The 144,179-nt window shown below is 36.6% G+C and overlaps 1 protein-coding gene and 1 pseudogene across 1 annotated transcript; one reads left to right on the forward strand and one right to left on the reverse strand.

Annotated features, from left to right (window-relative positions):
• Nucleotides 1-9,521: 9,521 nt before the first annotated feature.
• Nucleotides 9,522-11,082, reverse strand: LOC100980150 (putative protein FAM10A5; annotated as a pseudogene).
• Nucleotides 11,083-19,926: 8,844 nt separating this feature from the next.
• Nucleotides 19,927-93,826, forward strand: SYT10 (synaptotagmin 10). The gene is made up of 7 exons (XM_003813722.5): nt 19,927-25,355; nt 38,171-38,528; nt 57,318-57,885; nt 79,445-79,565; nt 82,215-82,386; nt 84,771-84,900; nt 87,837-93,826. The coding sequence occupies exons 1-7, from the start codon at nt 25,205-25,207 to the stop codon at nt 87,906-87,908; spliced, it is 1,572 nt and encodes a 523-aa protein (XP_003813770.1). The 5' UTR covers nt 19,927-25,204; the 3' UTR covers nt 87,909-93,826.
• Nucleotides 93,827-144,179: the final 50,353 nt, after the last annotated feature.

Here is a 144,179-nt window from a genome sequence, read left to right on the forward strand (position 1 = left end):
TCTGTAAAGGATTTTATTTTTCCTTCATTTATGGAGCTTAGTTTGGCTGAATATGAAATTCTGGGTTGAAAATTCTTCTTTAAGAATGTTGAATTTTGTTCCCCACTCTCTTCTGGCTTGTAAGGTTTCTGCTGAGAGATCCACTGTTAATCTGGTGGGCTTTCCTTTGTGAGTAACCTGACTTTTCTCTCTGGCTGCACTTAGCATTTTTTCCTTCATTTCAACCTTGGTGAATCTGACGATTATGTGTCTTTGGGTTGTTCTTCTTGAGGAGTATCTTTGTGGTGTTCTCTGTATTTCCTGAATTTGAATGTTGGCCTGCCTTGCTAGGTTGAGGAAGTTCTCCTGGATAATATCCTGCAGAGTGTTTTCCAACTTGGTTCCATTCTCCCTGTCACTTTCAGGTACAGCAATCAAATGTAGATTTGGTCTTTTCACATAATCCCATATTTCTTGGAGGCTTTGTTTGATTCTTTTCACTTTTTCTTCTCTAATCTTGTCTTCTCACTTTATTTCATTGAGTTGGTCTTCAATTTCTGATATCCTTTCTTCTGCTTGATCGATTTGGCTATTGATACTTGTGTATGCTTCATGAAGTTCTCATACTGTATTTTTCAGCCCCATCAGGTCATTTATGTTCTTCTCTAAACTGGTTATTCTAGTTAGCAATTCGTCTAACCTTTTTTCAAGGTTCTTAGCTTTCTTGCATTGGGTTAGAACATGCTCCTTTATCTTGGAGAAATTTGTTATTACCCACCCTCTGAGGCCTACTTCTGTCAATTTGTCAAACTCAGTCTCTGTCCAGTTTTGGTCCCTTGCTGGCAAGGAATTGTGATCCTTTGGAGGAGAAGAAGCATTCTGGTTTTTGGAATTTTCAGCCTTTTTGTTCTGGTTTCTCCACATCTTCCTGGATTTATCTACCTTTGGTCTTTGAAGTCAGTGGCCTTTGGATGGGGTCTCTGAGTGGACCTCCTTTTTGTTAATGTTGATACTATTCCTTTCTGTTGTTAGTTTTCCTTCTAAAAGGCCCCTCTGCTGCAGGTCTGCTGGAGTTTGCTAGAAGCTCACTCCAGACCCTGTTTTCCTGGGTATCACCAGCAGAGGCTGCAGAACAGCAAAGATTGTTGCCTGTTCCTTCCTCTGGAAGATTTCTTGCAAAGGAGCACCTGCCAGATGCCAGCCAGAGCTCTCCTGTATGAGGTGTCTGTTGGCCCCTACTGGGAGGTGTCTACCAGTCAGTATACATGGGGGTCAGGGACTCACTTAAGGAGGCAGTCTGTCCCTTATCAGAGCTCAAACACTGTGCGGGGAGATCTGCTGCTCTCTTCATAACTGCCAGGCAGGGACGTTTAAGTCTGCTGAAGCTGTCCTCACAAGTGCCCCAGGTGCTCTATCCCAGGGAGGTGGGGGTTTCATCTATAAGTTCCTGACTGGGGCTGCTGCCTTTTTTTCAGAGCTGCCCTGCCCAGAGAGGAGGGAATCTAGAGATTCAGTCTGGCCGCAGCAGCCTTGCTGAGCTGAGGTGGGCTGGGACCAGTTCAAACTTCCAGTGGTTTTATTTACACTGTGAGGGTAAAACCACCTACCCAAGCCTCAGCAATGGTGGATGCCCCTCCCCCCACCAAGCTTGAATATCCCCAGTGGAGCTCAGACTGCAGTGCTGGCAGCGAGAATTTCAAACCAGTAGATCTTAGCTTGCTGGGCTTCGTGGGAGTGGGACCCAGCAAGCCAGTCCACTTGGCTCCCTGGCTTCAGCCCCCTTTCCAGGGAAAGGCTCTGTCTCACTGGGCGCCACTGGGGTATGAAAAAAGAACTGCAGCTAGCTCGGTGTCTGCCCAAAGGGCTGCCCAATTTTGTGCTGGAAATCCAGGGCCCTGGTGGTGTAGGCACTGGAGGGAATCTCCTGGTCTGTGGGTTGCAAAGACAATGGGAAAAACGCAGTATCTGGGCCAGAGTGCACAGCACCGTCCCTAATGGCTTCCCTTGGCTAGGAGAGGGAGTTCCCCAATCCCTTGCGCTTCCCTGGTGAGGTGACACCCCACCCTGCTTTGGCTCAACCAGTCCCAATGAGATGAACTGGGTACCCCAGTTGGAAATGTAGAAATCACCCACCTCCTGCGTCGATGTCACTGGGAGTTGCAGACCAGAGCTCTTCCTATTCAGCCATCTTGCCAGCAATCCCACATTCCTCTTTCTAGGCAACTTAACATAGCAAAAGAATAAAGTGACTACAACTAAATCAGCTGAAACCACTAGATTTACTGGACAAAGTGCTCTGAGTTCACTGACAGTTTTCAATTATCTGTGTGTATCACAGAAAGTGTAAGTACACAATATTAAGGTGTTCATTTAAAAGTAACATTTACCCTATGTACTCTGGATACTTGAAAACAGTTCAGAAGCATGTTCTTGCTTTAAAGTCATAGGAAAATTATATTACTCCCTCATTTACTATTAAGTTTACTAAGTGCTATTTATGCATGTGAATACAAGGAAGCACAGACTCTTTAATTTAATTATCAGACATTGATATGTTACTGTATTTTGAACACCAGACTGGCAATTGTTTCAATTTGAAACAATCAGCCAGCTGAAAAAAATCTAAAATCACTTAAACCTTAAAAATTTGTTTCGTTAAATAATTTGAATGATAATGAAATACAAGCTCACATGGAGAAACAATTTTCATTTAATATTTTTATAATGTTCCTTGCATCTAATTTAAATGAGATTACATTTTTCTATATTTATTTTGATTTAGTATAATGAAGTTCAAAGCAAAGCATTTAAGAAAGATATGCACAAATGTTCTTAGGATCAAAATAGAGAAATATGAACTCTATGAAAGTTTAAAGGGAGGTTACCACCATTTATTGAATTTCTGCAAAATATTAAGCATTGGGATCTGAGATTCACATATATTACATCATTAATCCATATACCATAAAGTGTCATGATTCTAAATTAATAGAAGATACTGAACTTTTGGCATAGTTATTGCTTAAAATGTTGGAAGACGTGACAGGGTTGGGGTTTGAACCTATACTAACTCCAGACCCAAGCTCATAATTATTAAACTATAATACTTTTGCTATTGTCTGAATGTGTGTGTCCCTCCAAAATTCATATTTTGAAATCCTAACCTCAAAGATGATAGTATTAGGATGTGGGAGGTAATTTGGTCTGATAAAAGAAGGCTAAGGGAGCATATCTGGCCTTTCTCCTATGTGAAGATACAAGATGAAATCTGCTCTCTGTGAACTAAGAAGTGGGTACTCACCACTGATCTCCTGGCACTTTTATCTCGAGCTTCTCAGCCTCCAGAACTGTGAGAAATAATTTATGTTGTTTATAAGTTAATCCATTTTATGGTATAAATAGCCCTAACGGACTAAGACTACCTGTTCCAAAAATTATTGCAATCTTTTAAAAAATCCCTTTCTAAACTTTAGATTTATTTGAAATTATTATTATCTAAGTAGTTCTTTCATATTATAATAGTAACACATGGTTGTCATATAAAATTTGGGTGATATAGGTATATAAGCTAAAGGATAAAAATTAAAATAATCCAATCATATCAGTGTTCAATTGCAGAGAACAAATTGCAAATGTTTTCTCCCATTCTGTGTGTTGCCTTTTTACTCTGTTCTTTTAACACATAAAATTGTTTAAATTTTAATAATGTTCAACTTCTCTCTTTTTCTTTTATTGTCTGTGACATTGATGTCATATCCAATAAATTTTTGCCAAGTTTAATGTTATGAAACTTTTGCATTATATTGCCTTCTAAGGGTTTTATAGTTTTAGGTCTTACATTTATTTAGGTCTTCGGTTCATTTCGAGTTAATTTTTGAATGACGGTGCTAGGTAAGAGTCTAACTTCATTTCTTTGCACGTCGATATCTGATTTTTCTAGCACCAAAACTATTTTTCCCCCATTTAATGGTGTGGGCACCACATCAAAATCATTTGACCATATGTGGGAAGATTTTTTTTTCTGGTTTTTTTGTTTGTTTGTTTGTTTGTTTTGACACAATCTCACCCTGTCATCCAGGCTGGAGTGCAGTGGCATGATCCCAGCTCACTGCAACCTTTGCCTCCCAGGTTCAAGTGATTCTCCTGCCTCAGCCTCCTGAGTAGCTGGGATTACAGGTGCCTACCACCACACCCGGATAATTTTTGTATTTTTAGTAGAGACGGGGTTTCACCATGTTGGCCAGGTTGGTCTCGAACTCCTGACCTCAGGTGATCCGCCTGCCTCAGCTTCCCAAAGTGCTGAGTTTACAGGCATGAGCCACCATGCCCACCTATTTTTCTGGGTTCTTTATTCTATTTCATTGGTCTACATATCTGTCCTTATGAGAAGTGTAAGTGCTTCAGCTTTGTTCCCTTTTATTCAAGATATTTTGGGCTATTCAGGGTCCCTGGAGATTCCATGTGAATTTTTAAATGGGCTTTATCTTTCTACAAAAAGAAATCATTGAGATTTTGATAGGAATTGCATTGAATATGTAGCTTGCTTTGGGTAGTGTTGACATATTAACAGTATTAAGTCTTCCAATCTCAGAATGTGGGACATTTTTCCACGTATTTATGTATTCTTTAATTTCAGCAATGTTTTATCATTTTCATTGTGCAAATTTTTCAGCTGCCCAGTTAATACCTAAGTACTTTCTTTTCTTTGAAGTCATTGTAATGGAATTATTTTTGTAATTTTCTTTTCAGATTGTTTACTGTTAGTGTATAAAAATTCAACTGATTTTTATGTGTCAACTTTGCATACTGCTATTTTGCTGAATTCATTTATTGATTCTAACAGGTTTTTTTTGTGGAATCTAGGGTTTTCTACACATAAAAGCATATCATCTGTGAACAGAGATAATTTTACTCCTTTCTTTCTAACTTAGGTGACTTTTATTTCTTTTTCTGGCATAATTGCCCTAAATAGGACTTCCAGTCCTATATTGAATAGAAGTGGTGAAAGCAGTCTTCCTTGCCTTGTTTCGGATCTTAGAGGAAAAGCTTTCAATCTTTCACAGTAGAGTGTAATGTTCACTGTAGGCTTTTTATATATGGCTTGTATTATATTGAGGTACTTTCCTTCTATTCTTAGTTTGTTGAATGTTTCAATTATAAAAGAATGTTAAATTTTGTGGGATAATTTTTCTGCATCAGTTGAGATAATTATGTAGGTTTTTCTCTCATTCTGTTAATGTGATATATTACATTGAGCAATTTTTATATATTAAACATCATTGCATTCAGAAATAAGTTGCATTTGATCATAGTGTATAATCATTTTGATATACTGCTGAGTTCCATTTGCTAATATTTTTCTGAAGATTTCTGCATCATTATTTACAGGGACATTGTCCTGTAATTTTCTTTTTCTGTAGTGTCTTTGTCTGGCTTTGGTATCAGGTTCATGCTGACCTTATAGAATAAGACAGGAAATGTTCCCTCCAATTCCTCCTCTTCATTTTTTTTAAAAAAGGTTTGAACAGATTAGTGCTCATTTTTCTTTAAATGTTTGGCAGAATTCACCAGTGAATCCATCAGGTCTAAGGTTTTTCTTTGTTGGAAGATTTTTCGATTACTGATTCAATCTCATTATTAGTAATAGATCTATTCATGTTTTCTATTTCTTCATGATTTAGTGTTGTTTCATGTTTCTAGGAATTTGCCCACTTCACTGACTGAAATTATCCAATTGTTGGCATATAATTTGTCATTGCACTCTCATAATCCTTTTTACTTCTGTAGAATCAGTAGTTATATGCCCACTTTCCATTCTGATTTTAGTAGTTTGAGTCTTCTCTCTTTATTTCTTAGTCTCAATAGGTGTCTAAATGTTTGTAATTGTTGTATCTTCCTACCTGTATTAAACCTTTTATGAATAGAAAGTTTCCTTCTTGTCTTTAAGAAGATTAAAGTTTATTTTGACTTAAAGTCTATTTTGTCTGCTATAACTACCCCTGATTTCTTTTGATTCGTATTTGCATGAAATATCTTTTTCCTTTTGTCCACTTTCAATCTATTTGTATCTTTGATCTAAAATGAGTCTCTTGTGGACAGCATATACTTCGACCATGTTTTTTCAATCCACTCCTTCAATGGCTGTCATTTGATTGGCAAGTTTAATCCATTTACATTTAAGGTAATTACTTATAAGGATGGACTTGTCATTTTACTATTTGTTTTCTATATGGCTTATAACTTTTTGGTATTTCATTTCCTGTATTACTGTTTTCTAGGTTTAGTTTAATTTTTGTAGTGGAATGTTAAAATTCATTTCTCATTTCCTTTTGTATATATTCTATAGATATTTTCTTTGTGGTTATGAGGATTATATTTAATACCCTAAAGTTATAATACTTTAATTGGCATTTATACCAGGTTAACTTAAGTAACATATAAAAACTCTACTCTTTTAACAGTTCTGCCTCCACCCTTTTTCATGTCATTCACAGAATGACATTTGTATACATTATATGTTCCAAAACATATACTAATAATTATTAGTCTCTTAAATCACATAGCAAACAAAATTTGGAGTTATAAAGGAAAGCTTCAATAATACTAACCTTTAGACCACTTTTTTAAAGTTTCAAATTCTGTAGAAAACTAAAAGTACAGTTACAAACCATTGTTATATTACTACTAGTTTTTATAATTGCTCACATTCTTATTTTTATTGAGATTTTTATTTCTTCATACAGCTTTGAGTTACTGACCAGTGTCCTTTCATTTTATCTTGCAGGACTCCCTTGAGTATTTTTTGCAGGGAAAGCCTATTGATAAAGAATTCCCTTGGCTTTTGTTTTATGAGACCATTTTAATTTCTCCCTCACTTTTGAAAGAAAGTTTTAGATATAGAATCCTTGGTTGACAGTATTGTTTTTCTTTTAGCACTTTGACTGTATTGACTTTTGGCCTCCAAATTTTCTGAGAAATAAGCTGATAGTCTTGTTGAGGATTTGTTATATGTGACATGTTCCTTCCCTCTTGCTGCTTTCAGGAGTCTCTTAGTTTTTGTCTCTAAAAATTTTACTATAATGTGCCTCAGTGTGAGTCTTTTTTAGTTCATTTTACTTGGAATTCATTGAGCTTCTTAAATAATTATTTTAATGTCTTTCATCACATTTGGGAATATTTCAGCTATTATTCTTTCAAAAATTAACTCTTTCTCTTTCTGTCTCTTCTCCTTCTGGGACTCTCTCAATGAATATGTTGGTTGATGCTGTCCCACATGTCCTATAGGCTCTTTTCACTTTCCTTCAATCTTTTTTCTTTCTGGTCCTCAGACTCAATAGTTTCCATTGTCCTATCTTCAACTTTATTGATTCTTTCTTCTTTCTGTTCAAATCTCTCTGAATCCCTGTAGTGATTTTTTTTCATTTCAATTATTATAATTTCAGGTCCAGAAATTCTCTTTGGTTTCCTTTTACATTTTCCATCTCTTTATTGGTATTTCCATTTTTTTCCCACACATCATTTTCTTGACTTTCTCCACATCTTCCTTTAGTTCCTTCAGCATCTCTAAAGCAGTTGTTTTAGGATCTTTGTTTAGTAGATCTACCATCAGGTCTATTTCTGTTGATTTATTTTTTTTCTTTTGAATGGGTCATACTTACCAATTTCTTCGTATGTCTTTTGATATTTTTGTTGAAAACTAGACATTTGAATCTAATAATATGGTTAACTCTGGAAATCAAATCCTCTCCCTTTCCCGGGGCTTGCAGTTTTATTATAGCTTTTGTTGCTGTTGTTGTAGGCTGTCTCTGTGCCAAATATCAGCCTGTGGTGTAAACTTCAGGTCTTCTCAAGTCTTTTCTGAGCCCACACCTTTCCTTAAACATGCATGGTAACTTTCTAATTTTCCCCATGTATGCAATTGCTTTTTAAGGTCCTAGTCTTTAATGTCTGGCTTCCAAGAGGGGAAAAGGAGAAAAATAGGTGTGGCAGGAATCACTGGCCCTTTAAATCACCTGGAAGTCGTTTCAGTCGTAGAGGGAGGGCTTGCAACAACTGGGGGAGAGGCAACAACAATGCCTCCATATCCCGCCCCCCCCCCCCAGTTTCTACCTGCACCTCTGTGATCAGAAATAGCAATTGGTAATGAGAACACAGAACCTGATATTTGGAAGACAGGATACTTTTTGCCCACCGTGGCTCCTGCAAACTGTGGGCAGGTTGTTCTGGGAACACATGCAAGCTGCCTGCCATGGGGTTGGGGGTGGGAGACAGATTCTACGGTGGTAAGAGCTAAAATCGACCTAAATTAACTGCAATATACCATCCAAACTATCCCTGGAAGTTACAAGCCTTCAATAGACTCCAGAGTTCCAAAATATTTACATCAGACCCATTTTGCTAATGCAATTGTTGTCTAGGTGGGGAGACAGACTCCTGGTGTTTCCTATTTCCATCATCTCAGATTCCTCTCACCAATAGCTCTTTATTGAATAACTGAATGGTGTTCAATTTTGCCAATATGCCACACATGATCTAATAAATCCCCCATTTTGGAAATGTAAACTGTTCTAACGTTTTTAGTATTATAAACAATGTTCTGATAAATATTTTTCTTGCTAAATCAGTTAATCCACTCATGATATTTCCTTTAGGATAAACTCTTAGAAGTATACTTCTAAGTAAAGCATGCAAAAATGTAATATTATTAAGTAATTTAGAGAAATATAACATCTACTTATTTTCTTACCAACAGTGTACACAACTAGCCAGTTATCTTGCCTACACTGGCTCTTATAATTGTTTTTTAAAGCTGATTATATTGTTAAATTCTGCAGTTACTTGACTATTAATGAGGTTATTTTATGTATTAATTTGTCATGGCTAAATTTTTCAAAAATTCCTGTTGCCTACTTCATTATTAAAATTTGACTTTGGTTTTAATTACTTTATGAAATCTTTTATTATTGAGATATTATTGTTACCTTTTTGGCATATATGCCACACACATTTTTCTAAGTTCTTTTTGTTTGTTTGTTTTAAATATTTTTAAAGTTTAAAAAATGTTTAAAGTTTGTAATTCCTAGTAGGAAAACATTATCTCAATGGCAAACCACTGTAAAATGCTTCAGCTGCATTTGGGGTTGAGGGGTAGTGATTATCTTCAAAGCGACCCAGTTCTCTTGATTAAAAGGTCAGAAGTACACTGGTTCGTATTATTGTGACACCCATCCCAAGAATCCTAGGTGATCTAGGTTGCTTTTCCTTCAGCAAGGGCTTTATTTATCAGGAGGGCATTATTATACTTGACCTCCAAATTTGGCTGATAATTTACTGATAAGATTCATAACCTTTGGGTTGCTCTGGTATTTTGACATGCTTGCTGGGTTCTGGACTACATGCTGGAAGGCCACTATAACTTTTGGATCCTGCTTGGCTGCAAGAACCTCTGGATCACTAAGAATTTCATTAAGTCCAGGCATTCCTGCCACTCCAGGTATGGCCCCTCCCATTCCCAGCATTCCTCCATGAAAATTATCAGGCATTCCCCCAGGAAAGCCACCAGGAAAAGAGCCATACTGAACTCCTGACTGTCCTCTGGGTTCTTCCTCTATTTGGGCTCTCTCATGCTCTTCTGGAGCCTTCTTAACTCTTTCCGTTCTTTCTTTGATCTCTCGCTCTTCATGCTTTCTCTCACACTTTTTCTGATGTTCTGCAATTTTCTGCATCCTAGGTTGAACTTCTTTCAGCATTGCTCTAGCATCTTCATTATAATCCAATTTAAAGGCAAGGCCAAGCAAGATCATGGGTTGCTTCATTCCAATGGCCTAAGAAGCCTGTGTGGTTTCCCTCATGACTTGTAAGGCTGAACTGAATCAGGATTTATTTCAATGGCTCTGTCAGAGTCTCAAATGGCAGGATTTGGCTTCTGTAATTTGACAAAGACACTGGCCCTCTTGGTATACAGAACGGCCAAGGGAGGATTCAGCTTGATGGAATCTGTGAATGGGTCGATGGCTTTCTGCAGTTCGTCATCAGTTAGGGCTTCAGTGGCATCCACTTTCTTATCATTTACCTGCTCCATCATCTCCTCTGCTATCTCTGCATTTTCATTTCCCATTTCTTGAGGGGCATCAGTGTCTGGTTCAATCACACCTTCTTTATCAGTTCCTAGATCACTTTCCTCACTTGATGGTTTGTCTGTCTTTAAATCTCCTCAGCCTTCTTACTATCTGTTTTTTCTTCCTTGATATTTTCTTCTGATTGAGCTTTCTGAGTAGCAGATGGCACTTTACCCTGCATGCTTTCCACCCACTCCCTAAGGAAGCACATTTTCTCATGCGCAGAACGCTCGGATCCTGCTTACATATTTTCACGAAGGCCGGAAGCTCGTTCACTTTGCAGGGGTCCATGGTCGGTAGGTGGTGGGTGAAGCTGAGGGGCTGCCGCTGGGTTCCCAGGCCAGGCCCTGGCTCAGCATGACCTCAGTTTCCACATGAATGACCTCAGTTCATTTTTTATGATGTTTTTCACTATATTCTTATCCTGTGTTGTGGTTTCAATTTTTACATTAAAAATGGTCTAAACATTTTTATTTTAGAATTAATTTTTAGAATTAATTTTAAATATATAAGGCATTCAAAATTAAATGCCGTGTAGTGATAAATAAGCATTTGTTGCTTTTTTAAAGATAATAGCTTATTGAGATATTCACATTTAATTTCAATCTTTGAAAGTGTATAATTCAGTGGTTTTTAGTGTATCCACAGAGTTGTGTAAACATCACTACTAACTTTGAAACATTTCATCACCAAAAAAAAAAAAAACCTTTCCCTTAGTAGCCACTGCCCCATTCCCCAGTTCTTCCTGCCCCCTTCCCCAGATCCTGAAAGCCACTAATCTACTTTTCATCTCTAAGAATTTAGGTACCCTGGAGACTTTGTATAAATGGTGCCTCACAGTATGTAGTCTTTTGTAACTGGCTTCTTTCACTTAACACAATATTTTCTGGATTCATCTATGTTGTAGCTTGTATCGGTAATTTATTATTTTTTATTGCCAAATAATATTCTATAGTACAGAATATATCATATTTTGTTTATCCATTAATCAGCTGATGGATGTTACCACTTTTTGCAAAATAGGAATAATACTGCTATGAATATTAATGTACAATTTTTTGTGTGTGAAAATATGTTTCCAATTCTCCTGGCTAAATACTAAGAAGTGAATTAGTAGATAACTCATAGGAAGTTCTACCTGGTTTTCCTATGTCATTGTACCATTTTTATTTCTACCAGAGATGCGTTAAGTGTTCTACACTGTATCACTGACATGTGTTATATCTGTCTTTTAATAATAGCTATCTTAGTTGATAAGAAGTAATATGTTACGATGGTTTTAATTTGCATTTCTCTAATGGCTAATGATGGTGACTATCTTAATGTGCTTAGTGACCATTTGTATATCTTCTTTGGGGAAATATCTATTCAAGTGTTCACCCATTTTTTTAAAATTGAGTTATCTGTCTTTTTGTTGTTGACTTGTAAGCATTCTTTATATTTTCTAGATAAAAGTCCCTCGTTATATAAGTGTTTTGCAATATTGTCTCCAAGCCTGTTGGTTAGCTTTTTGCACTCTTGATGCATTTTTGAAGTAAAAAAGGTTTAATTTTCATTAAATTCAAATTACCTATTTTTTAAAATTTTGTCTATTGTGCTTTTGGTGTCGTACCTAAGAAATTATTGTCTAACTGAAAGTCATGAAAATTTGTTCCTGTTTTTCTCAAAAAGGTTTATAATTTCAGTTCTTACATTTAGGTCTGTGATCTCTTTTGAATTAATTTTTATATATGGTGTGAGGAAGAGGTACACTTTCATCCTTTTGCATGTGTATACCAGTTGTCTCAGCACCATTTGTTGAAGAAACGATTTTTCCTCCACTGAATTGTGTTTGTAACCTTATTGAAAAGTCAATTGCCCATAAATATAAGGGTTTTTTTTTCAGGACTATCATTTCATTGATCTGTATATCTGTCCTTATCCTAACACCTCACTGTCTGCATTACTTTAGAGCTTTATAGTAAATTTGATTGGAAGTATGAGTCCTTCAAATTTCTTCTTTTTTTAATAGATTGTTTGAGTTATTCTGTGTGCTTTACAGTTCCATCTAAATTTTAAGATCATTTCATTAATTTTTGCAAAAAAAGCAGCTAGGATTTTCATATAGATGGCATTAAATCTGTATATCAACTTTGGGATTTTGCCTTCTTAACAATAGTAAGTCTTTGATTCATGAACATATCTTTCATTTATCTTTTAAAATTTATTTCAGCAATATTTGTAGTTTTCAAGGCTCAAATCTTACATTTCTTTTGTTAGCTTTATTCTTAAGTATTTTTATTTTAATGCTCTCATAAATGAAATTGCTTCATTAATTTCATTTTGGATTGCTTACTACTATTGTACAGCAACAATATTTTTATATTGATCTCAAATCCTGCAACTTTGTTAAATTCATTTATTAGTTGTTGTAGTTTTAATATGGATTCCTTAGGATTTTTTGTATATAAGATGATGTTCTCTGCAAATAGAGATAGTTTTACTTCTTCCTTTCCAATCTGGCTGCTTTTTGTTTGTTTTTGTTTGTGTTTTGTAGCATGTGAATTGGCTTTGAAGTTAATACCAAAAGAATCACTCCAAAAAAAATTTGCCTAAATGCAGCATTTTTAAATTGTTGGTGAGTCCATAAAAGTAACTATGCAGAAAACCAATATATTTTACTTTATAGTCATATTCCATATTCTAGCACTTACTCTTTAATGTTTACAATAAAAAATATTACAAATTCTTCTGCAGAAAACTTACTCAACAAATTAAATTGAAATTTTCTAGGCCAGCTTTCTGCCAAGAGAGAAGCTGAGAATAAAAATTTCCTGAGAACTTACATACTATTTATATCATCATGTATTAACTATATAACTTTGTTTAATGAATGAATTGTAATCCTAGTGATTTACAAATCATTTTAATCAATATATCCTCTTTACTGAACTTCTCAAAATAACCAGTAATGTTTATGTGATTTTGGTGTTTAGAAATTGACACAGTACATTCTAAGCTCTTAATTCAAACGTGTCAGTCCCAGATAAATCCTACTTAAGAGCTATTATAGGGCTTCACATGATCACTAAGAAACTAAACTGCCATTTCATTCCTGCTCTGTGCCCATAATTATTCTCAGTTCTGGGATGCAGTGGCGAAAAAGTCAGATCTGGCTGTCAGGGAGTTTGTAATCTCATATGGAAAAGATAAATGGTAAACACATAAATAAACCAGCAAGATAATTTCAGAGAGAGACCACTGCTGTAGAGATAATAGAATATTCTAACATGATTTAGAATGATTGGAACTTCCTCTGTGAGTGAGAATTGAGGAAGAATGTGGTGTAAATAGGAATTTTAGGGAGGTTAATGATGTGCTATGTGAGGTAATTCATCACTTGTTGCCTCTTGAGAAAGGCATTTTGCTACTTCTTAAAACTTTTAGGGGGCCCAATTATTTTACTTAACGAATGAGATACCAATTTGAGAAAAATATTTGACACAGAGTAAAAAGGCTGAGCTATAACTGCTTTATAGATCAAATAATCCTAATCCACAGAGTGATTATTATAATTTATATTTGCATAATGTTTTTGAGTACTTTCCCATTCACTGCCTCTTTTGAGCATCAGGGCAATCCTTTGATGAAAGTAAAACATGATATTATTCTAACAGTAAAAAAAGAAAAGCTAAGTTCAAAGAGTTTGAGTAAGTTATCCATTACACAGCTGGCAAATTATGAAACTTAAAACATAACTATGTGGTTTTTTTTTTTACCTAATTTCAATTAATGCCCTCAATCTTTTGTTATTTTAGATTGCTTATTTTGAATTGACCAGATATTACACCAGAAGCAAGTAAGTATACTACGTAAATTCTTAAGGATACGTTTTGGTCTAAAGAGCCCATATAGAAGGGTGGTTCTCAAAGTGTGGTCCCGGGACCAGCATTATCTGTATCACACGGGAAATTTTTAGAAATGCAAATTATCCGTCCCCACCTCAAATCAAATGAATTAGAAACTCCAGGAGTGGGGCCTAGCAAGTTATGTTTTAACAACCGTTCCAAATGATTCTTACACATGCTAAGGTTTGAGATCATAAGTTTAGAAAAGAAGCAATGATTAATCTCACATTCCTTTTTTAAATTACAAATAAATATATTTTACATTTTAATTTTAATTTCTCTGATAGGCATATACATTATATAAATAAAAATTTGCATAAGTGTTTACATATAAACACAGGGCAGTCTTTGAAAATAATACACTCAAAATAATGGCAGGAATTTAAAAGTACTAACGTCTATTTTTGTAAGCAGGGTGTGCAAAAAAGGATAATCATATGTTTCTGGTAGAAACGTGAATTTAAATGTAATTTCATATAGCAGAATTCTCTTCCTTGGAAATATAGATAAAGTAAATAAAATTATCAGTATTTAAGTAAATATTACAAGTAAATTCACTGCAACATGGCCCATTGTGATAAATAGCTAAAGTTAAAAAATCTGCATCAGTAGGGAAATAGTTGAATAAATTATGGTATATCATCATCTTGAAATGTTTCTAGTCATTAAAAATAATTACTCATCATGCTGTACATACTGGAGATTTAATGTACAGCATAGTGGCTATCATTAACAATACCGTATTGTTTACTTGAAATATGCTGAGAAGACAGGCATAGCTCGTTTTATCGTGCTTCATTTTATTGCACTTCACAGATATTGTGCTGCTTACAAGTTGAAAGTTTGTGGCAACCCTGCCTTGAGCAAGTGTATTGGCACCATTTTTCCAACTGCATGTGCTTACTTCATGTCTGTCACATTTTCATAATTTTTGCAATATTCAAACATTTTCATTATTATTAAAATTAGTATTGTATCTCAGGGAATAAAGAGGCCCGATGAGAGGGAGAGAGATAGGAGAACAGCCGGTTGGTGGAGCAGTCAGAACACACAAAATATTTGAAAATTATGAAACTTAAAACATAACTATGTGTTTTATGATGATATGTGATCAGTGATTGATACAGTTTGGATATTTGTCCTGACCAAATTTCATGCTGAAATGTAATCCCCAGTGTTGGAGTTGGGGCCTGATGAAAGGGGTTTGGATCATGAGGACAGATGCCCCATAAATGGCTTGGGCCATCCTCTTAGTGATAAGTGAGCTCTCTCTCTAAGTTCATATGAGATCTGGTTGTTTAAGGGTGTGGCACCTCTATCCCCAATACCCTCTCTCTTGCTCCTGTTTTCACCATGTGACGTGCAAGTTCCCACTTCAGCTTCCAGCATAAAATTTCCCTAAGCCATCCCCAGAAGCACATGCTGGCATTATACTTCCTCTACAGCCTGCAGAACTGTGAGCCAATTAAATCTCTATTCTTATAAATTATCTAGTCTTAGGTATTTCTTTATAGCTATGCAACAATGAATGGCCTAACACAGTGATCTTTGATATTACTATATTAATTGTTTTGAAGTAAAATAAACCACACCCATAAAAGACAGCAACATAACTGATAAATATTTTGTGTGTTCTGACTGCTCCACCAACCGGCCGTTCTCCTATCTCTCTCCCTCTCATTGGGCCTCTTTATTCCCTGAGATACAATACTAAAATTAGGCCAACTACTAACTCGAAAATGGCCTTCAAGTGTTTAAGTGAAAGGAAGAGCCACACATCTCTCACTTTATTTTATTTTTTATTATTATTATTTTTAAAATATATTTATTTTTTGAGACAGGGTCTCACTCTATCACCCAGGCTGGAGTGCAGTGGCACAATCTCAGTTCACTGCAGTTTCCGCCTCCTGGGTTCAAGAGATTCTCCTGCCTCAGCCACCCAAGTAGCTGGAATTACAGGAGTGCATCACCATTCCCGGCTAATGTTTGTATTTTTGGTGGAGATGGGGTTTCACCATGTTGTCCAGACTTCTCATGAACTCCTGAGCTCAAGGGATCTGCCCACCTCGGCCTCCCAAAGTGCTGAGATTACAGGCTTGAGCCACCGCACCTGGCCGCATCTCTCACTTTAAATAAAATGCTAGAAATGATTATGCTTAGTGAAGAAGGCATGTCTACAGCCAAGAGAGTCTGAAAGCTAGGCCTCTTGCATCAGTTAACCAAGTTATGAATACAAATAAAAAGTTATTGAAAGAAATTAAAAGCACTACTCCAGTGAACATACAAATGATAAGAAAGTGAAAACAGCCTGTCGCTGATATGAAGAAAGTTTTACTGGTCTGGATAGAAGGTCAAACCTCTAATCCAGGGCAATGCCCTAACTCACTCCAGGTCCATGAAGGCTGAGAGAGGTGAGGGAGCTGCAGAAGAAACGTTGTAAGCTGGCAGAGACTGGTTCATTAGGTTTAAGGGAAAAGCCATCTCCACAACATAAAAGTGCAAGGTGAAGCAAGAAGCTGCAGCAAGTTATCTAGAAGATCTAGCTAAGATCAGGGATGAAGGTGGCTACACTAAACAACAGATTTTCAATATAGATGAAACAGCCTTCTATTAGAAGAAGATGCCATCTAGGACTTTCATAGGAGACAGGAGAAGTCAGTGCCTGGCTTCAGAGGACAGGCTGACTCTCTTATTAGGGGCTAGTGCAGCTGGTGGCTTTAAGTGAAAGCCAACGCTCATTTACCATTTCAAAACTCTTAGGACCCTTAAGAATGATACTAGATCTGCTCTGCCTGGGCTCCCTAAATGGAACAAGAAAGGCTGGATGACAGCACATCTGTTTATAGCATGATTTCCTGAATATTTTAAGCCCACTGTTGAGACTTAATGCACAGAAAAAAGATTCCTTTCAAAATATTACTGTTCATTGACAATGCACCTAGAAATCCAAGGGCTCTGATGGAGATATACAAAGCGATTAATGTTGTTTTCATGACTGCCGTCCATGTACCAAGGAGTAATTTTGATTTTCAAGTCTTTTATTTCAGAAATACTTTTCGTTGTTGTTGTTGTGGGGGTTTTTATAAATGTTGATTCATTAAGCTTTTGTTCTTATTCCATTTTGATACATTTCCTGTACATGGCTCTCACGGTTCTTTTTTTTTTTTTAACTTTTATTTTAGATGCAGGGGGTACATATGCAGGTTTGTAACCTGGGTATATTGCATGATGCTAAGGTTTGGGGTCCAAATGATCCCATCACCCAGGTACTCAGCATAGTACCCAACAGTTCATTTTTCAACCCTTTCTGTCCTCCTTCCCCCACCCCCAGTAGTCTCCAGTGCCTATTGTTGCCATCTTTATGTCCATGAGTACCCAATGTTTAGTTCCCACTTACAAGCAAGAACATGCAGTATTTGGTCTTCTGTCCCTGCATGAACTCACTTAGGATAATGGCCTCTGGCTGCATATTTGTTGCTGCAAAGGACATGAGTATTTAAGAAACACTCTTGATAAGGGCATAGCTGCCGTAGATAGTGATTCCTCTGATGGTTCTGGGCAAAGTAAATGTAAAGCCTTTTGGAAAAGATTGACCCTTCCAGATGCCATTAAGAAGATTCATGATTCATGCAGGCAGCCAAAACATAAACATGAACAGGAGTTTGGAAGAAATTGATTCCAACCCTCATGGATGACTTTGAGGGGTTCAAGACTTCTGTGGAGGAAGTAACTGCAGCTGTGGTGCAAATAACAAGAGAACTAAAATTAGAGGTGAGCCTGAAGATGTGAATTACTGCAATCTCATGATAAAACCTGAACGCAGGAAGAGTTGCTTCTTATAAATGAGCAAAGAAAGTGGTTTCTTGAGATGGAATCTATTCCTGATGAACATGCAGGAAACACTGTTAAAATGACAACAAAGTATTTGGAATATTCCATAAATTTAGTTGACAAAGCAGCAACAGGATTTAAGAGGATTGGTTCCAATTTTGGACAAAATTCTTCTGTGGGTAAAATGATATCAAAAAGCACAGAAAAATCTTTTGTGAAAGGAAGAGTTGACTGGTGAAGCAAACTTTATTGCAGTCTTATTGTAAGAAATTGCCACAGCCACCCCAACCTTCAGCAACCACCCTTGATCAGTCAGCAGCCATCAACATCGACGCAAGACCCTCCACCAGCAAAAAAGACTACAACTCGCTGAAGGCTCAGATGATCATTAGCATTTTTTAGCAATAAAGTATTTTTTAATTAAGGCATATATATTGCTTTTTAGACATTGTACTATTGCACACTTAATAGACTACAGTATGTGTAAAGATAAATTGTATAAGCACTGGGAAACCAAAAATATGCTGTGACTTTTTGATGATATTTTGTCGCTTTATTATGATATTTACTTTATTGAGGTGATCTGGAACCAAACCCACAATATCTCCCAGGTATTCCTGGAGATCTGTAGTGTCTTCACTAACTTACCCTACACACACAAAATGGTAACTATGAGTAATGATGGATATATTATTTAAATTGATTGTGGTAATCATCTACCACGTATAGCTATATCAAATCATCACATTACACACCTTGAATGTGTACTTTTTTTATTTGTCCATTATACCTCAAAAAAGCAAGAAAAAATATTTCATTAAAACTACATCAGTCAAACTGAAGGGATTTTCATTAGTTACAGTTGGGTAAGAACTGCACCATTTTGGAAAATAGACAACAACGGTGTAACATCTATACATGTGTCTATCCATATGCTTATTTACTTATATGGGAGAGGAAACGAATATGACAAGGTTCACGCTAGGTTCTTAAATGGTATAACTAGTAGGGTCATGGATTGGTTGCTAATGTGAATGGAGAAATAGATAAAGGCCATACTTTTATCATTTCACGCTTTTATCAATTCACCTTCCTGGCTGAATGATCCTTTAATACCTTTCTGCCTGCTCTGTAGACACCTTATGAGGATAGATGAGAAGCAGCAGCATACAACAATAGCTAAGAACCTAAATTCTGCAACTTAAGGTCTTAGTTGGAAACCAGACTCTATTATCAATGGCTATATACCCTAAGAGAGGCTACTTAAACTCTCTGAAGTGGTTTTTTTAACTGTACAATATGAATAAAAATATCTATTACACAAGTTTATTGTGAAAATTAAATAGCAAATGTATGTAAAAAGCTTAGAACTGTGTCTGCCACTATTCTAAATGAGCTCATATATAAGATATTAATACTATAACAATTAGCTTGAAAACTAGTTTTATATAGCTTATATATCAAATAATAATGATTATGATTATGATTATTAAGCATAGATGTACAACATATAACACAGACATGACACAAAACAGGTATCAAGGGTGGGTGACTGTTCCTGAGATATAAATGGCCATCTTTTTCCTTCTGAAAGGATATATTGCACTACTGCCACTTGCTCTTCCTTGTGGTCCTTCTTCCTTCCTGGGAATAGAATGGTTTACTAGTTTCTATTACATACCCTGGTGATATGGTTTGGCTCTGTTCTCACCCAAATCTCACCTTGAGTTGTAATAATCCCCATGTGTCAAGGGTAGGGCCAGGTGAAGATAATTGAATCATGGGGGTGGTTTCCCCCATACTGTTCTCATGGTAGCGAGTAAGTCTCATGAGATCTGATAGTTTTATAAATGGCAGTTCCCCTGCACAACCTCTCTTGCCTGCCACCACTTAAGATATGACTTTGCTCTTCATTCGCCTTCCGCCATGACTGGGAGGCCTCCCCAACCATGTGGAACTGTGAGTCAATTAAACCTCTTTCCTTTGTAAATTACCCAGTCTCAGGTATGCCTTTATTAGCAGTGTGAGAGCAGACTAATATACTATATATTTCTGAAATAAGTAACTAATGGCTCTTATTACTGATGATAACTACAGAGAAAGAGATAGGGTTAAGAAGTAACAATCTACTCATCAACAAAGGTTTATTGAATAGCTATTACTGCTGGCACAGTGTGAAGCACTAGAAAAAAAGCAGTGATAAAGCAATAAATGTTTCCTTCCTTCCAGAGCTTACAACAAATTATTTGACTTTAATTATGATTTGTGCTGCAAAGGAGAAATTGAGGATGAAAAGAAAGTACACAGTCAACTCAGAAAACAATAAAGAAGATAGACAGAAGTCAGGTCAGGTAAGGCTTTACAGACCACACTGAAGGTATTCAATAAATCTAAAGCACAGTTGGAAGCCACTGGAAAGTTTTAAATAGTGTCACAATGAGAATTGCCTTTTTAAACAGCTAAATATGATAAATTAAGAATTTGTGTGCTTGTGTTCCTGCTCCTGAAATGACACTGCAATAAGAGTAAAGCTATAAAAGGCTATAAACCCAAAAGAACAAAAAGACTAAAAAGACAAAAAAGACAAAAGATGTTAATAGGTTTAGAAGATGGAAGCTGGTGAAGAAGCAGTCACTGACTTGCTAAGCAGAGAGAGCTTAAACCTCTAGAGGCAGACAGCAATGAGAAGCTAGTGATTCACCCCAGAGAGACCCAGAAAAAAAAACAGAGATGGAAACACCTCATATTCATTCTGCAGAAGGTGGGGGTAAGACAAGAGGCTAAAAAGGCAGGGGTTGGGGGTCAATGTAATTCTTAAGATGTCTTGAAGCTCAAGTCTCCACCCACACATCCTCAATTATTACCTTTCCCCAAATTGCAAATAAAAGAGGTTTGTTTTATGCTTTGTTTTGCCCAGAAATATTAACCTTGAAAGGCTCTAGATGCTGGACACCAGACCCAAAAGAGGACAGAGTCGGGCGACAGACTGAAGGAGGATTAAGTAAAAGCAGGCAGATTTTAATTACTACCTTACAACCCTGGTGAGAGACTAGATAGTCCCTCTCTGAAAAGAACTGAATCACTCCAGAGAATAAAGCTGTTGATAACGGATATTTGGGGTGTTCCAATTAAAAGTACAGCTCAGTTCTGAATTGCCCTTCAGTGATGCTCATTGTTTCTATGTCTTACTGATGCACTTGGTCCTGCAAATCCATATTACAGTGTTTTTAAATGGAGATCCAGGGATCAGCAGACACCTGAGAAAAAAATCCTCCAACATAAAGAACAGAACAACAACAACAAAAAAAGAGTTATTCAGAGAAAAAGATGACAAGACTAAAACGAGGGTGAAAGGGTGTTAAATATACATAATTAATATGGTCAGACAAATAAGAAAAGATTTTCATTCATGAAATAAGAAAAAAGAATCACTAAGCCAAAAAGTATACAGATCTTAGAACTATAAAAGATGAAATCATAGTAGTTTAATAGAAAGCTCAGAGAACAAGGTCAAAGGAAATCTCCCCAAAATTAGAGCACAAGGAGTAAGGTGACAAAATTAGAAAATAGAAGAGAAGTGAAAATTGGCGATTCAGTCCTAGCAGTCAAAAATCCAACAAAAAAGGAGTTCTAGTAAGGGACTGCACAGAAAAAAAATGGAAGTTAGAACATTACTGAAGGAATAAATCAATAGAATTCTTGGAATTGAAGAACTCAACATTGAGTCTCAGATTGAAATGCTCACTGGGTATCCATCAGGAAAAATGAACAAATTGAACATAATGGAAAAAGAGAAGACACCAAATCTTCCAGAGTGATGAATTGGGTTGTATTAAAAGGATCTGGAGGGTCGGGGACAGTGGCTCATGCCTGTAATCCTAGCACTTTGGGAGGCCGAGGTGGCCTGATCACCTGAGGTCAGGAGTTTAGGACCAGCCTGGCCAACATGGTGAAACCCCACCTCTACTGAAAATACAAAAAAATTAGATGGGCATGGTGGCGGGCGCCTGTAATCCCAACTACTCTGGAGGCTGAGGCAGAAGAATGGCTTGAACCGGGGAAGCAGAGGTTGCAGGGAGCCGAGATCGCACCGTTGTACTCCAGCCTAGGCAACAAGAGCGAAACTCCGTCTCAAAAAAAAAAAAAAAAAAGAAAAGAAAAAAGAAAAGAAAAGAAAAGGATCTGGAGTCAGAACTGGACTTCTCATTTCTTCTGTGCAAGCCAGAAGTTTGGTCATCATGATCACCAGTTGGGAGTGAGTGGCAATTCCATTTTCTGAATTGAGGAATACAGGACCAGCCCCAAGTGTATACAGAAAGTTACAACTGGTCTGTTGTGAATCTGAGCTGCCAATAGGATACAGAAAGGGAAAGTAGTAACACTTGAAGTAAGTTCAAAATTAATAATTTTCTGTGATCTTCATTCAGCTGCTCTGAGATTTCTTCATTTACCTACTCTCTTAGTTCCTGTCTTGGAGGTCAAATAATATTTAAAATTATAGTGTTAGAGTGATTCCCAAGTTCCCCTTACCGTAGAGAGATCTCTGCCTAACAAGTTAACTCTCCCTCCCCCACGATATGAACGAGAAAGGGCAAGAAGGAATTGAAAGAGGATTGAGCAAGTAGGGAAATCAGAGTTTTGAATGTTTAAAATTTTCACTTAACAGGTATGCTTAGTTCACACGGGTTTTTCCTGGGCTCCTTATTTCCAAACCAATCCCTCCTCTACATAACGTAGAGGTCATCCAGAAAGAAGCTGTGACAGAGATCATTACAGCCAGTATTTTTTTGACTAACAATGGCTACTATAGTACTTAGCACAGCCAACAATGCTCAGTAAATATCAGTCTAACCTGCACTCCTCTCCTTTTACTATTTCACCAATTCCTTCAGAGTGTGAGTGGGGAAGTAAATGCAAATCTGTATTGCTTGATTTACTTTTTAGGTTCTTGGTAGCTGAAATAGTTGGAAAAAAATTTAAAGACTGAAAATTGAAATTCTTGTCATCTTATCCTTCAGCATTGAAAAAGATGACCTTCAATGCAGTTTTTACTTTGCCCAAAATTCTTACCTGAGCTTTTAGTTAGTGACAAACAAAACTGTTTTGATTCACCTGCTAATGAGCTGTGAGATGGTCCAAAGAACAAAGAAAAAAATCAAAACCTGTGATATTCATTTTAGATGAAAGAAAATTTTTTTCAGAGAAATGAATTCAGAAAAACGAATATCCAAGTGAAATTAACTCTGCTTGTTGTGAAAACACAGCAGTAAGAGTAGCAACAGGCCAGGAACAGCATAAACAAATACCAGGAAAGTTATTTTCAGAATCTGTTTACTTAATGTTTAACACTGAAATCAAACACAAGAGGGTCATTAGGGAGACCTTCTGCATTACTCCACTTAAGCAATTAGAATCTGTAAGTAGTATAAAGATAATTACTCATTTGGTCCTCCTACACAGCAATTAGTTCATATGGTAAATATGAAAGTACAGCATTGCATTGCAGGTTGTTTTCTACCGGTCTGTCTGTGTAGACTGTAGCAGAATGGGGGGCAAAAGGCAATTGGAAAGGGCCTTATTAAAGTGTGTTATTTAGTTTTGTGCATACAGTAGATGTTTAATATTTTTTGATTGACAGTGAAATTATTTCTTTAGACAATTTGACTTAAAAACCACCCAAGTCAGTGTGCATAAAGACAAAAACCAAATGAAGCCTGCAGATTTTAGTTTGTCTTAATTCGTGGTAAAAATAGTCCTAGTTAAACCAATCGTCCTATGGATCAGGTCAAAATGATTCAACTAATGAATGCTTCCCTACTGGAGTGCTATGCCTAATATTTATAGTAGGTTTACCATAGTCCTGTGCAAAGCAAATAATTTACCATGAACTGATTAGCTGTTTTTAAAAAAGACTACTTATTCTACTAGCATAGACACGCTAACAAGTTCAATGTATCCCACTTCAAAAATAAAGAATCCCTCATCACAAGAGGGTTAAATCAATCCTCAGGTTATGATATGGGATCAAACTCTGCCCGAAAACAGTTTAAAAACCATATAAACATATTATATCCTGAAGCCCATGTTTATTAATTTTATTTTGTCGCTTTAGTTCTAGTGATTTGCACCCATTTGCATTAAAGAATTATAAAAACAGGTGAGCTTAAGACATCCGAGTCTAAATCTCCCATTTTACAGACTCAGGCAAAGACCCGAAAGCAGGCCGGCCGTGGTGGCTAGTGCCAGCATTTTGGGAAGCTAAGGCGGTAGGATTGATTGAGCACAGGAGTTCAAGACCAGCCAGGGCACCATAGTGAGATCCTTGTCTTTACAATAAGTTTAAAAAAAAAAATAGCGCCTGGAGTCCCTGGAGTCCTAGCTACTAGGGAGGCTGAAGTCGGAGGATCGCCAAGACCTGAAAACAACTTCAAGGTTAGGCTGAGATGTGTGACAGATTTGAACTTAATCCTGTTCCCTTTAACACCCATGTCTTGTTTTAAGTCGCTAAGAAAGGAGATGGAGGGAGTCAAGTTGTGCATTCTCAATCACCAATTACGGATTAATCGACAGAATCTTATCTGATTATTAGTACAAATAACATTTTATTTTGTGATCTACCTAAGAGGGTTTGCTTATTCACGCATTCTTTTTTCTAATTAACTTTTTCCGTTTTTCTTCGATTGGGATGACTTTTCCAGAAGGGCAGAAGCAGATAGCACAGAAAGTAGAATACATCCGTGGAAAAGTTGGAGAGACAAAGGCGGCGGGGATGGCTGCACTGATGCAGGGAAAAGTATTGGGAAAACGGAGAGGGCTCCTCGGGCCAACTCTGGGCAACGATGAGCATCCCCGGCCTCGGCAGGGGCGCCGGGCCGCCCGCCCTCCCTCCCTCGCGAGTCCCTTCTTCAGAGGACGCGGGGAGCCGGGTCTGCGCGCTCCGCCGCCTGTCACCTAGCGCCCGCGCCGGGCTGCGATTGGACGCGTCGCCGCCAGGCACCCGCCAGAAACACCAGTGCGCTGGGGAGAGGAGGGGGGCGTGCTTGCGAGTCGAGGGCTTGCTTTGGCTTTTTTACGGCTCCCCCCTCCCCTCAGCACTCCATGCCGGGTCTCTAGTTCCAGGCGCCTCGGCTCGCTCGCGCGGCGGGAGAGTTGGCGCAAACCTCGCCGCAGCCGCAGCCTCCTCGCGCGCCTCTCCTTCCCCTGCGCCCTCCGCTCCCGCCATGGGGCCAACGTGGGGCTCCTAAGAGTTGCCGGCTCTCAGCGGCGCAATCTCCAGCCAAAGTCACCGCGGGCGGACTATGGCTTAGGGCGCCAGAGGGGTTAGAGGTACGGGAAGAGGAAAAGACGGCTAACTGGGAAAAAAAGAGAAAACGAAAGAAAAGCCAAACGATGAGTTTCCACAAGGAGGACGGAGTGAACAGTCTGTGCCAGAAGGCTCTGCACATCGTCACCGAGCTGTGCTTCGCCGGCCAGGTGGAGTGGGAGAAGTGCTCGGGCATCTTCTCTCGGGACAGGGGCAGCCAGGGCGGAAGCAGCACAGGTAACCGGGAGGGCTCCGCTCGCGTCCTCGCGCTCCGCTGGGACCCCGCGCGCTAGGCTGCAAGCTCCGGGGTTCTGCGCCTCCCGCGCCGCTCCCAGGGCATATTTGGGGCGCCGCGCTTTCCTACCTCGCTCCTTCCTTCGCTCAGCTCCTGACGACGTCGAGGGTGGGGCGTTTGGGTTTTGTTTCCTCCTGTCCACCTGCCGGGCTTCTCCCTTTCTCTGGTCCGCTTCCCGCCTCCCGGCGCCGTCTCCCGCTCCCAGCCTCGCCGCGCCTCTCCGCGTTCTCCCGCGCCTCCCATCTCCCTCCCGGAGTGGAGAGGTGAGTGCGGGCGGTGACGGCGCCGGGACGGCTCGCGGCTTCGCTGCTTGTGGGGGCGGCTCACCTGTGGGACTAGGGCTGCTCTCGCTCGTTTCACCGGCCGCTGGTCCCGGCCTTGTTGATGGGGGCCAGGCTGGACGGACAAGCCATGCTTGGACGCAGAACTCCCTTGCAGAGGTGGCTGCCTTGGCCTCCGAGGTAACTCGCGGCTGCAACCTGTCGGGCACCTGACAATTTCTAAAGCCCTTTTAATATATATGATTTTCTAGGGTTTCATGACAAAGTTGGTAAAACAGGGATTATTGATCCCATTTGTGAGGCGACACCTAAAGCTCAGAGCACATATCGAAGAAGTGGAAGAGAGGGGAAACGTTTAAAATCCCTAGCACACGCACGCTCTCAGACATCCAACTCAGACGTCCTCCCTACCCTTCAGGAAACTAGGAAATGGGCTGGATGCAGGAGGATATCGACCGTCGGAAATCTGGAGATGGAAAAAAGTCTCAAGTGGATTTTCCTCAAGGCTTGGGGGTGGAAAGGATCGAATCCAAGCCACTGTTTGGGTCACGGTTGGGGAAAAGGTTGGTGTGTCCAGCCTGCTGTGCTGCTCGGGCGCACGCGAGGTGGATCCCCGAGTTGCGGGCTGTGTGGTTTCAAGAGCCGCTTGAGAGGGTCACTTGTTGCACTAGGAGTCAAAAAACACTGCTTTGGGGATTTTCGACTGGAAGGTTGCCATTCCTTCTCTAGGTTCTTTCCCTTTGCTTTTCCTGTCATTTTGATCTCCTGGCGGGATTTTAAGAGTTGAAGGTAGTCAGGGCAACAAGAGCTGGACAGCCAAGCTCAGGACAACATGGAGCCCTGCGTGCTGGGAGGGAGCAAAGCGGGGCACACTTAGTGAATCCTCTCCACCACCACCCCTGCGTCAAAGCCAAGCGGGGAGTGGGAATGGGTTTAGTTTAGCTTTTACATTCCATCGTTCACATGGGTAGCTGCAGGGTTTGGTATTCTCTGATCCACGGCAACGTGAGCCAAGGGGGCTCTGTCTGCACTTGGCAGAGCTTGAAGAGATGCCGCTGCTTGGACCCTGGATAGGAAAACTTTAAAATTTTCTCAGTGTATAAACACAACTGAGAATCATTTCCATTCGTTCAGTAGGTGTTAAATTCCTAGGAGTGTATGAAACTCAGTGGAAGGCACTGTGTGAGCATGTTGTATTCTGTGTCGTGCGTATCGTTGCTAAGTATGAGGTAAAGACCAGAATAGTGTGACCTCAGAGTCCTCTGTGGTGATATTAGATAAGCTTTTCAGAAACGTCTTTAGTGACCCACTTGCTAAAGGTAACACTCAGAGAAGGGGCTACACTGGACGAAATGAGAGTATTTAAGTTTGAAGATTGTGCTTTGGTAATTGAACAGTTGATGCTGTAAATAAAACTACTGATTTTCCTCTTTCCTGCCCTTTTGTGATCACACACCAAATAGTGGTTTCCCGGGTCTCAGACTGGCTGGTAATGAGGAAAATATGTGGAAGTTAGAAACCAAATCCCAGCTCTGAAATCTGTCCAAAATGCACAACTGTATCAGCTTCAGATAAACTATAGTATATGAATTATAGAAATAGTTCTCAGTTTTTCCTAATCACTGCAAGAAGTAGTTGTAGTCTGAATTCCTTTTGAACTTTTCCCCTTGGGAATAAAAAGTGAGAAAAATTAGTCTAAAACAATTGCAAGAATATTTTCCTCCCCTTAAGAGGAAAAATAGACTACATAATATATACAAGTGGGGTATTCGATTTATAATATAGGAACACACATATTTATTGGCTATTACTAGGAAAGATATTCTACTAAGTTGTGTATGACGTATAAAGACAAGATTGCTATACGTTTTTCATTTGCGAATCCAAGCAACAGTTAGAAGTAAAATACTTTAATCTGCAAATAGACACTCAAAGTTAATAGATATCTATGAAGTGGATTTAAAGATTGTTTGCCAAATATTTAATTATATTTCTTAGCCACCCAGCGTCACACTGTTCTTTAAAGTAGATTTTCTTATAACTTGTGCTCTCATGCTTGTTATTATAGGTACCTAAATAAAGCACTTCCAGTGATCCTTCTACTCATCGTTTAATGAGAAGGCCATTTTTTGTAGGAAGACATCAACAATGTTGAATGGCACAGTGCTTATTTACTTTGAAAGTTAATCAGCACTGCCCAGATGGTATTGGTTGTTCTAACATTACAGTGATAATTACAAGCTCCAAAATTGTGTATATTTTTAATTCCTTCACATAGAGATAGTGGGAGAGAAATTCAGGTAATTCCAGTTAAAATCATTCTACATGAAGGGAGCTACAAATCATGTATATATGTAAGATATTATCTTACGGGTTTTGCAAATGCCGGTGAAGTGCAAGTATCACCATTATTTTTACCATATCAGCAGTAGCAGAAGCAGCAGCAGTATTGTTGCCATTGAGGATCTCACAATCACAATATGATCACAACATGACCAATCTCATACTTTAATAAAATTGGTGAAGACTTACACTAAAGTTGCCAACACAAGTTCATTTACTCTTTTGGCGTAGTTTATCAGAGTCATTATATGTGCCAGCATTACTAATATTCTAGAAAGTTCACCATGTGCACTTTTTAGAATATCAGATATTTTGAGTCTTTTTACCATGGATTCTCTCCCTCTCCCGAAATAGATATGTCACCCACTAAATTAATCTCAATGCACAATATGATTTAATATTAGAATGCTTAGGGAAAATACAAAGCAACATATTGGGCCCAAAAGTTATTTTTCAGGCATACTGTGACTGAATACATATAATCATTTTTAAACTGGATTTAGCTTAATTTCTGATTACTCCTTAATTGCTGCTCAAATCCTCATCAATTTCAAGGAACCTATGTTGCTTAAAAGGCAGACGTCATAAATCACAGCTAATCAATCCCACTTAAGCTCACAGTCACTGGAGCTCACATCACAATTGTATAGATCTAACCTTAATTTAAAGATTTTCATAAGTATTTAATTCATCAATGTTCTAATTTTGCATGTTTACACAATTTTAATTTGGGACTAAAAATTCTAAAATAAACATTTAGACAAATTCTTCTAAATTCATACATATGTTCTTCAGTTTCTTAGAGGTAGGGATAAAAGTAGGTATATGGGAAATAATTTGATTAAAGTACTTAACTGACAAGAAAAGGGATAGTTAAGTAAAATTATAAGAATTACAACATAATTTTCCTCTAAGATCAGGCATAGTGGGTCTATGATAAAGTTTTAAAATTAGTAGAGGGACTTCATAGTAGAGGGACAAAGCAAATGACTACCCAATTAATTGAGTTATCATTTTTTAATCACCATAACGGGGTTTTACACATCCTAGTGATTGTATAAAGAATTCCAATTTACAAACATATTATCAGTAGAATTTTTTCCTTGAGACTTGTAGGTCTATAAAAGAATAATGGAGCCACAGTGAATTCAGAATGATTGGCCTGTTTGAAGAAGAATATATAAGAGGATATTTTTCCTTCCTCCACATTGTCACTCCACTGAAGAGTGGCCAGCTTCTACTATGTCTAGTCTCATTGTCACATGATCATCAATACACCTTGTGCTTGGTCTGATTTACTTCAAATGCAAATGGAGACCTATCTTCAAAGCCAAGAAGATCTCAGCAAACATTTATTCTTAAATCCCAGTATGTTAGCAGTATTGGCAGGAATTTCTTTTTGCTTTAACCTTTTCTTTTTCCTTTGTGACAAATTAAAAGCTGTATTTCCTTTTTCTATGAACTGTGAGTCTCTGACATCTAATTCTTATGAGTGATTTTGTATACCAAGTTCAAATCACATTTTTAAAAAAACAGTCATTACTGTAATACTGGCTTTTTGAAAAAATTGGTAATTGTTTGAGATGCATCTGCATTCATTTACAAGCTTTTTTAAATACAAAATTCCGGCAGAAGACAATCATTACCATAAATGTTTAATGTAATTTCCAATGCCAATGAAAATCATTTCTATTTTGAACATATGATTATATTCTTCCCAATCTACATTTTATTCCACTAACGTTGTACACATTAAGTCAATAGCATGTCAGCTCTTTGAGGGCAGGGGCTTGTTTATTGTTTTATCTTCAGTGCCTTGAAAAATCTGTGGTTCATACTAGCTACTTTATTTATTTATTATTTTTATTTTATTTTTTTGAGATGGAGGTTCACTGTTGTTGCCCAGGCTAGAGTGCAATGGCGGGATCTCAGCTCATCACAACCTCCGCCTCCCAAGTAGCTGGGATTACAGGCATGTGCCACCACGCCCAGCTAATTTTGTATTTTTAGTAGAGACGGGGGTTTTCTCCATGTTGGCCAGGGTGGTCTCCAACTCCCGACCTCAGGTGATCCGCCCACTTCTGCATCCCAAAGTGCTGAGATTACAGGCGTGAGCTACCGCACCTGGCCCAATTAATATTTTTTAAATGAATGAATGAATCAAGGGATTTATTATCAAGAAGCTTCAACTTTATTATTTGTAAGATAATGAGTCTTAATAACCTCCAAATCTCTTCTGCAACTAAATTGTATACATCTGTATTTTTGTGTCACCAGTATCTAATACAATATCCTGTATAGACATACAAAATATCTAGTTTATGATAATAGCAGAAATTAGAGCACTTACAACATTAAAAAGCTAGAATTCAGTCAGCAATATACTCATGAAAAAGCAACTGAACTTGATACAGGTATCCATTGACTTTCTTCAGAGTGTGTTCAGCTGGATCTGTAATTCCATGACTAAATTTGTAAGTGTTGCATAAAGCACTGAGTCCACAAGTTCTAGAATCTCTGTTCAATATATTCACGTATGGCAGTAAAAGGAAAGCATGTTAGTGTGCTAAGTAGAAAGTGGCAGGGGAAAAGTAACTATCTCATGATTCAAATTGCTGTTAATCATTCCAGTTGAAAGTAGGAATCATCACTTTGCAGATGTGAAAACTAAGGCAAAGAAATTTAACCTCCCTTCAAATCACCACTAGTTAGTGATGGAGATAGGCTAAGAAACCAGGGCTTCCTAGATTTTAGCCTAGGTTTAACAAAGAGTAGGAATAGGAAGAGGAGATTCTGGGGGCATCCTTGGCGCTGAAGGGCATTGGAAAAAATGTCTGTGAAGATAAGCTGTTAATATTATTACATTATTGGCTATAATTACTGGCCAATAAAATTTATTAGTGTGCAATTATGACCCATATCTCAAACCTTTCTATTAGATTTTCTATCATTCAAATATAACAAGCAGTGTTTTTCATTTTTCTTACTTGACTATGCACACATGTGTACTTCAGTGTACACGAGTAGGTGTTTACATCTTCTTGGCCAAATATAATTGATTTGTGTCAACTGTAAAATCACATAAAAGATTTTTAGTGTGTTTGAAATGCACGACTTTGAACGCATATAATCCTAAATATAGTTCCTTTCATATGTTTATAAATAAGTCTGTAGTGAAAACAGATATTATATTACCAGTTACATTGTTTTTGTTAATTTGTAATTAGAAAAAATAATTCATTAAAATCTTGTATGCTGTATTTTCCTACCATATTTTGGTCAAGTTAAGTAATTAACAGTGTATACTATTAAAATTCAGTACTATGAGGCATTGGAGACAAAATGTAACTGAAAAAGAGCTGAGAGCCACCCACTCAAAAATCTCAGGGCATCATTAGTATGAATCTATCAAACTGAACCTTCAGATAAGGAGTGTTATTATTATAGGTCTTTTGTCTAACTGGCACAATGCCAATTTCCTCTGTTGGTGGAATATCTAACACTGACCAAGTTTACAAACAGAATTCCTGACTAAAGAGATGGCTTCTTTTATTATTTTATAGGGTAATTTTGTTTTTCTTCATAATGTTAAATACATCCTAAGTAGTCACTGAAGCTATAAGAGCTGGCATCAACATGCCTCACATAGACTATTGGGGAAAAAAAGTAGAAGCTCTTATGGGTTTATTACCAGAAATTAATAAAACTCTTTACACCTTTGTTTCTTTATGGAATTGTGCTGTAATGGCCTTGGAGCCAGAAGGGGGGAATCATCCTAAGGGGAATAGAAAGGAACCGATATTAATGATTTTTTTTTCCTTAGATGGACCTTGATGTATGTTATGATCTACTGTCTAATTTATTATTCCATTGTTGACTAGATAACATGACAGTCAATTTTTAAAACCTTGTAAATGTCAACTTGTCCATACCACAATATTGTCTTAATTAAACAAGGACTGTTGTTTTCTCTTCAGTATTTATTAATATTATTCCCTTAGTGATGTTTTAGTAGTCATGGATTTATAGGACTAATGGACAAAACAATATTCAGAAGCCTATAATTTCTAATCTGTTACAATATAAGCTGTTAATGTACCTGAGAAGTGGTTTTAGCATTATGCTTTTATTCAAGCAATATTTATTGAGCGCTTACTCTGTGAAAGCCACTGTGCCAAGCATTAAATGTACTAGAGCCATTAATTAAATGTATGTGATGCTATGTGTGTTGTTCAAGTTAATGTAAATATATGAGTAATATACAGTCACCAATTATAAATAATTTACTCAATTATGAGCATATGTAAAGCTTTTTAATAAATTTAGATATTCGAATACCATACTTGGTACCACGTTTTATCAAATCGAAGATGCCTTTGATTATAAGATGCACCGTTATTTTATGTGGCACCAAGAAAGGAAAGAGAATGTTGCCAAATAAACTATGGCACAATGCTTTTTAATCACGTGGAATTTTTATTTTATATGTATAGAAATACTTCTTTTAAAACTTAGACTTTTAAAGAAATCTTATATCACTCTGACACAAATATAGGAAGGAAAACATAAAAGAAATAGGTTAAAGTAATTTTAAAACTAAAATTCTGAATCTGATTCTTCTGAATGGCTTTTTGATTCAGAATTAATGATGTCCTTGTTTTTCCACACATTATCATATTCTATGTCATAAAAAGTGTTAATGATGCATTTTTTTCTTAACATAATTCATAAAAGATATACAGGCCAAGGGTACTGTGCTCTAAAGCTAACTGTGCAAATATGTGGGATGTTGGCAGTGTTTCTAAATACATCTGACTCACCACCTTCACCACCCATTTCCAAAAATTTGACTTATAAGGTTGAAGGATGTGCTTCACTATTTTCTCCAATATTCTCTTATAAGCCACTTGGACTTATTCTATGAATTTTGATGCTGATGCTTTTGCTTTAGCGCATACACAAATAATGAAAATTATGACACAGTTACTGCTTGGCTATTAGCTATTGTAACAAGCCATCAATACTAAGATAACATTCTGATTTCAAAAATGTAAAATGTTTTAAAGTATGTATTTTATAATGGATTAAATATAGTATTAATGTAATTGTTATCATTTATTGAAATTCAAGAGAAAGGCAAAGGTCAATAAATTTAAAATGGACATTATAAGAGGCAATGTGAAAGGATTGTTGTTGATTGATGATATTATGTATTAGATTTATAGATGAGAAAGTGACTACTAGTTGCTTCCCAGTATTCATCTCCCGCTTCTACTTCACAGCAATAGGATCTCTTATTTTTCTTAAGAATATGGCAGCATAAAAAATTTTAAAAGAGCATTTTTCAGTCCCTTTCCAGTTTGGTATAGCCACATGACTAAGTCCTGACCCTTGGGAAATTAGCAATGATGTGCACAACTTCAAATTTGTACTTTTAAAATGAAATGACATACCCTCACCTTCCCTTTTTCCATCTTCTTCTTCCATCCAGCTGCCTGAAATATGGACGTAGTAGCTTGCCATCTTGGACTTCAAAGAGAAGCAAAGACCTTTGAATAGTAGAGCAAAAATGTAAAACAAACCAGAATTCCAGGCACCTTAGAGTTGATAAATCTGCCATGGCCTGTTTATGCTGGGACAGTCTCACTTCACATGAGAGAGAAATAAACTATCTTGTTTCAGTCACTATTAATTTGGTCCCTTGTTATAGAAATCAGAAGCATGCCCTAATTATTATAATGGTAATATCAGATGAATAGTATAAATAAATTAACTTCAAAGATAATCCCAAAATTTCATCTTTGACTAAGAGTTGCTGATGTGAGTTTTATTCCCCCTCTTTCTCTATGAAATGGTGCCATAAGCAAATATGGACTGTGGTTAGGCAACAACAGGAAGCAGGAAAGAAACAAAGGGCTTGAAATATCGATGAACTAAATTATATATAATTTCTGATTAATTATTGGAAATCACATTTTTGTAGATTTTGTACATTTTGAAAAATTAAAAATGAACTAGAATTTTAAAATTTTTAAAAAGATACAGATAGACACAGAGGAGAATATCAATTCAAGCAGTAGTAATTGCATGATCATGCAGAAATTGGAATTGAGAACAGGACACTTGGCCTGTGCTTTTCTGCATGATCATGTTAGCTGCATGGGTAGTAGGTAATTGGACCTAGCAGTATTTATAAGTTTCAGTGGACAAGATCATGCAAATGTTGTGGCCTGGTTATACAGACTTTAGCAAAGTTCTGCTATGCTAAAAGTTTCTGAGGAATTCGCATTTTAGAAGTTCCCTGTATTTTCTGATGACAGTGATCTTTTTCTCAGTTTTTCTGAACTGTGTCACTTTATTTTGGGATATTAAAACATGATAAAAGAGTAAAATGTTTCTGACTAAAATTAGTTAGAGATATATAGTCAGACAGACCGACAGACATATAGACAGTGGCAGAATAATGTTTATGCATGTGTATGTAATCAAACCAGAGTTCGAGCAATTTTAAACCTAATTATCTCAGAGCCTAATCTAATTTCTGTTTATTTCATTAGCTCTTAATCTTTCCAGATATGATAGGATGAATGCTATGTAATGGATTCTTTTTAATTATCCGGAGACAGTGAAAATTAGAGCTAGAGAGCCTAGTCATCAAGTTTGCCCGTTGGAATGGGTAACTTGAAAGCCTGTGTAGAAAAGCCAGGACATTCAGATTCATCTCCTTGGCCTCCCAGTGATTGGCCACCTTCCTCCAGTGATCTTCTCTAGTTCAACTTACCTCTTTTCTTTTATGATCATACTCAAACCCTTGTCATTATGGTGAACAATACTACCATAGCATTGTAAATCCAAATATTTCAATCCCCAACCAAAATCTCCTATGAGTTCATCTTTCTCATTTAGAAACTCCAGTCTATTAACTTTTCTATTTATCTCTGAAATTTCTTTCAGTAAGTATGATGTCATACTTATGATGCATCATTTTATCTGCCCAATACACTCCTCCTTTGGGGTCTATCACATTCTTCTGGAAAAATAAACAAACCAAAAACCTTATGCATGGATGCATTTATTTGTCTCTTTGCCCCTACACCAAAGCTGCTGAATATTTTAAAACCAGGCAGACTAGTATCACTTTATTGGTCTCCAATTTTGAAAGAAATGTATATTCTGACCAGGCATCTAATGTTTTCCTATTCAAGTTTCTCCTATTCTCTATAGTTCCTATTTCAAACTTTTCTCATGCTCTTCAAATATCCCAAACTATTCCCAAATATTCCAACATAATTGACAGTTAACCCTAACTCCTCCTTTGGAGAGAAAAATATAGTTATAAACAAGAATTCACTTGACTTCCTGCCTCGAGACCTATAACCTTACTGGCATCCAGAACTATTCTCTTTTTCTTACAAAGAAAGAAGCAATCCAATTCTTTGATCTTTGCTTCAGATCTCATCCATTGTCACCTTTTATGGGACTTCACTGTTAATTATTCTGCTTAATTGCCTATCCATTCTTGTCCACTGATTCCTTCTCACCATTCTGAAGCATGCTGAAGTATTGCAAATCCTAATGAAAACACCTTCATCAACTCCACGTGCTGCTGTAGTTATTGCTCCCTCTCTCTCCTCCTTCCCTAGGTATAATTTCTTGAAGGAATTATCTACTCTCACAGAGTCCATTTCCACACTGCCAGTCTTTTTTTTTTTTTTTTTTTTTGAGACAGAGTCTCACTCTGTCACCCAGGCTGGAGTGCAGTGGTGCAACCTCGGCTCACTGCAAGCTCCACCTCCCAGGCTCACGCCATTCTCCTGCCTCAGCCTCCCGAGTAGCTGGGACTACAGGCACCCGCCACCACACCTGGCTAATTTTTTGTACTTTTAGTAGAGACGGAGTTTCATCGCTTTAGCCAGGATGGTTTCGATCTTCTGACCTCATGATCCGCCCGTCTCAGCCTCCCAAAGTGCTGGGATTACAGGCGTGAGCCACCGCGCCTGGCCGCCAGTCATTTCTTAATCCACAGTAATCTGGTTAACACAACATCTGCTTCACTGGCCTCATAGAATTCACTAAAGACATACTTGTTAAAGTTAATGGTCACTTCTCAACTCTTGTTTTAATTGAACTTATTTTAATGATTTACACTATCATTTCTTAAAATATTCTCCTAGCTTCTGTGAATACCCACTGACCTGATTTTTTTGCATGTCTTTCTTTCTCCTTTTCTCCATTCTTCTGTGCAGGTTTCTTATGCCTTGAAACTCTCTTTAAATATTGGTGTACTCAGGATTCTGTTGAGGAACATTTATCTTCTATGGATTCAGATCCCACTACTTAAGGAAGTTAAATTAGTTGCAATTTATTTAAGTTGCATTTATGCATGACCAATAGCCTACTCAAAATTTCAACTTGCATGACCATAAGTACTTCAAACTCAGTACGAGCAAAACTGAGTCACATTCTTGTCCTTTTTAATCTTCACACTCCTTCACTAGAGCTTTGATATTCTCTGGAATCTTTTCTTTCCCATTTCAGCAACCCTGATTCAGAACCACTAGTCTCTCACATGGATAGCTCTTGTAATCTATTAACTAGTGTTTCCTCTTCCAGTCTTGCCTTCACTTCTATCTTCTCCTTAGTCAAAATGTTAGTTCTGAAATGCATATTTTCATTTCAACACCTTGATTTAAAATGTTTCTGGGATTACTCATTTTTCTTTGAATTAAATCCAAACTCATAGTGTACTTCATGTCATAGTTAAATGAATCACAAACATGAAAAAGTCATTTAAAATTTTTTGATGACTTTATAAATTCTCCTAGATCCTCACTTAATCTCTTGATAGGTTATTTTTCTTTTGTTAAACAAGGCTTGTTATTGGGAGAAAAATATGTCATGAAGAGCTACGCATTAAGCGCTTGATTTCATTTTTAATACTATTAATGATTAGTCATAATTGCTATGGCAAGCAATGCAAAACATAAATAAAATACAATAAGCTTGTTTGCATAATTTTCGTTTTATTTTTCAGGATAAAATTCTACTTAATCTAACTTCTTGCACTGTTTTCTATTAAGCAGAATTCACTTTCTCCCATGCCTTATGTCTCTGGGTGCAAGGAGCTACAACATTGTAATTATGATGGAATCTTGACCCACCCCCATCCTTGAGAAATGATATATCAATTTCTCCCTTCTTTGAGGAAAAAGCTTGACATCTTCAGGAAACAAAAATTTTCTGCTTCTCTATATTGTAAAATGTACAGGGTCAAGTCCCCATGGAGAATGCCTGTGCTAGTCCCATGGGCCCATTTCCTGCTTCATAGATGACACCTTCTTGCTATGCCCTCACATGGTAGAAGGGCAAAAGAGCACCCTTGGCCTACTTTATAAGAACACTAATCCTACTCATGAAGACTTCCCTCATGACCTAATGCCCTCCCTAGAAGTCCCACCTCCTAATACCATGGCCTTGGGGATTAGGATGTCAGCATATGAATTTTGGGGGTGATACAAAAATTCAGGCCATAGCACAATTCATTAATTAATTTAGGACTCAAGAAATTAAGAGAAATTAGAAACAAAAATAATACAAAATTATCAGAAAGAATCTATGGAGGTTGAAAAATGTAACTAATAATGTCTCATTCTCTATTAGTAATGTGTTATTCTCATTTATACTGTTGAAAACAGTTTACAGAAATATTTAATGATTCTCTGCCTAGAGAATGAGAAGCTTGCATCTTTAGATCAAAGATGAAGCAAACAAGAGTTTCCTATTGTGTGCAGTTTTAGAATTTCTTGCCTCATGGCTTCATGGCAGGTTGCAGTTTTTCAATCTTTGTTTGCAAAATCTTGAACCCATCATAGTGTACTTGGAAATGATGTGCATACATCATAATTTTCCTGTATATAATTAGAATTTTTACCGGGGTAGAACTTTTCAAGTACCTCCTTTGAGAATTTCCAGGAATGATTATTAACCTTTTCTTCCTACAAAGATAACTTAAAATTGAGTTTTTGAAATTCTGAATCAGGAAAGAATAACAATTATGATGTAAAATTTTCTTTCCATTTCTGCTTTTTTATGTACAATATTAATTAATCATTTTTACATTGTAATTTTTCCAGATATTTCGGTCAGCCTGTTAGCAGTCGTTGTCAGCTTTTGTGGACTGGCCTTGTTGGTTGTCTCACTTTTTGTCTTCTGGAAGCTGTGTTGGCCATGCTGGAAAAGCAAACCTGTGACTTCCAACATCACTAGCCTTCCACAGAGCATTTCAAGTGCTCCTACTGAAGTTTTTGAGACTGAAGAGAAAAAAGAAATTAAGGAAAATGAAAAGCCAGCCGTAAAAGCTATTGAGCCTGCAATAAAAATCAGCCACACTTCCCCTGACATCCCAGCAGAAGTCCAAACTGCTTTAAAAGAACATTTAATTAAACATGCACGTGTGCAAAGACAAATTACTGAGCCTACGTCATCATCCCGGTAAGGAAAGATTAAATATATAAAACTGGTGTGTGTGCGTGTGTGTGTGTGTGTGTGTGTGTGTGTGTGAAATTTCATAAGAGAGAAAAACTTTAGTTGGGAGAAAAGAGAAACAGGAGAAATGGGAAAGACATAGGAAATAGATAATTAAATAAAGAGAGAAAGGGTAGGACAGAGTACATAGGGGCAGAGAGAGAGAAACTTAAGAACAAAGAAGCCAAATAAGGAGCAGGACCATGAAAGGGGCTTAGCAGAATATGAGGTCTCAGTAAAATCGTGTAACTACAGATTATTATTAAACTCTTTCCACTGAAATATCATTAGTTGATAGCTGCTACTTGTAGTCTTCCAACTTAATTTTATTCGACCAATAAATATTAAGAAAGCCATTTGAAATGCATATCGTGGAGGCTCTACACAATCAGAAATCATCTAGAATTTCACAATCACAGCTAACAGATTCATTAGTCTGCAACTGTTTAACACATATACCAAAAACATGAAACTTCATTGTGTGTTTGAGCTCATGTAGACCAGATTCTTACACTGGGCAAAGTATAAGTTCCACAAGAGGCCAAATATCATGGGCATATGGAGGAGTGTAAATTAAAAGGAGGAAGAAGAGGACTTCCTTAAGGAAATACATTTTAACTCAGCCTGGGAAAATCAACAAAACTTTGTTGAAAATAATTAACCACAGTATATTCTAATTGTATTAACTATAAAGGAAAAAATGATTCCTGTAAAGAGGCATTTTTTTCTGCTAAGTAGAGACATCAGTTCTTAAAACAAATTGCATGTTAGCAGTTTTTCTCGGGTTGCCAAAAGTAGCAACTAGTTTTATTCTAGGGCAGGGTAAAATCAATGGTCTCTTATTGAGAGGTAACTGTATTTCCTGCAAACTGATTGACTTCCTAATCTTACCTTTTTATCTCTCTAAACCGAAGATGCATCCATGTTTTCCAATATGGTAATACTTTTAAGGGTTTAGAAATCTATCAAATTGAAAAACTGGGTCATATTGGCTACTAGAATTGAAAGGCTATTCAATATGTATTTTGTGTAAATGGGAGAATTATATCTACAAATAAATCCACTTCTTACTTAAATGTATTCCAGAGGGATAAGTAAGAATAATTATTACCTTTGAGATAAGGGACTTTGAGATAAGGAGGTTGGATGGAAGTGTCTTTTTCATGTTACACTTTTCTAGGCTACTTAAATTTTATAACTAAGGAATGCCTCATATTTTGTTTTTATTTTGGCAAGTTTTCCTGAGCAATGACATTTAGGCTCATTTTAAATTTTCTTATTTATGATCTTTATGTAATGTAACTCAATAAATATTCATGTTAATTTTTATATTTATTGAACTATATATATTTATTGAATTATATATATTTATTGAACTATTAAATAATTGTCCAATAAACCACTTTTTTAAACATGTTTTACAAATAGGGGAAAAAATGTCTTTGGGAGGAACTTCCTTTTTTCCAAGACATTGGTCTCGCTATACTTATAGGGGAAAACTGCTTTAAAATTACCTCATGTATTTACTTGATTATCACTACCATCCCGGAAAACTTTGGCCACATATGATATCTTATAGCCACGAAGACTTAAGACACTCAGAAATTTCAAGGTAAAAATCTTCAATTAATCTGCAAAACATTTTAAAAATACTAACCACTGTGAATGTATATTAGCTTAGCATTCAGAATCATTCAACTCTTTAGTTGATATGTACAGATTATATGTGGATACTCAATGAAGACAAATTCAGGTAATCAATGTTTTTTTGGAACCTCAGAAAAACAAAATACTATCTCCAAAATATTACCTGTTGAGTATAAAGAGACCACTTATTTGATTATCCCTAGCTAGAGGAGAATGAAAACACGTGAGCGAAGACTTCATTTTGCTAGCTATGAATTTCTCAGTAATTATGTGAAATTGAACAAATCAGAAAAACATAAAAATTTCAACCTTAAAATCATAAAAATTAGATTGTATATATCTGATATTTTGTAAGAGGAAAAACTGCAACACACATTTAGAGTTTTGCTAGAACTTTGATATCAATCATTTCACCTGCCTCTGACTTTCATTGTTTATATGAGTGGTTGGGGAAAGAAGAAGAAGAAAAGAATTTTGAGCACTTGCAATTTTGTCACTATGCCAAGACACCCTTCCTGATAATCCTTCACCAACCTGCATGAAGTAAGTATTATTAATTATCCCCATGACATGTGAGTTAACTGAAACCCAGAGAGATTTAAAAATTTGCCTGAAGTCATGCAGCTGGGAAGAGTAAGAATTCAAATTTATCCAGATGGATGAACACATATTAAGCATAAACGCCAAAGGGATGTAGTTTTCCTGCAATTAAATATGTTGGTTACAAAGTATGCTTAGGACAGGTAGTTTGAAGGCTGGAGAATAACAGCATCTTCCTGTTCATCATACTCAATTAAAAATCTGGAATTGTATATGAATATCATGAATGACTAGAGTCATTATTTGAACTTGTTTAGCCTTGGGATGAATTCCTTGCAGAAAACATGATTATTTCTAGTTCTCAAAACCCTTATCTACATTAATTACTTCATCATACTAGAAATTACCTTTATAGAGAGAGGAAGAGGAAATTGCTGAGTTCATTATGTAGTCCACATGAACACAGAGATCAAGGGTACATTATTATAAATCAAATTATTCTGCTCAAATGCCAACTTTTCACTGAGATGTAGCAAAATCAAACCTACATGCACAGGCACGCACACACACACACACATAACACACACAGATGCACACACACACACACACTGAATTTAACTTTAATACTTTGTTTCCTCACCTTATTAGTATGCCCCAGCTCCAGTCTGTTGGGACTCCTTTAAAATTTGGCTCAGACATCATAGTCTTTCAAGTTTTACTTGTCTCTGTATTTAAATAGCATCCTGATGGGCCTAGAAGTTAGCAGCATTGCTGGAAACTCCCACATTTTTCAAGTTATCATCTCCTTTTTCAAGTACGTGGACATTTTGCCCTATCAGCCTGCCAGGCAACCAAACAACCCAGCTGGCATCTGTGTATTTCTTCATTACTAATATTCTTCAAGTGTCATCTTGATTGGTTGTTTATTCATCCAATAACCTTATTCAACATATATTTAATCCTGGGTATAGTCAACGTATCCTTCACTCTTTCCACTCCAAAAACTCTAAGGATCTGTGACAATTTCTGTAAATTTATAATATAATGTGGAGACAATACATGTAATACCAATATAAGGAATTACAAGTGCCAGCTATGTGATGGAGAATGTGGAATTCAGAACATTGAGACATTATTTCCAGCTAAGGCATGGAGAAGAGCCATTAAGCTGAGTTGAAGGAAACTGGAAATTCAGATAAGTGGCAATTGGGAGAGGATGTGCATTCTAGATGGACATATTTTATTTGAAAAATCATGGAGTAGGAAATTTTGCTAAGAAAACAGCAGATAAGGTATTGTGATCAAAAAATAGAGTAAAGTGAAGGAATAATGGAAGATAAAATCAGCTGAAATTGAAGTATAGTGAAACCTTGAAATCATGGCCAACATGTTCAGAGTCTCTCTTGTCAAAAACAAAATACTTGTAGCAGAGGAGTTCTGTGGGTAAGTGTTATGTTTTAGGATAATTCACTTGGCAACACTTTACAAGACAGACTGTAGGAGAAGACATCTACTTTGTAATTTTTATTATGTTCAAGTGTAATAAAAATCAGGAAATAGAAAACAACAACAAAAAGAAACATATGAAAATGTGTAAAGGAAAATCTAAGATCCCTTGTAAAAAAACATTAAGTGGCACTTCAATAATTCCATGTCTAGTCCAAATCTTTTAAAAGTCATTAAAGCTGTTATACTATGATTATACCAAGCTACCATTAGCATTTTGGTTCCATATACCCCCACATATAGAGTTCTATGCTGCTTTCTTAGGCAGAAAATCAGCCGTATTCACTTCTATATTGCTTTTTTTTAACTTTTTTTTTAATACTTTAAGTTTTGATGCCTTAACAAAGCACTGTAGGAACTCAAAGTGAACTTACTGAATTGAAAGAATCAATAAATGAATTCAATGACCTCATCTTGTTTATCTTACTGATCTTCCATGGTTGCTCACTAGAAGGGCACTTGGTCTTTTTACCATCCTCCTAAAGATCTGACTCTCTTTGCCTCTGTGCTTTTGTTCATGCTGCTTTCCTTGTGTGGAATAACAACCTCGTTTTTATGTACTACAAGATCTTTAAGGAAAATGCATCTGAGAGTCCACTTTCTCTGCCCAATTATTAACTATTATCCTTTATTATTTAAAGCTGTAATTACAATCTAGCAATTATTTTCTATCTTAATATTGAGCTCCAGCTGTTTCCAAACTAGATGCTAAATTTTCAGCATCTAAGCGTGTGTAACCCACTTTTATGCCCTCCTATTCCACCACTGTGTAGGCACGTAAGTGTCAATTGAATGCTTTTGATTGATTGATCATCCTCCACTTCATTTTGCCTTTTTAAATACATCATCTTTAAAAGCCACACGAGATGATGAGTGGTGAGATAACACTGTGTTCCTATTAGAAAGAGGTTAATGATAGTATTCTCACAGATGAGTATGAGAACCAATTTTCTTTGAATTTATTAATGGCGTAAAGACGAGGTGAATAGTAACTGGCAAAATAATTTGTTGAGGATGAGGAATTATATAGATTTATCACCTTTAGGACTCTAAGTACCTATTGAAAATAATTAGGAACTGTAATAGCAGAACAAATTGAACATGAAACAAAAACAGGAAAATGTACATGGGAAGAAATCACTGACTTATATGTGCTGATGAATTTACAATATTTACAATTAGCTATGGTTGATTAGAAGCGTAATGCTTAAAATCATCATGCATAGTATCCAAAAGAACGCTTAATGTGCATTATTATAAGAAAAATTAAGAATTATGTAAAAATACATAAAATGAGACTCCATAGTTAACTTTACTGTAGGAATGTTTTTAAAAAATTAAATTTCTCTGAAAAGATAGCAAAAATTGAAATTATCTATGCTAAAACACTGTAAGAAATGAAAAATGGGATATTATAAAAAGGGGGAGTTTAAAAGATATATGGCTAGCTAGGGTATCAAGGAGCAACACTTGCCCAGATCAATGGAAAGACCTGAGATCTGTCTCCCTGAAATAGAAGTTCATAAAACATGCTTTGCAGGAAATTGAGGTGGTTAAATAATTCCCTTCATGAAAGAAATGTATTAGGTGTACACACTTGCTTCTTTTCTGAAAAGAGATGACTCTTTGAACTAAGGCCAGAGTCACATCCTTACAAAATGATTGAAATTTGAAGTTTGTTTTCTGGTAGTTATAAATATTGTCTTATATGCAAACACTGATTTGGTTCTTTTTTGCTGTTGTTGTTGTTGTTGTTTTGATACAGAGTCTCACTCTGTTGCCCAGGCAGGAGTGCAGTGGCATGATCATACCTCTCTGCAGCCTTGAGCTCCTAGGTTCAAGCAATCCTCCTGCCTCAGCCTCCCAAGTTGCCAGGACTACAGGCACGCACCACCATGCCCAGCTAATTATTTTTTATTTTTTTTTCTAGAGATGAGGTCTCAAAATGTTGCCTAAGCTGGTCTTGAATTCCTGGCCTCAAGCAATCCTCTCACCTCAGCCTCCTAGTCTTCTACGTAATGTGAATAAATGCTTGGGAAGTTTGATTTTATTAGTCACAGGAATCTTAGGGTAAATTATTTTCATACAAACTCCAACAGACATTTTCTTAGTTCCTAGTAAATGTTTATGATGAAATACATTAAAAGATGAATAATACTCTCTGCCATAATAAAGACCACAATTTAGAAGAAAGTCTTGGAGAGTGAAAGACAAATCTGAAAACAGGTAATTTCAATACACTATTTGCAGTAAGGTCGAGGAGATGTGGAGACACAGATGAAGTGTCATCAAGAGTGGTACATGAACCTGGTTGTAGAGCTATCACTATTTTTCTCCAAAACCTAGCTGAGCTCACCAGGAGGTAAGCTCATGAGAGTCAGAAACATATTACAAAGTAAGGGGAAGGTATAAAATTGCACACTGAGCATAGAGATCCAGAGCTAGAATTATGGTCACATGACCTTCTAGGAATCAAGTAATACTAAAAAATAAGTTCTTGGATTTATTATTTTGACCAGTTATTATTGAGAATTTTTTAATGTTTAAGGCTTCAGTCTATATTTACTTCTTTTCTTGTAATATAATATGTTCTCAGAACGTTATCTGTAGATCAAAAGCTATGAAGAAGTATTTTCCAAGCTAATTACTTCATATACATTCATTTAAATATATGCTAGATGAAAAGCAATTGCTTATCATCTCTTTTTATGGTGTTTATGTCATATTTTTTTTAAACATGGAGAGAAGTCAAGGTAAGTATTTTGAGAATAACTGAATTGCCTCCTTAGCACAGTAGGCAGTATGTTATTCTCATAATCTGAAGGTTTTAAGTTCAGAATAACTGAACATTTATTTTATTAAATTTATTAAAGAACCAATTGCCTGTAAATTCTTTGAACAGAATAAAGGTAAATTACTGAAGGGATTTTAGCCATCTCTTTAAATAATTGAGAAGAAAACCAGTTGTTTCTCTAGCTTTTATTATTATTATTCAATTGCTATTTAGTCACATGGCTAAATTTTTCAGAGAAAATATTTTCTTTATTCAACAATATTTATTGAACACTTATGTCATAGACATTTTTCTTGAAATTTGATACACATTTGGCACAAAACTGTCAAAAGTCCCCCCCCACACACACATTCTTATAAGTTATATGATGTATTACAAGGTAATAAGTCCTACAGAAAATAATAGCACAAAATAAAGGGATTGGATAGGTTGAATGGGAGGCAGTGTTGCAATTTTAAACATTGTAGCCAGGACAGATCTTGCTGAGAAGGTAAATTGTGCAAAGACTCAAAAGTGGTAGAGAGGTGGGCCTTGAGGAGTCTGGGAGGGCTTTTCATGTAGAGGAGGCAGGCGCTGCAAAGGCCCTGAAGCTAGAACCCGTGCTACATGTTCCCACCAAGAGAAATCCAGGAGAAAAAGCAGAGGTAGAGGGGGCTACATTATTTTTGACTTTTACTCTGAGTAATATGGGAAGCCACTAGAGGGTTTTAAGTCAAAAGAGTAGCATGACCTGTTTTTAAAAGATGATTCTGCCTGCTGTATTGAAAATAGACATTGAGGAAGGCACATGGATAGAAGCAGAAAGTCCACTAAGGAAGCTCTAATCCAGGCCAGAGGTGATGGTGTTTCAGACCAGGGAAGTGGTAGTTAATAATGTTCATGAGAACTGACTGGATATATTTTGAGGGTGTAAGAAACAGACCATCCTGATAGATGAGCTGAGGCATGTGAGTGAAATAAGAAGAGTCAAAAATGACTTGAAGATTTTGGACTGAGCGTCTGGGAAAATCAAGTTGAGACAGATGAGACTGTGAATGGAGTGAGTTAGAGAGGCAAGAAGAGGAGATCTGGACCTGTGGTATTTAAGGATTCTGTTAGAAATCTAAGTGGACAAGTTCAGTGGGCAACCAGGGAATGACTCTGGAACTCTGAAGTGAATCTGTGATACATATATAAATTTGGGATCCTCAGCATGTAGATTATGTCCTAAGCCAGGAGATGATATCATCAAATAGTTGAGAGTAGATGGGAAAAAGAAGAAAAAGGATAAATTTCTGAGCGTTGAGAGGTTAGGAACAGCCAAGTGGACTGAGAACTAGAGGCTAGTAAAGTAGGAGGGAAGCTGGGAGGGCGGAACCTGGAAGCCAAGTGAGGAGAGTAAGTAAGCTCCCAGGAGGGAGTAGCTGTCAGAGGAGTGTGCTAAGGCCGGGTGGGATGAGGATTGTGAATGGACCTGTTTGAATTTAGCAATGTTGGGGAGACATTGTTCACATTTTCAAGAGCGATTGTGGTACAGTATATGAAAAGCTGATTAGAGTAAGTTTAAATAGAATTTGAACAGTGAATATACTGTCCTCAACTCTTTCAAAGAGTTTTGCTGCAAATATGTTAGAGAAACAGAGCAGCAAAGAGAAAGTAGGGTGAATAGAAAGTTCTTTTAACTTTACATCCCAACTCAGACAACCCTTCCAACTCACCAAAACCTCCAATCCATTGATTCTGTCACTATGTCATAATTCCTATATCTTTGATATTATTTTTTTTCCTTCTTAGTTTCAATTCCATGGTCAATCAGAGCCACTCTCTTGTGTACACCCTCAATTCTCTTGTTGCTTTCTATTTTTGTATTTGCAGGGCAAAACCACAGCCCTAGCTGAATTCATTGCTCTGCCATCTCTACACTTGCACATGCGCAAATGAGTATGACTGGAAAAAATATAAACAACTCTCATGGATCCACTTGAAATTCATGACCACATTCCTCATTTAGCTAGCTAATGCTGCACAGCAATCTGTTTTCCCTCTCAATCTTTTGAGAGTCACAAGACTATTGTGTTGATACATTTTCTGTTGCTCATAGCAGAATACCAGAAGCTGGATCATTTATAAAGAAAATGAATTTATTTCTTACAGTTAGAAAAGCTTTGAAGTCCCTGGTTGAGGGGCCACATCTGGCAAGGGTCTTCTTGCCGGTGAGGACTCTGCAGAGTCCCAAGGTGGTGCAGACCATCTCAAGGCAAAGGGGCAGAGTATGCTAATATGCTAGCTCAGCTCTCTCTTCCTCTTCTTATAAAGCCAGCAGCTCCACTCCCGTGATCATCCACAAATCTATTAACTCATTAATCCATTGATTCATGAATGGATTTAATCCATTCATGAGGCAGAGCCCTTATGCCCTAGTCATGTCTTACAGTACAGGCTCTGCCTCTCAATACTGCCACATCAGGGATTAAGTTTCAATGTGAGTTTTGGAGGGGACATTCAAACCACACCGTTTTATACCTTCTCACTTTTTTTTCAAACTTCTATCACCTTCTTCCTCTTCTCAGTTTTAATTAATTACCTTACTTCCCATTTTACTAAGAAAATTGAAGCAAATGGCAGAAACCTTCCACAGGCTCCCACCACATCATCAACCCTCTTACCAGGATCTATCCCATATACTTGCCTTCCTGATGGATAGTACATTAACTATCAATGCTCCTATCTATAACGAATCCCTCCACTTTCATGTTAGATCCCATTTTACCTCCTGTCACTTCTAAGAATCCTCCTCTCTGATGCTTGCATTATTATTTCTCCCTCTCTATTTTATTAGTATCCTCAGCACAAGAGCATGCCATTATTTCTTCTATCTTAAAGGAACCTGAAAAGGTAGGAAGTGTTGATCAGAGGGAAGCATGCCTGAAATTGTGGTTGTGAAGAGCTTGCTGTTGATGATGACAAAATCTGGCTATTTACATGATAGTGACTGAGGTTAAGTAGAGAACATCATTGGAAGAGAGGAGTTCATTGAACCTAGAGGCCAAAGGGTTGGAAGAAACACTTAGATTGTCGGAATTCGAGCAGAAACGTTGTAAAAGAGAATGTTCATGAACCAGAAGACTAAGATAATGAAGACTTTATAGAAAGGGTTTTCAATATCAATAGATCACTAACAGTAAGTGGTCATGGAAGTGTGATTTCTTGACTTGAGCTTCAGAGATGGGTGTGGTAGCTTAAAAGAGAATGGTGTGGGCGGGGCGTGGTGGCTCACACTTGTAATCCCAGCACTTTGGGAGGCTGAGGCAGGTGGATTGCCTAAGGTCAGGATTTGGAGGCCAGTTTGGCCAACATAATGAAACCCCATCTCTACTAAAAATACAAAAAAAATCAGCGGGGCGTGGTGGCACACTCCTGTTATCCCAGCTACTCGGGAAGCTGAGGCAAGGGAATTGCTTGAACCAGGGAGGAGGAGGTTGCTGTAAGCTGAGATCACACCACTGCACTCCAGCCTGGGTGACAGAGTGAGACTCTGTCTCAACAACAACAAATAAAAGAGAATGGTGTGAAGTGGTAATGGGGGTCAAAAGGAAACTGTTACTTCACTGGCAAGCTGGTGGAATAAGGGCCATGGGGAAATAACAGCCACCATGTGAGAGGAACACATATGAAATGATGTCCTTGGGGAAGAGCCAGATTTCTACCAGGTAATAAGGTGAGAAACATTCCAAAAAGGGATTAAGGATATAGAGGTCAATGGATTATTTTTAAAAATCCACTGTGGCATTTTATACAGTTTACTCTCCCTATAGTTTTTTGCATGGTATATGCTCAGATATTTGTGTAATGAATCACTCTTTTCTTTGTTTCAAATTGAACGGGAGAAAATAGGAAACAGAATAAAAACTTTGTTTACCAGAAACTTGATTTCGTCTTGCTATTCAAGCCTCTTTATGAAATGGTGATCTAACTGAATATATGATGAGAGTTTCTGATGCAGATTTTAATATTAAAATAGAGATAAATTTCTTTTAAACATTTAATTATTAAATAAATAGAAAGCTGCTAAAGATATTTTTACTTTTCTTCTGTGATTTCTTAAGCAATATCTAAGGTTAATTTAATAGATAGTAAAGACATTGCAAATTAAAGCAAGAGGATATAGGTTTCCCATTAGATGCTGAGATGTGAAGTCAGGGGGTCTTTTTAGACCAGGGAGGTGGTCCACGACATGCTCACATAGAAATGACTTTGAGCTGTCTCTGCATCCCCAGGAAGCCTAGATTTGAGCTTGTCAAAACCATTATGGCATATGTACTTTGGCTTCTTGTATCCTGAATTATAAAAGTAATAACTAATGTTAATATGAAAAGTGATAGTTGGGAAAGTCATATATAATATATCGTTTAATCTTCTCAAAAACTGTAAAAGAACCATTTTATAAATGAGAAAAATAAAGTTCAAACAAGTTAAGTGATGTGCCTAAATTTGCCCTCACTACATAGGGAAGCTAGAACCAAACTGTAGCAGACTCTAGTCCAACACTTTTTCCATGTCATCTCTTTGTAAAAGTCTTTAAACACTTTCTTCTGATAGGTGGGAAGAATTTGCTCGTATTCCAGTGAGTTTCCAGGACTCTAACCACATGTCAACCAGAGCAGCTCCGTCTTTACATAGTCAACTTCTGGCCTCAGATTTTATTGGAAGGAAAGGATCTATTTGTAGTAAATATTTGAAAGTGACCATATTAATACATTATATTCCAGTGCCATCAACTAATGTTGACTATATCTAGCTACCCTCAGTGTTCCAGGTTAGATGGGGCAAGTTTTTCTTTCTCTGGTAGAGTGCTTGGACAGTGCTAGATTTGAAGAATAAGATGGTGATGTTAGGGTGTCAATTTTAGATCTTCCCTGCTTTCTCTTGTGGGCATTTAATGCTATAAATTTCCTTCTACACACTGATTTCAATGTGTCCCAGAGATTCTGGTATGTTGTGGCTTTGTTCTCACTGGTTTCAAAGAACCTCTTTATTTCTGCCTTCGTTTCATTATGCACCCAGTAGTCATTCAGGAGCAGGTTGTTCAGATTCCATGTAGTTGAGTGGTTTTGAGTGAGTTTCTTAATCCCGAGTTCTAGTTTGATTGCACTGTGGTCTGAGAGACAGTTTGTGATAATTTCTGTTCTTTTACATTTGCTGAGGAGTGCTTTACTTCCAATTATGTGGTCATTTCTGGAATAAGTGCAATGTGGTGCTGAGAAGAATGTATATTCTGTTGATTTGGGGTGGAGAGTTCTGTAGATGTCTATTAGGTCCGCTTGGTGCAGAGCTGAGTTCAATTCCTGGATATCCTTGTTAACTTTCTGTCTCTTTGATCTGTCTGATGTTGACAGTGGGGTGTGAAAGTCTCCAATTATTATTGTGGGGGAGTCTAAGTCTCTTTGTATGTTTCTAAGGACTTACTTTATGAATCTGGGTGCTCCTGTATTGGGTGCATATATATTTAGGATAGTTAGCTCTTCTTGTTGAATTGATCCCTTTACCATTATGTAATGGCCTTCTTTGTCTCTTTTGATCTTTGTTGGTTTAAAGTCTGTTTTATCAGAGACTAGGATTGCAACCCCTGCCTTTTTTTGTTTTCCATTTGCTTGGTAGATCTTCCTCCATCCCTTTACTTTGAGCCTATGTGTGTCTCTGCATGTGAGATGGGTTTCCTGAATACAGCACACTGATGGGTCTTGACTCTTTATCCAATTAGCCAGTCTGTGTCTTTTAATTGGAGCATTTAGCCCATTTACATTTAAGATTAATATTGTTATGTGTGAATTTGATCCTGTCATTATGATGTTAGCTGGTTATTTTGCTCGTTAGTTGATGCAGTTTCTTCCTAGCCTTGAAGGTCTTCACAATTTGGCATGTTTTTGCAGTGGCTGGTACCGGTTGTTCCTTTCCATGTTTAGTGTTTCCTTCAGGAGCTCTTGTAGGGCAGGCCTGGTGGTGACAAAATCTCTCAGCATTTACTTGTCTGTAAAGGATTTTATTTCTCCTTCACTTATGAAGCTTAGTTTGGCTGGATATGAAATTCTGAGTTGAAAATTCTTTTCTTTAAGAATGTTGAATATTGGCCCCCACTCTCTTCTGGCTTGTAGAGTTTCTGCCGAGAGATCCGCTGTTAGTCTGATGGGCTTCCCTTTGTGGGTAACCCAACCTTTCTCTCTGGCTGCCCTTAGCATTTTTTCCTTCATTTCAACTTTGGTGAATCTGACAATTATGTGTCTTGGAGTTGCTCTTCTCAAGGAGTATCTTTGTGGCATTCTCAGTATTTCCTGAATTTGAATGTTGGCCTGCCTTGCTAGATTGGGGAAGTTCTCCTGGATAATATCCAGCAGAGTGTTTTCCAACTTGGTTCCATTCTCCCCGTCACTTTCAGGTACACCAATCAGACGTAGATTTGGTCTTTTCACATAGTCCCATATTTCTTGGAGGCTTTGTTAATTTCTTTTTACTCTTTTTTCTCTAAACTTCTCTTCTCGCTTCATTTCATTAATTTGATCTTCAGTCACTGATACCCTTTCTTCCACTTGATCAAATCGGCTACTGAAGCTTGTGCATTCGTCATGTAGTTCTCGTGCCGTGGTTTTCAGCTCCATCAGGTCATTTAAGGACTTCTCTACACTGGTTATTCTAGTTAGCCATTCGTCTAATCTTTTTTCAAGGTTTTTAGTTTTTTTGGATGGGTTCGAACTTCCTCCTTTAGCCAGGAGAAGTTTGATCATCTGAAGCCTTCTTCTCTCAATTCATCCAAATCTTTCTCCATCCAGCTTTGTTCCGTTGCTGGCGAGGAGCTGCATTCCTTTGGAGCGGGAGAGGTGCTCTGATTTTTAGAATTTTCAGCTTTTCTGCTCTGTTTTTTCCCCATCTTTGTGGTTTTATCTACCTTTGGTCTTTGATGATGGGACGTACAGATCAGGTTTTGGTGTGGATGTCCTTTCTGTTTGTTGGTTTTCCTTCTAACAGTCAGGACCCTCAGCTGCAGGTTGGTGCAAAAGTAATTGCGGTTTTTACCATTACTTTCAACAGCAAAAAATACAATTACTTTTGCACCAACCTAATACTAGGTTTGAAGGATAAGAATGGCGTTAGTAACAGTCAAATGACTTGCACTGTGATTGGTTGGATATTTGTGTGAGACTATATAGCCACTAATCGCTGTCATTCTAAAAGAGAAAAAAAAAAGCCAGAAGAAAAAGAAGATCTGTGTTGTCATGGCAATAGTTTAAACATTGTAATAATTAAAGCTTGTCTTAACTGACTAGCTAAACTGTGACTTAGAATATGTGCTATTTACCCTATTATTAGGACACTGACTTACTAGAACAAAAATGTTACTACTTTTTTATTCTTATAAGGGACTTTACAGCTGCAAAAATATAATCAGAGTCATAAAGAAGAAATTACTAATTTTGGCACACAGGATAGAAAATTGAAGTTTTATAATATTGAAAAGCACAAGGGAGTGTGAAATGATGGAATAAATCTATAAAAAAATAAAGAATTAACTTCTTAGGGGTTTTGCTCCCAAAAATCAAAAGCTTGTTGCATAACTGAAAGTGATTTTAGCAAGAATGTTAGATTTTCTATTCAATAAAATATCCTAAATATCTTAAGAATATTGACTATGCAAACTAGATTATACTAGACCCTTTTAATATTTCACAGTAATATATACTACTTATATTCCTTTTTATATTCTTTTTATTTTCATAAATTCCCTCTGACCTTTGCTAACCCTAATTTAAGCTCCTGATCTTTCATATCTGGGGTAGATTCGAGGTCAAAATACATTTCATGTCATGCCTAATGCATTAGAGTGGCATATATCTGAAGAAACAAATCACTTAAAGATTTAAGTTAGCAAAGACTTTTTTACGTGTATACTCACTTAGATACAGAAACTAAAATATCGAGTCATAAAGCCAGTGTAGTTTCAATTAGGAGCTAATTTTCTCACCTGAGATAAAGTAGTTCTAGTATGTTTCTCTATATAGTAACGGTTTTTCAATTATAGTCAAATTTTAAAAGTCATTTTTAATATATGATATACCACAAATCGCCTTACAAATTTTACTTTGTTGTTATTTTCAAAATATGTCATTTCCAATAAAATATATCATAACTATAAACTCGATAAGAATTTTGTACACAATGGTCTGATCATAATTTCATTTACAAATTAAACATTTGTGCTCCCTTCCAATTTTTGGTAACAAGTCAAATAAGTTAAAAGCACCTCTAGAAACATATCAAGCTACCTTAAACAAATAAACTTGAGATCTTAGTGGATTACATAATTATGTTATATATAATATTTAAGTGGAAAACATATAAAAGCATATAAAATGATACTTTAATATTTTATATGGTTATTTAGTAGAATAATTGATTTTTGAAGTAATTTAATCAAATAGGATAACCATTAATATGACAGTATATATAGCATGGTGGTTAAGGGTGTGGCCACTAGACCCAGACTGCCTCAGTGAAATTTTAATTTTAGCACCTGCTTACCAGCAAGACTTTGAATGCATTACTCACTTCTCTGTGCCTCAGTGTCCTCATTGGGGAACATAATAGTAAGTACCTGATTGGGTTACATGAGGCTCAGTTGAATTGATAAAGAATTTATACCCTACCTGCCACATCATAAGTACTCCTATGTTAGCTTTTACTGGCAACATCTGAAGAGCAAAGGCATCCTAACTTTTTATTGTGAAAATGTTTTAGTGTATATTTCTGTATTTTTTCCCATCTTTTATTATTATTTTTTATTTTCTTCCAAATTGTATTTGACATTATTTTTTTCATATTCTAATTCTTGGCATACTTTAGCACTAATCTGATATTGGAATATCATTTTTCCATAGACTTTCTCCTTTTATCCATATAATTCTCTGTGACAGCACACTAAAGCTTCTCATTCTTCGGGTGAAGCTGAGCAGAATGTGGAGGACGAGATCTTTCAAAAACACTGTAGTTTAGTTTCACCTGTGACACCCTTCCACCACTTTACTAGTTTGAATCTTTAATTTGCAATATATGTATTGAACCATAGGTCCTTTAAACAAATGTCTGAGAAGTCTGTGAATAGTACAGTAGAAACAAGCAGAGCTACTGATACTCTCACAGCTCATTTCAGTTTGTCTTCCTTATCTGTATGAAAGGGGACCATAGAGAGAGGTTGAATTAGTTTCAATACAGCCCTAAGCACTTCTTATGGTGTTTTTTGAATTACTGCTCAACAGTTCAGTCCAGTTAAAGTAAATAAGCAAATTAAACGTAAGAGAATGAACTTGGCAACACCTTAGATTATAATTCTGATTTTAACAAATTCCATTCTATTAATGCACATAATATTGATACTGCGTTGTAAACATTTAGGCCCGTAAAATTACTGAAGGACTATAGAATGAAAGAGAATCACAGAATAAACTTAAGGTTGGAAAACACTTAATGTTTCCTGCCTCAAGTGAGATGCTAGACTTGCCAAAATCTTACGTGAGGCAGAAATATTTTTCTTCAGCATCTAATCTTTGTTCTACATTTCCAGCTTGAGGAAGTTCACTACTTCACTGTGTTGGATAGCTCTAGATTATTTTAAACATTCCTTTATATTAAGCTAAAATTTATCTTCCTGCACCTTCCATAAATTCCTAAATGCTGTCATGACAGTCCTTCGGGCATTAGAAGACAGCTAGTCTTAATCCATCTTTACCCTATTCTTCAACTGCTTCTCCTTTCTAGGTTCAACATCCTCAGCTCATGTCACTACTTCTCAAATGGTATTGTGGCCAGGCATCTCACTTCTGGATGGTCACTAATTTGTAAACTCTTCTTTGAGATCAGGAGATCGAGACCATCCTGGCTAACATGGTGAAACCCCAGTCTCTACTAAAAATACCAAAAAATTAGCCGGGCGTGGTAGGGGGCGCCTGTAGTCCCAGCTACTCGGAAGGCTGAGGGAGGAGAATGGCATGAACCTGGGAGGCGGAGCTTGCAGTGAGCCGAGATCACGCCACTGCACTCCAGCCTGGGCGGCAGAGTGAGACTCCGTCTCAAAAAAAAAAAAAAAGAAAAATCAATGTTCTCACGCCTGTAATCCCAGCACTTTGGGAGGTGGAGGTGGGCAGATCACTTAAGGTCAGGAGTTTGAGACCAGCCTGGCCAACATGGTGAAACCCCATCTCTACCAAAAATACAAAAATTAGCCAGGTGCGGTGGCGGGAGCCTCTAATCTCAGCTACTTGGGAGCCTGAGGCAGGAGAATCGCCGCAACCTGGGAGGTTGAGGTTGCAGTAAGCCAAGATTGTGTCACTGCACTCCAGCCTGGGTGACAGAGTGAGAACCCATTTCGAAAAAAAAGAAATCAAGCTTCGTGTGTGCATCAGTGAATCAAATATTAATCATGCAATGTCATCTATATTACTTAGTGCTGTAACAGGTGTAGACCTGCTGCAATAGACAACAGAAGTGAATAAAGTATTTTGAAATGAGTGTTCTGAGGGTGCACTGACTGAGTATTAAGTATAAGACAGAGCTGGAAGGAAAAAAAAAGCCAGCTGAAGGTGACTAGAGAAAGCAAAATATATGGAGATAAGGATCTGGACTCCACAGCAATGGAAAAGGAGTGGAATGAACAACTATATGAGATGTTTCAAAGGAAAAGCAACAGGATTTAGAAAACTGAGTAAATCCTATGGGTAAAGGGAGAATGCTTCAAAGCATACTTCATTCTTGGAAGCATGAGTGACTGATAAAAAATATTAGTGCTATTGTCAGAGATTGTGGGATAAAGAACCGATTTGCAAGCAAAAGGGAGAAAATGATGAGTTTGGTTGCATTTGGGGAGAAATGAAGACATCTGTTTAGAAATCTTCCTTAGAAATTTAGAGATACGGGACTAGAAGTTTATGTAGCTGGGATTTATCTGAGAAAACATCAGATTCAAGACAATAATTATAGTCCAAGAACTGATGATTAGTCTGATGGACAGACTGACAAGAAATATAACAAAAGACGTGGGACTAAGCTTTGAGGAGATGGGTAGTTTGGCACAGTTCGTGCCAGAAAGCATGGAGTAAGTATAAAAGCAGCAGATCTTTAATGCAAGTCACATGTAGAAGACATTAGTAAGCTTATATATTTAATATTCTGGAAATGTTGACTAGATGAGTAGTAATAGTGACTATAGGAAATTCAGTCTGAATTTTTAAAAACTTGTTTTGTTGGGCTCAAATTCTAAAATTCTACGTTTGTTTTTATCCTTAGAGTTTCTGAAGACCACAGCATGTTGAAAAAAAGAAAATGTACTCATTTTTGGCTGCCACAACTATATATTCTTTTTAAAAGTAAATATGTATTTAGTTAGATTAAGAATTAGAAACAACTCATTATAAGAAAATGTGGACCTATAACATGTTTTTAATTTTAATACTATAGTCACTAAAATGTGAAATTCATGAGACTCAAATATCCAGATGAAAAGAAACCAGCCATCTGAATGATTTTGTCTGTATAATACTTACATCTAGATAGACACAGATGATTGATAACATTCACAATTTTCTGTGGAATATTGAATTTTTTTGCTAATCATGTTTCTTTAGAATTGTTTTTAATTATGTGCTTATGATTGAGAGTACAAAATTCCAAAAGCATATGAAAATTAACATTGGCCAGCCACGTGTTGTGGCTCACTTGTGTTATCCCAGCACTTTGGGAGACTGAGGTGAGAGGATTGCGTGAGCCCAGAAGTTCAAGACCAGCCTGGGCAACATAGCAAGACTCTGTCTCTACAAAAAATTTAAAAATTAACTGGGCAGGTGTGGTGGCACATGCCTGTAGTCCCAGCTACTCAGGAGGCGGAGGCCAGAGGATGGCTTGAGCTCAGGAGTTTTAAGCTACAGTGAGCTATAATAGCACTACCGTACTCCAGCTAGGGTGACAGAACAAGATCCTGTCTCAAAAAACAAAAAACAAAATAAAACAAACAAACAAAAAGAACATTTAAGTGTTTCAGATGTTCTGGAATTTTAGGAGACTTCTTTTTGAATATTGTACTTCTTTATTTTTTCAAAAGAACCTCTTTGATTATATGTATATGTCTGTCTATGTAGATATAGATATCTTTTCACTATTCTGGGGGTGGGGAAGAGTTTATATGTCACTGTATAACATTCTCATCAAAATGATCTCCCTCAATGATTTTGTGTATATGTGTGTGTGTTCAGCCACAATTCCTTCCGAAGACACCTGCCGAGGCAAATGCAGGTTTCCAGTGTTGATTTTAGCATGGGCACAGAACCTGTTTTACAACGAGGAGAAACAACAACCAGCATTGGGAGGATAAAGCCAGAACTCTACAAACAGAAATCAGTTGACTCTGAGGGCAACCAAAACGAAGATGTCAAAATCTGTGGGAAACTTAACTTTACCCTCCAGTATGATTATGAAAATGAACTTCTAGTTGTTAAAATTATCAAAGCTTTAGATCTCCCTGCTAAAGACTTCACAGGAACTTCTGACCCTTATGTGAAGATGTATCTTCTTCCAGATAGGAAAAAGAAATTTCAGACCCGCGTGCACAGAAAGACTTTAAATCCTCTATTTGATGAAACTTTTCAGTTTCCTGTAGCATATGATCAACTAAGCAACCGAAAACTACATTTCAGTGTGTATGATTTTGACAGATTTTCTAGACATGACATGATTGGGGAAGTGATTCTCGATAATTTGTTTGAAGTCTCTGATCTCTCCAGGGAAGCCACAGTATGGAAAGATATTCACTGTGCTACCACAGTAAGTAGTAATTCCACCAATATATTGTTTTTTATTTGACTTACAATGCTATGTGACTAATTATTACCCAAATTATCGGAATAAGCCTTGCAGAGTTATGGAATTTATGTCTAAGATCCTGCAAAGGTAGGATTTCATTTCTACTAATAATAATTCAGTCACCTAATGCTGAATATACTGGTAACCCTAGTGATTGTGTAAATAAAAAAACATAGCTCTTATAAATTAGCAGAACTGGTAGGCTATTTCTCCTTTAAAATATTCATCTGTAATATAAATATCCTATCTGCAGCACCGAGTTTCCTCACAGTTAGTATTGACTTTCATTATTTAAGGTAATTTTGTTATTTTCATTATTTTAGAAATTATTTCACTCTTTAAGAATAATGACTTCATTATTTAAGATAATTCATCAGATCAAACCTAAAATGTACTTTGATGCTATTTGGAAAAGTCCTTGGTTTGATCTGAAACAACCCATTATTTCAGAAGCTTTCAGGGAATACACACAATTACAATATATGAAATGATCAGTGATCAAGAAGTAATCATTGTTTACATTAAAACTTTTCTTTTTCATTACAAAATACTTTTTCTGATTATAAAATAATACCAACTTTAGTACTGAAAATTTTAAAAACAGTAAAAACACGTAGCATAAAATTAAAATAATCTACAGTGCTACCAATTATATTTAATATTTTGGCATATTGCTTTCCAACTTTTTGCTATGCATATTTTAAAATATTAAGACCATACTAAGTTTAATTTTTTCAAGCCAATTTTCTTTCATTCTATATTTGTTTTAGTGCATGATGTTGAAATACATGATCCATTTAACCATTTTCTTACTGTTAGACACTTGAGTTAGGGATAAATTTTGTTATATGAAAAATTATGTTCTTTTTTTTGTAAATCTGTTTTTTTTTTCAAGATTATTTGTCCGGTATAGAATTATAGAAGTGGAATTAGAGGAGTGATCTCTTAAGTTAGATTGTTTTCTTTATTAGTTTTTAAATGGGGACATTTAATTTTTTACCATCAGGTTGTTTTTACATATTTACTGTCTTTTGTTTGAGTTGTATCGCAACTTACAAGTTTAAAATGTGGAAGTTTTGAACAGAGACAAGGGATTATTTAAAATATAAGCATTTTTTTATTCAAAATAGCTCGTGTTTTTCCATTTATGAATGTTTTACTAATTACAATCGGTATATGGGATAATTATATTGTCATTGTAAATTATGTGGATAAATTAATTTAAAAATTTATACTGCCAGTTCAATATTGTATTCCAGCATTATAACATTTTTGGTTGTTGGATTTTTGTGTCATAATCTCTATTGCAATATCTATTAAGGAACAAAGAAGGAATTTTGAAAGGGGATCATATTTCAAATGCACAGTGGGGCTCTTTTGATTTCACATTTGTGTTCATTTTATTACGTATATTCCCATGGGGAAAACATGATGAATACTAATTTTTATTGTTTTTAAAAATAACACCTTCTAGAATTCTACAAATGCAGATGGCAATTAATTGTTAGATTATTTCTCTTGATTCCTCAGTCTTATTATTACTTTTTATTTATTCAACAAATATTTACCTATATATGTTTGGCATGCTCTAAGTACTAGGGTTGCAACAAACACATTTCTATAAAAAAGTAAAGTATGTTATGTACATATATTCAGGCTCAGAGGTAAATAATCTGCCAATGAAATCTAAAAAATTAGTATAATCGACTAGGAGATTGATTGTGATTTTTTTTTTTTAAACATTCATACGTTTTCCAAACTGGTTCTACTTAGAAAAAAGTAGGAGTTCCTTGTGGAAACTTTAGTTTCTCATTGCTAATAATATTTATTCATTGTTTGGTAAATATTAATAAATTACTTAAATTTATTTGCAACTCTCCCATATGCCTTGTATGTTAGTTTTTATTTCTGCTATAAAAATTACCACAAATTTAGCTTACACAAACATTTTACAGTTTGGTTAGAAATCTTTTACAGTTTGGTTAGAAATACAGTTTGGTTAGAAATTACCACAAATTTAGTCTTACACAAACATTTTACAGTTTGGTTAGAAACCTAACATGGGGCCAGGTGTGGTGGCTCACGCCTGTAATTCCCAACACTTTGGGAGGCCAAGGTGGGTGGATCACGAGGTCAAGAGTTCAAGACCAGCCTGGCCAGCATGGTGAAACCCCATCTCTACTAAAAATACAAAAAATTAGCCAGACCTGGTGTCACATGCCTGTAATCCCAGCTACTTGGGAGGCTGAGTCAGGAGAATTGCTTGAACCCGGGAGGCGGAGGTCACAGTGAGCTGAGATCGCAGCCACTGCACTCCAGCCTGGGCAACAGAGCGAGACTCCATCTCAAAAAAAAATAAAAATAAAAATAAAAATCTGACATGGATTTTACTAACTTAAATACAATGAATGTGGTTGACAGGGCTGCATTCTTTTCTGGAGGCTCTTGGGGAGACCCATTTTCTTGCATTTTCCTGACTCTAGAGGCCACAGGCATTCATTGCCTTATATTGGGCCCCAGTGGGTAATCTAGGAAAATCTCCCCATCTTAAAATCCATAATCTTAATCACATCCACAAAGCCCCTTTTGCCATTTAAGTAACATTATTCACAGATTCCAGGAATTAGGACATGCCTATCTTTGGGGCTACGTTTATTCCACCTGCCACATCTGCAGACATTCTCATTTCAGAATTCTGAATATAAAAAGAAGTAGGCAGAAAATAAAATGTATTCTTAGATTATTCTAATAAAAGGGCATTCTCCTTTAACTAGAACATTGAACCACACATTGTTCAGAATATTGCTTCTGGGTTTTTGTTTGGGAACATAATAATGAAACCTAAATTTCTAGACTGTGTGGCCAAATATTATGGTTAGGGTAGTATTTAATTAAAATTTCTGTTCAGCATTTGAAAAATCATTAAGCAATGTTACATCTTCTTATTAGTAAAAATGAAAAAAAAATGATGTAGGTGGAAATTTCATTAAGAAACTTTCTTTTTCTATTCACACGTCATTAATTTTTAAGAATTTCATGCAGAAATTATTGAGTCTTCTAGAAAAATGGAGAATAAGAGGAAATAAATAAAAAGAAATGTAGTATATGCTCTCACTTGTTTAAGTCCTGCGGAAACCTACAGAGGCAAATCAAACTATGCAGACACAGACATAAAAGAGTTTATGTAACAAATAAAATAAATACTGGATTAAAAGACTATTGGCCGGGCACAGTGGCTCATGCCTGTAATCCCAGCAGTCTGGGAGGCCGAGGGGGGTGGATCACCTGAGGTCAGGATTTTGAGACCAGCCTGGCTAACATGGTGAGTGAAGCCCCGTCTCTACTAAAAATAAAAAATTAGCTGGGCATGGTGGCAAGCAGCTGTAGTCCCAGCTATTTGGGAGGCTGAGGCAGGAGAATCACTTGAACTGGGAGGTGGAGGCTACAGTGAACCAAGATGGCACCACTACACACCAGCCTGGGCAACAGAGTGAGACTCTGTCTCAAAAAAAAAAAAAAAAAAAAAGACTATCAGATTAAGAGACAATAATGACAAATATAAATATTCTTATAATTCTTATAACTTTATAATTTTAAGAACTTTTATAACTAAAGTTTTTATTTGGAATAATCATTTATGAGATTTTTAAAGAGTACCTTTGTATAATTGCAAATCTCCAATGTAATTTAGACCAAAATTGACTGGGGAAAAAAATACCATTTTGCTATCAGTTTGAAAAGCACTAGCTGGTGTATCTTTAATTTTTAATGATTCTTCTCAGAATCATTAAGACTTGCTTTATTATCATATTGTTGTAAATGCCATGGCTCTCTTTTTCCTTCTTCATGCTAATTATATAATTATATCTCATAATTGTTGAAAATAAGACTCTAGGAAAATCAGACTAGCGGCTTTTGTGATTGTTGTTTTTAAGGGTCTTAAGTGTCTCATTCCTACAAATTTTCATTACAGAGTCTCTGTCATATTTTCTTCCACAGGTCCAAAGGCCTGTGCAAGATCTTACCCAAAAAAATCTTCCTAGAACAGTTCACTCTCTAAAATTTTCTGTTCTACTGCATTTGATTCAAATAACTTTAATTTGATTACATAAATATTTACTGAGAACTTCCTGTGAACAAAGTTTAGTTCTAAAATTGAAAGAAAGACTGGTAAAATACAAGTTTTACTCAAGGACTTTAACAAAGGAGACAAATAACAAAGAAATAAAGTATATGCCTCAGTGTAAATTATTATATAATTGTTTCCTGATAGCCTCCACAAATGTGGTCTTATCTACACACACAATTTTGGTACAGACTATATCCCATATGAAAATATTTCACATTGCCTTTCCATGATGATAGAATTCTGAAGAAAAGTGTTGGATGATTCTTGAAGAAAAAAACAGCATGAGGAAAAGGAAATAAATCAAGACTGTAGCATGTTTTCAGAGGGCAGAAAAGTGAAGTGTGAATATGAAATGAAGAGACTAAAGGGAACCCAAACCAGAATGTTATATTTAATCTATAATCAAGAGGACATTTCATGTCATAGGAGTTTCTATTTGTTTTGTTTTTTATTAGAAGAGTGAAATCACTGAAGCCATTATCTCATATGGCAACCCACGTGTACAATGGATCAGAGTGGGAGATTGTGAAATGTAGTGCTCAGGTAGGAATCTAACACCACAGACAAGATGAGATGGACAAAGCCTATTGAGGCTGGTAGCAATGAGAATGGAAAGAAGCTAATATATGCTAATGGAACCATTGTCTGCTGCACTTATTTAAACATTCTGCAGGTATTTGTCTTATGTCTGCCACTAGACTCTGAGCTTCTGGAAAGCAGAAATCATCTTGTATATCTCTTGCATCCCTTACATAGTATGAGTGCTTAGTGGTTAATGAATAAATGCTTTTTGAATGTTATTTAACATAGCAAATTTTCATATGAGATTAAGTGTAGAGATGTATAAATACAGATCTACCACTACCAGAGGAAAAAACAATGGGATGTTGTACCCTATTGATTACAAATAAACAAGGATATGCTTAGGTGTACTTTGTTAATGTTAGCTACTTTTTGTAGACAAATTCTTTTTAATATTCAGGGTATGGCAGCCATATATACATGAAATCAAGCAGGAACATTTTAAATTTATTAAGAAAAATGTTATCAGGTTGAAACAAGAGGCATATATTTTGTATTTATGATTTCATTAATAATAAATTATATATGAAGGATTAATATTTTTCAGGAAGTAGCAATTGTTTTGAAATTTGATACTGACAAAAGAAACAATAAAGGTGAATCTTCATTCTGTGCAAAAATTTAGTTTTCACTTTAGCAATCACCCTACTATATATCACAAATCTGGCAAGCCAACCACCTCTAATACGAGCATAGAAACATCTCCAGCATAGGGAATAATCATATTAAAAAACAGTGTGTACCCTATGCTGCTATTTCTGAAATGTAAAGGAGAAATACATATTCATATTCAGTTATATATACAAAAAAGTCTATGTAAAGACACACAGGAATTTAGTAGTAGAAGTTACCTATTGGCAACTGGATAGAATGAATATATGGTAGAAACTGGATGAATGACTATAGAAAAAGAATGATTTGCAGCATGTGGCTTTATATACATTTTATGTTTAAGCTATTATGCATAACATTATGTTGAATTTTGTTAGAAAGTCAATCACTATAAAGACTATTTTTTTTTTTTTGAGACAGAATCTCACTCTATCCCTCAGGCTGGAGTTCAGTGGTGTGGTCTCGGCTCACTGCAGCCTCCACCTCCCCAGGTTCTAGCAATTCTCCTGCCTCAGCCTCCTGAATTAGCTGGTATTACAGCATGTGCTACCATGCCCAGCTAATTTTTGTATTTTTAGTGGAGATGGGGTTTCACCGTGTTGGCCAGGCTGGTCTCGAACTCCTGACCTCAGGTGATCTGCCTGCCTCGGCCTCCCAAAGTGTTGGGATTACAGGCGTGAGCCACCACACCTGACCAAGACTAATGTATTTTCAATATTTAAATGTAGTTTTCCTATGCATACTCAAGAAGCCATTGGAAATATAGGTAGACAAGGAAAAGATTTCCTTTTTTTTTAACAGAACTACCTTCATTTGCGTATGTATTTATTTACTTACCTATTCAATGAAAATTTTTTTTTTGCACCAACTGTGTTCTACACACTTTAAAATTCTTGCAAGTAAGGAAGTTGCTTGTGTATATCACATTGACCTGGTTACAGTTATAAAATGAATCTATTATATTCTAACTAAGCATCTGTCAGGTATTGTTTGAAAGAGTACACCTTGACAGGACAAGTACAAAGGAACTGTTGTATTCATTGTATCAGCAATTCAGAGTATTGGATGCACCTGCTGAGCTTCAGTTTGAAATAACATATTTTATTACACATTACTAAAATTTTTTAATATTTAAAATTATTTTTAATCTAGAGGTGTATTTTTAATTCTACCCCCAATCATCCTGGATCAATCATAGGATCAGAATAATACTATATATTTTTCCCATTTAGCTATCAATGAATTATCTTCTAAAGTTCATTAACTATGAAATATGTGTCAGCTAATAACATTTTAAAGAGTGGCAAAATTCCAGTTTTATTTTAAGGAAAAGAGTATGATGGAAAGTGGGGCAGTAGGGAGCAAACCTTTCTGGTCAGGGGCTGCCTGTCTTACCAGGTCTCCTGGGGTGTAACAGTCAGTACTGTAGCTATCGACCTGCAGGTTGGGACAATGAACCCACATCTGCTCCTCTATGAACATTCCTAGTTTTCTGTTTCATCTCTGCGATAAACCTGGCCTTGGTGTGTCACAGATTACACGTCTGCTTATGGGCCACCAGTAACTGATGATAGATTAACTCAAATGATGAAAGTAAATTCCATGAACCTGTATGTAAGGTCTTTTACTTTGCGAGAATTGATGGGAAGCATCTATGTTAATTTAAAATTAAATTTAACTTCAGTTTAAAAATAGTAGAGTCCTTCATATGCTATCATAAGACCAAGAGAGTTCAGTTCCCAAAGTATGATTTTTCTTGGCTTTAACATCTGCCTCACTCAGCCAGCCTACTTAAAGGAGCTTTGTCTCATGAGTAATATTAAATAAATCATCATAATTTATTATGTTATTTTCAGGTTAGATCACATCTATGCACATTTAGAGAACAAGGTTTTGTTGTCTGATCAGTGTGTTTTGACTACTTTTACTTTCATGGGAAAGATTGTAGGTAAGCGGCTATAAAATAGCCCACAACAATTATTATATTAGCCTCTTATTAGCAGTTTAAAGAGCAGCTTCCTGTAACATTGATTACAGCCTTCTGTTTTACAAAACAAAAAAGTCAAAGTTAATGAAAATCTGAAACTTAAATTTGTGCCACCAGTTTTAAATGTAATTCAGCATTGATGCCATGCTTTTTAGATAAATCTAGAATTGCTGGGTAAGCACAGTATGATATGTGCTTCCAGTGATAGACTCATTGGAAGGGTGTCATTCGAAAATGAGTATCAATCAGCCACTTAAGGAATAGCTCCCAACCGTATTTTAGTCATAATATTTGGGGTTGTTTGAAAAGCAAAAGGATGATTTTTTGCCTAAATTCATCGCATCTACATAATTTCCCATTTAAATTCCTACATGGTTGTACTGGTAAAGATTATAACTCCCATCTAGCTTCCCCACTATATCCTTGAGACTATCTCTTTCTCTGTGTCTGTAGTTAGAGGCAATGTAGCCTGTAAGTGCTTAATGAAGCAATGAAGTCTCTGTAACAAACCCACATTGCTTTATACTCCTGCTGTGTCACTTATCTGTGTATGGCTTGACCAAGTTACTAAATCTCTCTAAGTGTTAATTATAGTATCTGTAAAATGGGAATTATGAGAAGGCTAACCATAGTTTGTTGTTAGGACTAAATAACATAAGTGATTAGCACAGTTGGATATTTGTAAATGTTCCATATATGCCATAGGATATATTTTATGGTAGATTTTTGGTTATTGTTTAGATAGCTATCATATTAAATAGGAATAAAGACCTTGATGCTAAAAATTATATCATAGTAGTAGTATCATAAGGGATAATTTTAAGTGTTACATTTTTCTATTCAAGTCAGAAAGTTTTCAGAGTTCCTTTAATTCTTTTTAGTTACTGTGTGCTGTGATTCAGTGAGTAGATATTATTGCTTTTTGTTTGTTTGTTTGTTTGTTTTGAGACGGAGTCTCAGTCTGTCGCCCAGGCTGGAGTGCAGTGGCACGATCTCGGCTCGTTGCAACCTCCGCCTCCCAGGTTCATGCCATTCTCCTGCCTCAGCCTCCCGAGTAGCTGGGACTACAGGCACCCACCACCACGCTCGGCTAATTTTTTGTATTTTTAGTAGAGATGGGGTTTCACTGTGTTAGCCAGGATGGTCTCGATCTCCTGACCTCATGATCCGCCCGCCTCAGCCTCCCAAAGTGCTGGGATTACAGGAGTGAGCCACCGCGCCCGGCCTGATACTATTGCTTCTTTTTATAATGTATGATGTGTATACTCATAATCCCGTCTGGCCTGGACCTCCTCTCCTACCTGGAGACAGTATCCCAATTATTTTTCACACATTCATTGAGGATTTTGGCATCTTCATTTCTCTCCACTTCCACTCTGGGTATCACCCTCCTGAACACCCTATTCCACTGCCTATCCTTCCCATCCCTTCCAATTTCTGACTCTACCTATTCTTTATGAACTGGCAGTTAGTTCTAACTTTCCCTATTCATTTCTGCCACTCTCCTATATGACTTATCTGCATCAATTTCACCTCACTCAAAGCAATAGGTTTCCAGGCCCACAAGCTTTCTTATTGACTGATACCTCTGCCTGAAATGTCCATTGTCCCTGTTTCTGCCTGGGAAGCCTCACTCATCTTTTTATTCTCAACTCAGATTCATATTCTCTTCCTTGAGAAAGTCAGACTTCTCCCAAGGAAGGGGGCTCCTTGGGCTTCTTCCTAGGGGAAGAGGGCTCTCTTCCCTTTCCATTAGGCACTTTGTTCCCTCTGTTCCCTCACCAGTCTGCATCTTATAAAACCTCAGAAGCTGAAGATGCTGGATATCTCCTAGGTGTGTCTTTAGGTTCAGTGTCTGCTGTTCTCTACCCTGTTTGGTGCCTCAAAAGGCTGGTCGGTTTGGTTCAGACTTTCTGTCCTGAGGCAAGACAGAAAGGGCGGAAGAATGACCTTGGGAAATATATTTCTGTCCATTGCTGTCTTCCCCTGCAAGAAAACCTCAGGCTGTCTATGCCCTTCATCTGAGGGTACAGTTTTTCTCAAAGCAGGCCTTTTTTCTGACCACTTTCTTTCTGAATCCAGGTAACTGTCCCCACTTGCTGTTTAAGTCCTAGTGGTCATGACAGCCTCTGCTGTTACCACTCCAGGGTAACTGTCTCTTGTGGTTCCTCCTCCCAGCTCACATCTCTGTGAGTAGCCCTTCATGAAGCCCTCTGGAATTACTCTGATTTGTGTGTGCCATCTGTTTCCTGCTGGATCCCTCACTGATACTCTAAAGAAAGAAAATGTTTCCTAATTACAAACTGGCTAATTTCCTATAACCTTTCTGGACCATGCTGTGTATGTGTCTGTATATCTATGTGCTCATTACCTTAGGAGAAATCAAATTAGTCCTTCAAAGGCTGATGATAAGACAAGGCTTCAACCACAGAAAGTTAGAAAGAGCCGTGATCATTGCTAAAACACTCTACACTTTATTACATAAAGAACTTCAAAGGATCTCCTTAATGTGGAATTCTGGGCCCAGCACGGTGGCTTACACCTGTAATCCCAGCACTTTGGGAGGCCGAGGTGGGTGGATCACGAGGTCAAGAGATTGAGACCATCCTGGCCAACATGGTGAAACCTCGTCTCTACTAGTCCCAGCCATTTGGGAGGCTAAGGCAGGAGAATTGCTTCAACCCAGGAAGTGGAGGTTGCAGTGAGCCAAGATCACGCCACTGCACTCCAGCCTGGCAACAGAGCGAGACTCCATCTCAAAAAAAAAAAAAGTGGAATTCCACATTTCATTGCAATTGAAAAAGTAAGAATTTCTGCCTCTTAAAATTAAGATTTCAGACACAGATTATAGGTCATTTATTAAGAGTAGCCTGGAAAAAATAACTCTCTGTGTTAATTTTATAGGTTCCAAAACATATTTTTATGTTCCCAGTTTCTTACCTTAGAAATTTAAAATATAAATACTTATAAAATGCCGCAGATGTTTCTGCTTTTTAATTAGAGTATTCTGAATGTAAATTACTCTTTTATTAACAGTAGTGATCTTTGTGACCATTAATTATATAAACTTAGAAAGCAGATTTTCATTTCTGTCCAATGTTCTCTTATATTTAAAATATCTCATCTCTGTTATAAGTTTGCATGCTTCCTGCATTCCTTACTGCTCCAATTTGTTGCTTTCAGGTTGAATAATCAAATACCCAAATTACATAATTGTATATAAATAAAATCAATATCTTAAATATGACCTGAGATCTTGTTCTCAGAGAAAGTGCATAAGATTTGTAATAGGTCAGAAGTCTTTTCATACTACCTTAAAAGTTCATGGGCATATTCTGGGCAGGATTTTGAGAGTCTCATGTCTAGATCATATAATCATTATTTTAGAATTGGTAAAGAGTCCAAGTTTAATCCTTTCTTTTTATAGTTTAGAAAACTGAAGCCCAAGGATGTTAAGAAAATAATTAAAATTCACAAAGCTGATTAGTAGAAGAGCCAGAACTAGGTTTTAAATCTTTCATTTCTAGTTCAGTTGTTTGCCCTGAATGATATTAGAGTTTTACCATATTTGAAATATACTAAAGAGAAAGGAAAAGAAATGAATTTTCTTGTGAAACACGGAAGTCCAACTATTGGCTTACAGAATTGGAATTGCCAAAACTAATATAATTTGAATTACAGAAATTTGTAACATAATACTTGTGGCAAAAACATATGCATAAGGCCTTTAAAACTTATAATCCTGTCAAATCTGTCTTGTAAAACTGTGACTGATATGCATAGAGAACTAAGCAATGCTTCTCTTTGCCTTGTTTTAAAAATCAATTGGAGTCAATGTTATTTCAGAAAATGTCCAGGCAATTTTTCTCTTTTAGATGGAATTAACAAAAAAATCCATATTTGGGTTATTATTCTATCAGCTGTGTCCTGGTGTATTTTAATGCTTGAAGGTTGTAGGAGATAAAGAGAAGCTATTTAGCTCCCTAATGCTCCAGTAACATAGCTGGGCCTATTGTAAGTTCTAGGAATTTAGTGAGGTTCCAAAGATACTGTTAAAAGTTGTTCTATTTCTTCCTTGCATTTAACCAGTATAACTATTATTAGTTATTAACACACTCATATAGTGACAAGAATATGCAGATGCTTTTTAAATGCAAATGTTCAGAATAATTCTTCTCCTCCTCTGTAACAGGCTGCATTAAGCAGTTTGCTATAAATCAAGTATCTGATTTTCTAATTTATAAAAAACTTTTTCAAAGAAATATAGTACCTTATCTGCTGGCTTTGAAATCTAAGACCACAAAAACAATTTTGTTTTTCTGGCCACTAAAATTGTAGGCACTATTTCTTTTTATGTTTTGTTTTGTTTGTTTGTTTGTTTTGAGACGGAGTCTCGCTTGTCGCTCAGGCTGGAGTGCAGTGGCGTGATCTCGGCTCACTGCAAGCTCCACCTCCTGGCTTCACGCCGTTCTCCTGCCTCAGCTTCCCGAGTACCTGGGACGACAGGCACCCACCACCACGCCCGGCTAATTTTTTTGTGTTTTTAGTAGAGACGGGGTTTCACCATGTTAGCCAGGTTGGTCTCGATCTCCTGACCTCATGGTCTGCCCGCCTTGGCCTCCCAAAGTGCTGGGTTTACAGGCGTGAGCCACCGTGCCTGTGTAAGCACTATTTCTATTATTAGGTAAAGCCACAGAGTAAAGTAGGAAAGTACAGGAATTAAAATGCTAATGAGTATCCTTTCATTAGAATCCTGGGACGGTTACCTTTAGCTGTATCGCTTAGAATAAGTTGCTTAACATTTCTGAAATTATTTCTTCATCCACAAAAAGAGATTTGTAATAATATCAACCCAACAGGAATATTTTGAAAGTAAAATTAGATAATAAACGTAAAATGTTTGTAAAATTTAAAGTTTCTAATTGTCAGTTATCCCTGACATGCTAGCATGTTGCACATAGAGAAAACACCTTCTTGTTATCCGCTCGACTGCTAATATCCCAGCTACTTCCATGTCCTAAAGTTCTTGCCCTAATATTTAGATTTCTTAAATGTATTACCCTCATATTTTGAAAAAATGAATGAGAGATACTGATGCCTTAACTCTTTTCCTAAATCTTAAAAAATGAACAAAATGTGGCAATATTATACAAGACTATGCCATGACACATATTGCATTAAGTCCTGCACATTTAATTCAGTAAACCAGAGACCTTACTGACTGGATACCCATTTTATTCATGCTTTTACAGTGCTTTTAGATTTTTCAATATCTATCATCTCACACCCCATGGTAAGTAAAAGGAAGCTGGCACCTATCAAATACCAGTCTACGGAAGAGTGTAGATAACTGGACACAGAAAATTGTGCCCAAACACACTGTTATCATAACAAGTAGACTGCTAATGTTCTAATGTATAATCTACTTATATAGGGAGGAGCAAGGATCTTACACCCATCAACCCAGCAAACTTTTATTTAGTTCTCCTGTTTACCAGACACTCTTCCCAGCGTCTTAGGACATAAAGTGTTCCTTTTCTATAAGGCCAACATTCTAGAAAAGAAGACAGATAATAATGAAGGAAATATACAATATGCACATGAATGAAGGCACGTACTATATGAAACATGAGGCAGGGCAGGAACTAGGCAGTTATAGTGGAGTGGGGGCCACCCTAGATAGAGTGCTCAGATAAGAACTGTCTGATGAGAGTGATGGGAGATGAAATCAGAGAGATAGCCGAGAGTCAGGTCATCTAGAGTCTTCAGGCCATGGAAAGAGCTTTGGGTTTTATTCTGAGTGACATTTGAGGCTATTGATGGCTTTTGTTGAGAAGTGAGCCATAGACTCCCTTAGAATCAATAAGATCTGTGGCTATTACGTGGAGAAGAAACTTTGAGAGCAAGAAGTGGAACAATGTCAATCAATTTAAGATAGACTCTAAAATAGTGGAGCCAAGTTCATCCAGTCTAGGTGTCTATATACAGCAATACTTACAGGGACTCCTTTAAGAATTTTGTAAAAATATTTAAAAGCATCAAACAGTCTAAGGAGAGTTGTATATAGTTTATTACACAGGTTTTCATGCCCCTATCTGTAAATGATGATGGAAGTTTGAGAATAAGTCTCTGGTTTTTTGCATCCAGAAGCTTATGATTATCTCTTAACCAGTATGAGGAAGAGAAGAGTTGTTATGAAATTTGTATCCTTTTTTTGTGTCTCAAGTTGCACTTGTCTCAGTATCTATGTTGGGCTGTTCCCTCTTACTTCACTGTCTTCATTACACAGCTAATTTTGAGACTTGATTAGTTAAATCAAGGAAGGATTGTTTTAAAGCCTCAGCTCTGTCACTTTGTGGCTCCTGATAGCTAAAGTCCATGGTTGTGTTGGATAGGACAAGAGCTAAACCATTCTGGCATCTATGAGGATGGTGCAAAAGTAATTGCGGTTTTTGCAATTTTTTTTTTTTTTTTTTTTAAATGGCAAAAACCACAATTATTTTTGCACCAAACTAGTAGTTATTTCCCATTTGGAAGGGAACTGAAAATGGATCTCCCATTGAGCAGAAACGTGGGCATTCTTAAACAGTGTCCTGGCAATAGTAGCTCTGGGTGGTTGCTGTTAATCGCTTAATGCCCAGAGGGGTTTTGTAATTATCCTGTCTCTAACACAGCCATGTTCTTTGCCCCGTTCCTGCCCTGACCTCAGCTATGCTTCACCTGGATTTAGTGCCATGGCCAAGCACAATGCTTAAGATTATGTGCTTAGTATAAAATTCATTCCTTCTTTCGTGCAGAAACACAAGGAGGTCCTGCTAAAAGGCACCTGGTGAGCATTTTCTTTATCTTCAAGTAGAGAAGGCAGAAAAGAGTGAATAATGAAAATATGATGTAAAAAATCCACTAATCTCACTAGGTTTTGTGATAGAAGCCTCCTTTTCCTGTATCTTCCCTGACCTCTATGGAACACAATGAAACCTGATTGAATCAGAATCACTGGGAGGAAGAGGAAAGGCAGGGAGGGCGTGTTGTGCAAAAATTGTGGTTCTTTGAAGGAAAAGGGGAAAGTGGGCTAGAAACTGGAAAAGGGTTACAATGTTAATTACATTTCCTAATTGTACTCCATCAAATTGCTTCTTCCTCCCTCCCATTTGCCATCTAGAGTCAGTAGACTGCATGTGCTGGCTGGCTGGGGGAAATTACCAGATATGTAAGGAAAAAGAGCAATTTACAGACCTTAGGGATACATTTGATTCTGAAATTTTAGTGTGCTATAGAATTACAGCAAACATAATCCCATATCACACAAGACTAGAGAGCTCTATAGAGAAATAAGGTCCAATAAAACTAATAGATAAGTATCCTCTAACTGTAGCTCCCCAAACCTTGCATGTATCTTTAAATGGCTCAAAACTATTATGACTGGTTTATTGTATTCTCAAGGTCATCTTACGTGGGCAAGCACTTGCACAATTTTAGGAAATTTCATTCACACAAACCACAACACCGGTAAAAAGTGTCTTCGTCACTTGTTTTCTAGTTGCTGGTAGCTTTCACTCCTTCAAACAGTAGATGCCTCTCCTGCAACTAACGGAAGTCATGACCTGGCCTGATACCTTATTATTTATTTACTCATTTAGTAAGCTTTTGTATGAACATTCACCTTATGATAATCACTGACCTCAGAAACATGGTTTTGAGCAAAAAAGAAAAGTAGTATGTTTTCTGGCACCTACTGTGTGTCAGGCTGCAAACTGCACTCTGACATATATTGTCTTTGTATATTATCCCTTTTAAATATAACTGCAACCCCTCCACATAATTGTTATTAGCCATAAAAATGGATCTCATCCTGACTGCAGAGACAGTCAGAGGTGATTTGATTATGTGCTCCTGAGGAGAGGCCATTTAGAATAAGGCCACTGTGTTGCCATTCAAATCATACTCTGGCATTGCCAGAGCCAGTGCTTTCTGTTTGACCTTCTGGTCATCACTGAGCACTCTAAGCCTCCCCTCACAGCCTCCTTATAAGCTGACCCCTCTGTTTCTAATTCCCTTTGCCTTTACTCATTTTTCATCATTTACATTGTCACCCACCTCTAATGCCCTCCTAGATCGTCGTGGAAAGAATCAAATATCTTTCATCGCTCTTCCCATAATTAAAATCCAAGTATCTCTCTAGAAAATGTTTACAAAACAAGATTAAAAAAAAAAAAAAAATAAGCAGCCAGGCGTTGGCTCACGCCTGTAATCCTAGCAGTTTGGGAGGCCAAGGTGGGCAGATCACCTGAAGTCAGGAGTTCAAGACCAGTCTGGCCAACATGGCGAAACCCCGTCTCTACTAAAAATACAAAAATTTGCTAGGCATGGTGGCATGTGCCTGTAATCCCAGCTACTCAGGAGGTTGAGGCAGGATAATTGCTTGAACCCAGGAGGCAGAGGTTGCAGTGAGCTGAGATCTTGCCCGCACTCCAGCCTGGGCAACAGAGGGAGACTCCGTCTCAAAAAAAACAAAAAAACAACAGCAACAAAAAAAACGTAATTTAACCTTATGCAGACCTGTGTTATCGTTAAAGCTTGTCCCCTAATTAATTGTGTGGTGTTCTTCAAGGTTAAGTAACTTGTCCAAAATCACATATAAGCCCTAGGAGGAGAAAAATTGTGTCTTAGTTGTCAGTGTTTCTTCAATGACTAGAAGAGTGCCTGGCATTTTTTATGCACTCAGTAAACATGACCGTGCTAATGAATGAATGAAAGTTTAGAGATTGACCAGACATTATGTGTGTGTGTGTGTATACACATACATATATACATACATATATATATGTTTACACCAGGCACTTTACATGTTTGCTATCTACCTTGCAAATTATTTATTTTTTATATATATGGAGGGTGGAGTTTTTGGGTTGTGGGAGCATAACAAAAAATTTGTAAGATGACGGCAGAAAAAAAATGTAGAGACTAGATTAGTAGGGGCCACATGTGTCATGTCAAATAGTTTGGACTTCATATTGTATATCCTGCGTGTCCACCACACATGAGATAATCCTCTTGAGAATTTTAGCAGAGCCAGAAGATCATATAAATGACATTGCACATTTATTATCCCGTATGGCCTTTCCTCATGAATCCCCAACTAGATCAAGCCTGATACGCTCAGCCTTGAGGATTGGATCCTTCCTCCTCTAGCATATTATCTGGAAGTTTAAATGATAGCCACTTTTTATGACTACTTGTTCTTGACCTATAAATTTATCTGTTCACATCAGTGATTGTTTGTGGTCTTTTCAAGGAGGCTCTGCCAGGGCTATAGCAAACAAAGCCTGAAAGGGCTTGACCAGACATTCTCCAACATGCCTAAACTCTATGTGTTATTTAATTCTCATTTTTTACCAGTGCTTAAAATTACAAAATTTTAGAGCTGGAAAATAAATTAGCTCATCTCTTTGAGCACCTCATGTTATACCAAGGAAACTGAGGTCAAGTGAGGTTAAGTAGCTTGTTCAAGGTTAAATTCCAGGTGAATGAGAAGTGTAGGTCAGGGAGAAATACATTTTACAGTGGTTTGAATCCAATAGACTCACTCTGGGTCTGTATTTTGTTGTAGCTTATTGTGTGGGCAGGTGGATGAAGGACTAGTAACTTGATGAAGAAGCTCATTTGATCTAGTTCTACATCTCACTTTTAACAGTGTGAAGAAAATCATCTGTTTTCTTACCACCAAGGAAATGTGGAAGACAGCCTGCACTGAAGGTGCTAAGTTGATGTGATGACTGCTATCACCACAGCAACCAATTGTTTGTTTAGTTTTTTTTTCAATATGTGTTAATGATTCTTACTTCCTAATATATCACTGAATTCAAACTTTTCCTCAGCCAACATCTTCCCACACCAACTTTACTTCAATGGCCTCTCTCTCTTGCGTCTTTTTTCATCCTAATCTAGCCTATTCAAGATAAAGAAATTTTTTTTCAAATATTATTTTCATTAACATCATTATTGTTTTTGAGTGCCTGTTTACACCAGGCACTTTACATGTTTGATATCTACCTTTCGAGTTACTTATTATAGTCTCCATTTTATTTGCAATTAAACTCAAGCTCAGAGAGGTCAAGTATTTTTGCCATGTGCTTGGGAATAGAACGTGGAAGATTTGGTATTTTTAACTCCAGTTTTTTTGACCCAGGAACCTACGCCCTTTCCACTCTGCCAAGCTCCCACCCTTTCATGTCGCCAACACCTTGCCCATAGAAGACATCAAACAACTACATCAAGCCTAACTCTCCTCTAACATGTTTCCAAACTCCATATTTCTCAATGCGTACTGACCATTTTTATTTCTGAGTATAATCGTAGTACTCACATACAGCATTATTCCTCATCACCCTGTGAAGTACCATCTGGTTAATTCTTTAAGCCCAACCTAATGATTATTTTCCTCCAGGAATACTACTCTTGGTTCATAGACCTTCTAGTTATGGAGGCTTTAATCTGCCTTCTTTCCATCTCTTACACTCCATTGCTACAGCTTGATTTTACTATTTAGTCCTGTAACAGGATGTGCAATGCAAATATTTGCATGTCAATTTATCTTTCCATTGACTTTTATTTTTATTTTGGAAAGAGACTACATGGAAAAAACTTTATAACTGTGACTCAGTCTGTGAGGTTGACTATAGCCAATCATCAAAAAATGGTCTTTATCTACCCAGCTCCATTCTGGTGGAGCCAGCATGAAGAAATCAAATTTATAACCTCTGAGCCAGCTTCAGTGTTACCCTTTTTTCATATGCTCCTTTTCCAAGTAGGAACTCTGAAGATTATTATTGTGATTGTTCAGCGAAATAAATTAGTGTGTATGAGAATGGAATAAAAATCTTCTTACCCTAAATAAATTTTATGGAATACTGCATCCTAGACTTTATAACAGGCTTTCAAATGGTTATTTGCCCCAAAATACAAGAATTTTTCAGAGGTTGATATGGGAAACTCATGTTTATATAAAATTGTAGAAAAATGAGACTACACGCAATTTTCAGAAACTCAAAGCCTTACTCATTTTAAGCTGAAATTATAATACCACTTTAAACATTTTAAGCATTTTGGATAAAAATAATCCTGAAAAATAGTATACATGTCTCTATTTTCTTGAACAGAATATATAGGATACATTTCCTTACCTTGATGACTCAAGGTCATTACTTTAAATATTAATTACTGTTCAAGTCTGTAATAAAATGTTGAGTTTAAGTTACTGAGGCATTATTATTGTTTAATACCCCTAATACAAAATGATTCCAATTTGCTATTCTTTTTAGAATATTTGCTTCTTTTTTTTAGCAGTTTTGTGTCTTTGTAGCTATTTTTACTTGCTGTCTTCACTAGACTTACTGCTATTAATTTCCCCATCTCCACATTGCGTGTGTGAGATTGGACCCGCCTGTAACCCCAGCACTTTGGGAGGCCGAGGCAGGTAGATGCTTAAGCCCAGGAGTTCAAGACCAGCCTGGCCAACATGGTGAAACCCTGTCTCTACAAAAAATACCAAAATTAACCAGGCTTGGTGGTACATGCCTATAATCCCAGCTAGGCTGTGATGGGAGGATGGCCTGAGCCCAAGAGGTTGAGCCTGCCATGAGCAATGGTTGCACTACTGCCCTCCAGCCTGGGTGACAGAGTGAGAGTCCCTGTCTCAAAAAAAAAAAAAAAAAAAAAAAAAAAAAAAAAAAAAACCATGTTAGAAGGAAGAGAAGGATGTTCCTTCTTCAGCAGTAGGCTGTGCTCTTTCTGTTTTTCCTCAACCCTCTTCTATGGGATCTTGCTCACTATTTTTGGTCTACAGCAATCCACTAGCCCAAAGGATATCCAGTTGGATATACCTTTCTTTCGAAATAGTTTTTGTTTATTAATGGTCTTGCAATACTAATCACTTCCATTATTAAGCTTTTCATGTATCCAGTACTTACTGAATGCCTGATATGTCTAAGACACTGCTGTATGTGCTAGCAATACAGTAGTAAACAAAACATCATTCCTTAACACATGCCAAACCCTGTATAAAGTGCCTTACACTTTATTTACATTATCTCCTTTAATGCTTACAACCCTTGTGAAGTGAATGTTATTCTCAATTTGAAAATGAAATTTTGGAGATTAAAAACTTAATTGAATTTCCCAGGACCTCACTTTTAGAAAGTAGAAAACTGGGGGTCAAACACAAATTTAATTAGTTTTTTCTCTGAATTACTGGTCTGTACAACTTCTAGACCATGAATAAAGGCATGAGAATCATGTAAATCAGAACCTGAGCTATATGAGTAAGCCCAATAGATGTTAATAGTGTATCATGAAAAAAGTTTAAGACCCCAGCTCTGTGGACCTGGGTGCATAATCAGCGAGTTATTTCCCCCAAAACTAAACCTGCCACAAATTTCTTACCAGGCATGATTTCATTGAATCCTGTAAACAGCTCTTTAAGGAGCATCCTAAATTGCCCATTGTCCACATTCATTTTCATTTGTCCACCATCTATGCAGTCAAAGACCACATATAAATCTATATCAGGGTACTGTGGACAGTTCTGCTTTATAAAAATGAAACAAAACAGGTCAAGTTTTATCCAGATTAATTAAATAATGTATTCAGTTCTTCAAAAAATATGAACTGGTATGTATCAGCTATGCACCATGCACTTCAGTACGTTGTAGAAAGTAAGACAGCCAAGAACCCTGCTCTCCTGGGTGTTATATCTGGGAGTCAGGAAAACAAAAAAGAATTTAAAGATGATATCAGACAATAAGTACTACAAAAATATGTGAAGGGTCTGGGAGTGAGGTGAGTATAGGATATGAAGGATGTACAGTCTCAGAATGAATGATGGGAGAAGACCCCACTGCAGAGATGCTGTTTGAGTTGAGTTCTGCATGGTAAGAAGTCAGCCATATAAAGATTTAAGAGAAAGAAGTACTAGTCAAAGGGAAAAAAAACACACAGAGGCCCCAAAGCAGGAACAAACTTCATTTGTTTGAGTAACACACACACATGCACACACACACACACAGAAAGACATTTGTGTCTGCATCAGACCTTGGAGGGGAAAGGAATGAAAAAATGTTAGAGAGAAAGGTAGGGCCCAGATGACATAAACCTAATGTGTGTGATGTTCTAATGTATTAGCCAAACAAAGACATATTTAAATGTGGACAGATTGGAAGGCTGAGGTGGGCACATCACTTGAGGTCAAGAGTTTGAGAGCAGACTGGCCAACAGTCGAAACTAAAAATACAAAAATTAGCCAGGTGTGGTGTTGCATGCCTGTAATCCCAGCTACTCAGTTGGCTGAGACAGGAGAATTGCTTGAACAGAGGCGGAGGCTGCAGTGAGCTGAGGTCATACCACTGCACTCCAGCCTGGGCAACAGAGCGAGACTCTGTCTCAAGAAACAAATGTGGACGGGGATGTTTTTAATAATTACACCATAATAATACGTATAAACCAGGAATGTCCCAGGCACACCAGGACTTGAAGTTATTCCACTTACATGCCAGGGTAAGGAGTTTGGATTTTATTCCACTACAGTTGTGATCCCTTAAACAGTTTTAAGCAAGAGATTTGCATTTCATAAATGATCACCTTGCTGTGTGAAGATTAACTTCTGGAATGAGAATTTTGTTTTAGAGGCTAGTGAAGTAATCCTGGCAAGTGGTGATGGTGGCTTGAATGGCAGTAGTAGAGCTGAAAAGAAAGTCATTGATTTGGGATATATTTTGTAGATAGTGTAGACAGGACTTGCCCATGGGTTGCTCATAGGGTGAGGATAAAAGAATAATAGTCACTACTGGGTTTTTGGCTTCAGCCTTTGGGTGAATTATGATGCCGTTTGTTGATTGCGGAAACACTGACAGAAGAATCAGTTTTGGAAGATGATGGGGCATGGGTGGAATCAGTAGTCTGGTTTTGACTATGTTGTTTGAGATTCTTGTTGTAAATACAAGTGGAGATAGCAAATAAGCAACTAGGATACACTCTTTTTGCTTACTGCATTCAGAATAGCTTTCTTGCAATGTTATCTGTATTATCCTCAATAAAACAATTTAAAATGACATTCCAGTATTCTACTAAAATGATTTTGTATTCAACATCTTTCATTATTTTTGGTTTTCACCCTTCAATGTTTGAAATTGCTAACATGCCAATTGCCTTTCTAGGAAAGTATAGACCTGGGTGAAATCATGTTTTCCCTTTGTTACTTGCCGACGGCTGGGCGTATGACATTGACAGTCATTAAGTGCAGAAATCTGAAGGCGATGGATATTACTGGCTCATCAGGTATGTACACAATGGCCATAGGACCAAGGGCACAATCTCAAATGAAATATTTCATGTGTCTAAAAATGATACATGACTACTGAATTATTTGTCTATAATGGGAGTACTACAAAAGAAAAAAAAAGATTACAAATTTAAATGTTCCAATTCATCTCTTTTATATATGTTATCATTATGAAATTTTTAAAAGGTGCTATCAAATAGATCTGAATTTGGGTTCTTGTTTCTATTTCTTCCACTACCAATTTAGTACTGTCTCAACAATACATAATTTACCATCTACTCCCCTACTTTCAGCTAGTCAGTTGTTTATAAAGGAAGATTCTTAGGCTTAAGCGATGAGTGAGGCCATGTGAAGATATGTTTAGTCTGAATTTATTCCCCTCACCTGATCTGCAGAGAAATAGCCATGTTCCACGACTACCATTTGCATTTGCATTTTTTCCACCTTACTAAAAATTTGTGCATCTGTAGGGTCTGAAATAAATAATAAAATAAATTAATGCTTCTTGAAGATTCTGAAAGAAATTCTTGAAGGAAATTCTTATTGTGCTAACTTTGATAAAAAGATAAAGATACATCATGCTTCTTCATCCCTTTATTTAATTCACTGCAGTTCTGGGTAATTACTTAGAATTTAATACATAAACACTGGCACAGCTCTGTGGAAGAAAAATGATAAGGGAACAGTAGGGAGACTGGTAGGTATTTGTTGTAGTAAACAGAAATAAGAAATAGTGGTGGAAATAAAGGATGACATTTGGGGAAGATCTATAATTTGTGGTTTTGCAGAACAACAACAAAACCTAAATTTGCATCACAAAAAAACATAAGAGAACTGTAAGTTCTGGTGTGGAAATAGCTCCAGGATGTACAAGTGAATTTTAAAAAGGAGGTAAAAAATTAACATGAATATTATGCACCCTTCTGTGTAAGAATGGGGAAATTTGGAATATATATTCATATTGCTAATATCTGTATTAAAAATACTGAAGTGATATACAAAAACTAAGGGATGAAGAGGGATGAAGACAAATGAGAGAGACACTACTTATTGTATATCTGTCTATCATGGATTTTTGAGCTATGTCATGATGTTCGCTTTTTAAAATTTGCGATACATAGTGTGTATGTGAAAGTAGAACAAGTAAATTCTACATTAATTTTGGTGAAAAAGTCTTGGGTCAGTAAATGTTGAAGAATTTAAGATAAACAGTGTACTCTGCAAATTGTTTATTCTACTCCTTTTTACTATGTATGAAAAGAGATCAAATTTTGAGACAAGAAAACAACATCAAAGTTATAATTAAGTGCAAGATTACATTTTATTTATATGAAACTTTTCATCGGAGGAGCGCATGCTTTGAGAGCACCTCCTCATTAATCCTCACAACAGGGTTGTGAATCAACCAAAGAGCCAGTAAATTATCCTTGTCACAAGCAGAGAAATGTAGTCAGAGACGTGACGGGAGTTACAAAGGGTAATCTATGCCTCTCATTCTCACTGTTCATTAGAAGGCCTAGGCCTGTGGGCTCAAACACAAAGCTGTATCACAGAAATGAGCTTCTCCTTAGGACATACTTCATATTATTTAAAAATTTAAAAATAAATAAGAAACAGACATTAACATGACCCTGTTATCTTGTTTTCCTCTACATACCCTATTTCCAGCCACGAATACCTTGCTTCTTGATGGGAATACTTTGGAAATACACAGATACATATTTCAAGAGTCTAAGAAGTATTCACATGCTCAAATAAATTAATATTGCCATCATTTTGGTTTATTCTATGGAAATAAAATGTATTACTATGGAAATAGGAAAAAAGAAATATTGGTGCTACAGTTAGAGGATGGTCAGAATGAAAAAAAATTGATAGCAAACACTGATTGTTTAACTATCTAGTGTACTCAACCCAATGTCAGTATCACCTCCCAAAACCGTGCCTGCTTTGAATAAAAGGTGCAAAAGTAAGGCTTGTTGGAAATTTTGTATAACCATCGTATAATGTTCTATAATACTATAGCAATTTTACAATTTAAGATGGTAAGGGTAATAGGATAGATGTCAAGTCAGCTGTAGCAGAACTTGTCAACAATTATCTGATCCCCTTGGCCTGTAAAAATGTAGCCCAACTAAATTTTTCCCCCGTAATTGGCATGATGTAGACAATGTCATATCAGGAGGCTTCTTTTTGTGTGGCCATCTTTAAACCAAATATCCCCCCTTTTATCATTTACTGTTGTGCATGCAATAAATCACTTGTAAGTATCATTTTTTTCCATCCAAGTTCCTTATCAAGCAAATGATATTTTTAATTTTAGGTCCTTTTCCAGTAATTGAAGAAAATTCCAAGTATAGCTTTTGCTTTCTAATTTCTGCTTATTGTGATCATCTCTATCTGTCTAGGTACAGAGTTGCTAAGTCTTTCACAAGTTTTGATCTTCTTACTCTAGACCATTTTGAAAGAAACTAACCTTACTACAATTACTCTTTTTTTTTGGAGACAAATTTAAAATTGGTAATACTAAAGGTCTTAATATAGGCCTTAGTACTATAGGTCTTATTTAGTAAAAATAAACTGCAGTTTTATTTATGCTTTGTACTATTACTTTTATTTTAATAAAGTTATCTTCTTATTCCTAGATCCTTATGTCAAAGTGTCCCTGATGTGTGAAGGTCGAAGATTAAAAAAGAGGAAAACAACTACAAAGAAAAACACTCTAAACCCTGTGTACAATGAGGCCATTATTTTTGACATCCCTCCAGAGAACGTGGACCAGGTCAGCCTCTCCATTGCGGTCATGGATTACGATAGGTATGTGTATCTCTCTTCTCACTGAAGAGCAGCCATGTCTAGTCATGCGCAGGCCAAACTTAGCTTTTCAGGTCATTTACTGCCACAACAGTTTTAATTTAAATTGGAGGAGGGAATAATGATTCCTTGAAAATTCATTGTTTTCTGTGTTATAGTTCTGAATTTTCATTTCCAAAAGAAGTCATCTTTAAATTAAAATTCACCGGGGACTGGTGAAAGAATGGGTCCAAAAGTAGTATAGAACATATTCAAGAAAGCACTATTGTGGAGTCTTTTTATAGTAACAACAGAGATTATAATCAACAGAATTTGTTTTACCAACTAGGCTGGAATATGAATATCATGATGCTTACCCGAGTTCTATCATTAACTAGCTGCATGAGAGGACATGTTACATAATCACTTTGAGAATCACTTTTCCCATTTGTAAAACTTAAGCATCATATAGAACTGTGAACAACGAGGAGTAAGAGTGGAAAGTGAATAAGTAGTCATAAGGATACAGCTTTGATGCCTTCACATCAATCTTAAAGCATTGCTTTATGGATAGTTCTTCCAGATCACACTCTTTGAGTCACTCCTGCTTTCATGAAAACATTGCAACCTCCCCTATGCAGCTCTGAAGATCCTTCCCACTGCAGCTCTTACCTTTGCCCTCCCACTCTCCCCGTTGCCTGGACTGTCCTCCAGCTTTGTGTATCATGTCCCACCAACACCCCACAGCCTGGCTTATGTCAGCACCTCTGTAAGTCTTGCTTTGCTGACCAATCCTCTTCTTCCTCTGAACTCTTGTCCCATCAGTGGTTTATGTCTCTTATTTGGGCCTTACTATATACTTTCTCTTATTATTTTGCCCTTTATATTTATAAAATCTTTGGAAATGAATACTTGTGTTTTTAACCTACAAAATTATCAGCACATAAACAGTACCTTAGTATATTTATTTTGTTCTAAAACGCACAAACACACGCTAAGTGTCCATTTTATAGTATCATCACCAGGACCCTGTAACTGAGAGATATTAATGTGCTCTCCTCTGGCTTAGAGCTAGGGGGAGAAAACACTGAAAAATAACATTTGCAAGCACTGTCTACTAGAAATGAATTTATAATTTTTAAAAAATTTTAACTTGTGACTACTATTTAGAAAGAGAGAGCGAACTCTTGAATCCATTGAAATTTCAAACTAAAAAAGTTGCAGATGTTTTCATCAGGGGCCCTATTCTGCTTTGCCAATTACCCCTATTGATTTCTCACAGCAATAAGTGTAGGTAGATACAACTGAGCATTTGTCACTCGGGCAATTTTAGGGAAATGGATGCTAACAAGATATACACAGGAAGACAAAATTTTTGTACCTAAAAACATGCTTGTTTGGGAAATTTCATATTAAAGAAAATAATACTACATATACATATCTACATCAATGATGGAAAAAAAGTAATGAAATTGTTCTAAAATCATCTCAAAAGTATCTTTGGAGATGTCTGTCAAAATTGAAACTCCTTTCAATGACATTCCATTCTTGAGAAGCAACTTAACCACAAGTGCTCTTGAGCCAACAACTCCTTTGATTCAGCTCCTGTCTCTGCCTCTTACTAAGTGTGTAAAGTCAGGCCAGCTCCTAATCTTCTGGGCATTTAGTTTATTCATAAAATGAGAGAATGATAATAATGATATTCATGGTCATGGTGGGAGAATTAATTGGGTCAGTACATTTAAACTACCTAGAACACTGGCACATAATAAGCTCTCAAAAATATTAACTGTTATTATTATCATCTTGATTCATTGCTATGAAAGCAGGACCTGAATAGAATATACAAATGCTGTCCACTATGTTTTCTGTTATGCAAAAATAAATCACATGCCATGCAACTGAACATAATCCTGCCCTATTTAATTGTAATACAAGTGGTAACACACTGAGGTATCATTTAGAGTCAATTAAAGAAAATTGGTACTGTATTTCTTGGTGAGAAATCTAAACATCGTTATAAAACATTAAGCTTTGTGGAAAGAACAAGATTTGTTTTACATCACTTGTATTAAATAAGACTGCTTCCAAGAAAGACACTCATCATATAGGTAAAGACCTACTGCTATTTCTCATTCATGCCATTTTTATTATGATGAAATGTGCTTAAACTACAAAGCACTGAAATGGTTTGTGTGTGCCTCTTATACACATTCATTTTTTGAATGTTGATACTGTTTAGTAAATGTTGATTTACTTAAGAGATTTCATTCGGTCTGAAGTAGCATAATCTGCAAAATTACAGAATCTAATGTTTTAATCATATTTTTAAAATTCTACTAAGATTTGTGAAACCCCCTTTATCTTTGAATGTTGGAAATGAAAATATAATATCCCACAAATCATAGGGTAGGACACAATGAGGTCATAGGAGTGTGCAGAACAGGACTGGACGCTGAGGGTCTTGGGCGAGACCACTGGAATGAAATGCTGGCCTATCATCGAAAACCAATAACACACTGGCACCCATTGCTGGAGGTAAGCTTGTGAGTTCCTTACGTCTGCTCTTTTTGTTGTCTCTTTTGCTTAAATATTATTTATTTGCTAACCTTTATCTGATATTTTATGTATTCACCCTTGTTAAAAAAAAATAGAAAAGATTGTTCTTGCTTTTGTCCCACATTCTCTAACATTTAATATTCAAAGTTCTGTGTGCCTTCCTGGATTTTAAAAAACACTACATTTTCTGGGCTTCATATTCTTTTGGACAGTAAGCCATTTGCAAGTCTCTTTTTTTTTTTTTTTTTTTGCATAGCCTGAAAACTTACATCAGTGAGTGCTGGAGCAATCTAATAAGTTTATTACTAACTGGAAACTGCATTTTTGTCCTTCTCTTCCGTAAAAAACAGCCACCTTACCTAAAGTGTTCCACAATCCCTAAATAAAGGTGCTGTCACCTAATATAACTTTTCTGCATAAGGGGAAAGATATGTCTCCCTCAGCTCTGGTCAGGAAGTAAAACTGCCCACAGGTTTTTAAAATATTGAGGTGTCAGTTTAGTCGAGTTCAAGGCCTGGCTCTGCTGTGTGACTGCTTATTGTGAAACCTCGGGCAAGTTACTTTACCCTCTGTGTTTCTGCTATGACTCTGAAATAGTGGTAAACTCAGAGTAAAACTAAAGAAATGATGAATATTAAGTGCTTAGTGCTTCTTGTTCTGGCACTAGGGACTGGATTGAATGGGAGAGGCTGTGCAGTATCCCATTGACTAAATATCAGTGGGACGAGGTTCTAATCTCAGTTTAGTCACAAAAAAAGTGACCTTGGCTTTGTTACTCAGGACATGTTAAGGGAAATAGGATGAACACCAAATGAGCATTGCATGCTCACACAGGTGAACTGTCATCGTCAATATCTGTTTATATGTGAATGCGTCGTCTTTATCTGACTTCATAATTTAGTATAAATCATAAAAGACAGACACACACACACAAATGCATCTACAAACACACACACACACACACACACACACACACACAGATACCCAGTCACTTGGTGTTTTCCCCTAGAACTTTATAAGTATAGACGTGTATTCTCTGAGTAGCTCACGGCTTGGAAAGTTATTATTTGTTTTAACAGTGGATGTTGTCTAAAGTACACTTTACTGCTTATTGTATAATTAGTATTCTTTTCCTGGTTCTGATCTTTTCTTAAGTATGAAAAGTGAACATTAATTCTAAAAATCTAAAAAGGAGAGTAAAGCCATGTTGGGCAGGAACTCACTCTGAATGGAGAGGTGGATTCTAATTTTGTTTCTCTGGCTGTCTACTTCTGAGCAGCCTGTTCACTCCGTCTCCAACTACACTTCTCCATATTTAACAAAAATAGAACTGCATGCCTCTACCGGCTTCACAGGGATGATGCAGGGAGAAGTGAGATAATGTGAGCAAGAACTCTCAAGGAATGAGAGAAAGGTGCTTTATGACCCAAGGCATATTAATTATTTATTAGTGCTTAGTAAGCAGCTTTACATTTCTCTGATGAAGGGGAATTGTGTAATAGGCACATGTTTGTGTTTGAGAATGTGTAGACACTTTTTTGTCATAACTGAATATACAGGAAGATAAGCTACAATATAGTCATCAGAAAAAGATCCCAGATAGTTATTGAGAACAAGATTGTGTAAATGTACATTCTCCAGCAAAATAGCTCCTTTTAACCCCTGCTCCTACATTCACTAGTCAAACAGAATATACGGACTAGGGACCTAAGAACTAGCTGGATTGTGCATTATAGGAAAAATAAGTATATAATTATATATGTTATTGTCACAGAAAGCATAAATATGAGAAGGGAACAGTTATTTGAGAGTTGTGTCCATTGGTACAACAAAGACTAAAGTATCATGTAGAAAATCGGGTTCCTCCACCGGGTGCGGTGGCTCACGCCTGTAATCCCAGCACTTTGGGAGGCTGAGGCGGGTGGATCACTTGAGGTCAGGAGTTCAAGACCAGCCTGGCCAACATGGTGAAACCCCGTCTCTACTAAAAATACAAAAATTAGCCGGGCTTGGTGGCAGGCGCCTGTAATCCAAGCTACTTGGGAGGCTGAGGCAGGAGAATTGCTTAAACCCAGGAGGCGGAGGTTGCAGTGAGCTGAGATCTCACCACTACACTCCAGCCTGGGCAACAACAGTGAGACTCCATCTCAAAAAAAAAAAAAAAGAAAAGAAAAGAAAAAGAAAATCAGGTTCCTTTTATCTAGATAATCATTTGTTTTGTTGTAATTAAACTTTTTAAATACATACAGGCATTTAAGGATTGTGAGAAAGTATCTCTGTCACTTGGGGATCCCATCTGCCAAACGCAGTTCTCATCTCATTAACTGCCTCCATGATCACCTCCTGCCTTAAAGCAAGTGGAATGCAGTCTCTTGTGTTTAGAACCTCTTACTGCTCTTTCCTAGAAATCGCCCCTCACTAAAGTAAACCAGCCTGGCCAACATGGTGAAACCCGATCTCTACTAAAAATACAAAAATTAGCCGGGCGTGGTGGCAGGCGCCTGTAATCCAAGCTACTCGGGAGGCTGAGGCAAGAGAATCGCTTAAACCCAGGAGGCAGAGGTTGCAGTGAGCCGAGATGAATGGTTTACTAAAGTAAACCATTTATTTTTTATAGAAAAGAGCTAAAACCCTGTTGTAAAATTTGAAATTATTCTGCAGTCATAAATAGTTGTTTACCCAGGGCTGCTCCATGTACATCTGTGTACCATGCTCTGCCTACATTCTATGAGACATCCATGTCCCTTCATTGTAGCAGAGAAGGTAAGTTCTGAAGGGCAAAGGGAGTTATGTATTTCCTTTCTTCAGAGATTCGCATATTATGGTTGAATATTCACTATTAAAAGGGAGCAACAACTAACCACTGTGTTCTATTTCTGTACTAGATCATACATTATGAAATTTTTGTCTTTCAGTTACCTGGCCGGGCGACCAGTTTTGATAGTCAAGGATCCTGCCCTTCTCCTAAACCACCTTCCACACCATAATGCCTCCAAAATGAGACCATGATATTAAGCATCTAGGATCACGTGCTCATTGAATCAGAAAAAAAGTGGAAGGTTTGGTTTCCTCATTTAAAATATATCCGTACTAATGAACAAACTTGATGTGCACTTTTTTATTTGCTTTTATTGTTGATTTTTTAACTTTGAACACCAATACATTTTACTTGAATACATATAGTCCTTAGTTGCATAAGGCATTTTATCCTTCGTATCAAATGCCTGTTAGCACAAAGAGTGTTTTACTATGTTGTAATTCTTTGCATATGAAATGTTTTTTTAAACAGTTCATACTTACCTAAAATTAAATATAGTTTATGCTGCTATTGTATAAAGTAGCACATGTCATATATGTATGGGTTTGATTTTGTTATACTGTGTTCATTTCTAGTTGTGCACGTGGTTCTGTATAAACTTAAAAGGAGATTTTGAACTTAACTTACACAACATTAAATCCTTGCGCAATCAAATTAATGTTACTTATCTGATAATACTTTTCTTTCATTCTCAGAAAATTACTTTCTTGGTGAGGTTTGGCTCTGCTAAACTCAAAACTTGTCTCTCAAGCTTGTTCTTTAAAATACACAGACAAAGCTGTAAATTTAAAGAATCATTTTGAATATAAATTTAAGAAGTAATACTTATTGGCTGAAAAACGGAGGCTGAGCCATTGTGGCTACCATTTTACACTGTTTTACTGTAACGTTAGCTCAAATATCTGTTGCACTGTTCAACTGATATTTTTAAAATTCTAATAATCTTCATCTCAAATGTAGCATTAGTATTTCTAAGTGAACAGAATCAGAAGTTAATTTTTTAAGTGTTTGTAAGGTTCTCAAGTACTGTGACATGTATTTTTTTGTGACGTGTATTTTTTGTGACTTGAAGCTATCATATAGATCCTGTATTTCTGATAGACCATACTAACAGACACCAAAGGAACAACAACACTGTCTGTGTTCATCACCGTTTAGATTGTACACAGTAATGGTGACTCTTAAACCCAGTCAGAAGCTCATCATTGGAATTCAGTATTTTCTTAAAGAAAGGATGATTTATTTTCAGCAACATATAGAAATATACTATAAATATTAATAATACAACTTCAATGCTTAATAATAATAAACAAATTAATTCTAAAGGCCCAGGCCTCCAGTCCTTGCATGAAAGGCATTTGCCTTCATAAGGATCAAGGTTCAGGCCACTACATGTAAAAACTATGCAAGTGTTTTTACAAGACAGAACTTTCTTTTAAGTCAGGTCAACATATTTTGTCCCATTTTCAGGCCCTGTTGGAAGGTATCTATACTGAATTACCCCAACCTTACTTTTAAGATGTGTGGTATAGATAGTATATATTTCAAGCTTATTTCAAAATTGGTGGTTTTTTTAAAAAAAGAGGCAAGAAAATAAAAACATATTTACCTGGATGAGAAAATTTTATCAGCGGTTATGAAATTTTTATTTTTGTAAAATCCCATTATTTCTAAATATTAAAAAAAAGTTTTAAAAGCCTTGAAATTTTGTTGACATCTCTTATAGTGATGGCATTACTGTTAATTAAGAGGTAAATATTTTGCACATTACCATTTTAAAGGCAAACACAGTTCTGCCTCAGATTTTTCAAAAATGCTTATACCACCCTAAGGAAAACAGGTACTCCTAGCTAACATTTTCTCATTGAAAATAATAGAAGAAAGCTGTTTGGAAACATTTGGCTACCTTGTCGAGCCTAAAAGAATTATTTGCTATAGGTAAAATGAAAGATGACACTTGCATTTTGAAATTATTTGTTTTATTGGGAAATAAAACTTTTCAAATAGGAAGACAAAAAGTTATACTATTAATAGAATGACATTTTTGGAGACAATTGTTTTATTAGTAGATATAACTGCAGCTTCAAGTAAATTAGCAATTACGTTTCCTAAGTGAGTATAATTATTTTCACCCAAAAACACATTTTAAGGACTTTTTGTTGATTCTTAGAAACTCTCTTTTCTTTACTCCCTAAGGAGAAAAAGCCAATGCTTGTGATGAAAAAATGTGAACCACTGGCCAATCAGAAGACTCTAATATGGGAATTGTAGATTAAAATAAGTTTTAAAAGAATTTTTTAAATGTTTCCTTGAAGTTAGAATAAACTCATCATGCAAGGATATGTGTTAATCCTGAGAAAGAGATCAGTGAGAGGAAATTCACCACAACTCATCTTTCATGTAATTCAGGAGGTAGGTTTATGCTCAGATTAATAAGGCATGATTGTTAAAAATGACAGTTCATATTATTAAAATGTAATCCTAACACTTTTAATACAACACAGCCTTACTCTACACAGCCCACACATTCATATACACATAACTTACCATCTTTCTGCTTGTAATTGAAGATGAAATATTTTCAGTTTCAGTATTTAAAATAAGGTTTGATATTACAAATCCCCTCTCATTTGTGTGGGACATCACATTTTAATGACAGTACTGACACATTATGAAGTTGCAGTTCAGGTATATAATGAACATCTAATTTCAGGGACTTCTTCGGGGACTTACCAAATATCAGTCTAGGAAAAAAAAGAGTAAGGGTTGATTCATTAGCATTATAACATTGATATTCTCTTTAGTTTTAGGGGAGGGATTTGTTGTTGTTTTTAACCGATTAACCAGGCAATCGGGCGATGAGGGAATTGAATATGAAAAGAACACTCATGTTTGTGGAGTATATCTTTTCATAAAACTCAGAACATTGTTTTTTTCACACTGGTTTCCGAATAATATTTTTCCCAACAATTGTTTTTGTCAGGCCAACCCTGTGTTTCTGATACTTCATTTAACATGTAAAAATTTCCATATTGAATATATTCACAGTTCAGCAACAAATATCATGAGGACTAGTGCTAGGGGAATAAAGACAGGAAAGCAGAGCCAAGCACTCACTTTCTTATGCAGTTTTGGGAAGTGTGTGCACGTTGTAGTTACTGCAGGGAGATCACAACTGATCAATACTGACTCAGGTTTTTGATAAATAAAAGCAAATATATTTGAACCTATTTGGTGGTGATATTTAATTGACATTCCCAACTGTGTTTATTCTCCTCTAATGTTTATTATTTTAAAATTTTGCAACTCAATAAAGAGCTATCAATCTCCTAAAGAATTCATTTAAAGATTAATTACTAGAAAATTGAAAAAGCCAAACTTCCAAACCTGTGGTCAACTTTTACCATCCATAAAAAAATATGTAACTTATTCGAGGATCAGTTACCAAAAGAGCCAAAGACTATTACAAATAAAGGAACACTAAATCTTAACATTGAACGTGCGGTAATTTCTTTACCTCCTCAAAAAGAGTACTTGAAATTATTTAAGAACGTATATTTTTATAGAATTTAGTCTGATTTTTTTTTGCCACCTTAGTTGTAATACTTACCAGGTAATTTAATTGCCTGATAATAAAAAACACCTGGAGTTGTTAAGGATTTGAGAACATCATTTGACCTCTACTAAATAAAAAGAAAATGCAGACTTTTCTTCACTTGTTCTTGAAGCTACTCTAGTTGTTTTGAGGTACACTACTTGATCTAAATTTTTATAAACTTTAGGCTAAAAATGTATTGGTGTCAATGAGAAATGATTCAAAGAATGAAAGTAAAATAATTAAATGACAGTTGAGCAAAGAAGTTAAAGCATATGGAAATATGATATTGAGATGCAAAATCAAAAGACATGTGTTTTAACTTTTAGAGAAATGTATATGATTTAATATTGTTCCCAAAAAACCTATGACAGAGGATTTAATCGTTAACTCAGTGACATGGCTCAGGATATGATTCATCTGAACCTGCTGTAAAGACCCATTATTTCGAAGAAAAGAATGAGTTTATATTTTATATGAGAAACAGCTAATTAAACTAAATGTTGTTTCCAATACATTATTCAGTGACACCCTTTTAGGTAAGAATTTTATGTTTTATTACTCAATATTCTGTTAATTAAAGTGAACGGTAATTTAATAAAAGATGTATTAGTAATTAGTTGTCATCTACCATTAACAGTTAACCAAAAAGATGTGTATTTGAACAGTGGCAGTTAATTAATACTCAGTTCAAGTGTCTTCTCATCAAAGTAAAAGGTTATTTTCACTTTCATCCTGTTCATCATAAGAAAGCAGGGTATGATTCGGTGGCACAACAACATCATGCTACAGAGACTTAGAAAAATCAAGCACTAAATTAAAGGCTGAAGTGGAAGTGTGACTTAACAGTTTACTGAATGCAAACATTTTGAATACTAGAAGTGGTGATTGAAAAATAAGTAGACAACTTTTAAGAGAAAGGGTAGCCTTTTTCATGCCTGAAATGATTTAAACATATACCTGCCAGGAGGAATTATTACGATGATTCTATGCTGAGACACTAGAAATGACTTGCTATTGATAGATACATTTGTATGGAAATATTTTTATCTCAAACTGACAATAATTTCTTCTAAACTCACCTGTACCATGAGAGCCCTCTCCAAAGAGCAAAGTTATGCCTGATCTTGTCAGGCATAGGGTAAAAATAAGCCACTTTCTCCTGAAATTTTGCTGTAAGAGTAATCTGTTATATGTATACAGATCCCCTTATTTACTGCACAGTGTGGTGGATTTCAGTTATTCAATTTCATGTTTTTGTTCCCTCAAAAATAATTTATTAGATATTAATGAATATTATAGATATAAGCCAAAAGTGTTAAGAGAAATCAATCTCAATGTTGGAAGGTTAATGCATTTCAGATGTTTATTTCATCATCTCTTTCAAAATTGTTTTTTTTTAAATTGTCCTAATCTGAGCATCAATATATGAATTATATTCGGCTATGATTTTTCCATGGAATAAAGTTGGTGGACCCAAAACAACCTATAATCCCTAGGTTATGTACAAACTGGTCATTAAATTATTCTGTACAAAAATTGCATGATTTGTTCTATTTATATTTATATAGATCATTTTGTGAGTTTCATTATAATTTTTGTTTTTCTTTTAAAATGCCCTTGAAGCTTTCCACTTAAAGAACATAGTAATCTCCAGTGTGAATAGCTTCATAAATTTTATCACTGTATAAATAAGAAGCAGGTAGACCAACTCTAATATACAAAATATTTGCATTTATAGTTTGTTTTATAGACAAAAAGTCCAGCCCAAGTGGTGCCATTCACATTAACTTGTTATTGACCTTTCCAACGGAAAGAAGTGATTGGATTCACCTGCAAAATATGGAGAAATTATGGACAATGAAGCAAAACCTTTATTTCAGGAAAAAGAAGTCAAAGTCGAAAAGAACTGCCTCACATTGTAAATGTGATGAGTCCACTAACGAATAGTCCAAGATATTGCCAATTATTCTAAACTGCCAGGAACCACTAAAATTCACCATTTCACATATGACATCAAATTATTTGGATCCATTATATCTGATTTGTTTGTACCTTTAGTCTTTGTTCATAAGGTGACTTCAGCTGAATTTTGTGATTTAATATTTGGCCATTGTTCAAATCAATATCTTTGATTTCCATATTATAGAACAGAAATTTTAAAATCTTTTGAAATTCGTGTTTCTGGCTTTTGTACATGGTAAACAGTCATTTGTGAAACTTGACAGCATATAATTGTATTACTTAGAACAAATGTTTTTGCAACCACCTTTAAAAGATGTTACACAATGCAGTATTTTTACAATGTCTTCTTTAGAATGTGTGACTATATTTGTCAGGTTCAGATGAATTATGTAACAATTAAACCTCAAAGCTGTTATGAAGTATACAGTTTATGATTACTTTTGTAAAAGAAAATGGAAAGCATTTGAAATATAATTTTACTCTGTTTCATATGTACTTTGAAAAAGAAATAAAGTGATTATAAATTATTTTTGTCTGTGTTTATAGAAAATATCTTTTCCAGATTTAATTTTGTGACCTTTATATTATTAAGGTTTTCTTTAATAGACATTATTTGTGGCACTCATTAGTAGTGCAGAATGACATATTTATCAATAATCCAATAATTCAGGCACTGAATATATGTTAAAGGTCTTCTGTAATATATTCCATTTTTATCACAAAATTATTCTTTAAATTTTTTGATTATTTCCACAAGAAGCAATGAAACAAGCATGAGTCAAGTGTTAAAAGCGGCAAATGCCATTGACACACATTAGCTAAATTTGTTTTACCCCCCCAAAAAAATTCCAAGCCCCTAGAAATACCTTAGCAGGTGATTCAGCAGTTGGGGTGTATCAGATATTTTGCTGGGTCATTTGTCTTCTTGTGCTTTGCCTCCAATTTTCAAAATATTTTCGTCAAGAGTACAGGCATAGCTACTAGTTTTAGACAGTAAACAAGGCACTGACTCAAAGAAAATCATAACTGTTTGCAAATCAGATGTTCTGTACCTACAGTCATTGTTTATTTAAAATTATATATATATGTAAGGCCAGGCGTGGTAGCTCATGCCTGTAATCCCAGCACTTTGGGAGGCTAGGCAGGTGGATCATCTGAGGTCAGGAGTTCAAGACCAGCCTGGCCAACATGGTGAAACCCCATCTCTACTAAAACTACAAAAGATTAGCCAGGCATGGTGGTGGATGCCTGTATTCCCAGCTACTTGGGAGGCTGAGGCAGGAGAATCACTTGAACCCAGGAGGCAGAGGTTGCAGTGAGCCAAGATTGCACCACTGTACTCCAGCCTGGGCAACAAGAGCAAAGAGTGAAACTCCATCTCAAAAAAAGAAACAAACAAACAAAAAATACATATATATATATGCCTCGTCCCAGAATGAGGCAGGATAAAAACTCAATGACCTGACCTGTCTGGCCTTGTTGAAATCCCTATATTCAAACAGTATGAAGAGCCTGAATGAAATCTAAGTTGCTGTTTTAAAAAAGTAGCCAGGTTGCCACTTTTAAAAATTTTCTTAGTAGTATTCCCAAATTTCTCCCCAGGAAGTGATCATATTCACACTGGTTTAAAATTTATATTCCCACTAACAATATATGAGAGCTTCCAAGTACCCTCATCCACAATTGCCATTATTATTTGAATCTGCCAATTTGAACATGAAAAAAAGTTTTAATTTCTATTTCCTTTTTTTCTAGAGGGATTGGTCATATTTTACATAATGATTGGCAATTTGGATTTCATTAAGTCTTTTCCCATTCTTCCATTAGGATTTTCTTCCTTATTTATTTTTAGAGGTTTTTATTTTGTTTTTTAATGCAGATAAATTTTCCATATACGCATATCTCAAACTAATCATTCTTCAAAGCAGATGTCAAAATATTAGGTTATAATCTATAAAGGACATTTATACAATATGTATAAGTAAAAAGTACATATCGAAATATATGTGTGACGAAATGTAAAGCAAAGTTTAAACAAAATTATCTTCCCCTGAAAAGCACAAGTTCTTATCCTGGCAATTTCCAGGATGATTTCGACTGTCACCCACCAGTGTGTCTGAAAGAAGCAGAAAAAAATCCTTTTCATGGATAACCCATTATTTATGCTGTTGCTTAAAAATCCCTTGTTGTGCTAAATTTGAATAGTTTTGATTCTATCCACTTGTACAGTGACACAGAAGGGAGTAAAGTTGTATCCGGTAATGTCCACAGAGAATAAAACCAAAAATCTAAACAGAAACCACGAATAGGACACTTGACAAGCAGTTTCCATTTTCATGCTATAGTTAGAATTTTAAAAAAAAATTTCTCCAAGTGAAAAAAAATCATCCAAGTTCCAACTATGAGTATAAATTATGTGAACAGAAATGAATTCATTCCCACTAGGAATGCATTTAGTGAGTCTGATTAGGTTGTGTGCATTTTTATGAGCAAGTAATTTTTTTATTAATTTTAGAACATACATGAGTAAAAAACTTACTTTAAATGGGAATCTAGACCTGAGTCAATAACAGAAACTCAACCCAAAAAGTGAAGGGGCTAATAGATAAAAATCACACCGAGAACACAAGGCACAAACAGGCCACAAACTCCAGGAGGAATAGAACAGCCTGTGGTCTATGTAAATGGTGCTTCCAGGAACACAACTCTAACAACCTCTAATTAGTAAATAACAAGGCTATTTACTTATGTAGCACTAATAGGTACAAAGTTAACTCAACCAGAAGTTAAAATTGAAAGCTAGAGTTGAGAATTAAAGGAGAAATTGTTTTTTATTGGACAGGTCACCTAAAACATACAGAATACGTGCTATGCACCAAGCACTGTGCTCATTACCTCTCATATTCCTAATCTCTGTGTACAAAATGTCTGTGATGTATTATTGTGACTATTTTTTTTTTTTTTTTGAGACGGAGTCTCGCTCTATCGCCCAGGCTGGAGTGCAGTGGTGTGATCTCGGCTCACTGCAAACTCTGCCTACCGGGTTCACGCCATTCTCCTGCCTCAGCCTCCCGTGTAGCTGGGACTACAGGCGCCCGCCACCACGCCTGGCTAATTTTTTGTATTTTCAGTAGAGACGGGGTTTCACAGTGTTAGCCAGGATGGTCTCCATCTCCTGACCTCGTGATCTGCCCGCCTCGGCCTCCCAAAGTGCTGGGATTACAGGCGTGAGCCACTGCGCCGGCCTATTGTGAACATTTTAAAGATGGAGGAATTGAGGCTCAGATTGATTAAGTGGATACACCTGTAGTTAACGGCAGAGCACAACCTTGCAAATATGGCTAAATCATTCCTAAATCAGGGTTTTTATTCTCTACAAGGCATGAAATATAACAACTCATACTGATACAATTTTAAAATACTTTCACATATACTGTTTCTTAATTCTTATCACAAGGCATGTGGATTTCATCACACCCATTTAACAGATAAGCTAATCATGGTTAACAGAGATCAAATGAAAGCCCAAGGTCTTGTAGTAGACTATGGAGCTGGACCTCAAATCTAGGTCTTTGGCCCTCAAACTACATGCACATTTTATGACCTGTTGCTTTTTAGTTGCCTTCAAACTATGAAACAAAATAAGATTTAAAGGTAATTTGCCTCTTTAGATCAATCACTAAGATGAAAGTTATATAAACCTCATTAACACTTAATCTACTCATCTATAAATTGAGATTAGTTATTTCTGCCTGACCTACCACTTAATGTATGTGCCATCTTGTAATATGTAAAATATTCTGCAAAACTATAGTTGGTACTAGTTTTTGTACTGATTTCATTCCCATCATTAATAGGAAGAACCCATAGATGGGATATTTTTTAAAGCCATAAGATGGGTGTTTGTGCAGATGAAGTAACTAAGAAGGGGATAAATGCCAAATTGACCCTGACCTGAAAAAAAAGAAAAAAAAAAGCAATGAAGAGTAGAGAAGGAGCCTAGTCAATAGGCTCAAGTTCTATAGACTCCTGTTAATCATACTCAATTAAAAAAAATCTCTCCCATTGCCACTACCATATCTCAGTCCATGAAACCTATTTTCTGCATTTTATAAATCTTGCTAATTGGTTTACAAATCTCTAGATTCTCTTAAAGGCCACTCATTCTCCACTATACAGCTCCATCTCCAGAAAATGCATCTCTGAGCATCCCATACTTTTACTCAAAAACCCTACATGATCTTAAAAAGAAAAAAGAGTGGTAGTGGAACAACTGGAAATCCATAAGAAAATAAAATTTGACCCCTACCTCTTATCATACATAAAAATTAACTTCATCTACATCACACTTAAATGGATCTTAAGCCTATAAATCTTCTGGATGAAAAAGCAAGATATCTTTGTGACCTTGGAGTAGGCACACCTGGCCAAAACTTTCTAGTTTCTTAGAACTGACCAAAGACAATTATAGAAACACACAAAAGTAAAGATTTAAATTTCCTCCAAATGGACTGCAAAACAACTCAGAGTTTCAAAGCAACTTTAATCAAAACTGCAACAACTTTTCTGTTCGTTTGTTTTTGTTTTAATGGAACCTAACAAGCTGATTCTTAAATGCATATGGAAAAGCAAAGGTCTATGAGCAGACATTCTGCTGAAAATGAAGAAGAGGAGTTGAGATTTCACCTAAGGAAAAAAAAAAATCGTCTTATCCTGAAGCTACAGTCATCAAAACAGTGTGGTACAGTATGAAGTTAGGCAAATTGACAGAGTAAAAACATGCCACATAGATATGGAAATTAGATATATAACAGAGGGGCTATACTAAGCTGTGAGAAAACAATGGAACTATTTAATAACTGCAGGTTTTAAAAATGGGAAAAATATAAACATGATCCTCTTTTCAGTCTACATACTAAATTCAACTTCAAGTGGCATTCAAATGTCAAGTTAAATTTTTCAAAATTCTATTGTAAAGTATAAATAAGTTAGAAAGAGGAAATGGTTGCTAAAGACACAAAATGTGTTCTACATTGAAAAAGGCGATGAATACTGTTACATTAAATAAACAACTTGTCATTATCAAAACAAACACTTAGAGTAAAAAAGCAGCCAGATGTGGTGGCTTAGGCCTGTAGTCCCAGCTACTCAGGAGGCTAAGGAGAGGATTGCTTGAGCCCAGCAGTTGAAGGATGCAGTGAGCTATGATCATGCCACTGCACTCCAGCCTGGGCAACAGATTGAGACCCCCATCTCTAAAAAATTAAAAATTAAAAAAAATTTAAAAACAAAAAAAGGATGAAAACAAGCTACAAATTGAGGATAAGATATTAACAACTCATATAACTAACAAAGAGTCCATAGCATGTTATGTAAACAAATCTTACAAATCAGTAAGAAGAGCTTAAGTAACCCAGTATAAAGTAAGCAAAAAACATGAAAGGTTTTAACAGAGGAGGGAATGCTTATGGGCAGCAAACACATAAAGAAGTACTCCATCTCATTAAGAATCAAGGAAATGCAAATCAGGGTTATAATGAGAACAATATATAATATTAATTGACAATGTCACAAAGTCTCACAACACTAACTCCAAAAAGGTGGTAAACCAATAGACTTTCTAATACATTTCTATTAGGAGAGTGATATTAAGAAAACAATTTAGAAGTATCTATTAAACTTTCACATACATGGGAAGGAGCAATTCCACTCCCAAGTCTATACCCAGAGAAAACTTCAACCATGTGGATTAGGAGATACATACCAAATTTTAATAGGAAAACTGCACAAAATCAAGGAGGGGAGAGAAGAAATGACTCACATGCCAATAAAAAGAGTGATGGATAAAGAAAGTGTGGTATATTCAACAACAAAATATTAAACAATAGTGGAATCACTTAATTATTTCTACCTACAACATGGATAAATCTTAATTTAAACTCTTTTTTTTTCTTTTTTCTTTTTTCTTTTTTTTAAACGGAGTCTCACTCTGTCACCCAGGCTGGGGTGCAGTGGTGCGATTCCGGCTCACCACAACCTCCACCTTCTGGGTTCAAGCAATTCACCTGCCTCAGCCTCCCGAGTACCTGGGATTATAGGTGTCCACCACCACACCTGGCTAATTTTTTGTATTTTTAGTAGAGATGGGGTTTCTCCATGTTCACCAGGCTGGTCTCAAACTCTTGACCTCAAGTTATCCGCCCACCTCAGCCTTTCAAAGTGCTGGGATTACAGGCATGAGCCACCATGCCTGGCCTTAATTTAAACTCTTAATAAATCTTAGAAAATGTTGACTGAAAACACTCCCCTAAAGAATATGTATAGTTATACCTTTATACAATTTTTTTTAAATCTCTAAAGAATATTGTGTCACTGCAAACAAAAACTGCACATAAACTACTTTGAAAGAGCAAGAGAATAAAGACTGATAATAGAACAAGAATAGGCATATAAATCAATGGAAGAAAATTGAGAATTCAGGAAAAAACTTTCACATTTATGGTCAATCATTTTTTAACATGGGCGTCAAACAATTAAATAGGGTAACAATAATCTTTTCAACAAATGATGCTAGGATAATTAGATATTCACATCCAAATAAATGAAGTTGGACCCCTACCTCACACCATAAACAATAATTCATTCAAAGTGAATCAAAGACCTAAATGTAAAAACTAAAATGATAAAACTCTTAGAAGGATACATAAGCGTAAATCTTCATGACCTTGAATTTGGCGATAATTCCAAAGAAATAATAGATAAATTGGACTTCATTAAAATTAAAATCATTTGTGCTTCAAAGGACACCATCAAGAAAGTGAAAAGACATCCCATCAAATGGGAGAAATTATATATAAGTCATATATCTTATTAGAGACTTGTGTCTCGATATACAAAGAACCTCTGTAATTCAATAATAAAAAGACAAAGAATCCAATTTTAAAATGGGTAAGAGATCTGAAAAGACATTTCTCCAAAAAAGATACAAAAGACTAATAAGCACATAAAAAGATGTTCAGCATTATTAGTCACCAGGGAAATCAAAACCACAATGAGTAGCTACTTCACAATCACTAAAATGCCTATAATTAAAAAGATAATAACAAGCATTGACATCTATATGGGGAAATTTGAAACCTCATAAATTGTTGGTAGGAATGTTACACATAAAGTTACATATGACCAGCAATTCCACTCCTAAATATATAACTTCGAGAAATAAAAACATATGTCCACCAAATAAAGTGTACATCAGCATTCCCTAATCTTTTTGGCACCAGGGACTGGTTTCGTGGAAAACAATTTTTCCACAGACTGGGATGGGAATGGTTTTAGGATGAAACCGTTTCACCTCAAATCATCAGGCATTAGACTCTCATAAGGAGGATGAAACCTAGATCCCTCACATGTGCAGTTAACAATAAGGTTTGAGCTCCTATGAGAATCTAATGCTGCCACTGATCTGACAGGAGGTGGAGCTCAGGCAGCAATGCTCATTTGCCTGCTACTCACCTCTTGCTGTGCACCCTCGCTCCTAATAGGTCATGAATTGGTACCAGTCTGTACCCTGGGGGTTGGGGACTCCTGGTGTACATGAATGTTCATACCTTCATTGTTGATAATAGTCAAAAAAAAAGGAAATAATCTAAATGCCCAACAACTGATGAATGGATAACTCAAATATGGTATATTCATGCAATGGAATATATTATTTAGAATAAAATACTGGGACATGCCACAACATGCAAAGCTTGAAAATACTATGCTAAGTGAAAGAAACTGATTACAAAAGTCAACATATTTTTAGGATTGTATTTATATGAAATACCTTATACAGAATAGGCAAATCCATTGAGACAGGGTGTAAATTTGTGGTTGCCTGGGGTTGCAGTAGATGAGAAGATTGAGGATGACTGCAAAGGATATAGCGTTAACTTTTGAGGTGATAAAAATGTTCTAAAATTGATTGTGGTGATAGTTGTATAACCATGTGAATACAACACAAATTATATATATATGTAAATTGTTTGCTATAAAAATTATATTTGAATAATGCTGTTATCAAAAACAGAACAAGAAAATGATAGACATAAAATTAAGGACAGAGTTTATTTGGAGGTGGTAACTGGAATGATAGAATGAAGATGAAGAAATATATTCATACAAATAACTAGAATGGTCTAGATTTTTATTATTATTATTTTGAGACAGATTCTCGCTTTGTCACCCAGGCTGGAGTGCAGTGCCACGATGGGCTCACTGCAACCTCCGCCTCCCAAGTTTAAACGATTCTTCATGCCTCAGTCTCCCAATTAGCTGGGATTACAGGCGTGTGCCACAGTATAGTTAATTATTAAGGTTTGAGTTCATGGTTGCTCTTTATATTAACAAATACATACATACACACTCTTATCTGCGTACATAAAATAAAAGAGGACTTCCTTTTTTTTTTTTTTTTTTTTTTTTTGAGACGGAGTCTTGCTCTGTCGCCCAGGCTGGAGTGCAGTGGCACGATCTTGGCTCACTGCAAGCTCCGCCTCCCGGGTTCATGCCATTCACCTGACTCAGCCTCCCGAGTAGCTGGGACTACAGGCACCCACCACCACCAGGCCTGGCTAATTTTTTTTTTTTTTTTTTTTTGTATTTTTAGTAGAGACGGGGTTTCACCGTGTTAGCCAGGATGGTCTCGATCTCCTGACCTCGTGATCCGCCCGCCTCGGCCTCCTAAAGTGCTGGGATTACAGGCGTGAGCCACCGTGCCCAGCAAAAAGAGGACTTTCTTTACATTAACAAATGAAAATAATTTGTCTACAAACCAAACATTATGATGAACACAATTCTATAAAACTGAGGTCCATTTTTAATATAATTAACATCTACCTTGTTATATTTTATGTATCACATCTCAGTTTACAAAACTAGATCAGTGAATCAAATGTAGTTATTAATTCTGTTAAAAAGAGAAAAAATGGGCCGGGCGCGGTAGTTCACTCCTGTAATCCCAGCACTTTGAGAGGCCGAGGCAGGCGGATCACAAGGTCAAGAGATCAAGACCATCCTGGCCAACATGGTGAAACCCTGCCTCTACTAAAAATACAAAAATTAGCTGGCGTGGTGGCATGCACCTCTAGTCCTAGCTACTCAGGAGGCTGAGGCAGGAGAATCGCTTGAACCCAGGAGGCGGAGGTTGCAGTGAGCCGAGATCACGCCACTGCACTCCAGCCTGGTGACAGAGCAAGACTCCATCAAAAAAAAGAAAAAGGGAGAGACAGAGAAATGTAATTTTACTACTTAAAGTGATAAATGCAAAAATGAACAGGCATTGATCTCTAAAATCTCACTCACCCAAGATAAAGACAAACTGCATCCATGTTAATTCCCTGACTGTTCCTATCTACCCCATATTCATATTTCCTTTTAAATTTACCTGGTTCATTTTCATTTACCACTACATTCTTTATAATGATATAAACTATGGGGAAAGGAAAGAAAGAGTGGTGATAGAAATATTGTTGGTCAAAAGCTGACACATAAAGACTGGCAGCGGAGTAGAGATTGGGAAGAGTGTTATTATTTTACATAACATTGTTTATAAGTAGTCTCACAAAATATTTAATTTTAAAATTTTTGTTTTGTTATTTATAATTCTTGTAACTTTGAAATATCAGAATTTTATGTTTACCTTTTGGGTTGTTTGGGTTTTGGTTTTTGATTTTGCAAAACTTCTCCTTACTCTCCTAAGTGTGTTTGCTTCTCTTTAATGCTTCTACTTTTGGAAAGAAAGAAGGGAATGACATTACTTTTACTTTGGAACTTTTATGGCAAAATTCCAAACCCTTCACATGTGATATAGAAGTTTCAAGGAAAACATGAAATTCAAATCTGAAAGCCAATTTCAGCAAACCATTCCAATAGTCAGCCAAGCTTCATTTTTGCAACATTGTTTTATGTAATCCACGATATACAATGATATACAATTCGATATGTTTTCAACAAACAATGTCATTTCCTACATGGTACACATTTGCCTTTTTCACAAATATTTTGGGAAACAAAATGCCTGCCATATCTCAGATGCATAGTGTTATATAAAAGGAGAAACCCTGTCTCTACTAAAAATACAAAATTAGCCGGACGTGGTGGCACATGCTTGTAATCCCAGCTATTTGAGAGGCTGAGGCAGGAGAATCGCTTGAATCCGGGAGGCAGAGGCTGCGGTGAGCCGAGATTGCACCATTGCACTCCAGCCTGGGCAACAGGAGTGAAACTCTGTTTCAAAAAAAAAAAAAAAAAATGTAAAGTCTGGAACATTTTGGAATTATTTTACTCCTTATGAAGCCTCACCATTGTTCAATCCAAAACATGTATTTTCTACATCCCTACTAAAATGCAAACCTATGTAAATGCCTTAAATATAAACACAGATTTTATTTCAAATGAATGTTGATTTGTTAAAGACTCATTCTAAGAAACTATTGATACTGTTTTCAGCTGTCTTTTCAAAACAATAAAATTTAAGAATCTCTTTTTAAATAAATTTTTATATTCAGCTGTCTTACCTGAACTGACAGCTGTCATTTATTTGTACATCCATATTTCCATCAGAAACTACTAAATAAGCCAGCAAGGATATAATTACCAGTGTCATATGGCATTCTAATCCTTATAATCCTATTTTGAATTTGCACAATTTTGTAGGAATGGCTTATCAACTCATACATTGAAAAAATTATCCTTTTATGGAGGGTATTCACAATAAAATACACTATCTTTCTCTTTTTCTTTTGAGACGGAGTCTTGTTCTGTTGCTCAGGCTGGAGTGCAGTGACACAATCACAGCTCACTTCTGCCTCAACCTCGCAAGTAGCTGGGACTTCAGGCAGGTGCCATCATGCCTTACTAATTAAAAAAAAAAAAAACTGTAGAGATGTGGTCCTACTATATTGCCCAGGTTGGCCTCAAACTCCTGGGCTTAGGCAATCCCCTAGAGTTGGCCTCCCAAAATGCTGAGATCACAGGCTTGAGCCACCACATCTGGCCTATCTTTCTTAAATATAAACATGGTTGCCTGAATAAATATAGTCTGCTATTAATTTCAGGTGTGTTCTATTTGTTTAACCTGTTGTAAGTGATTATATAATTTCATTTTAATTGTAATTATATAATTGTAATTATTAGTAACAGTACTATCATGAAATTGGGAATCTGTCCTTAATTACATCAATTTCTAATGTATTTAATGTCATATATTCTGAAATTTTTCAATGTTATTTTTGTTGTTATTGTGTTGTAAAAAACAGTTATAACAAAAGAACTCTACACAAGGCTAAATTTGCATTCAACTGTAAGAATAAGAAAATATATTTTTAAATGTGCAAGTGTTCAGAGTATAGCATACCCATACGCTAAATGCAAGATAATTGAAGAAGTAATTCAACAAAATGAGAAAAGAATAAAAAAACAAAGATTTTAATAACAGAAAAGTCATCATATAAAGAAACTGTCTCTATGAAATAAAACTACTGAAATAGAAATTGTTTGAATAAATACTAATTTACTACAAAATATAGTAGAAAAATCTTGAAAAAGAAAACATAATATAAAAAGTATGAAATGATAACATGAACTAAAATTTGAGATTTCCTCACCAAAAAAGCAGATATGAAATGAGTGAAGAGACGGAAGAAAAGAAAGGGGGTTGAATTTATTATAATACATGGGTGGCTAATTGGCACTAATATTTTTAAAAAATATTAGTTACACTATATTTACCTACAAGCATATATCTACAATGAAAACAATGAATATACTAAGTTAATAGAGGTTAAAAACAAAGTAGTCTAGACAGCAAAAAGAAAAAAACACAAAAAGAAGGAAAACAACAAGAAACCACTAAAAAAGTACATTATATAAAAAGATAACATAGGATTAAATATTAGTTAATATAAACAAGTAGAAAACCCCACATATTTATAGCAAATACTATTAGATACACAGTATATATTTTCAGCAATATGACTTTGCCAAAATAAATTATGACATACTGCATTTTAAAAATCACATTTCGGAAAATAATAGTATCGGAATATTATTTTATAGATTTTTAAGAGAAATTAAGATGGTAAAAATAACATTGTGCTTTTATGCTCACCCATGTAAAGACATTGCTCCAGAAATTCTGTCCCCTTTCTCGTATCATTATACTGTCCTTATTTCACTGTTATTCCCAACACCACACAAGCATGATGTTACTTTTCCCATGCTAATTTCTCCCTTTCTGCATGCTTCAGTGTTCTTAGTGGAGAAGGAAGAATGCCAGTTGTGAAGGAAGGTCACAAGGGAAGGATTCCAAGGATAAGAAAGGAGGGGGTAGGAAAATCTTCCAGGAAAATGAGAGGGTGACCATCCAAGGGGAAGGCACTCCTCCTGCTAGGCAGAACTAAGGGTCTCTTTTTAGGCTTATGGAATGACTTTAAAGTGGGAACAGTCAGTATTGTTCTATGTTTTTCTCCTGTCATGCTCAGCTCCAGGGGTATTGGCACAAAGTTTTGGAATAGAAGAGAAAGAGGAAGTGAGCTAGAAAGATAGGAGATAGTGATCCAAGAGCAAAGTGCTTTAAATTGAGATGATAGAGAGGTTGCATTTATTCTTATCTTCTATGAGGAGAGAAAACCATACCACTGTGAGTCACAATAAAGACATCACACTTACACTTTGTAAAATACAGTGAACAGACTGATTCAAAGTCATCTGTTTGTTTTTTCCATGGATGTTATTGAACACCTATATAGGTGAATCCAATGGTCCCAGACCCTGGTACTATGAAGCTTACTTTGAGGGTAGGAAATAAATATTAATAATCAATCATTCTAATCGAGATATGCAACTTTTTATTATATTCTATTACAGGAGGACTTAACCTAGTCTTGTAGAGAGCTTGGTCAGTGGAGGTTTCATTGGAGGAAAGGGTATCTTAGCGGGGCCAGGAAGAATGAAAAGGGTAAGCTAGTTGCTGGTATAGTGGTAAACAGAGAAAACTGCCTGTGCAAAGACGCTGAGTGCATTAGAAGAAATGAAAGATGGTGACTATGAGTGGAATAAAAAGATTCACAGAGTGAGGAGCAGGTAGCACAAGATGAGGCTGGAGAGAAATAGGTAGGAGCCAGCCCATGTAGTGATATGACTACTAAGAAGATGGCCTTTCCAATAGGGGCAATGAGATGCCTGCAGACAGGAACATTTCAAGTTTACAGCTTTAAAGTTTTGAGTGACTAGATCAGAGGTGTGCAAGAGTGAGAGAGAGACAGAAAACACTGAAAGAGGGGTATTTATTTATTTATCTATTTATAGAGACAAGGTCTCACTCTGTCACCCTGGCTGGAGGGCAGTAGCATGATCATAGCTCACTGCAGCCTCGAACTCCTGGGCTCAAGGGATAGGAGGGGCACTTTTGATGGAGGAGAAGAGTTCAAAAGGTATTTTTCTACACACTGTGCTTGAAGTGACTGAGACATCTAAATGTCTATGTCAAGTAGATGAATATTAAAGTCCAAATCATTTGCTAAGAATAAGGGGGAAAGAAGGGAAGGGATTAGGTCTTTGCGGATAAAGAGTACAATTCTGAAGTAGTTATGAGAAAGCTGCATGAGTTAAGACTGGTGCTGAGGAGCTACAGCATAAAAATAAAACAATTATCCCAATAGGCTATTTAAGCCAACAAGAAATATAGACAGCTATGGCCTTTCAATGAAATGCATTGGGGATTTTAAAATGGAACAGTTGGGGATGAGAAAAGGTACAAGACACACCCATGGAAGTGAGAATGTCAGGTAGATGGGAGAACACCATTTGAGACAAGTGGTCAAGTCATTAATAGCCTGCATGGTTCACATGATCTGGCCTGGAGGTGAGTAAATGAGCAACTTCTGCTTGAGAATGCTGCAGGAGGAGGTCTGGTTAAGGCAAATATGTGGAAGAAGCTGAGACTATGTAAGAATTTCCTGATCGTAGATCAGGAATACCAAATAGCACAGTGAAAGGGTTTAGGGAAGTGTAAGAGGAGTAAGAAACCAGATCAGTGGAGAGGAGCCCCAGGGCATTATGAGAAACACTCGGGAGTGGTTGGATGAATATAGGTCTGAGAATAGCAGGAATGCCAAGCAGCAGATTTTTACCCCAGTAGACTCTGGAGGGTGGTGGGCTCTCAGTTCCCCAGGGCTGCTGAAGTCTGGAAAGGATGCTTGGTTCTTTGCGATACGGCAGGGAGCATGCTTTCTTGATCTCTTGGGGTGACAGCTGTGGGAAGCTCCTGGGAAGCTTTTATTGCATTAAATTGCATTATCCAACAAGTTGAATTGTCCTTTAATTCTCTAAAAAAGTTAACAGTTTTCTGGAAAAGAAGAAAGATTAATAGCTTTTAGTTACGGTTGGGAGCATGAGTCACTTCATCCCCAAGGACCACCCCTGTGCCCTGTGGGCAGATCTAAAAAACAAACTCTCCAGTGTAAAGTATGAATTTTTATTTTCTGCTACTTGATTTCACTCAACTTTGGATAAAATGGTATGTACCTCCACCATAAATGGAGACTCTTCTGCTGAGGTATCATACAGTCTTCCATTAACCAATTCTTTTATTGTAAGTTGTTTTTGGTAAAAGTCAATTTGTGCAATCCATTTTGGCTAAATGAGTCATGTGCATACTCTCATAAATTGTACCTATATCATGAAAGCAATGACTAAACACTTCAAAATCACTTTACGTAATGTGATTTTTTTCACTCTGGATATGAAAAGTTATATGAGTTAGGCTGTTAGATAACTGCTAACCTGCGTGTGGAGGGTACCAAACAAAGGCTGTGCTCTGAGCTTCTCAAGGGAAGTAGCAACAAAAAAAACTTCAGCCAGATGTTTGTTACTTAACTGAACTTCTGCCCGAAACCTCTGCCTCATTTATACCTTAGCCAAAAGTTTGGGACAATTTAGAGCCTTATCTCACAGCATATACAAACGTCAACTCAAAATAAATTAAAGACTTAAGACCTGAAACTGTAAAACTACTAGAAGAAAATATAGAGATAGAGGAAAAGCTCTATGACATTAGTCTTGGCAATAATTTTGTATACGGCCCCAAAAGCACAGACAACAAAAGCAAAAATAGTCAAATTGGATTACATCAAACTAAAAAGCTTCTGCACAGCCAAGGAAATAATCAACAGAGTAAAGACACAAGCTACTGAATGAGAGAAACTATTTGCAAACAGTACGTCTGATAAAGGGTTAATATCCAAAATACATAAGGAATTCAGTAATTCAATATCAAGAAAACAACAAACCCAATTTAAAAATGGGCAAAGGTCCTAAATAGACATTTGTCAAAAGATTTGCAGATGGACAACAGATATATGAAAAAATGTTCAACATCACTAATCAGGGAAATGCAAATTAAAACTACAGTGAGATATCACTTAACACGTGTTAGAATGACTATTATCAAAAAGACTAAAGAGAAGTTTTGACAAAAATGTGGAGAAAAAGGAACTCTTGTATCCTGTTGGTGAGAGTGTAAATTAGTGCCACCATTGTGGAAAACAGTATGGAGGTTCCCCCAAAAAACTAAAAATAGAATTACCACGTGATGCAGCAATCCCACTTCTGGTATACACATATGAAAGAATTGGAATTGATATGTTGAAGATATATCTGCACTCCCATGTCCATTGTAGCATTATTCACAATAGCAAAGACATGGAAACCACTGAAGTAGCCATCAATGATTAAACAGATTTTTTTTAATGCCATATATTCACAATGGAATACTATCCAGCCTTAAAAAAAAAAGTAAATCCTGTCATTTGTGACAACATGGATGAATGTAGAGGACATTATGTTGAGTGAAACAAGCCAGGCACTGAAAGACAAAGACCGCATGATCTCACCTGTATGTGGAATACAAAATAGCCAAACTCATAGAAGTAGAGAGTAGAATGATGCGTACCAGAGGCTGGGATTTGGGGAATGGTGGAGATGTTAGTGAAAGGACACAAATTTTCACTTAAACGGGAGGAATAAATTCAAGAGACCTATTGTGCATTACGGTGACTATAGTTAATGACAATATATTTTGTACTTGAAAATTACTGGAGTCATTTTTGTGTTCTAACCACAAAAAAGATAAGTATGTGAGATAATGCATGTTAATTAGCTTGATTTAGCCATTTCACAATATGTGCGTATATCTGAACACTATGCTATACACCACAAATAGAATTTTTGTCCATTTGAAAAATTTTTTAAATTTTAATTATTAAGATACGAAAGTCATGCAGGATGCTGAACAGTTCTTTCTTGGGCAGACTGCCCTAAATATTGCAAAACATCTAGCACCCCTCATTCTTTCTCATTAAATGAGACAGGACTCTAACACCTGAAAATATGTAACCACTGATCTAATGACATTACTTCTTTCTCCATGGTTTAAGTCTGTGTGACATATCTGTAGTAGCACCTATTGGACACTGGTTCTCTAAATTCTTATTTAAGGAGCAAGAAAGTGGAGCTTATAACAATTTACATGCATATGTATAGCAGGTGGCATAACAAGTATGAAAGAATAATATTTTTAGATATTTACCAATATGATCCCTTTTTCTTTCTTCCTCCTTGGAGTTAACTCCATCCCTTTCTTCTTCTGCTTGCCATAGTCAAAACAGCTGGATTTTCCATGATTATTTTCTCAGGTGAGAAATATAACAGAGGAAAACAGGAGTTTCTTCTTGGCCTTTTCGTTTCAAAAGCTGTGCTCATTGAGGCATGGAGAGGACATTGTCAAATCGAGGAAGAACTTCCTGGCACTTCAATTCCTATGAGACTACAAGTTTCTGTAGACTGGGTGGTAGGGGAGTTGAGTGCAGGATTAGAAGGCTGGCCGCAAATAAATCATATGGTCAGGAACGAGGGATTATAAAGCAAAGGATCCTGCTGATGGAGCATTTTATCCAAGGACCTGGCAGTAGGGGAAGTCTGCCCTTCCCACTCTTCCAAGCGTCCTGCCCATCACCCATTCCCAGCAGTTAAGCTTCAGGCTGATTAGAGGGCTTCCCTTAGATCACAGCCAAATCTAAACAGTTACACATCACCCAACAGGCAATGCTTCTACCTATCCTGTACTGCTGCTTGGACCTCTACTGATATATTCCAACCACCACCAACTGACTTGCAGTCTTTGATATTAGACACATAATAGAATTAACGTTAAGGAAAGTCTCCGTAACTCATTTCGGATGGGGATGCAGTTGACGATCTTCCTGAGCTGCTAGATCATCTAACACATTTATTTATGCTAGCAAAGTTGGAGCCAACTCCAGTGTGATGTCCCCTCAAACTCACCTAGACACAAACCAAGATGTACTCCTCATTCTCCTTTTGGCAGAGAAAATGGCTTGGTTATTCAAGGATGAGGTAGTTGCACTGTTCCTTTACTGGCATAGTGAGTATATCAGTCTGGTTAGGCTGACGTGACAAAATACTTTACCACAAACTGGATGGCTGAAACAATAGACATTTATTTTCTCGCAGTTCTAGAGACTACAAGTCCAAGGAGCAAGGTAGCAGCAGGGTCGGTTTCGGGGTGGGCCTTTCCTCTTGGCTTTCAGACTGCTGCCTCCTCCCTGTGTCCTCATGTGGCCTTTCCTCTGTGCTTGTGCGGAGAAATAGACTCCTGGTGTCTCTTCCTCTTCTTATAGACAAAGGACATCAGTTCTAATGGATTTGTGCTCCAACTTGAGACCTCATTTAACCTCAATTACCTCCTTAAAGGCCCTATCTCCAACTATAATCACAATGGGGGTTAGGGACTCAACATATGAATTTAGGGGAGAGGGAACTCAATTTAGTTCATAGAACTGTGTATTAGGTTTAGGTTCAGGAAGGGAGCTGACAGCCCATACATATGTATCATCCAGTCTCTGTCTTTCCCATGGTCTTATTCTCCCTGTTTCTCTCTGTCTTTATATCTCTGTCTCTCTCTAGCTCTATCCTCTTTTTATCTCTTCCTTTCTATTTTTTATTTTCTTTCTTAGCTGCACTACAATACCAGGAAGGGTCTTTAGCTCCTGAAATTTTGGTTAAAAAAAAAAGCAAAATTCAAGAGCCTAAAATATTGGTTTTCTGACTACCCAGAAGACACTGAATCTGTAATATCTCTATTCAATTCCAAAAATCTCCTCTTGTTTGCAGCTACTTGAAGTCAAATGTGTGCTATAAGCAGACAATGGCAACATCAGATGTTAAATCTTATCTGTGTCATATTTCACCATATTATGTTGTTGCTTTTCTCCAACATTACAAAAAATGTTTCAGATATCAGTACCCGAGAACAATCTTGGTCACATGTCCAGCTGTATTTTATTATCCAGTTCAGAACATTTTGTCTTTCTATTCTGAATCACAAAGTGACCTTACCAGTTAACCTCCTATTATTGACACAAAATCTAAATAACTTCCAGAGCTATGGCTGTGTCCACTCATGTGGCAAAATTGAACATCACTGAACTTGGTCTAATTCACTTGGTATAAATCACCTCAGCAAGCCCATCCATTTCTAAGAAAAACAAGAAACTTAAAATCCTACAGCTCTCAAGAGAACACTATACATATCACAAAGAGTTTGTCCAACAAAATTTGAGGGTTAGACAAAGATCTGCAGTCCTAGGTGAAAGGAGCTGGCATATCTTTTGATGGATACTAACCTCTCCTCTACTGTGTCCTCTGCTCTTCCTTCTTCACCCACCCATTAACTTAACTCCTATACTCTAAGGCCAATCAAAATCTCACACCCCTCCATTAATGCCTCTATAGGATTCCAGCATACAGAATATTTTTAATTTTGCTGTTTTTATGCTATAAAATAAGAACTTTATTTTATGTATATGTGTGTGTGTGTATGACTTCTCTTTTTACTTGCTTTCTTGTCAAAGTTATGAAACTTGCAGCAACAAAGACCATGTATTTCTTTAGAGTATATAACATAGAATTAGCCACACATCAGGATTATAAGAAATTATTATTGCTTTGATTAGAAAATTGAGGATTATTAGTTCAATTTATAATATCCCTCCAAATTCTTAATTGCACAAAAAATGGCTTATTTTTTAAATGCTAAAAAAACATGATTATATTAGCAGGGTCAATAAACCATAGAGGGACCAGAAATAGCACAATGTAGGACTCAATTTTTCATAGAATATTCTTGTTTTAATTGTTTCAAATGTTTTATTTTCTATTTGGTCCTGGAAATAAAAATCTGGAGAAAATATTATTCTGTATATGCAAAATGTATTATTTCATTATTATAAACATAAATTGTCAAAACCTTGCTGTGCAGCTTATTACCATTATTTGATTTCTCCTGGAGAGAACTAATGAAAGGGCACTCCCTAGAATTTGTAATGGTAAATTTCTGCAACAAAAAATTGTTATGCTCTATTTTTTTTCCCTCCAGAGAATATTCAATGTTCTCTCTAGCAAAGAATTCAGATGCAAGAAACCATGAAATTTTAATCACAGAAATAACCCTCTCAGCTTGGTAGTCAGCACTATCACAGAGAATAGAGATTTGCTAAGACTGGAAATCAAAGGTAATCATAATGAAGTGAGGGAAAATCGATAGTTTGAGATAGGATATCACTGGTGTTTGGCTAGATTTTAGATAAGATCCCCTGTGGAACTGGTACTGGACAGTGCTGTGAGTATAAATAAAGATACTAATGACATTTCTGTGGGCCTAAGAAAATTAGAAACGAGAAGGATATCTCAATAAGAGGTGAGGTAACTATGGAGTAACTCACCAAGAGAACTATCATCAAAATAAGAACACCTAAAAATGTCAATGCTCTATTTCTAAATGAGACTCAAAAATCAAAGTGAATCATATAAATGCAATGATATCTGTATTTTTCATATGGGCTTATTTGTAAAATTAATCCAAAGCATGATGCAGTGACTAAAATCACAGGAAACACAATGAAAGGACCAATGTGTTTAGAACCGATCTTTCTCATATACATGGTGCATGTCCAAAGGGGGATAGAATAAGTTGTACATTAGTATAAACAAGAGTAAAGGACAAGATCTAGAAGAATGGTGGGGAAAGCAACAAATGGAGGGTCAGAAAAGGCTAACAGCCAGTAAGAGCCTGACTGACTACAGATGTGCTCTATGGCCTCATGGGCAGCAAAGTTCATCACTATGGTTGGGAATCTCTGGGCCTACTGAATGGATATGCAACTGGCATGACGATATGGTTTGAATATGTGTCCTCTCCAAATCTCATGTTGAAATGTGGTCTTCAGTATTGAAAGGTGGTGCCTCAGTGGGAGGTGTTTGAATCATGGGGGCAGATCCCTCATGAATGGCTTGTCACTATCCCATTGGTGATGGGTGAGTTCTCGCTTTGAGTTCACAGAAGATCTGGTTGTTTAAAAGTGTGTGGCATCTCCCCCACCCCTTGCTCCTGCTACTGCCACGTGAGATGCCTGCTCCCCTTTCACCTTCCATCATGATTGTAAGCTTCCTGAGGCCTCCCCAAAAACAGATGCCAGCACTATGCTTCTTGTACAGCCTGCAGAACCTTAAGCCAATTAAATCTCTTCTTAAAAATTACTCAGTCTCAGGTATTTCTTTATAGCAATGCAAGAATGGCCTAATATACATGGATTCCCACATTTCTTTTGCCTTATGCTAGGATTTATACTTAAATTTGGACTATGTCTACACCTCCAGCAGGTATTGAATGACTTCAGATTTTATGCTTGGAGAAATATAAAGATGTAAATTCCAAGAGCCACTACATTCTCTGAAAGTCAAATTGGCTAGTTTTTTAAAATAAATAAATAAGTGAGAATCATAGAGTGAAAAATGCCTATGACAACAAGGAAATAAGGCTATTATCATCACAAAGAGTACATTGCATTAAAATAATTTTAGTTTGATATTAAAACCTATTTGATAATCATACAGTTCATGTGATGAACACAGTCTCGTATGTCTCAAATAAATATGCTTCAAATTAAATCGCCTTGACATAACCTTATCCAAAAAGTTTACTCTCCTGTTTTTTTTAATTATACCAATGTCTATTATTAAGGCAAAGAAATAAAAATCACAGATAAGTTGAAATATATACATTTATATGGATATATGGCCAGCATATATTATTTTTTCAACTTTGTTTTTAAGTTTAGAGTACTGATGGATTTTCCTAACTATATAATTCTCTAAGGAATTCTGGAATATTTAAATTCAGGCAGAAACAATAGGGGAAAACATGCCTTGAAGAAACTTAAAACCAATGATAAATTTTTGAAATGAAAATATCCCAAACTCTTACAGTTTTTTCTCAAGTGTTTTCAGTGGGACAAAAACTTTGGAAGATGGCAATATTTATTTATTTATTTATTTATTTATTTTAAGTGAAACCAAGTTTATTAAGAAAGTAAAGGAATAAAGAATGGCTACTCCATAGACAGAGCTGTTGGTTGCCCATTTTTATGGTTATTTCTTGATTATATGCTAACAAGGGGTGGATTATTCATGCCTCCCTTTTTTAGACCATATAGGGTAACTTCCTGACATTGCAATGGCATTTGTAAACTGTCATGGCATTGGTAGGACTGTAGCAGTGAGGACGACCAAAGGTCACTCTCATCACCATCTTGGTTTCTGTGGGTTTTAGCCAGCTTCTTTCTTTTTTTATTTTATTTAATTATACTTTCAGCTCTAGGATACATGTGCAGAATGTTCAGGTTTGATACATGGGTGTACATCTGCCATGGTAGTTTGCTGCACCCATCAACCCATCATCTACATTAGGTATTTCTCCTAATGCTATCCCTCCCCTTGCCCCCACCCTCTGACAGGTCCCAGTGTGTGGTGTTCCCCTTTCTGTGCCCCTATATATTCTCATTGTTCAACTCCCACTTACGAGTGAGAACATGCAGTGTTTGGTTTTCTGTTCCTGTGTTAGTTTGCTGAGAATGATGGTTTCCAGCTTCATCCATGTCCCTGAAAACGACATGAACTCATTCTTTTTATGGCTGCGTAGTATCCCATGGTGTACATGTGCCACATTTTCTTTATCCAGTCTAACATTGATGGGCATTTGGATTAGTTCCAAGTCTTTGTTACTGTGAATAGTGCTGCAATAAACTAAACATACATGCGCATGTGTCTTTAGAGTAAAATGATTTATAATCCTTTGGGTATATACCCAGTAATGGGATTGCTGGGTCAAGTGGTATTTCTAATTCTAGATCCTTGAGGAATCGCCACAGTCTTCAACAATGGTTGAACTAATTTATACTCCCACCAACAGTGTAAAAGCATTCCTATTTCTCCACATCCTCTCCAGCATCTGTTGTTTCCTGACTTTTTAATGATCACCATTCTAACTGGTGTGAGATTGTATCTCTTTGTGGTTTTGATTTGCATTTCTCTAATGACCAGTAATGATGAGCTTTTGTTCATATGTTTGTTGGGCACATAAATGTCTTCTTTTGAGAAGTGTCTGTTCATATCCTTCACCTACTTTTTGATGGGGTTGTTTGTTTTTCTTGTAAATTTGTTTAAATTCCTTGTAGATTCTAGATATTAGACCTTTATCAGATGGATAGATTGCAAAAATTTTCTCCCATTTTGTAGGTTGCCTGTTCACTCTGATGATAGTTTGTTTTGCTGTGCAGAAGCTCTTTCGTTTAATTACATCCCATTTGTCAATTTTTGCTTTTGTTGCCATTGCTTTTGGTGTTTTAGTCATGAAGTCTTTGCCCATGCCTATGTCCTGAATATTGCCTAGGTTTTCTTCTAGGGTTTTTATGGTTTTAGGTCTTACGTTTGAGTCTTTAATCCATCTTGAGTTAATTTTTGTTTAAGGTGTAAGGAAGGGGTCCAGTTTCAGTTTTCTGCATATAGCTAGCCAGTTTTTCCCAACACCATTTATTAAATAGGAAATCCTTTCCCCATTGCTTGTTTTTTGTCAGGTTTATTAAAGATCAGGTGGTTGTAGATGTGTGATGTTATTTCTGAGGCCTCTGTTCTGTTCCATTAATATATATATAGATGTTTTAGTACAAGTACCACAGTGTTTTTGTTACTGTAGCCTTGTAGTATAGTTTGAAGTCAGGTAGTGTGATGCCTCCAGCTTTGTTCTTTTTGCTTAGGATTGTCTTGGCTATACAGGCTCTCTTTTGGTTCCATATGAAATTTAAAGTATTTTTTTTCCAATTCTGTGAAGAAAGTCAATGGTAGCTTGATGGGGATGGCATTGAATCTATAAATTACTTTGGGCAGTATGGCCATTTTCACAATATTGCTTCTTCCTATCCATGAGCATGGAATGTTTTTCCATTTGTTTGTGTCCTCCCTTATTTCCTTGAGCAGTGGTTTGTAGTTCTTCTTGAAGAGGTCCTTCACATCCCTTGTAAGTTGTATGCCTTGGTATTTTATTCTCTTTGTAGCAATTGTGAATGGGAGTTTGCTCATGATTTGGCTCTCTGTTTGTCTATTACTGATGTATAGGAATGCTTGTGATTTCTGTAGGTTGATTTTGTATCCTGAGACTTTGCTGAAGTTGCTTATCAGCTTAAGGAGTTTTTGGACTGAGACGATGGGGTTTTCTAAATATAAAATCATGTCATCTGCAAACAGAGACAATTTGACTTCCTCTCTTCCTATTTGAATACCCTTTATTTCTTTCTCTTGCCTGACTGCCCTGGCCAGAACTTCCGGTACTATGTTGAATAGGAGTGGTGACAGAGGGCATCCTTGTGTTGTGCCAGTTTTCAAAGAGAATGCTTCCAGCTTTTGCCCATTCAGTATATTTGCTGTGGGTTTGTCATAAATAGCTCTTATTATTTTGAGATATGTTCCATCAATACCTAGTTTTTTGGGTCTTTTTTTAGCATGAGGGGTGTACTCTCCTGTTTTTAAACTTATTAACACCTCCAAAAGGATTCAAGGGAGAAGGTTACTAGAAATCGGAATAGATGGCACTGTTGATTCATATTTTAAGAAAAGTATATCAGTATTTGATTAGAGTAAATTATAGTCTTCTTTGATGCTTTGGCACTCTTAAGTTAATTTATATGTATGGTGAAAATAATTAATATACTCCAATAGTATCATTTGTCTCTAGAAACTATATTATTGGAAGCAGAAATATCAAAGGCACAAAAGGGATTCAACGTGTGGTCCACTTTTTGTTGTCGTCGTCGTTGTTGTTGTTAAGAGGCAGGATCTTGTTCTGTCACCCAGGCTGGACTGCAGTGGCATGACCATACCTCATTGCACCCTTAAACTCCTGGGTTCAAGCATTTCTCCCAAGTAGCTAGGACTATAGGCACATGCCACCATGCTCAGTTAATTATTTTATTTTTTGTAGAGAGTGGCATCTCACTATGTTTCCCAGGCTGGTCTCAAACTCCTGACCTTAAGCAATACTTCCATCTTAGCATCCCCAAATGATGGGATTATAGGTGTAAGCCACCATGCCCAGCCAGTCTGCATTTATTTATTCTATTATCTTTGTCAAATGACTGCTATGAGCCAGACACTGGCTTAGGTGTCTACCACTGCTTAGGTGGTAGAAATAGATGAGTAAGTGGGCAGACAAGGTCACTGTCGTCAGTTTATATTCCTGTCTGAGGAAGAAAAACAAAGAATATAATAAAAGATCATGATAACTGCTATGATGAAAATAAGGTGATTTGATGAAGAGTAAACGAGTGGGCCTATTTTGAATAAGATAAGCAGAGCATATCTTTTTGAGGACCACACATTTAAGCTGAGACCTAAAAGATGAGAAGAACAATTCAAGAGATGAGCTAAAAAATGAAAGCAGAGACAGCAAATGCCAGTATCTGAGGCAGGGAAGAGACTGATGTCCTGGAAGAACCTGCTCTGAGGTCTATGTCCTTTTAGGATAAATTATTACCTTGACATAACCCTGTTCTCCACCTCCCCAAACAGGCTGCTTCCAAGCATTTTACATACTCTGAAGGTCTGCGTGAAGTGAAGTGCACGGCATAGAGGAGTATGAGATTATCCTGGAGCTACAATGGGGGAAGTGAGGAGGCAGAGGGCACCTAACAAGGAGTCGTGACATTCCTCAAATGCAACCAGAGTCCAAGAAGAGTTTTAATCCAGATTGTAAAGCCAAGTGTTTGAGTCTGGCCCTGGCCTCATGCGAGAATACTGTGCCTAAGCCAGAGCACTGCTTCCTCCCTCACAACTCTTAATGTTGAGGGCTGAAAGGATTGCAAATTCCACACTAAGTCTGCTGAGTTTTCAGAGGTTTATAAAATTATGGTATCACCATGATTCTTGATATTTCAGTCAGTCAGTCATTTTCAACAAAATATCACCAAACAGTAGGGAACAAGGCAAAGGAGAGCAGTGGAAATACTCCGGGTTCTTTGTGTCCTTGGAGGGCAATTATCGCCTTGATAGGGCCCTGTTCTCCACCTCTCGAAACAGGCTGCTCCTAAGACTTTAATACAAATGTGAAAAACTCAACTGACTACAGGGGTCAGGAAGGGAATAGAAATGATTTAAATGGGTCTGATGGAGACTGTGGCAAACTCCGAATTATATACCCCATCTAAAGAGGTCGGGAGTTTCTCAGCTGCAACTTATTGCTACCCTGCAGGATTACAGATACATATTTTAAAGAGAAGCCAAAATCTCTATGTTAAATGCTGGAAACGAATTGAAAATTGTTTAAGTTACTGTGTGGGCCAATTTTTTTTAAAGAAAAAAGAAGAAATGTCAGTCTTGCAGCTTAGATTTGACCTGCCAGTAATGAGTTCGCAAATTCTCCCGTAAGGTACCTTTGGAAGCTCACACAAACTTCAATCCTTCCAGGCCTCCTCCTGTTTTCCTGAACCACCAATGGAGTCCTCTAAGATTTGGAAAAACTTCTCAGAAGAGCCAGTAAACAATACATTGGTGTCCTCAGAGATTTAATATTAAACACCCTTCTTGAAAACTGCATAAGCATAAGCAAGGAAAAATAAAAGAGAATGAACAAGAGTCAAAATCAGAACTGAGATAAAAAAGAAAGTGAAGGCATAATTAACACGATGTTGGAAAGTAGGAAAATAGAAACTGTAAAAATGTGACTAAAGTTAATACATGAGAAATGTAGGGAGAACAATGTTCAGGCAATACCCTAGTGACCCATGTATAAGAGAGGGGAAGAGGGTAGAGAAGAGAATTCCCAGGCCCATGAGAACACAATAGGGGGTGCTAATGGGAGTGAGTGGCAGTTGTGAGGAACTGGATACAGGAGGTAATTAACTTGTGGAGAATAGCTTAATGAGAGCATATTTCTGCTAGAAGGAGTTGAGATTTGAAGGGAACCACTATTATTATTAATGTTACATGAGGAAAAAATTTTTGTGAACTATTTTCATGGTCTGCTCATACCACTAGCACATTTGAAACAATATGATGAACGTGAGAGCTTGATCTCTTGCAAATTATGATTTCCGGAGAGGTAAGGAAGGGGCACATAGGCATATGCCCAGTGTATTGTTCTGGTTATATCTGTATGAGAAAATACATTATTAATAAACAACTCTCAGGAAAACAATAGCAACCACCCAGTTCTGAATCTCCCCATATTCGCTCTAGAAAGCCATCAAATTGATTAAAAGAGTAATTAAAACTGTGATTTTTTTACTCTGACAAAAATACACATTACAATATTTAGGGATAAAGGGCTGAGGTATGCCACTTGCCCTCAGACTGTTCAGAGGAGAAAAACTTTCTGACTTTTCAAGTATGATCACTGATTTATGCATTCATTGTTCATTCATTCCACAAGCATCATCTGTTACATATGCTTTATTCAACATTACTTCTCCAAATTGAGTGCCTGTTATTTGATATGTGCTTAGTAGGTATATCTAGTAAAACTAGTGCTACTTCTTACAGTCAAAAAAAATGTAGAACCCCAGCTTCATAAAAGAATGAGAATATTGCTGGCACTTATTGCGGTTCACCTAAAGATGTATTAGAATTAATTTGCATGTCGGAGAGTAAAACTTTCCAAACTCCCTCAAAGTTTCACTTTCAAAAGTAACTACCCACATCTCTTAAACCTTTCTATTTGCAAATTTAATGGAACTCCTCACTTTCTTCTTACTTCCCTTTCCCCTGTCAGACTAAACTCTTCCAATCTCTACTCTAAGTCCTTTTTTGCCGTTTCTTATGTTGATGATCAGAACCTCTCGGATTCTTGCAGTCTCTCTTCTGCTATACCCAGCATATTGAGGGTCTTATAGACACAAAAAAATGACTGTGAACCCAGAGCAAAAGGGACAAGGAGTTCAGGGATGCAATAGAAGTGGAAATGGAAGGAAAATACTTTAAATAATTGTATATTTTCCTTTATTCCTATAACATAGTTGTATGTGGAATAAGTAAAAGACAGTATTCTACTGTTTCTTCAAATAAAAAAAAAGAGAGTTTCTTTTTTGAAAACTTCCCAGTATGGTATCTAGTCTAGACTCTAGACAAGAAAGAAGCAAAAGGAGAGAGATAGAGAGAGGAAAAAGAGAAGAAGGAGGAAGAGGAAGAAGAAGAAGAAAGCAGGGAGGAAGAGAGAAAAGAAGTAAAGAAGGATTCGGGTATGAAAGGACAATAAATCTCAGGGCCCCAAAATCACTAAGCCAAAGGGAAAGTCAAGCTGGGAATTGCATCAGGCAAACCTGCCTCCCATTTTATTCTAAATAAGATAGGTACAAAGATTTGAAAAGCTACATACCTCCCTGACAATTAACCCACAAGGAAATTCCTTGTGGCCTCAAGATCTTTACCCTAAAACAGTTCTGCTGGACTTCACCCTTGTGATGTCAATTGTTAGCTTATCTTCACAGGTGCGGGACAAAGGACAGAACTCAAAGTCATCCCTGTGCTCGCCTGAGACAAATGTGTATCATTGCTTCCTCTGCCCTATTGTTTATGTAAAAATGCAGATTCACTGAGCCAGACTAAGACATAAGTGACTATTACTCTACCCCTTTCTCACATGTAAATTTTGTCTTTAGTGAAAGGCTAATCAAAGCCCAAAAGAACACAACCTTTGTCTCTTATCTACGTATGACCTGGAAGCAACCCCTCCAACCCAGCTTCAAGTTGTCCTGCCTTTTTGGACCAAATCAAAGTACATCTTCACATATTGATTGATGTCTCTTGTCTCCCTACAATGTATAAAACCAAGCTATGCCATGACCACCTTGGGCACATGTCATCAGAATCTCCTGAGGCTGTGTCACAGACACCTCCTTAACCTTGGCAAAATAAACTTTGTAAATTGTTGGACACCTGTCTCAGATACTTTGGGTTCACACAGGTGGTAATAGAACCATGTATAATATGAGAATTTCTATTGGTGTGATGGCCATATATGCCTTGAGACAGCATTGGGATATGACTGTGATTTTTGTGTGTTTATTTACAGGGCACCCTTTGCTCTCAAGTGTCTCAATTTAGATGAGAAATTATGTTTGACAGATCCACCAGCAGAATAGAATGAGGTCTAACTTTAATATTACAGAAGTACCTTTTCAAAGACAGATTTGGTCTATATCCATAGGATCTCAAAACTAGATTTTCCCTAGATGAATTCTTCAGGGAAGATATCTGCTAACTGTTGGCTGCTAATTGTAATTTTATTCGTGGCTCTTGGGAAAACTGCATACATTTTAACCTATTCATGTAACTGAGTATCCCTCATTTTTCTAATAGGTGATTTAATTATTATTATTATTTGCTTTCTCTTCTCTTCTTCTTTTCTGGTTCCCCACTTCCTACTTAGCCCTTTAAAAATGCAAATATACTCTTTCTCATCTCCCTTACCAGACATTTCCTGCAATGCAAGTTCTAACTCTTTGCTCCAAGACAGGTCTCTCCTTGAGAGTTGACAGTTGCTTTGCAGACCAAAGCATACCCACCACAGAACTCTCACCTCCAGGGGGTTGCCTTCAAACTTCCACTCTCCAGGGTTGTCTTGGGACTTTCATGCACCAGGAGGGCATGTCAAAAGCATGCCCAGTTGGCCACTTTTACAAATTATTTCTTCCATAGAAGGTATCAACTCAACTGTTCTGTAGATAAGGCACCAAGCTAGTAGAGGGGTCCCCTGCCCTGGCTCAATTTCCCCTCTTACCTTATAAAAATATCCACTTTCTGCTCCAAAGATGAAGTGGCACATTTAAAGGCAGCACACTTTGTGCCCCTTCCTCCAAGTTAGCTTCAGAATAAATTCATATTTTTTGCACAAGACCTCTGTCTTGTTAATTGGACTCTACTTGCAGTGAGCAACTAACTTGCATTTTGGTTACATTCAAACACAAAAAATCTCCAATAAGAGATTAAATGAATCCATTGCTGAGGATGTTCTATGCTGGGCCTTTCCTGACCTTTGGAAAACTAGCTGATTTTTGGATTACAGAGACAATGAACAACAAGGTTTTGATACAGACAGGAGACAGGGAAATAATGGATAGAAGAGGGTGGTTCCCCAGCAAAGGCCCCACCCTAAAACCTGGAAACCCACACCCCTAAATGTGAATAGGCATTCCTGTATTCGCACACAAATGTTGCCTTTTGGCCCACCACACTCCCATATCCTGTACCCATATAAACCCCAAACCCCAGGTTCTACGAGCAGAAGAGCAGAGGAGCAGAACAGCAGTGTGGCACAGAAGGAGAGAGGAGAAGGAGTGTCTGAACGTCAAGAGGAGTTTGGCTGGGGGTGGTCAGAGAGGAGATGAGCCGTGGGATGGCTGAACTCCAGGGGATGATCATTTTTCCACTCCATCTCCTTTCCAGCTCCCCATCCTTCCCACTGACAGTCACCTCTATCTGGAAATAAAATCCCCTGCATTTATCATCCTTTAATTTGTCCGTGTGACCTGATTCTTCCTGGACACTGGACAAGGTCCTAGGTACCAAGAGGTCACTGAGCTGGTTAACACCTAAGCTGTCTGCAGAAGACAGAGTGAAAAAATCACTGTAACACACATATTGGGGCTTCCAGAGTCACAAACACCCACCCTTAGAGGTTACTGTGGGGCTGGAGTGCAAAATCACTTGCCCTGGCTCCTGCAACTGCCCATCTAAGTGCTCCTCCTCCTGTAAGTGGTTTGAGCACATAGCAGCCAAACAGATGAGACACACCTGACATCCTGCGAGGGGGGTCAGGGAACTCTCCCGTTTCAGTTTCAGTCCCAAACTTTCCAACTTTCAGGGCTAATTTTGATCATCCCAATGATGTCAAATTATTGTCTTCATAGAATAATCAAACAAATCAATGTTCAATTCTGAAATGAAATTAAGACAGCCTTGATTGAGCCACTCTAGAAATTGAGTGCTGTAGACTGAATCTGTTGAAAACACATGTGCCAAATTTCTTAAAAAACATACTCTATACATGTGAGCCTATTTTATGTAACAAGCGGGAAATTTTTTAAATCTTTCTAGAACTTAACATTGGTACTTTTTAGGAATGAGGGTCAAAGAATAGTAAACACGTAATTTTTAAAACTTCCTTCACTCTCGTATCACCTTTTCCTGATAAGTTTCCTGCCTCAGATATCAGCCATATGCAACCAATTAATGAATAAACAGTTCTCTTTGAGAATTCAAAAAGCTCAGTTATCTGACTGATTGAAATGTCTGGCTTAGCTTCCTAGCGGTTCTTCTCTCTTGTATGTAAATTTAAGTTGATCCTGCCAAAATTTGCATATAAAGAATCTGTGGTTTTTAAATATATATAGTCTTTAAGGCTTCTTTATCTCATTTTTTAAAAAGCCCCCAAGGAAGGAGGAAACGGTGAATTACTAATCAATAGGCATAAGGTTTCAGGTAAGCAAGATGAATAAACTCTAGCAATCTGCTGTTTAACTTTGTACTGATAATTAACAATATGTATTGTATGTTTTAAAATGTGTTAATATGGTAGATCTCATGTTACGTGTTCTTGTCACAATGAATATGCATTTAAAACAAAAAGCCTGATGAGGTAGGTGTGTGACCCTCTCAGAGAAAATACAATCTGAAAATGACTAGGTATCAAGTGACAAGTATGCATTCTACTATACTGTACTGTTTCTGTTAAATCTCCAATGAAGTTTGAAGCAGCACTTTAAAGTTTTTCATGTCTTCTAGTTTAATTCACAGTTTCCTTAATCTGCAAAATAAATTGCTGCTATAAAACAAGTCCTGTTCAAAAGTGAATGTTTTGAAAATAAAATTACCCAGAGGAGATAACGTTCAAATTCAACACATAGTTTTTAAAGACTCATTATATACCAAGCAGTGTTAGGTACTGTGAGGAACATTAAAATAAAGATGACACAGTTTAGTCCTCCTGGAACTTATAGTCTAGTGGAGGAGGAAAAAGCCATAAATAAGCCCATGCAAGACAGCCTGAATATGAGACAGAATAATGTAGAATGGAGGAGTTGTGTGAAAACAAAATCAAGTCCCACCCTGAACAAGTTGACAACTTCCTAGCAGAGACAAATCTTCCACCAACGCTAACATCAAGCAGAATGTCTTAAAAGGCTTATTAAAAGTGTACAAAATGCAATTGTGTCAGATACAAACATTTGTAAAGTGTCTAGTATTTGCCAATCTCTATGCATAACACTGGCATATTCATTGGATCATTTAAAGAAAGGTGATATTAATTCTGAGAGGAACTTGAGGAAGTTCTGATGGATATCTAGAAAGTAGTACAAATTGAACAAAAGCAAGAGCTTATAATTTTGCTCCCCTGGCTGGTTTGTCAGAGACCTCCATCTGTTCTCCAGCACCTGTGCATTTTTTCGTAATACAATTGTACAAGTTATGTGGGCAACAGCCCATCACCAAGTACAGTGTTGACTATCTCAACCTGTCAACCTGGAAAAAATGAGACACATCTTTAAAGATTACTGATAGGGATACCCTAGCAAAAATTTAGTGATCTCAAAGTTCTAAAAATTTAAGGATTTATGTTTTGTTTTGCATAAGGGAAGTTTCATGGCAAATGTCTTAACATTTAGCTGTAATTGGTCAGACTTGTTTTTTCTTTAGTTCTTCAGGCAATATAAAACAACAAGGCCAGGCACGGTGGCTCACGCCTGTAATCCCAGCACTTTGGGAGGCCGAGACAAGCGGATCACGAGGTCAGGAGTACAAGACCAGCCTGGGCAACATAGTGAAACCTGGTCTCTATTAAAAATACAAAAAAAATTAGCCAGGCATGGTGGCGCGTGCCTGTAATCCCAGCTACTCGGGAGGCTGAGGCAAGAGAATCACTTGAACCTGGGAGGTGGAGTTTGCGGTGAGCCGAGATCGCACCATAGCACTCCAGCCTGGCAACAGAGTGAGACCACCTCAAAAAAAAGAAAAAAAATGAAAAATATATACCTTAGTAACTAAGAATAAGAAGGGAAAAGAGCCAAAAGGGGCTATATTTTAGAAATTCCTGACTCATAATGTTGTAGTATTAGTGTTTCACCAGCAAAATTTAGTTGTAAAGAGAATACGATACTCAAATTTGAATGTATTATATCGATCCTTGAATATTTTGTCTATAATCATGTCAGTTTTTAATTTTTTTTACTTCAAAAACACATAAATGTTACTGTGGTGGAAAAATAGGCCCTACAATTGTGCGATCTTTATTTAATTATGGTACGGTACACATTGTTCTAACAGCTGCCAGAAATCAAAGCTGGTTGCATGTAAATGCCAATAGCATAATCATGATGCAACTCAAAGTTGATCTGGTCCATTGAAAATTGATGTCATGCACCATATGTAGTGTACAATTCCTACAAATTGACAGGTATGAATTTGACAGGCTAGCATCCAATTTTCTTTAGGAAAACTGGTCTGTAGTCATTTCAATCTTGCAATTTACCCAAGGATCTTAATGTATATTAAACATACCTAAAGTTGACTATGATAATGGCAATGATCTTTAAATGTACCCTGATGATTTGTAGCTTCTTGTTTTTCATGTAATGTCAGAGTGACCTGTGTACTAAAATTAATGGCTGCCTGATTGCTTATACTTCAGGGTTTTTGTTGTTGTTGTTGTTGTTGTTTTTTGTTTTTTTAGTTTACCAGCTTTGCAGATGATTTCTATGAAGAAGAAAATTACAAATGTCATCAATTATCATGACTTCTTATTTATTTATTTATTTATTATTATTATACTTTGAGTTTTAGGGTACATGTGCACAATGTGCAAGTTAGTTACATATGTATACATGTGCCATGCTGGTGTGCTGCACCCACTAACTCGTCATTTAGCATTACGTATATCTCCCAATGCTATCCCTCCCCCCTCCCCCCAACCCACAACAGGCCACAGAGTGTGATGTTCCCCTTCCTGTGTCCATGTGTTCTCATTGTTCAATTCCCACCTATGAGTGAGAATATGCAGTGTTTGGTTTTTGTTCTTGCAATAGTTTACTGAGAATGATGATTTCCAATTTCATCCATGTCCCTACAAAGGACATGAACTCATCACTTTTTATAGCTGCATAGTATTCCATGGTGCATATGTGCCACATTTTCTTAATCCAGTCTATCATTGTTGGACATTTGGGTTGGTTCCAAGTCTTTGCTATTGTGAATAATGCTGCAATAAACATACATGTGCATGTGTCTTTATAGCAGCATGATTTATAGTCCTTTGGGTATATACCCAGTAATGGGATGGCTGGGTCAAATGGTATTTCTAGTTCTAGATCCCTGAGGAATCACCACACTGACTTCCACAATGGTTGAACTAGTTTACAGTCCCACCAACAGTGTAAAAGTGTTCCTATTTCTCCACATCCTCTCCAGCACCTGTTGTTTCCTGACTTTTTAATGATTGCCATTCTAACTGGTGTGAGATGGTATCTCATTGTGGTTTTGATTTGCATTTCTCTGATGGCCAGTGATGGCGAGCATTTTTTCATGTGTTTTTTGGCTGCATAAATGTCTTCTTTTGAGAAGTGTCTGTTCATGTCTTTCGCCCACTTTTTGATGGGGTTGTTTGTTTTTCTCTTGTAAATTTGTTTAGTTCATTGTAGATTCTGGATATTAGCCCTTTGTCAGATGAATAGGTTGCGAAAATTTTCTCCCATTCTGTGGGCTGCCTGTTCACTCTGATGGTAGTTTCTTTTGCTGTACAGAAGCTCTTTAGTATAATTAGATCCCATTTGTCAATTTTGGCTTTTGTTGCCATTGCTTTTGGTGTTTTAGATATGAAGTCCTTGCCCATGCCTATGTCCTGAATGGTAATGCCTAGGTTTTCTTCTAGGGTTTTTATGGTTTTAGGTCTAACGTTTAAGTCTTTAATCCATCTTGAACTGATTTTTGTATAAGGTGTAAGGAAGGGATCCAGTTTCAGCTTTCTACATATGGCTAACCAGTTTTCCCAGCACCATTTATTAAATAGGGAATCCTTTCCCCATTGCTTGTTTTTCTCAGTTTGTCAAGATCAGATAGTTGTAGATATGCGGCGTTATTTCTGAGGGCTCTGTTCTGTTCCATTGATCTATATCTCTGTTTTGGTACCAGTACCATGCTGTTTTGGTTACTGTAACCTTGTAGTATAGTTTGAAGTCAGATAGTGTGATGCCTCCAGCTTTGTTGTTTTGGCTTAGGAATGACTTGGTGGTGCGGGCTCTTTTTTGCTTCCATATGAACTTTAAAGTAGTTTTTTCCAATTCTGTGAAGAAAGTCATTGGTAGCTTGATGGGGATGGCATTGAATCTGTAAACTACCTTGGACAGTATGGCCATTTTCATGATATTGATTCTTCCTATCCATGAGCATGGAATATTCTTCCATTTGTTTGTATCCTCTTTTATTTCCTTGAGCAGTGGTTTGTAGTTCTCCTTGAAGAGGTCCTTCACATCCCTTGTAAGTTGGATTCCTAGGTATTTTATTCTCTTTGAAGCAATTGTGAATGGGAGTTCACTCATGATTTGGCTCTGTTTGTCTGTTGTTGGTGTATAAGAATGCTTGTGATTTTTGTACATTGATTTTGTATCCTGAGACTTTGCTGAAGTTGCTTATCAGCTTAAGGAGATTTTGGGCTGAGACAGTGGGGTATTCTACATATACAATCATGTCATCTGCAAACAGGGACAATTTGACTTCCTCTTTTCCTAACTGAATACCCTTTATTTCCTTCTCCTGCCTAATTGCCCTGGCCAGAACTTCCAACACTATGTTGAATAGGAATGGTGAGAGAGGGCATCCCTGTCTTGTGCCAGTTTTCAAAGAGAATGCTTCCAGTTTTTGCCCATTCAGTATGATATTGGCTGTGGGTTTGTCATAAATAGCTCTTATTATTTTGAAATATGTCCCATCAGTACCTAATTTATTGAGAGTTTTTAGCATGAAGGTTGTTGAATTTTGTCAAAGGCCTTTTCTGCATCTATTGAGATAATCATGTGGTTTTGTCTTTGGCTGTTTATATGCTGGATTACACTTATTGATTTGCATATATTGAACCAGCCTTGCATCCCAGGGATGAAGCCCACTTGATCATGGTGGATAAGCTTTTTGATGTGCTGCTGGATTCAGTTTGCCAGTATTTTATTGAGGATTTTTGCATCAATGTTCATCAAGGATATTGGTCTAAAATTCTCTTTTTTGGTTGTGTCTCTGCCCAGCTTTGGTATCAGGATGATGCTGGCCTCATAAAATGAGTTAGGGATGATTCCCTCTTTTTCTATTGATTGGAATAGTTTCAGAAGGAATGGTACCAGTTCCTCCTTGTACCTCTGGTAGAATTCGGCTGTGAATCCATCTGGTCCTGGACTCTTTTTCGTTGGTAAGCTATTGATTATTGCCACAATTTCAGAGCCTGTTATTGGTCTATTCAGAGATTCAACTTCTTCCTGGTTTAGTCTTGGGAGGGTGTATGTGTCGAGGAATTTATCCATTTCTTCTAGACTTTCTACTTTATTTGCGTAGAGGTGTTTGTAGTATTCTCTGATGGTAGTTTGTATTTCTGTGGGATCGGTGGTGATATCCCCTTTATCATTTTTATTGTGTCTATTTGATTCTTCTCTCTTTTTTTCTTTATTAGTCTTGCTAGTGGTCTATCAATTTTGTTGATCCTTTCAAAAAACCAGCTCCTGGATTCATTAATTTTTTGAAGGGTTTTTTGTGTCTCTATTTCCTTCAGTTCTGCTCTGATTTTAGTTATTTCTTGCCTTCTGCTAGCTTTTGAATGTGTTTGCTCTTGCTTTTCTAGTTCTTTTAATTGTGATGTTAGGGTGTCAATTTTAGATCTTTCCTGCTTTCTCTTGTGGGCATTTAGTGCTATAAATTTCCCTCTACACACTGCTTTGAATGTGTCCCAGAGATTCCGGTATGTTATGTGTTTGTTCTCATTGGTTTCAAACAACATCTTTATTTCTGCCTTCATTTCATTATGTACCCAGTAGTCATTCAGGAGCCGGTTGTTCAGTTTCCATGTAGTTGAGCAGTTTTGAGTGAGATTCTTAATCCTGAGTTCTAGTTTGATTGCACTGTGGTCTGAGAGACAGTTTGTGATAATTTCTGTTCTTTTACATTTGCTGAGGAGTGCTTTACTTCCAACTGTGTGGTCAATTTTGGAATAGGTGTGGTGTAGTGCTGAAAAGAATGTATATTCTGTTGATTTGGGGTGGAGAGTTCTGTAGATGTCTGTTAGGTCCGCTTGGTGCAGAGCTGAGTTCAATTCCTGGATATCCTTGTTAACTTTCTGTCTCGTTGATCTGACTAATGTTGACAGTGGGGTGTTAAAGTCTCCTATTATCATTGTGTGGGAGTCTAAGTCTCTTTGTAGGTCACTAAGGACTTGCTTTATGAATCTGGGTGCTCCTGTATTGGGTACATATATATTTAGGATAATTAGTTCTTGTTGAATTGATCCCTTTACCATTATGTAATGGCCTTCTTTGTCTCTTTTGATCTTTGTTGGTTTAAAGTCTGTTTTATCAGAGACTAGGATTGCAACCCGTGCTCTTTTTTTATTTTCCATTTGTTTGGTAGATCTTCCTCCATCCTTTTATTTTGAGCCTATGTGAGTCTCTGCACATGAGATGGGTTTCCTGAATACAGCACACTGATGGGTCTTGACTCTTTATCCAATTTGCCAGTCTGTGTCTTTTAATTGGAGCATTTAGTCCATTTACATTTAAAGCTAATATTTTTATGTGTGAATTTGATCCTGTCATTATGATGTTAGCTGGTTATTTTGCTCATTAGTTGATGCAGTTTCTTCCTAGTCTCGATGGTCTTTATATTTTGGCATGATTTTGCAGTGGCTGGTAGCAGTTGTTCCTTTCCATGTTTAGCGCTTCCTTCAGGAGCTCTTTTAGGACAGGCCTGGTGGTGACAAAATCTCTCAGCATTTGCTTGTCTGTAAAGGATTTTATTTCTCCTTCACTTATGAAGCTTAGTTTGGCTGGATATGAAATTCTGGGTTGAAAATTCTTTTCTTTAAGATGTTGAATATTGGCCCTCATTCTCTTCTAGCTTGTAGAATTTCTGCCGAGAGATCCACTGTTAGTCTGATGGGCTTCCCTTTGTGGGTAACCCGACCTTTCTCTCTGGCTGCCCTTAACATTTTTTCCTTCATTTCAACTTTGGTGAATCTGACAATTATGTGTCTTGGAGTTGCTCTTCTCGAGGAGTATCTTTGTGGCGTTCTCTGTATTTCCTGAATCTGAATGTTGGCCTGCCTTGCTAGATTGGGGAAGTTCTCCTGGATAATATCCTGCAGAGTGTTTTCCAACTTGGTTCCATTCTCCCCGTCACTTTCAGGTACACCAATCAGACGTAGATTTGATCTTTTCACATAGTCCCATATTTCTTGGAGGCTTTGCTCGTTTCTTTTTATTCTTTTTTCTCTAAACTTCCCTTCTCACTTCATTTCATTCAGTTCATCTTCCATCGCTGATACCCTTTCTTCCAGTTGATTGCATCGGCTCCTGAGGCTTCTGCATTGTTCACGTAGTTCTCGAGCCTCGGTTTTCAGCTCCATCAGCTCCTTTAAGCACTTCTCCATATTGGTTATTCTAGTTATACATTCTTCTAAATTTTTTCAAAGTTTTCAACTTCTTTGCCTTTGGTTTGAATTTCCTCCCGTAGCTCAGAGTAATTTGATTGTCTGAAGCCTTCTTCTCCCAGCTCGTCAAAGTCATTCTCTGTCCAGCTTTGTTCCGTTGCTGATGAGGAACTGTGATCCTTTGGAGGAGGAGAGGCGCTCTGCTTTTTAGTTTCCAGTTTTTCTGCTCTGTTTTTTCCCCATCTTTGTGGTTTTATCTGCTTTTGGTCTTTGATGATGGTGATGTACAGATGGGTTTTTGGTGTGGATGTCCTTTCTGTTTGTTAGTTTTCTTTCTAACAGACAGGACCTTCAGCTGCAGGTCTGTTGGAGTACCTGGCCGTGTGAGGTGTCAATCTGCCCCTGCTTGGGGGGTGCCTCCCAGTTAGGCTGCTCAGGGGTCAGGGGTCAGGGACCCACTTGAGGAGGCAGTCTGCCCGTTCTCAGATCTCCAGCTGCATGCTGGGAGAACCACTACTCTCTTCAAAGCTGTCAGACAGGGACATTTAAGTCTGCGGAGGTTACTGCTGTCTTTTTGTTTGTCTGTGCCCTGCCCCCAGAGGTGGAGCCTATAGAGGCAGGCAGGCCTCCTTGAACTGTGGTGGGCTCCACCCAGTTCGAGCTTCCTGGCTGCTTTGTTTACCTAAGCAAGCCTGGACAATGGTGGGCGCCCTTCCCCCAGCCTCGCTGCCGCCTTGCATTTTGATCTCAGACTGCTGTGCTAGCAATCAGCGAGACTCTGTGGGCCTAGGACCCTCCGAGCCAGGTGCGGGACATAATCTCCTGGTGCGCCGTTTTTTAAGCCCGTCGGAAAAGCGCAGTTTTCGGGTGGGAGTGACTCGATTTTCCAGGTGCCGTCTGTTACCCCTTTCTTTGACTAGGAAAGGGAACTCCCTGACCCCTTGGGCTTCCGAGTGAGGCAATGCCTCGCCCTGCTTCAACTGGCGCTCGGTGGGCGCACCCACTGACCTGCGCCCACTCTCTGGCACTCCCTAGTGAGATGAACCCTCTACCTCAGATGGAAATGCCATTTTCATGACTTCTATTGAAGATACATTAACTTAGTTGTATTAGGTTTAGAAGTATTCCTCAGATTACTTAGTCTATTAGCACTTTGTGTTTATCTATCTAATGTAACAGTATTATTCTTTTCATCTGTTAGTTAAATTTTTTTTTAAAAAAACACTGCTCCAACGGCCAAAGATTTATTTTCTCAAATTTGTTAACCCCAAATTGTTACCATATAATTAAATACAATCACAGCTAATGTTGCCTTATTCAATGTTCTTAAATATATTTAAACTTCTCCAATCTGCATTTTGGTGTTTCAAAAACAATTTGTGTTCTTCCTGGCATTAATTCATTAACATTTATCTGACAAAATATCAAATTTTGGGATGACATAAGAGTACTATAGAAAATATTGACTTACGTTGTGAAATGCATTTACACAAAAAATTTTAAATTCTTAATACATCCTTTTTGTGTAGACTTCTATACAGATTTAGCATACAATGTTTGTTGAAAGTTGAATTAGTCATGATATGCTAGCCTATACTTTGTTAAAAAGAAAAATACAAGAAATCTGAAATTTTAGTAATTTAATCCAGTAAGGATTTATTTCTTGCTCACATCAAGTCCAGTGCAAATTGGGCACCCCTCCTTCATCTCATAGCTACCTCGGTAACACATGGTTTCCAAACTCCCCACCTCAGAAGAAGAGAGAGGAGAAGAATTGTTGCATGAGTTGTTTTTAAGGGACAGGCCTAGGTGTGATTTACCTTGGCAAGTGGCCAGGACACAGTCACATGGCCATAATGTAACTGCAAGGGAGCTTGGAAAACTCCCATGTGCCCAGAAGGAGGAAAGTGAAATGGAATTTGGTAAACACATAGCATTGTCCCTACCACAAACAGTCTTCGAGAAAAATGCTTGCAGGGCTGGAGAAAACAAGATGCATTTTTTTTAATGTAGTTAAAAATCTGAGTTAGTTTCATGCTAGTGTAAAATGACATTTTGAGTCACAGACACCATGAACCTCAATGTGAAAATATCACTTAAAAATTAACCTTTTGATTTTAAAACAAATCCAAAGCTCTTTATGCCTTTTTATCAAAGGTAAGAGACTGTTTAAAATGTGGCACTAACCTAAACATTTCATGTACTTCTTCCAGTGAGGAAGGTCATATGATTTCCTTTTCAGACTCTTTTTAGATCATCTTGTTTCTTATGTGAATTATCTCACACCCACCATGTCTCTGCTGCTATCAGAGACAAATGTAGCCTCTCGTTTGGAGCCTCTTCTTACAGGTCAGGTATTCATTCTGATTATTCACCATCTGTGCTGTTTTCATTAATAAATAGTTTGAATATTACCATTTCAGTATTTACACATTCTCTTGCACTCATGTGCATACAGGCACACATCTGTACACAGTTATTCATGCACACACACACAATGGTCACCATCAATTTACTTTCCTCTTCCTTGCTTTATTCTCTTCCTGTGCTTTTTTTAACATGCATTTATTTGTTTTTTTGTTTTGTATACTGTTACATCCCTTTCCACTAGGACAGGATCTGGCAGCTAGGTGCTGCTTTATTAATAGTTGATAAATAACTGAGTAAATGAAGGTGTTTTATGTCTCAATGTCAGTGAGGGTATGTATCTCTCTGTGCTCCCCTTTTATCATATGAAAAAAACAAGGTAAGAATCTTTGACTTCTAAGTTGATTTTAGAAACTGTGCAGTGTCCCAAGAAAAATTATGGCATTTATTTTTTGAAAAAATCTTAATTTACATAATGTGACCCCAGATTTTTTTTAGAAGAAAAACTAAGGTTTTGAGAGTCAAAGCAGCTTGCCTATAGCTGGTGTTACTCATGTTGCACACTCGCAAATGTATTGTTACCCAGATCTGTGTGAGAAGAATTATCTTTTTTTTTCATTTTACTTTCCATAACTGATTTTATCTTTCTCACGAGTGCTAACCCTTTGAAAGGCAAGTGGGAAAGTGGAAGGTAATAGTGTGTAGAGATTCAGTTTTAAAAGTTTTATAGGGAACTCAATCTCATTTGGGTAAATGCTAGTTTTCAGACTTTTTCCTTCTTCTTCTCCTGATCCCCAGAATGGCATCTGGATGCATGTAAGAGCTTAAGAAATCTGTTGGTGATGGAAGAAGGGATGTCGAAGAAATGCCTTCTCTCTGGTATTTTCCAGGTTCTGGGATAGGTTTGGTCCATGACTGATGTCTACTACCATGGAACTGCTCGTCCAGGCTTTCAGAGAATTTCCATGTGCCTGACACTAAAGTCTGTGGCCCTGGCCCTGTATTTCTAATCACGAAGTTCCTGTATACCATGCTGTTTTTTTTCCCAACCCTAATTCCCCCTGGGTACATTGATCTTGGGACTTCACTGGCCACAGATCAGAGCCTGAAGGAACTTGTGGACCCTTCTTCCTAGTCACCTGCAAGCACCAGTGTTGTGACATCTTTACCCAGCCACCTCTAATCACCAATGATGGAAATGACACAAAGCCTAATGCAAGGATTTTCTTAGAAGCCTATTACCTTTCCAGAGTCTGAATCAGTAAGAAAGCTACTAGCATCAAATATATTGAGTCTCTTCAAATTCATGTGAATGTTTGTATAGCACCATTCCACAAAGAGCCACCAAGTGTGTGTATTGGGTGGAAGGGGAAGAGCCACTAGGGTGTGAGGGTTGGGGAGGACACTGGAGCCCAACATCTCTCTGATTTCTGCCTCTTCCTTTTCTTCATACATTTCACTGGGTTGGATCAATCTGACTTTACAATTTCTGCAATGTTTGACAAGAATTCTTCTTACAATATATCTAATTCACTATAATTCCTTGTTTAATCTGGTACAGATTACACTTAATGTGCCATTTTGCTCTCAAAATTGTCCCAGTTCAGATGCTAAATTATACGGTAATTTTACTTAAAAAAAAAAAATCTGTTTCCAGATCTCTAAATTTGCTTTGACATGCAAACAAGGCCTAAGGAAATTTAGAAATCTAGAAATCATTTCTCCATGGACAAAACCTGACTTTCAAGAAAATTAATCAATCCTAAGGCTGGACAAAGGAGAAAACAATGTGAGCCTTTCTGTAGGCCAAGCACTAGTAAAGTACTTCTTGGGACATTGTGGAAGGTGCTATTAGTATATCTGTATTAGTCAGAGTTCTCCAGAGAAATAGAACCAATAGATGTTAAAAATATATATATATGAAAACATATTCCCATAGAATGCCAAGATAAGGTGTCCACACAGATAAGGTGTCCCATAGGTAAGTCTATAAATGGACAGATATTTATTTTTCAAAACTGACTTATGCAATAATAGAGGTTGGCAAGGTCAAAATCTACTGGGTGGGCTGGCAGACTGGAGACCCTGGGAGGGCCAATGCTGCAATTCCAGTCCAAAGGTAGTCTGCTGCAGAATTCCCTCTTGCTCAGGGGAGGTCACTCTTTGTTCTATTCAGGACTTCAAGTGATTGGATGAGGCCCACTCATGTTACAGGGCAATCTCTACTCCAAGTCCACTGACGTAAATGTGCACCTCAATCAAAAACAACCAAAAGAATGTTTAGACAGATATTTGGGCACCATGGCCCAATCAGGTTGACACATACAATTAACCATCACAAGGCTCATTTGTCAGATAAGAAGACAGAAGCATAGGGAAATTACTCACATGAGATCACAAGCTAATAAGTTACAGGGCCAGAACTCCAACAAGGTTTATTTGTTTGGAAATTTAGCACTCTAAACCACCATGCTTTACAACAGGACAACTGAGAGTTTGATAAGTTAATTGGGAAAGCTGGATCTTTCCAGACAAATGAAATAGTATGCATCAAGGCTCAGAGTATTAAAAATGCCTGGCTTGTCAAGGGAATACGGTAAAGTCCAGCATCTTCATAATGAATTTGCTACTTAGTTTGTTACATATTTTTTAATTGGTCACTCTATATTGACCTGGTTTCTAATGATTTACACGTTTCTTAACTGATACACCTAGAATATCAGAAAACTGTGACCTGAAACCCACAGATATTCTTGGTCACCCACAGATTTCCTTTCTCATCCTTATGCATTGTTTTTACATCCTTAGCTCGAGTTGAGGGATGGTTTTAGAGCTTGCTGTGCCGAACAGACAATTCTGTTTACTTTTGAGTTGTCCTTAAGTGTGTCTCTGAAGTGAACCGAAAAGAGTTCACTTTCATTTCTTAAGGCAAGAAAACATTTTGCTTCTCCTGAAATACTAGTATTTTCCTTTTGCACAGACAATGCAAATCATATAACTAACTCTGCTCTGTTTTTGTTTTTATTTTTTGCTTTGGCAACTGGAAAGGCCAAAGACATATTTATAATTCTATTGTAATAATTATTCTTTTTTTTTTTTTTTTGACGGAGTCTCACTCTGTTGCCCAGGCTGGAGTGCAGTGGCACAATCTCGGCTCACTGCAACATCTGCCTCCCTGGTTCAAGTGATTCTCCTGCTTCAGCCTCCCAAGTAGCTGGGATTACAGGCACATGCCACTACACCTGGCTGATTTTTGTATTTTCAGTAGAGATGGGGTTTCACCATGGTGGCCAGGCTGGTCTTGAACTCTTGGCCTCAGGTGATCCACCTGTCTCAGCCTCCCAAAGTGCTGGGATTACAGGCGTGAGCCACTGCTCCCAGCCTTGTAATAATTATTCTTATTTCTCCTCACCCCTGCTCTCTTATCTTTATCATTCAATTTTAATTTTGTTTTAGTTTTATATACTTCTATTTTTATTGATATTCTTAAGAACCACTTCACATTCTTTAGCTGCAAAACAGGGAATAGAAGAATAAATGTGTGAGCAAATAAATCAATGAGCAAGTGAATAAACAAACAAGTGACAAAGAAATAAATAGCTTTCCATGACTTAGCTCTTGCCAAAAAAAAAAAAAGCAGGGAAATTTCAACCCCAAACCCTGCTGGTTCAAGGGATGATACATTTCACAGGAGTTCATGAAGACCTATGATTGCTTTTTCTCCGATGTCTTGAGAGGCTATTTTTCTCATTAACTCTGACTTATAAATAATTCAACTGATGTCTTGACTCCTAGTTGTAGGTTCTGCTTTAGTCACATCTCTTACATTACCAATGCCCTAGGTTCCACGTGCAAATAAAATTTCAATAGCCCTATTTTGACATTATTTGTAAATATCTCAGTGTACTTATAGCTTAGGTCCTAGTTACAAGATCTCTCTCTCTCTCTCTGTCTCTCTTTCCAACAAAATCTCCATGTTGTGTGTATCAGTGGTACATTCCTTTTTATTGCTGAAGAGTATGTTATTGTATGAATCTACCACAGTTTTTAATCATTCACCACTTGAAGGACATTTTGTTTCTAGTTTTTGACAATTATGAATAGTGTTGACATAAATTCTCACATACAGGTTTTTGCATGAATATAAGGTTTTATTTCAGGGGAACCAATAAATACCTAGGAGTGGGATTGCGAAGCTATAAGAGAAGTAAATGTTTTTAATAAGAAGTCACCAAACTGGTTTTTAAACTGGCTGTACCTTTTTCCATTTTCACCAGTAGTATAAGAAAGTGCTCGCTATTGTCAGTTTTATTATTTTTTTATCTTTAGCCATTTTGGTAGGAGTGCAGTGGCAGCTCATTGTGGTCTTAATTTGCATTTCTCTGATTACCGATAATATTCAACATCTTTTCATGGTCTTACTTATTACCTACTCAAAAATTTAAATCTGTAAAGAGAGCTAAAGATAGTTACCTTCAAATGTATAGATAACATTTTTATATCAATAGAGTTGTGACAGAGCTAAGACATGAGTGATAAGAAAGATAAAACCAGGCTAAAGCATTCTGCTATGTTCGGAAAGACACTGGCATGAATCTTAATTGATAGAGTCTATTCAAATCTCCTTTAGGGGAGAGACTATAGGATTTATTCCTGAGTACATGGTAATATATCTACCTCAGTTAAACTGAGCTGAATGGGTCAAATTAAGGTAATTCAAGCCCCTACAACTCTTCTGCCTCTTCAAGATAAGAATTTCTTGATGCTATAACTTCTTGAGATTATCCATCTCTTTTCTAAAAAGGTAGAAACATATGAAAATAAATACTTTTGTCTATATTGACTGTCATTCCTTAGATCATCGAATTTTCCTTTAGGATTTTAGTTCTCCCACTAACATTAGAAAACAGATACAAGTGGCCATAAAATTTAATATTTATATTTAAATATCTATATTATTTAAGATATTTAAGTATATATTTATATTTTATATAATTTATATTATTTATTATATTTATATTCTTTATATTATCATTTATATATTAAATATATATTTATTTTATATAAAATATATGTAAATATACATAATATTTAAATATATTTAAAATCTATATTATATATTTTATTAAATACATATATTTTATATATTAAATATACATATTTAAATATGTATTATATGTACATATTTAAATATATAATATGTATATATTAACTATGTACATATTATATATTTAATATACACATATTTAATATATATTTAATATACACATATTTAATATATATTTAATATACACATGTTTAATATACATATTTAATATACACATATTTAAATACATATTAATGTACACATTTAATATACATATATTTAATATACATATTAATATATGTATTTAATATACATTAAATATACGTGTTTAATATGCATATTTAATATACTTATTTAATATGCATATTTAAAATACTTATTTAATATGCATATTTAATATACTTATTTAATATGCATGTTTAATATACATATTTAATATGCATATTTAATATACGTATTTAATATGCATATTTAATATACGTATTTAATATGCATATTTAGTGTATGTATTTAATATGCATATTTAATGTACGTATTCAATATATACATATTAATTATATATAATATGTATATATTAAATATAAATAGCTTAAAGGAAATATATAATATATGCATATTTAAATATTATATATAATATGTACATATTTAGTATGTACATATTTAATATGTACATATTATATATAATATTTAATATCTACATATTTAATATACATATTTTATATATTAAATATACATATTTAATAGATACGTATTTAAATATTATATATAATATGTATATATTAAATATAAATAGTTTATAGTAAAGGACATTTGCAGGAGATGAGCTATATAAACCAAGCATCCTTTTCAGATAACAAAAGCTGCTAACATCTTGCTATGGCTTGAATATCTGTTCCCTTCAAAACTCAAGTTGAAACTTAATCCCTCTTATTGAGAGATGAGCCTTTAAGAGGGGATTGGGTCATGAGGGCTCTTCACAGATTCATGGATTAATAGATTAATGGGTTATTGGGTTTATAGGTTATCACGAGAGTGGGACTGGTGGCTTTATAAGAACAGGAAGAGAAAGCTGCGTTAGAACACTCAGTCCTCTCACTGTATGATGCCCTGCTCCGCCTCCAGACTCTGCAGATTCCCCACCAGCAAGAAGACTCTCTCCAGATGTGGCTCCTCGACCTTGAACTTCTCAGCTTCCATAACTGTAAGAAATAAATTCCTTTTGTTTATAAATTACCCAGTTTCAAGTATTCTTTCATAAGCAACAGAAAATGGACTGAGACACATCTATATTGAAATTTTCTTTTTTACAACATTCGTTGAGCTCTGAGTCCACAAAGATACTAATATGAAAGTAAGAGAATAAGTTAACCTGCCGGTAAAGGTGGCGGCTTTGAGAACCCAAAGCTGTCAAATGAAATTTAGTCTTCAGGCTCCTATCCGTGCACCATTGAGGTGCATGAGAATTAAGAGGGAGGTTACACAAACATGCAAATCTTCACTCTCTCTAAAGTAGCGTTCATTACATCATTAATTTATTGAGATGTGTTTATATTTTTATTCATTTCAGACACAAAGGGCTAAGACTTCAAACTATGCAAAGTGAGTAAGCTCTACTGCAGCTATTGCCAGTGAATAATAGCTTATGGCTGATCACCTAACTATTATATGTCAGATATGCTAATTGCTTCCTTGAGTTTCTCGTACAAAATGTGCTCTTTTTAGTCAACCATTTTTTAGTCAAATACAGCATGTGCATGTGTTCTCTCTCTCTTTGCTTTTGGCAGCTTAATTGCAACACTGTCAAAAAGATCACAGCAAAAAATCTATTCATTTCTCATCATTCTCATTCAAATCTGTCTCACAGTAGTGTGTTTAAATTTGTTAAATAGAAGATTCTGTAAAATGTATATTTTTATAGTATAAATAAACAATCTGTATAACATTTGTTTTTATTAAAGTGAAAAACAAGAGCACTTGTGGATAGAGTTAAAGCATTTAAATTCTCATAAATACTGAGACGAATTTAATGATTAACAAAATACCCATTGTTACTCAATGGTAATGTACGCCCTCTCCCATGGGTTCTGAATAAGCATATATATTTCTTTTTCATTTACCTCTTAAAAATATTTTTCTATTAAATGTAACTTCTGACAGAAATCTAAACAGCTTATTTAAATTGTAGTTATATTTTGTATTCTGTAGTTATAAAACACATTAAACATCAGATAACTTCCTGTCACACAGAGATTCCTTAGACTTCTCTTCACTTATAATTATTTTATTGTCTCTGCACTTCAGTAAATATTGTCTTTGTCTTTTCTTGTCTTTTTATTGTCTTTCATTGTCTCTGCACTTCAATAAGTATTGTCTCTGCACTTCAGGTCACCAGAAAGAAGTGACAATGCCCAAGTCAAGTTGAACAGTATTCGCATCTATGGAAAGAGTATAATAGCAAACATGAAGGATTATATATCTAAGATTTAGGTGGTGTAGCCCCTAAATCTACCCAAAGCAGTGAGTGGTTAAGGATATGCAATAGTCTTTCATTTCCTATCTGGAGATATTATTTGGCAGACAATATCATTGATAGAACATGTCACCTCAGACCGTTTTAGTCAGCTTTGAAATAGGGTTAAAGTGGCACCAATACTATCTATCAATGAGAATGATAGTGAAGCGGCTTCGTTGTCTGGGGTAAATACCCGAGGTTCGTCTCGTGCCAAAAAAATTAAGGACCCAGACACACACAAGGAGTTAGTTTAGGAGCTGGGGTTTAATAGGCAAAAGAAAGAGAAAGGAGTTAAGAGCAGAGGCTTAATAGGAAAAAGAAAGATAAAGGAGAACAGCTCTCTCTTTCTTATGAGAGAAGGGCACCCAAATGGGAATTCTGGCCCACAGTGGAGTGCACCAGATTTTATAGGCAGGCTTGAGGAGCCTGTGTCCGATTTACATACAGCCCACAGATTGGTTCAGCTAGGTGTGACATTTACATAGCCCGTGGGGAAGGCTGGCCACTCCACTATGCAAATGGGCTTTCCACTTGGCCAGCGTTATGCTGTCTACTTCTTACTGTACACGTGGCTGACCAAGAGAAGGGAACATGGAGCCGCCATTTTGAACATGGGTAGTCCCAGGTAGCCTTTTCCTATTGGCACAGCTGCCTGGCATTCACTCATGCAAGCTCCCAGCTTGCTTGCCTGTGTCTGCAGCTTGATTTTACAGACTGCTCTTCGTTAGAAAAGAAAATGATTTGAGACTGCTTTTCATTAAAAGGAAAACCTTACTGAGGACTGCCTTACCCTCACTATCTGCCTAAATAATTTCTTCTTAACTCCCATATCAGTAGCTATGTGTAACAAAAATAATAGAATCCGAAATAATACTGGCTAAATGTATGGAAGATTTTTTTTTTTTCATTTAAAAGAAGTCCTGAAAAAACACTAGTTCAGGATTAGTGTTGCTGTTTCTTGGTCCTTAGTGTTTAAGTTTCTACTCCTCATTCTAAGTGCATAGCTTTCATCTTCAAGGTTGCTTCATATTCCAACATGGTTATTGGAGCACTGGTCATCACTTAAATATTCTAGGCGGGAAAGAAGACAAGAAGAGAAAAAATATGGTCTCAGTAACTTCTGAATGTTTGGAATTTGTACATTTTTATGTATAAAATTATAGTGGTATACAATTTTAAATTATTATTTAAACTATATAAAATATGTGTAGTTATTCCATTGCTACTTGGAAAATGTCATATTGTCTCTATATATGCATTATAAAAGTTCCTTTACATATTTCAAATGTCTTATTATTTAGCTCCTCTATTTTCTATAATTATTTTTGACGTTTATTTTTAAAGTCTGAAAAAGTATTCCATATAATTGCATTTCTGAAAATATTTCCCTATATCTGTATAGTTTTTTCATATATTTCACTTTGAATATTTAGTGACTCTTCATAGTTCCTTCTGGACCATTTAACCTTTCTTACTTCCTTTTCCTTATCTACAGAGTAATGATAGTACCAATGCCATCTCATAGGAATATTGTTAGAAAAAATGAAATAATATACATGAAATATTTAGCAAAACATTTGGCACATTATTGTCAAATTAGAGTTACCCCCGTTTCTGTAATAAATAGTAAACAAATAAAATGTGGTATGATTTTAAGCAATTGGTGGCCTATAACTAAAATAAATTTCTTACACCTTCATGTTAGAAACACTCTCCTTCAAGTATGCAGGTGGCAGTGATATTGGCTCCATAGAGTATAAAATACAAGCATTCTAAGGGAATGGATTTTTGTTTCTTCTGTTTACTCTTATATCTCCAGTGCCTAGAATAGTCCCTGCCACATCATAGGCTCTTAATAATATTGAGTCATCACTCTGTATACTTCTTGGTCTGGCAGCAAACCATATAAATAAAGCAAATTCTATTTTTGAGTTTTCAACTTCTGAACTCAACCCATGGACAATGCACTGAAGCCTTACTTTGGGTTGCAAAACAAAATGCAAATATTGGAAGCTTTTGTAATATAAAAGTGAAGTTATAACAGAAAGAAAACATAAAAGCAAAGAAGGAGGGTGTCAAATCACAGGTTTGATAATAATTTTTATTTTATAGACTTGAAGCAAGATACTGGAGAATGTTATTTGAACACAAAATAGGGGTACATTTATTATTTAAAATTATAGTGGCCAAAGAAGAACCCAGATAATTACATAACAAACATTTGAGTGAGGAAAAGGCAGATCATGTAGGTGAAATAAATTCTCTTCTTCATAACAGGGAGTTAGAGATTGTCTAGAGTTTATAACTAAGTCAATACAGATATGAGCATATTATGTCAATTTAGCACTTGGTGCTACTATGTGACCAAGTATACAGAAGTCCATTGTCATATGTTATGATCCATATGGTTTTTGGAGGGTGCAGACCGGTGATGGAGACCATACTCCTTATCCTTAGAGTTTTTGGGGACATCGCTTAAAACTCTCTGCAGATGTTTTTCATTTAGGTTGACCTGGGGAAGTGGGCTGGATTTCAAAAGCTTTCACTTGGCCTTTGCTATTATACTAGCTCTTACTCTACAGGTTAAGAAGCCAATTTGAGAGTTCTGCCAACTTCTAAGTATGTCCATTCCAATTGTAAGCTTGGGAATTATGAAATCACTAAATATATCTGTAGACTCCTTAAACCCACTGTGAGATGGATGATCTCATTTATAATCTGAACTCCATAGGCCCGCATTCTAATAGAGGGGCTTGATGGCACTTTGTTTCCCAGGAGTCTGCGTCAATTTGAGCCACC

Source organism: Pan paniscus, chromosome 10 (assembly GCF_029289425.2).
Source record: "Pan paniscus chromosome 10, NHGRI_mPanPan1-v2.0_pri, whole genome shotgun sequence".
Lineage (NCBI taxonomy): Eukaryota > Metazoa > Chordata > Mammalia > Primates > Hominidae > Pan > Pan paniscus.

Coding starts and splice junctions, on each gene's coding strand:
- SYT10 (XM_003813722.5), top strand. CDS start 25,205: ATGAGTTTCCACAAGGAGGACGGAGTGAACAGTCTGTGCCAGAAGGCT. Junction 57,886..79,444: donor ATATTCACTGTGCTACCACA/GTAAGTAGTAAT, acceptor TTGCCTTTCTAG/GAAAGTATAGACCTGGGTGA. Junction 84,901..87,836: donor ACTGGCACCCATTGCTGGAG/GTAAGCTTGTGA, acceptor TTTGTCTTTCAG/TTACCTGGCCGGGCGACCAG.